The sequence below is a fragment of the Bacillus rossius genome, chromosome 17, assembly GCF_032445375.1.
Source record: "Bacillus rossius redtenbacheri isolate Brsri chromosome 17, Brsri_v3, whole genome shotgun sequence".
Classification (NCBI taxonomy): Eukaryota; Metazoa; Arthropoda; class Insecta; order Phasmatodea; family Bacillidae; genus Bacillus; species Bacillus rossius.
In genome coordinates, this window is record NC_086344.1 from 8,407,975 (window position 1) to 8,552,153 (window position 144,179).

The 144,179-nt window shown below is 38.0% G+C and overlaps 1 protein-coding gene across 1 annotated transcript; it reads left to right on the top strand.

Annotated features, from left to right (window-relative positions):
• The first annotated feature begins 14,799 nt into the window (after positions 1-14,799).
• On the top strand, positions 14,800-105,597 carry LOC134540929 (forkhead box protein F1-like). The gene is made up of 2 exons (XM_063384007.1): positions 14,800-16,093; positions 105,452-105,597. Exons 1-2 carry the CDS (start codon positions 15,004-15,006, stop codon positions 105,595-105,597), a joined length of 1,236 nt encoding a protein of 411 aa, XP_063240077.1. The 5' UTR covers positions 14,800-15,003.
• The last annotated feature ends 38,582 nt before the right edge of the window (positions 105,598-144,179 follow it).

Below are 144,179 nucleotides of genomic sequence, written 5' to 3' on the forward strand. Positions count from 1 at the left end.
TTCTTCTTTAAAAAGCCCGTCATTTTACTGTAATTTCTAACAGTTTAAAAGGGAGTTGCTATGTATTTCTGAACCAAACAGCATTGCCGTTTATCTTACGAACATACGATTCCGTGAAATTTCCCTTGTGTTCTAACTAACAGAGCGTCTAAAAAAAAAGTGGTTGTGTGACTTATGAAGCACTCTGTACCACCGGGTGGCGGGCAGCATCGGCTCGGCTACCCTACAGGGTCGCTTCCCTCCCCACGACACAGGAAGGGTCGTGCCGGGTGCTAATCGAAGACCCAGCGTCGACCGACCCGCCACTTTCGGAGTTCGTTGACCCGTTTCGAAGATTCTCACCGAGGAACAATGAATCCTTCCTCAGCCTGTATTCCTGTGCGACTTGTTTCGTGGGACTCACATTTAAATTTTATGGTTCTCAAAAGAAATATTCACAGGAATTTTAAGACGTGCAAACATCTCAGCTCTCGGTATACGGAGATTGGTAGGGGTGATCTCGTGAAGATGGGGCGGAAGTCGCGTGGGACGGAAATGTGTAACCACAGCACTGCCAACTGTGGCGGATGGCAAGAACCAAAGTTAATCGAGACAAAGGAATACTTGATAGTGTTAACAGTTTCGTGAATTTTAAAAAAAGATGGGCAGTTTTTTTATAGAATTTCATGTCGAAAATCAGGTCCTAAGCCGGAGTTTAGTATTTTTGAAACAGAACTATACGATAGTCGACGAAGCTGATCCGACAGTGAAGTAGCGGTGGGTGTAATTCGCGTCCAGAAATTTAGTTGGAAACACAATTCTTGGATATTTATCAACCTCGGCATTATTATACAGATTTCTTAGTTAAATTTCGTGACCAAGTTTCGTATTATAAGTGTATTTGCAACCTGAGAACTCATTAATTCTCTCATTACCGAGGTTAGATGTTACACATCATTGGCGAGTACTGAAAGACTCCTTAACTTTTCTTTTACTCTTACAAAATATTAATTTGAAATCAGTTGCCAGTTAAACGGTTATTATTCATGCACAAAATTAATTTTTTTTGGAATCACTGCTGAATATTTAGTCTCTCGCTTACGAAATTTGGTGCATAATTTAAAATTTTGATCCATGTTTTATACTAGCATAATTTTTTTTAAATCCATGGAAAAGATAGTCCAATATTGAACAATTATATTCTATGTTATGTTATTATGCTAATATAGTGCGATGTTAATACTGGAAAGCTATTCAAGGACGGTTTACAAATAACTTTAACAAATGTAGGAACTGAGACAGCAAAAAGGAAAAATGACAGGGAAAGAATCCGTACCTCAAATGTATTACTGCGAACATTTTTTTTTTGTAGCGATGCAGTCGCTTTCATGTAAATTAAAATATTATTTCAGTTCCGAAAAAAAATATTAGAGTTTACACTTATAATTCTGCTACTGTTGTTCCGTCTAAAGTCGTTCTTAAACAAGTGAATGTGGTTGACGGTGTTCGCAAATCAACGTCATTATTTCGTTTTCAAGTTACAAGTTGACGGATAAAACCGATGTTAATTTTAAGAAAAGTAATATTTGAAGCAAGAAGAGTTCGCGCCCTCTTACTTTAGACAATTTCCCTGAGTGTTTCTTTGATTCCCCTGTCCAACCAAATATTTGTTTTTCCCTTGTCGTATAAATTAAGATAAAATAACTATGTTAAAAACGTAAATATAATTAAAATTAAAAAATTAAAAGGCGCATTTTGGGACTGCTCTGTAGATTTTTCGTGAAAAATTCAGGATAGAATCAATAGTGTTTCGTATTAATGTTATGTAAAAAATAGCCAGTCATGGGGACTATCAACAGAAGTGAAAACTTAAAACTTTGTTTTTAAATTTGTAATATGACATCATTTCTGCGTCAAATGTACGTAAGAAAATGATTTTGGTACTATATCAGTACGATGTCAGCATGATATCATTTATCCTTAGATAATTTTTTAGTCGCAACAGATGTCAGTGGTATGTCAAAATTACGTAAAAATTCATTATCTAGCTATGACTTACCAGTGATGTCATACCTAGGTCACGTATTCACGTGGTCAAATAAACTTCACTTACTGCTACTACAGCAAGTAGGTGATGCAAACTCACAAGATTTTACCCATCCAAAAAAGAGTACAACACGCACATGATGCAGTCGAGTATATACAATGTATAAGTGTATATATGCGTATACATGTACACAGGCCCCTGCGATTCGCCAGTCTGGCGCAACACGTCACTAGCATGTCAGTGACGCGAACGCATAAGTTTAGCCCCTACCAAAAATCGCTCAACGTGGCTAAAGAAGTTTCCACTTCAATAATTATCAAACTGTTTTTGTGATGGTTACACACAGTAGTATAATGCTTATCGAATAGATGAATAAAACAGTTTATCGCTTGTAGCAAGGGACTGTGGTAGCTAAAGCATAGCGCCTCGCCTAAGCACAAGATGAACAAGACGGCAAGAAAGATGCCACTGGCAAAACAAATACTATGCGACAAACACGTATAGACATGATCTTTTTGTCGTGGGCACAATTTTTGTTGACACATTATTCGTCTCGTAGTTACTAGCGATTCAAATGTGACGGTATTCCGTCACACAAGTAAGTTCGACGGACTATCACCGCCACGAGCGAAAAGACGTTTTCACGTCCAAACTCATTTTAAACAAACATTATGACAAACTGATCATTTAATATTTTCCCGCTAAATACACAGTTTGCTCTGCTACTCCCATCAATATTATGAAAGCAATGTTGATAGCCTGTAATATAAGTAGAGATCGGAAAAATTCGCGGTTTCATTTCTCGATAGGCTAGAATCCAAATGTGTTTAACCTTTTGCTGCTTCAGTGATTGGACCACAGGTTGTCTGAAGGAATCAGAGCCAATGAATAATCCTCAACGAAAGAAGTATCGAATCAAAAGAATTCTAGTTAATAGTTGTCACGAGTCAGTAGCCAAAGAGAAGATTTAATTTGTCCGAGTGCATAGAGGATCTTGGAGTCTATCCTGTAGGTAATCGAATTGGTGAATTTTTCCGGTCCCTAAATATAAGCAAACTATATTTGATCAAATTCAGAAACGGCACATTATTGTCATCAGGTAAATTACTATCGACATTCGATTGTGCTTCAAATCATTCCTTCAATACAAAGTTTAGTAACAGTGGGTTTCTTTTGAATCTGATTTACTATGAATACAATTGGTATTTCAAATACAAATGAATTTGTGCTTTAAAAACAAAAGAACACACATTATTAAGAATTTAATCCTATTTAGTAACCAATGTTTTGTTCTTTTCCTTGTGTTTTAATGTTTTGAAATCAACCTTTCAATTCCCTGAATTTTCCCTGCTTTCCAGATTGCTCCTGGCTGCGGTAACCCTGGCTCAAGTTACACGACAATTAACTTACTTGCAGCTGGCTCGCGCTGAAACAATATTTAGGGAAGGCAATAGCATCGATGGATATCTCCTTAAGGTTATGGGGATTGTATGCCATTATTTTTGATATGAAAACATCTTAGCTCTCACTATACGGTATTTGGTATAACTAATTTTATGAAAATGGAACGTAAGTCTATGAAAGTTAATGTGACACAAAGATGGAAAGCCCTCTTGTAGCAACATAAACACTTACATAGTCACTTTCGTAGACTTTAGGGTACAAACGAAACGTATTAATGTGGCAAATGAAACTTTATGATAGTGAAACTACGGCGGAATACATCTGGTAAACTAAAAAAGTCATAGTAAAAGTTAACCTTGAGTTTTAAGATACTTAAGAAAACTGCCATTACGATCATTATAATACATATTCTCCTAACAAAAATTTTAAAATGCTCAGCAGTACAGCTGTAAAGCGCGCGCTTGTTTACTTCAAGGAGCGTGGTTCGAATATTGTCATTGGAATTTGTTTTGCATATTTAATAATATTATAATATGTATATTATTATATAATTATAATTTTGAATCGACTCAAGAATAAGCATTGTTAGAAGTAATTATTTCCAGACTTATTTCAGTCGTTTAAGGAAAACAAATATACAAATACACAAATATATACTTTTTAAAATATTTCAGGTTAATATTTTAGTAATTCCATAGACGTATAACTTCTAACGTGTGCGGAAAATTAATATTATTAAATGTTAAATAATTTTAACAATATGGACAGTATTTTAATAAAATTACATGTCGAAAATCAAGTTCAAAGCCGGGGTTTAAAACTTTTTAATTCTTTTCGCTTTTATCGAAACCGTTTGCTAATTGTTTAATATTTCCGCTTGTTTCATGCTGGCATCTGCGGTTGATGGTGGCAATCAACTTTTACGATTCAGGCAGCGAATTCTAGCGGCAGACGCAGAAATTAGGTGTGTTTTATTCGCGTCTATAAATTTTGGTATGTACTTGAAAGCGAATATTTTATTGATCAGTACATGTATCACGCTTGGAAATATTTCAAAAATATCTACTCTAAATTTTGTGTCCAAGTTTCGTATTCTTACGATTTATAATGTGGGGAGAACTGGGTTCGTAACAGATAGCCCAATTAGGTTTTCTCCCCCACAGTTTTATTCATTACTATTAATTACATTAATAATAAATCATTGTACTTAAAAATTTCCGATCACAAACCAGTAGCACTTAAAAAAGTTTATTTTTTGAAGTCACTCAATGTCTGTCAAGTTCCGCAGTTCGCACTCCTCACTGCAGCTAGGCTCAACAGTGGTTCGCCCCTTACCTCGCGCCTGACCACACACACAGTCTCGCGCCACTCAGTCGCCGCACTCTCGCGATCCAGTTGGAACTCCGCGTCGCGCCACTCTCACCCTTTTCGCCGATGTCGCACTTCCCTTCGCTCTCGGGACTCCGGAACTGTCACGGGACTCGTTCGGAACTCGCTGGGAACTGCCGCTCGGAACTTTCGCGGCACCCATCGAGGAACTCATCGCGGAATTCCTGTGGAGGTTGACTTCACTCCTCAAGTACCTGAGGGGCACCCTTCTCGAACCGACGAGAGCGACTGTGACGTGTCGCGTCATTCCGACCCGACCCGACGCCCAAACTGTCCAGAAGGGCGGCATCAATTCACGCTACTCCGAGCCGCGGCCCGCGGAATTCCCCAGGCCGCTCAGCGATGGATAACATCACCGATGCAGAACGATACGCGGGGAGTGGTTGGGGAGGGGGTAGCGATGACCCTTGTAATCCTGCCAGGCACGCGTGGCATGCCTTGCGTCAATGGAAAGCGCGTGACGTCAGTGGCCGTGTGGAGCCGCCAGCCAGCTACGAACCTGCGCGTGTCGCTGTCCTGTCTGCTTTCGTAACAGTATTAAAAGTTTATTTGCAACATGAACAAAATTCGACACATGAATTTGCTCGTTTACGCATCACTAGCGAGTACTGAAAGACTCGCTCACAATTTATTTTTTTATAAAAGGCAGGCAAATATTTATAACATGTAGTGTTGCCTGGCTAAAGGCGTCGTGGTTCATTCATCAGAAGTTCATTGTCTGGATGTCAAGTGCTGGCTGACAGCTGACAAAATATAAAATATCTTCTTCATAAAAATCTTCACACAGAACCATTTTATTTTCTATTTTTAAAAAGATTTCTTTAGAAACCTGTTGTAAGAAATGTTTGAAATGCTACAAGAAAAATGTTTATTTTCTCTACACATTGCTATGATTATTTTTGCATAGGTGTATGAAATACGTTTTTGGAAACAAAATTGTATAATTACTGTCACGCTTACAAAAATTGATGCATAAATTTTAATTTTGATTGATTTTTTATACAAGCAAATATTTTTAACCATGGAATAGACGAATATTCACCAATTTGACTATATTATTTTTATTGTGCTTATTAATGTTCTATACTGGACAGCTGTTCAGGGAACGGCCTACAAATAACTTTAATCAGGTATTGTAGGAGGTTAATATAGAAAATTCTTTGAAAATCCGCGAGACAAATAATGCTCTTTGATCCTGGTGGCCTAGCGTTGTGAACAATGTTGTTAGCAAGAGATTTTTGAGTTATTATTTAATTATTATTTAATACGTAAATGGGTTATAAACAAATGCATTAGAAATGCGTGCAATTTCGGCTACAATCATTTGCATTATTTAAGGCTTCTTCTACAAATTGTTGGTGAAATGTAGGTTTCCCGGAATCCAGCTGGCAATCCATACTGGTGGCAATGGGCAGAATCATACCACGAATTGGAGGTTTTCAAAAATACTGTTTAAGATTTACAAAAGAGCGCTTCCTGTAAGAAATTACTTACATATTAATTCTTTATATTATATTTCATTATAAAAACTTAGGGTGCCCATACACATCAGTTACATAGGTAGAAGATATAAAATTACTAAAATCAAGTCAATATTGTATACCAAGAATATTAAGTATTACTGAAAGGTTTGTAATGTGAATACAATTTTTTCCTAACTTTGGAGTAATATTAAAGATATATAAGAGCATTATTTTCAGTACAAGAACCTTTTTTTCAGAATTTCGAGAATAATTGTGCCTAAGTTACACATTAAAATGTACACAAATTTGAATTTCAGCACATGCTTGCAGCTCACACCGCTAGGATCGCTGTATTATTGTGTCTCGTGCCTTGCCCATGTTTAAGGGTCTGAGTTTCCTTTATTGTCTTTTACAATATTTGCTTTAACTAATAATATAGGTTTTGGGTCAACACAATGCATAAATACTCAGGCAAGAATCCAAACCCAGTATTACTGCAGACATTTTTGACGTGACGTCTAATAAATCGATGAACGCCGGTTTCACGCACGAAAAAGGATGACTCATTGTCCCGTTACGCTCATTGTTCCTTGCGCCACATCTATCTCTTCTACTCGATTGTAACAACCATCGATTTGACTTTTTCGAGGCACATCAAACTTGAAACACTCCCATTCGTTTCCTACTTTTCCTGTCATCGTCCTACCCTTAACAGAATAACACAGATTGGAAGAAGTTAAATAGTAAACATGTATAAAAGTTATATTTAAAATAATCTGTTCGTTAAAGTAATAAACATATTTGAATTAATAAGTGCAAATAAAAGTTAATTTATCAATTAAATAGTAGATTTAATTTCACTCCTTTGTATCCATACAAAATAGTGATAATTCAATAAAAATGATTCAATTTTATTCATAAAATTATGCAATCATTTCATCAATGTTTTGTTATGACGTATCACGTTAAACTATCGTCCTTAAACCGACTTTACAGACAACCAATTTTTTTTTGTAGCGATATAGTTGATTTCATTTAGGTTAAATGTACAACTTTACAAATATCTGCAATTACACCAGATTATTTCAGTTAAATTTATAAAAAAAAAGGATTACATCCTAATTAGCGCAAAACCATTAAAAAAAATTCAAGGTAACATGTAAAATCGACATTTAAGCAGTGTTTGTACCTATAAATTAGTTTTATTTTTATATTTTCAATGAGTATTTTGCTACTTGTAAACTTTTTTGAGATCCGTCTTTATTCACGAAATTTCTTTAAAGTTATTATTTTATTTAAAAATCTATTTGCATTATAAGTAGTCAAAAATGCGCAGTGTACTGTTTAACTTCCTACCATGAATGAAAAGAAATAAATGTATTACAGAATTAAACTTTCCAGTAAAACGGCAAGTATTTTAAAAAGTTTACAATTGACTAGTATCCAAAAAATTTCAAATAAATAATAAATAGTGTACTCCTGGGTTTTAAACGCCCTGGACGGTATGTGCATAAAATATTCTTGCATCCTTAATTTAGTATTTTATTCACGATTTAAATTAATTTCTAATATAATTACTTCGTATTGTTTAAAATATTTTTATCAAATTAATAAACATTTATTTAATAGTGGCATGTGTCGGACGCAGATGTCAGTTTACAACATCGCAACTGTTTGGTCACAGAAAGCCTACTGAGTTAATTTTGTGCTAAGTTATTTGTCTATATTAACTGAGCAGTAGCATCGCTGGGTTCGTCTGTTTGTCACAGTGTTGACCAAGGTTGTTGTTTTCTGTATATTCTCTCTTTAAATTATTCTGACTGTCAGGATACTGTGTTTTTCTTTATTGTGATTTAATTTTTATTTATTTTTGGTAAAACAAATTTTTCCATGGCTTGTTCCCCGATTGTTTATGTATTCATCTTTGCTGTCTATTCTTGATGTTTTGTATGACACCCAGAGGAAACCAGCAATGGTGTAGACTATTGCCGAGAACTAGTTTTAAATAAATTTTCATTCAGGGATTTGTTGAGTGTTAAATGCCAATTTATATTCAAACCTAGTAACATAAGAGAGCAGGAAATCACTTGGTTTACAGTTTTGATTTAACCATTTGTAAAATTCTTTACTTAAATAATAATTAATAACATTTGGGCTCTCAGATGTGATTTGGAATTTTAAAAAAATTAAAAACCTGTACTTTGATTATATATGATCTTATAGTATACATATAGCAGCAGTAAAAAAATAATGAACTTATTCATCTTGGAACAGATAAGTATAGTTAGTAGTTATCACTATATTCGTAATAATGAAATTCTAAAAAGTGTTTTCTTTGAATAACCATCTTTTTGATAATACAAATATTATTATTTCTGTGTTACACAAATATGATTGTTAATCTGTACAAATTATATTTTTGTTAAATCTTTTTCAAAATTCCACGTTTGGGATAGTCTACATTTAGAGGTTCTTTGAATAATTGTATGTTTTTGTGTATAGCCCATGGCCGGAAAAGACGTACCTATACTTATGTTTGAGTAAGATAGAGGAAAATAAAAATTTTAATCAACGTATGAATACCCTTTATTTTCATCCCATTTTATTCAGTGACTGTAATCGCGTTGGACTCGACGCGAAAAAAATTGTTTCCTAGCCAATCACACTCCACCATGCTGCGACATCGGTGCGACAAAATTCGCGGAATCGGGGCCCACCTTCTGAAATGCGTGTCAGAATATTGCTTTCGACTGGTGCAGCGATAATCTCAATATTCCAATTATAATTACCTGTAAAATCTGTGAAATGTGTTCAAGCACTGTGATTACTCCGAAGGAACATTAAATTTATATCACACGTATTTTTCTTATACATGTCGATAAATACCACTTACCATTTATAGCTGCCGTATGCGTGGTGCATACTTAGGGGCAAGCAAAAATTTTATAAATATTTTATATGTTAACATCTTAGCGCTCGTTAGGTATACGGTACTTGGTGGGAGTAATTTCGTGAATGGAACTAGAGACGCATGGATCGGAAATATGTAACCACGGTGGTGCCATATATGGCGTATGGCACGGTAGCTATTTCATAAATCCAAAGTTTTGTATTATTTTTTGTTTAATGGATTTTAACAAGATGGGCAGTATTTTAGTCAAATTCCTTGTCCAAAGCAGAGGTTCAGTATTTTTTTCAAGTATTTATTCGCTTTTGTCAGAAGCGTTTTATTATATAGTTAAAATATTGTTTTGTAAATCGAATGATTCGATAGTCGACGTAGCTTCTCCGGCAGCGCATTCTAGAGGCGGGTGTGGAAACTATGCGTGGTTAGCGTCCAGAAATGCAGTTGCATACAACAGTTCTGTGTATTTATCACACTCGGCTTAATTTTCAATAATTTAGGTTAGATTTCGTGTCCCGAGTTTCGTACAGGTTTTATACGTGTATTTTCAACATAAGAATAAATAAAATTAATACGATCCAAATATAATATTGCACACATACACCTTCTTTAATGCAGATAATGTTATAGAAGGGTTTTCCACATGAAAAAAAAAACTTACCTCTGTTTTCTGTTTTAAAACGTTTGTAGAAATTTTTTAAATTTATAACACCAACTCTGATTGGCTAGGCACTTTCTGAGGTGAAACTAGGTATCCAAGCGCAACTGTTTGAAGCGTCAATTGATGTTCAGCCACTACGAAGGCAAGTTGTTTTTGAGTATATAGTCCTTAATTTTGTCACATTTTAATGAACTACGTGTAATTTAAGCTAACATAAACTATTCTTAGAAGAATAAAGAGTCAAGTTGAGACTACTACATAGGTACCTAAATTCGATAAATGATTTCTAAATTAGAGAAGAAACGCCAATTATTCTACTTTAAATTAAAGGAATACATAGTATTCGATGATAAAATGTTTAATTCACCAACTACATTTATTTTTTAACTAGTTTCCTACTTTCGGAATGAATTGTGTTTCGTCTACCATATTTAATTTAGGCGAATAAATGACATAGACAGTAACCCGTCGTAGTGATTTCTATTCACTGTCCGAGAAGAAGATAATTCATTGAAGAAGATAAACTATCATCGTCCATTTCGACGCGGAATCTACATCTTCACTGCATTGGTAAAATGGATTCGTCGCAACCTCATAACAACGGCTACAGCATCGAGAATCAGTCAGCGTGATAGAAAGAAACCAAGGATTGGGTCATTTGTAAATTACTATTTCTGATATGTAGGGACCGAAAAAAATTGCGGTTTCATTTCACGATAGGCTAGAATCCAAATGTGCTTAACTTTTTGCTGCTTCAGTGATTGGACCACAGGCTGTCTGGAGGGATCAGAGCCAATGAATAATCCTCAACGAAAGAAATATCGAATCAAAAGTATTATAGTTAATAGTTGTCACGAGTCAGTGGCCAATGAGCATATGTAATTTGTAGAGACTCGTGAAATTCGCGGGTTTTATGACCTCCAGGATAGACTCCAATATCCTCTACACACTTGGGCAAATGACAACTGTTCATTGGCTGCTGACTTGTGAGTCGTCTCGACTGGGTGACCTGTGATTCGACACTTCTATGAGTGAGGGTCTCTAATTGGCCCTCAGTCCTCCAGATTAACAATGAACCAATGACAGAAGCAACACTAAGGTACCTATAATTATTTGAATTTTAGCATAACACGAAATGAACCCGCGAATTTCACGGGTCTCTAGTCATTTGTCGGAGTGCATAGAGGATATTGGAGTCTATCCTGTAGGTCATTGAATTTGCGAATTTTTCCTGTCCCTACTGATATGTAAACTACACAAGGGCTATGTAATATTTTCAGTGTAATAAATTGTGTGGATTGCAAATGGTTTAAGCTTATATATAATTTCTAAAGCAAGCCTTCATTGTTTCTGAATATATTTGATTTGGTGTACATTTTAGTATATCCAAAGGTATATCTGAAGAGTAGAGTGTATGTTTAAGGCTTACGCTGAATTAGTACAGGTTATTTTAAATAAGGTGTTTTAACTTTGAGCTGAATGCAACTTACAAAATTGATAGTTTTAACGTATTTTCCAATTGTTTCGAACATATAGTTCTGTGAGAACTCTTTTATAGTAATTCTAATATTCTTATTTAACATTGAATACTACTAGAGAAAAAGTTCAAACCAATTGTACATTACTTGTTCTATTTGATTTGTAAGATTGTTAATTTATTTCGTTTATTGCGAAAATTGCGTGCTAAGGTAGTTCAAGATTTAATAAAGTACTCACATGCAGTAAATTTTTCGATAGTAATTTTCATTCAAATATTGTGATATGGGTTTAGTCAAATCATTAGTTTAAATGTCTAAGTTTGCATACATTTTAAACTTAAAATATTTTTTTGCATTACTTACGCTGTAGGTATGAATATACAAGGTTTTGCTAGGCTCAGAGATTTAGTATATAAGTTCGTTTAGATTTGATGACACATATTTTATAAAATACTAATACAGAAAAATACATATAATTAAAAGGAAAACTATCCCACAATACGAAAGTAATAACGGGAATGCGAGGCTCAGAAGCGGTGCACTAGATGGTAGAGTCAGACAAACGTAAACATATTTGTAATTATTTTTTTTCGGTTGGCCTGTTTTTTACAGTAGGCCTATTGTGAACCTTCATAGTGAGTTTTTTAATACAGTGTGTAACATTAAATAAATGTCCCAGTTATAAATTTTAATAGTAGCAACTGTAAGCGTTGCAGAGTTTTGGGTCAGGTCAAAATTAAAGAGTAACTCAAAAAAGGTTTCAGATTACCACGTGCGTGAGTACTGCTGTTTTCAATTGCAGCGCCACCATCTCAAAATGGCGATTAGTAGAGGGTGAACGTGCAAACTTTATTTTGCACCAGGATGGAGCCCCTCCCCGTTGGAATCTCTTTGTACGAGAGTGGTTGAACGTTGAAGTCCCTGACCGTTGCGATTGGTCGTAATGGCCGAGTCGACATAACCAGGGGCGCAACAACAGGGGGGAGGCAAGGGTATTTTGCCCCCCCCCCTCCGAAACCTTGAAGTGGGGGCAAACAGGGGCAAAGAAAGTGCTGTGTAATCAATTTTTAGATAGTAAAACTGCTTAAATAGCTCCATTTTCCACCTTGAAATACAAATTTTCCCCGGGGGAGGACCCCCGGACCCCCCGCTTCAATAGGGGGATCGATGATTCTTTATAAAAAGGTATATTGCCCCCCCTTTGGAAATTTAGTTGTTGCGCCCCTGGACATAACTCTTTTTTCGCTGGCATCCACGTCCACCTGATATAACGCCATGTCATTTTTTTTTCTTTTGGGGGTTTATAAAAGATCTTTCCTACGTTTCGCTGATACCTAATGATTTGCCAGAGTTGAAACATATAATTGAAGTGGCTATTGCTTCCATTAATCCGGACTTTTTAACCAAAGTGTGGGAAGAATTGGACTTAAGGTTGGATGTGGGCCGTATAACTAAAGGTGCACATATTAAACATTCGTAAGAAAAAATAGGTTAGTTTGTCTTTAATTTATGTGTAACGGCGGGCACTCGGACAGGTCGTAAGATTGTTTTATATATTTCTGTGATTAGATGTGATAGCGATGATGTCGCTGTCCTGAAAGTACAGCGCGAATGTGTATCTATCACGAGTTCGCTCCAAAACCGCACTCTGGAAAGAAAATTTACAACACAGCTTCAGGTTTAATTGCAGGATAGAAAATTGTTTGTAAATTCTATCGCATAGTAACATTATCTCGCGTGATACAAGTGTGAGAATTTTTGCCGCGTCTACGGCAGGTTCCTGGTTGTAAGGCGTCGCTTAGAGCACAAAAGGGAATGCTCCTGCTATAAGTTGGAATTTGGGAGAACTATGTGTTGCAGGAAGTCTGTTGGGGCATGGTGACACATTGTGTTAGGAGCAAACGGACATAGTTATGGTCATTATTTACGAGACTGGGGGTTAATCCTATTTAAAATGAAGATACGTTTTAACCCACTAACCCTACGAAATCAAACAATAATAAATCCTAAATATTAAATTTTATCTGTTTCGGACAAGCCTTAAGTAAATAATATTTATTTTTACTTCTTAGTTAGCTCACACCAACCGTTTTCTTAACGTTTACATGCATGATTCTAAAAGTAGTGTGAATGAATTCAAGGCGTGTGGCATTTTCCCCCTTCAATCCCAACTGTCTGCCTGAACATGTATTCTCAACTGGAATGATCCATAGGCCTGACAACGACAACACACATATTTCGCGTACCAATGAAGTGTTAGTGGTAGTGCAGAGCTAGTTAGTGGTACGAAGAGCTTGTGTTACCGAACCAGCAATCAGCATCTGTTTCACCAGTGCCATCAACATCCAACACTAAATCAGCGCAAACCAACCGGAAAACAGTTTTGAGGAGCTGAGCCAAATACCTGCTAAATGACCCCAGAGAAAAAAGAGCAAGAAGACATAAATTTGGTCTGCCGAATACAGGAAGCTGAACAAGAAAGATGAATGTCAAACATGCAAAAATAAAATCACCAAAAGGATGAAAATTGTGTACAGTGCTTTATGTGTATGTTCGGGTTTCATGTCAAGTGTGTTCATAAAGGAAATTACCCATATTTTGAATGCCATGAGTGATTGTTAGAGTAACTTCATAAAATAAGCACAGTGTGTCAATATGCTTCACACCAGTTATCCTTCTGCCCGAATGCTGCAATGATGATGATTATTTATTTATTAGTCACATAAATATCAGTAAAAAGCATTTATTTGCAGACAATAATTCCAATAGATTTTTAAAGGAGACTATCCATTTTTATGCTAAGTTTTATTGTATCACGTGGGAAATGTTTGACATAATGTCCTTAGGGTGTCTTTTTAACCCACCTTTACCCTATGCTTTTTTTTAAATAGTCTAAATTAAACTGTTATAATATACAATATATTAACTGGGACATTATTTTTGTGAACACCGTATAAATTTTTTATCGTTCAAGTGGACTATTCAAGTCTGAATTTTCACTTCTAACGAGCGTATTCTCATTTGTCCGATAGTTAATTAATGGTTAATGTGAACCCGCCTGGCTGCAGCCTCGTGTCTCGTCGTCGGGAGAAGAGGTTGTAATGGTTGTGAAGGCTCTGCTGCAGGGGGGAGGGGGTTCTGTGGGCGGGGACACACTTCCTCCCGAGGCGGGGTCGGAGAAGGCCATAGGCTCCCGCCAGTGCTGACGTCACTCCCGGGAGGCTGCGACGAGGACTATCCGTCGTCGGCTGCTGGACCGCTTCCTCTCCCCACCTCCCTCCCCCGTCAGAGGAGCATTGGCCACGCCCACATCGTGCCCTTCCCCTTCCGCGGCTGGGATCACGTCCCACCCCCCACTCCTGCTTCTCCGGAGACTCTCTCCCGTCGTCGGGAGCAGCCCGAGACGAAACAGTTGCGACCTCTCGGGGCCCGTCTTCTCGCTCGGGCGCCTCGCCTCGCGCGCGACCAGCAGGCAAGGGTGCGCGGCGATCTACCAGCAGGATGCGGCGCGCGCGGGCATTGTCGACGTGAGCCGCCGCGCAGGGCTCTGTGCTCGTCGTGTAAATGTTTACCCGGGTCGCCGGCGAGGCTTGAGACCAGGGAGACGAGGGGAGGAGATAAACTCCGGTGTTGTTTACCCGCAAGAGGGGTGTGTGAGAGAGAGAGGGGGTGTAGCGATGATGATGATGAAGACGGAGGACCCGCTGGCCGACGCGGCCGTCCAGCTGGGGCAGATGACGACGACGACCCAGCACCACCACCACCACCCGTCCGTGGTGCAGCAGACCATCAACATACAGCAGCACCTGCACCACCTGCACCTGCACCAGCACCAGCACAGCGTGATCCTGAGCGCCGACCACGGCGGCGGCATCCTGGGGCTGGAGGCGGCGGCGCACCACAACGGCGGCGGCATCGTGTCGCAGCAGCAGCCGCCGGCGGAGCCGCTGCCGCAGCAGCAGCAGCAGCAGCCGCCCCCGGGCCAGGACCAGGACAAGCCCCCCGCCTCCGGAGACTCTAGTGCCGCCTCCAAGAAGGGCAACCCGGGCGCGCGCCGCCAGGAGAAGCCCCCCTACTCCTACATCGCCCTGATCGTGATGGCCATCCAGAGCTCGCCGGCCAAGCGGCTCACCCTCAGTGAGATATACGCCTTCCTGCAGCAGCGGTTCCCCTTCTTCCGCGGCTCCTACCAGGGCTGGAAGAACTCCGTGCGGCACAACCTCTCGCTCAACGAGTGCTTCATCAAGCTGCCCAAGGGGCTGGGGCGGCCCGGCAAGGGCCACTACTGGACCATCGACCCCGCCTCGGAGTTCATGTTCGAGGAGGGCTCGTTCCGGCGGCGGCCGCGCGGCTTCCGGCGCAAGTGCCAGGCGCTGAAGCCGTCCTACCACCCGGCGGCGGCGGGCTACTTCACGGGCGTGCCCCAGGCCGGCCACTACGAGCCCTTGCCGCCGCCCCCGCAGGAGTACCAGCAGCACCAGTCCGCCTGCTCGTACGGGGTGCCGCAGCAGCAGCAGCAGCAGCAGGCGCCGGCCGGCTCCGTGGGGCACCACTACATGGCGGCGGCGGGCTACGACTACGGCGTGTACCAGCAGCAGTGCGCAGAGCGCGACGCCTGGGCGGCGGCCTTCGGCGACGGCGCCGGCGGCTACATGAAGGCGCCGCCGCTCAGCCCGCAGCCCGAGCACCACCAGCAGATGACGCCGCCGCCGACGTCCGTGGCCGAGGCGTACGCCTACCAGTACGGCGTCCAGACGTCGGACCACGGTAACTTCGTCCCTCTGATGTGTAAACATCTCAGCTCTCGGAATACTGCACTTGGTAGGAGTAATTTCGGTTAACCAAAATGGCTGACCCCCGTGTAGCAACATTAACCAAGTCTAAAATTTTTTAAATAAACATCGCATTGCAATGCTTACTCTAAATATTGACCTTCTAAATTAACGAGAGGCCTATAGGCACAGCAGAAGAGCGCGAACTTGTTATCTTTAAGAGCCGTGGTTCAAATCTCGTCACTAGAAAACTTTTTTTATTAATAAAATATTAATATAATATTATTTTATAATGTTGCATCAGCTGAATGAGTTTGGTATGTAGTAAGTAAATATTTACAGTCTGATTTCAATCGTTTAAGCAAAAACCAATATACAAACATATGTTTAATGTTATAATATATGTTTTTAAATGATTCAGGGTAATATCTGAGTAATGCCATGGAAATTTAACTTTTAAAGTGTATTGAAACTTTACAGTATTATCTTTTTGGTGTATTTTAACAAGAGGGACAATATTTTAAATAAATTTATTTTTGAAAATGAGGTCTAAACACGGGGTTTTATTAGAGTCATTGCTAATAGTTTAAAATTTCAGTTTGTTTCGTGGTGCCATATGCGGGTGATTGTAGTAAGTAACGTTTACGATTCAGGCAGCGAATTCTAGCGGTAGATGCAGAAAGTACCTGTGTAATTCGCGTCCAGAAATTGTGTTATTAGTATATTCATGACACCCGGAATTATTTTGAAGGATTCTATGATAAATTTCGTGTCCGAGTTTCATTTTACAAAGTTTATTTGCCAAATTAACAGCATGAGAACACATGAATTTGCTCGTTAGCGAGGTTAATGTTTACACATGACTGGCGAGTAATGAAACACTGGCTCACATTTCTATTTCATTTTGACCACACACAGATAGATATATTGGTCCTTGGAAATAACACGTACACTGTAAAAATATTGTTTACCCTATATTTACGAAGATGACTTGTTGCAAATAGTTGTATCTCGGACCTGACCAGGCCATCTGACTCCGTGCCTCATGTGACGTCGCACCATGTTCCTGCGCATTACAAGTATTCGTTCAGCTAGATGTTGAACACTGCCAACTATCTTTTGTTCACAGCAAACTAATTTTGTTTCGTCCAGGGGAGGAGCCCTATTAGCGACGACAACATTTATGGTAGGTCAATAAACTCTTCTTTCTTTTCCTGTGTGAAGTTTCTTTTAGGCTTCTGTGTGAAAGAGAATCTACACTGAAGCACTTCGTTACACTCCAAATTTATTGAAAATGATTGTTAAGTCACTCAGTGGCGGATACAGGAATGTTTTTCGTTGAGTGGCAAATTATATATTTTTTTGTGAGAGAGGGCCTTTCAAAAATAAATAAATAAAAAAAATTGAACATGTTTATTAAAAATTATTACATTACTATTTGCACTAACCCACTTACATGTGATACTATAGAAGTAGCCTTAAGGCTATTTCATACTGCCTTCATTGATATTTTGCAATTTTTTGCCCAACTTTGCAAAAGGATATTTCGCATCTATCTCCCCCCCCCCCCCTTTTACAACGAAATGCATTTGCCGCTGAAAAAAAGGAAATAATGCCCAGTCACTTTAATAATCTGTGTCACTGCGCTGATTTTGATTCAACAGATTTGCAGTCTCGTTTGGCTAATTGGTCCGAACTGTTGCTCGGTGGTTAGAGCTTCTATCTGGTAGGGGAGACCGGGGATGGTTGTATCATTTCAACTTTGATGACAAATAACTTTAAAGTTTTTTGAGTTTTAGTCAAACAAGTCATGGAAATAGAAAGCCGGTAATTTTATTTACGATTGATAGCAGATAAAAAATACCTTAAGTGATACAACTTACAAAAATTTGTGAAAACTATGTGGAGGCAGAATGTTACAACCATCCCCACGGCGGGGTTGATTGTAACAGTACTTGAGGTTGGTTGTAACAGCACATTAAGACAATGAATTTTAATCAATAAAGGCTGTAGACTACATAAAAAGTAACATGGATAGTATCTAAACAAAAGGATAATGTTCAAAACATACATCAAGGAAATATTTGCTTAAAATACTTTTAAAAAATCCGTATTTAACAAAAACATTTCAAAATTTAGGCCTACCCTATAAAACAGAATTTTAATATTTACATAATTCGTCAGAAAAAAACTCTCTCTGTCTAATGCATATATTAATAATACACAAGGTATATTTCAATTGTAAACTCATGGGATTTCACTTTAAATAAATCAAAGAAAATACAAATATAGCTAAATAAAATATTACAATGAAAACAAAGAAAAAAATTAAATAATAATGCTTCTGCAAAAATTTTACTAGGCACTTCTTACTCGGATATTCCATCTGACATGCAGTTGAGACATATATACCGCTTGGACTTCGCACATTGAAAATGAGCCCATTGCTTGCAGTCCAAACATTGTACCCACTCCTCCCAAGGTTTGCTTTTTGAAAATGGTTCTATGCAGACTAAACCCAAACAAGCTTCGTCATAATCTTCCTCTTCAGATGAAGTTATTTGAATATACTTCGTTATTCTTTTTTTCAAGTGTGCTCTTGCAGTAACTTTCTTCTTCTTTCTTATGTGTTCGTTCTTAGAATTTTTTCTTTTCTTGTATTAATTTTCGACAGCTTGCTTCTCAGGAGTATCTGTTAACACAGCACTCTTACGCTCAATCCTCTTCCTTGTTGTTTTCCTTGTTCCCGATTTAGGAAATGGTAGCGTTATTTCAGGAGAAAATTTACGTTTTGATGTTATCACTTCAGAACCAGATGATGTAGACTGCTTTACTAGTGTTGACGGCAAAGAAGACACAATAACTGAAGTAGACCTAGGTGAAGTGGCCATTGGCCTAGAATACCCGTCAACTGAAGTGTCCATCTCTGGATTAGGCAACAAAGACACATTAGCTTGGGCAGCCTGTGTAAGTGTTTAAATCGTGGCCTTGCCGCGATCAGTTTTACTCTTGGGAATTCTCATCTACAAATACATAAAAAATCATTCAAACATTTTAAACATAGAATATAACTGATTTATTCCCACACATTTATTTCCAAAATGCTGTTTGAAAATAAACATTCACTAAAATGTATTAAAAATAACTTTAAACAACGAAAAAACAACATCATGTGTGTTGGATTGTTACACCAGAGGGGCCGGGGTAGGTTGTAACAAAGATAATTTATTGTTACAACCTGCCCCACACGACACCATTACCGAAAAAACCCTGTGTGAACAGAACTTTTCAAAACATTTGGAAGATAGAGCCAGGTATTTGTAAAGCACAATTACGTTATCCGACAACGTATTTTAAACATCATCATTGCTGCATTACACAAGAGATGGGAACGTAAGTTCGATGAAGGATGTAATTTACTTACCTTTAAAAAAATCAAATAATTTGATGTGGCGAACGTATTCTCCGGCGTAGGGCGTTGACAGTCTCGTATAAACTGACGCATGAACAGGCACGTCGCTTGATGTAGAGACACCTACCTCGTGTTACAACCATCCCCGGTCTCCCCTACCTGCTTCGCTTCCCAGCCACGGTAGGGAATTTTTCACTCACGGTTAAAATTTCCTTAACGCAGGTCCAAGACTGTCTACTATGTTGCCCTCTCACCTCTACGCCGCGAATAGGTAACTGCGAACCATTGCAGTATCATTTAGCATGTTACGTCGCATCCACATTATGGCCGTATTTTTACGCTGTTTTAAATTCACACACTGTTAAAAAATTTTACCTTAAATTTTTGAAGAATGCTGGTTAAAAACTTATCCAGGGATATTCGTAAATTTACGGCTATATTCTTTAACGTACTGACACTGAGATCACTTACTTTGAACATGAATCCAAAAGAATATTCTTAATATATTAATAAAACATTTTGAAATATTCCGTAGTCTACAACAAGAACACTCTTATTTTGTCCAATGGTGTGCTTACTTTCGTTTATAACGGAAACATACAACACTGAAGTCGACATTGTGGCGTAGCTTCTACGAAGACTCAGCGATTTGAATTAATAAGAACTCTTTGTTTATTTGAGTTAATTTCTTAGCTGAAAAAACCGTAAATATTCTGACATTTCTAGCAGTGTAGTGTTGGTGACTTCAAGGGTCTCATCCCCTCAGAAAGGCAAGTGATCTTTGAGGGGGTCTCCTAATCAGTACTGGCGAGGCGGGATGATAAGCGCGAAGCTCGCTGGTGCTTCTAGCGCGGTGTCTCCTCTGGACTGGCGCGCAGTCTTCTCGTCGTGTACAGGACAACTGTGAAATTTGAGCGATGACCGTAACGTTATATTGCCGAGAAATGAAGTTTAAGGTGTAATGCAAGTACCTTGAGTGTTTTCAAGAATCCGAACAGAATGATTCATGCCTAAAAATTATTCGAAAAAACACGCGTTTTAACCATTTCCACTCTCTTAAAAATATTCAAGAATCCGAACAGAATGATTCATGCCTAAAAATTATTCGAAAAAACACGCGTTTTAACCATTTCCACTCTCTTAAAAATACATTTTTTTTTTAAAAAAAGAAATACGGATACTGAACTGTTCGACTGCCCTCAGCTAATTTCTAAGTGCTTTTCTTGAACAGACCCTCCCGGATATCTTGAGCAGTTTTTTCGAATCGAGTGGTCTCTTTTTTGAAGCTTTGAACACCGCGTGTGGGTTATTTCATTTTATTGCCATTAAAATTATTTGTCGGATTCTTTTATTGGTTTATTCCAATACCTCCCTTGCACATGTTGTTCGATCGCAAATACTATCACCAAATATTTACTAAAAATTATTTCCGAGCTGTGTCCATGATACTGAATTTTTATTGCTATCATTTAACATTCAGAAAACATACGACAAAATTAGAGGAGAAAAAAACATTAACTGCAAGAGAGGTGTAAGAATAAATTTACACGAAAAGTCCTAAAATATTGGTAATCATAAGGAAATGAAATATCCAACTTGGGCCTAGGCCAGTGGTCGGTATACATTCGAGTGAGATGAGTTAAATATTAGCTAAACAGGTTCTCCGATTTTTTCATAGAGCCGCGACATTTATTTTCTCTGCATCTTCATGGAAATTTAAGACAATTAAAAAATTTCAAAAAAAAAAAAAAAAACAGAAAAAATCAAAATATTTTATTCTCAACAGTCATTATTCACAACATTCAAGCGTAGAGACTTAAAAATAAAGGCCACTTAGGTAAATAAACACGTAAATGTAAAAAAAATGGCAGTCATTAGTAGAGCTCTACTGATAAAACAAGAAAAACTTAATTATTTATTGAAATAAAAAAGGCAGCTGTGCGTGTGCGTGGAATGGAGGAGGAGGAGGAGGAAACATGGGAAGGGGGTGGGGGAAGCCGATGGTCAGTTGCGAGCCGCAGGTTGAGGACATGGTTGTGATTGTGCCGTTTGATTTCGTTCGGCTTTTGTTTTTGTACTTTGGCAACACAGTGAGCTGCATGGGAAGCCTTCATTTCACAGACGAGAGAGCCACACTCGAAGTTCCCCGAAGTTCATGCTCGCTTTTTTTTCCGTACCACAACAGGTGTATTTTTTTGAGGGGAAAAAATTTGCGGGCATTTATTCTCCAAATCTGCGGGTTTAACTTATAAGATGTCATTCTTAAAATTAGCAAGAAGTAATTTAAAGAATTATTCAGTAAATGAAGATAAAACGGTATCTGGTTCTTTTCAGTCAAAAGAAGCATATGATAGGTTAGCTACATTATAAATACTTTAAAACATTGTGGATGGTTGGTTATATTAGGTAAGTAGGTATAGCTACATTAAAAATACTGTAAAATCATTTTATGGTTGCTTAGCAAATAACTTTTTAATAGGTAGCTATCCAGCGCTTACAAATAAATACCGTTTCCTTGTTTATGGTCTTTCCTTTCATCAACACGACCATATTTATTTACAAAGAACAAAAAAAAACGAATATGCACGATCGAGCGATTGGCTCTCTCGCCTGTGAAAAAAAAAAGCTTTCTCAATGAGCTGCAGAGACGTGAAGTCCCATGAAAAGAGCCACATCACCGCGGTCTGCCGAACCCTGGCCTGGGCGACTGAGACCTAACCTAATGGTTTTTTTTTTTTATCCGAACGCTTCAATTTGGCACGGAAGATTAGTGACAAAAGAGGCGAGATGGGCAAGCGGCTGCAAAATGTAAGTGAGGTTGCCAACAGTGCTGCCCAGCTGTAAATGGTGATTTCCAGTAAATGTGAATTTTTTGACGTGACAACGTCTAATAAATCGATGAACGCCGGCTGCACGCACGGAAAAAAGGCCCGTTACGCACATTGTCCCGTTACTCTGTGTCCCGTTACGCTCATTGTACGCTTGCGCCGCATCTATCTCTCTTCCACTCGATTGGAACAACCATCGATTTGACTTTTTCGAGGCACATTAAACTTGAAACACTCCCATTCGTTTCCTACTTTTCCTATCATCGTCCTATCCTTAACAGAATAACACAGATTGGAAGAAGTTAAATAGCAAACATGTATAAAAGTTATAGTTAAAATAATCTCTTCGTTAAAGTAATAAACATATTTGAATTAATGAGTGGAAATGAAAGTAAATTTATCAATTGAATTGTAGATTTCATTTCACTCCTTCTATTTATCCATACAAAATAGTGATAATTCAATAAAAATGATTCAATTTTATTTATAAAAGTATGCAATCATTTCATCAATGTTTTGTTATGACGTCACGTTAAACTATGGTCCGTATTTACAGACAACCATTTTTTTTCCTTAAATCTTCTGATCTCATTCCCATTATGAATATAAAAAAATATATAATTCAGCCTTATACGTAGCCATCCTTATATTTTAAAAGATTTCAAAGAAATGCTACCTATTGAAGCCGTTACCATGGTGCGACTATCGGACACTTTTTGTACAGTTCATCGTTTCATGGTACAAAGCACCAAAACCATCGTTAACTCAAAAGTTTATATATATATATATAATCACAGTTTTGTGAACACGATTAAGAGTCGCAATTTTTTTTAAAAAATCACTTCCAAACTGATACATAAAATCTAGTAGTTCAAAATCTCGGTCGAATTCTTTAATGGGCAATATCCGACAAAAGGGTTAGAAATGGAGAACGTTTTTTTGTAAAAACAGAATAATCGCTGTAACTGCTATATGTAATATGTAAAATATCACATCCGTTTGAACGTATTATAGCTCTTGGGAGTAATACCAAAATAGTTAGTCTGAAAAAGGTTTTCTAGGGGATAAAAAAACAAGGATTGGAGGACAACAAATATATCATAACTTGCTTCGTAGGCACAAAATCGGATTCGTAAAAATTATGTATTAATCTTACAATTTTTATCCATAACTTTTGTCTGAAACTATTTTTGTTAGATTAACTTTTCTGCAAGGGTTTTAAAAAATATTGGGTAGAGTTAAACAAAACATAACTACCTTAATAAGTACACTATCAAATCCGCTTGGATTGTTTGTAAATATTATAATTTTTATTTAAAATTTTTGCCTGAAACCATATTTGACAAGAGAACCCATTGCTGCAAGGGGTTTAAAAAAAGGGGTGGATATTTCACAAATGCAATAAATCCGTACCTTTTACACTATTTTATCCATTACTTTTTATTGTAAAACCTAAAAATATTATCTACAACTTTCGTTGGAAATTATTCTTTATATTATCATCTATTACTGTACGGGGTGGAAAAAACAGGAGTTGAAAAAAAAATTAACTCCCTTAATATGCACACTATTAAAACCGTTTTATTTGTTTGAAAACCGTTTAAATATTATGTAAAACTTTCTTCTGAAATAATTTTTATACGAACAACCATAACAGTAAGGGGTGGAAAAACAAGAAAATTATAACTCCCTTAGTAAGGATACAAATCGAATCCGTTCAAATTGTTTGTAAATCTTTAAGTTTTTATTTAAAAGTTTTGATTATAAGCAGTTTTTGGAAATACGCCATTGCAGTTTTGCACTGTTTGTCATGGAAAAAATAAAAAATAAAAAATTAAAATATGAAGATAAAACAATACAGAAAACAAGACTGAATCAGCTGATGTCGGACAAATGGAACCAACGATCACACTATAAGTATTATAAACAACACAGCGATACAGCACGGACAAAGAGTGTTGAACATATAAATATCACACAGCACAAGAATTTCGTTGAAGGAACTGAGTCATGTAACAAATAATGCTCATAAACATAGACGAATACAGTGGGCTAAAAACGACGAGACAGATTAAATGAAGGAAGATAACAAACCCGTACAACGCAGCAAACATAAAACACAGTGATAAAGATGAACAATTAATAAGAACAACACAACGACGATAGCACTGACGAACACAGAAGATTTCCAATGAGAACAGTTGCGACTCTTCCTGTCATTAGGCACAAACAAACTGCAGTAAATGAAAATTTCCCATTGCATGAATCATTTAAAGATCGTATAAAACTTTTATATGAAATAATGTTTGATATAATGAGCCGTAGCTGCAAGGAGTTGAAAAATAACAAGGTTAGATTATTAAAAAATTCATAATTTCCGTATCACGTTAACTATAAAATTGGTTATAATTTATTGTAAAACCTTGAATTATTAACTACAAATTTTGTCTGAAATAATTTTTATACGAACTACAATGACTGCAAGGGGTGGAATAAACAGGGTTTGTACAACAAAAAGTTCGTAACTCCCTTAGTAGGCACACTATCAAATCCGTTCTAATTGTTTGTAAATATAATTTTTGTCTAAAACGTTTGTCTGAGAAAATTTTTTATAATACATACCATTATTATTTTATTGCAACCATTATCGATAAAACCTAGGGTTGGAATGAGAATATATATAAAATTTTCCTACCTGGCACACTATCGAATCCATTCTTATTTTTGTTTAACTGTCTAAATATTGACTAAAACTATTGTTAAATAAATTATTCTGTTACCCAAATATTACTGCAAGGGGTTGAAATAACAAGGTTTGAAAGAAAAAAAAATAATCAATACTTTTTTATAGATATACTATCATATACGTTATCATTTATTGTATGAATTTTCAACTTCAACTAAAACTTTGGCTGAAACAATTTTTGATGACATGTATTATTAGCGTAAAAGCATGGGTTGAAATTTTAAAAAAATTCGAGACTTTCTTACAATCAAATTTGTTTGAATTTATCCAAACGATTATAATATTATTTTAAACCTTAGTGCAAAACCAAATTTTATACGAAAACGTTATTAGTGCAAGGAATGAAAAATAGTATTTGAATGTAAAAAAAATCAAACAATTACCTTAGACGGCATATCATATGAAATTAGTTCTAAGCTATTCAATGCTGCGTTCTAAAACTATTCAACGCTGGATACACTGAGTTAAATATTTGTAGCATTTTCGCTCCATGGAAAATGAGCAAATATTTAATCGATTATTTTGTAGTATTGGAGAATATTTATATGTTTTGTACATAATTTTCTTAAAATGTTCCAGAAGTATATACAAGTTTCCAAAATACTTACAAATAAAAAGGTAACTTCGAAATATACCTACGCCTGTAGGCTATTCCAAAAGGGTTTATTTTTTCCTTCAAAACCGTAAAACATTTTTGGTTAAAAACCTTATATATTAACACCTAAATAACCGAAAGAGATATGTAAGCCATAATCCAAAAATTTCAGATTATGATCGGAGTACTCTTGCGTTCTTTGAATGATTCGTGCAATGGGGAACATTGATTAGATACAATTTTTGTGGACATACTTCATTGCAATTTCGCACTGTTTACCATGGAAAAAAACTTAAGATTGCAAAGTAAGAAATACTAACTAAAATATAAATCCACAGAGAACAATCATAAATCAGATGATGTCGAACAGATGGACCCCAACATTGAACCTATAAACAGGTATTATGGACAACACAACCAAAGTACCGACGAACAAAGTAGGTTTCCTATGATTAGAGACCAGAAAAATTCACGAATTCATTTCACGATAGGCTACAATACAAATAGCTATACCTCAGTGCTGCTCCTGCTATTAGCTCACAACTCACCTGGATGACACTGGGCCAATGAGAAACTTCCAACCAAAGCTTTATCGAATCACATGCTGCTACGTTGGGACGTCTCGCAAGACAGCAGCCAATGAGTGGGTGACATTTTTCCGAGTGTACGTAGAACTATGGAGTTCATCCTACAGGTCATTGAACACGCGAATTTTTCCGGTCAAAACCTATGATCAAACAGTAACTACTGTTCGTCTATGCTGTTTATTTTAATGACTAAATTCCTACCACATTTTTTTTTTTATGCTGTCTGATATTTAAGTTTGAATGTATTAGTGTGTACCGTCGTCGTCCATATTACCTTTTTAGGTTCAATGTTGTATCCATCTGTTCGACATGAGCTGATTTAGGCTTTTTCTCTATGGGTTTATGTTTTCATATTTATTTCTTATTTTGCATTATTGAGTTTGTTCCATGACAAACAGTGCGAAACTGCAATGGCATATGTCCAAAAAGATGTATTGAATTGAAGTAGGTACTTAACTTATACTCCACATTTTTTTTTAGTTGATACGTTAGAAATGGTAATGTTCTTCTAGTATACGTCGTGAACTCTAAAGTGTATACAACCTATCTTGGCTTTAGAAGTTCAGCAGCATTGAAGTGGTAGCGTTTCGTTCTACATTGTAGAACTAAATTGTAACCTTACTATTTTTTATCGTCGCTGTAGACAGAGACAACGAACATCAATTTAATCCGATTGCTCAGGTTATTTGTAATGGAGTGCATGTGTTCGTTACTGTCATGACGACATCCATGTTCCATGATCTCTGATCACCATACCTTGCTGACTGAGGTATCCATTGTGATTGTGAGCATATAGAACACAGAGAGTTAGTTTATTTTTAAAGTTCTTTTCACAAATGAATTCTGTGGAGAATAGTTACCAGAATATCTGACTTTAATTTTATTTATTTGTTTATTTAGGACTCACATCATTGCATAGGTCATATCAAATACCCAAAAAAAAAAACCTTAATACAATAAACCCATTTTATATTCAAAAACCAAAATAATACATGTACTTATTAATACGCTGACACTGTCCAGTTTTGACAATAGTACACAAACACATTAAATACAGTCAATACACATCAAATACAGTTTTAAGTCCAGTGCTACTTAACACTGTCAAGTTTCTAAGTTCATAAGAGAAAATAATTGGGCTAAGAGTTAATTTTGACGTGCTAACGTCTTATAAATCCATAAACGCTGGCTGCACGCACGAAAAATTGTCACGTTCCGCCTGAGCCGAACGTGCAATAACCGGCAACCACCGTGCGAGAAAATATTCTATAATATCAAACAGGTTAACGCGGGCTTTTTAACTAATTGTTCGTGATTCTATTTAAATAAATTATTATTTTAATTAAATTTCCAAAAACTGTAAATAATATTTGAAAGTTAAAAAAGGAAGACATTTTTCATCAATGTTTTTTATGACGTTATCACGTAAAATTATCGTTCGTAAACTGACTTTACAAACAACCACCTTTTTTTTAAGAATTTCTACAGTGAAAAACGGTGCATTATAAAATAAATCCAATTCACCGAGTTCATAATAGTTTTTAAGTAAAACAAAAGGCTAAAAGTCCTAACTGTAAAGAGAAAGTAACGGCGATTATTAGGGAGCAAGAGCCACCCACACTTTCGTCACTAGTCTATATTCTGTTAATTAAACATTTCGTTTATTTATTTTCCTCACCAGTGGTTGTGATGTGGTTCAATCAATTCACGCCCTTATTGAATGAACGCTTCTCTCTCTGTTTGTGTTTTTGAATGGGTTTTAAAATGGTATAAATGTAATGTAATAATTTTTTACCATTATTTATTTTCGAATAATGTAACGTTTTTACAAAGAGAAGGGGGGGGGGAGAACAACCTCACCTTGATTATAGAGTAGCCTAATTACCTATGACCCGAGACCTGCAAAATTCGCGGATTCTTTCGGTGATAGGCTAGAATTCAAACACATATACCTCTTAGATAATTTGATATTGGCTTACTTTTCGTCTGGACGAATCTCAACCAGTTATAAACCATCAATCAAAGAAGGATTGAATCACAGAAAAACCAGCTGAGACGACTTACAAGTCGGCAGCCAATGAACTTGCGTTATTTGCCCGAGTGTATGTGCAGTCTATCCTGAAGGCCATCGAAACCGCGAATTTTGCAGGTATCTACCTATGGCGTTAAGTGTGAGACTGGGCCTTTCACTAATAGCTTCGCCACCATGAAGATACAAAACTATACGGGTAGCAGCGGTGAAGCGGTAGGGGTACTTTTCCTGATAAGGCAAATTTATAGTTGAGTTGTTCCCACCTGGAATCAAAGTTTTCACAACCGCTATCTGTGAAATGGCTTGAAATGAACGGAAGGAAAAACTACGTTATTGAATCTTCCTGAATACGACCAAACCTTTTTGAAATTTCCACCCAAGTTATATTTTTAAGCAGCAAAGTACAACGACATGCTCTTTTTTTCTGTCTTCAAGAGCATAAATAAAGGCTTCACTAATTACCACGTTCGGAGACATTGACATCCGTAGGCTATAGATTTTCGCTGATTGCATTATTTATTAGCTTATAATCGAAGCAAATGATCTCAAATTTAAACACAATTATAATATAACTAAAAGGGAATAATCTAACGGTTATGTGACTATAAGGAATAATAAATAAGTCAATTACAATACTCAAACACAAAATAAACTACACAGTAGGTAAATAAACAGTTAACTGGGGATCAAGTGTGAAAACATTTATGCTTGAGATGAAACAACATTCAAAGCAATAATAAGAATAAATATTACAATATTTAAAAACATAGCTACTCCCAATCCATGATTTTGGTTTTAATCTACTCTAAAATGTGGAATATTAATTTCAGTTCAAAATAAAATAAAAAAATTGGGAGGGTGAGCTAATGACTTACGCTTTTATTCGCTCATAAATTAGAGTAAGTGCGATCTTAACAATTAACATAGTATCTGATACTTTAACCCCTAATTTATTTATTCATTCTTCTATCAAGTGCGACTTAGTCAATAAAAGTGATTATCAGTTCGTACAGCCACCACATCCCCACATTTCAGTTAATTTAGATAAAGCGTACCACACAACTCCAAATAAGACGACAATACTTCAGTATAATAAGATACGCTACTTAGTTTATGAAGTATACAAAAAAATCTACGCGTTTAGAGTTGTTTAAGTTTACATCTCAAGAAAATTAATTTGTCATCGATATAAAATGAAATGTTTGTTTGTACAATTTGTACGAGATATAAGTAGTAACTTCTATGAGAAATAATGGAATGTAATATAAATAATACCTTAAGGATTAAAAGAGCCTACACATAAAATCATAGGTCCTTAGGGGCAAATGTAAACGACTGTAGACTTCGTAGCAGCATTCATTATATTGATACGGTAAAGAATTAAAGTAAAATTTAAATTATATAATTAAATGTTATAACTTGCAGCGGAAAAATCTGAAGTAAAGAAAAGGTCTACTGTTCTTACTAAAACCATATTACGACAATAATACAACTATTTTATTTTGACGTGACGACGTTTAGTAAATTGATGAACGCCAGCTGCACGCACGAAAAAGTGTCCCGTAACGCACATTGTCCCGCTACGCTGTGTCCCGTAACGCACATTGTCCCGTTACGCTGTGTCCCGTTACGCTCATTGTACGCTTGCGCCGCATCTATCTCTCTTCCACTCGGTTGGAACAACCATCGATTTGACTTTTTCGAGGCACATTAAACTTGAAACACTCCCATTCGTTTCCTACTTTTCCTATCATCGTCCTATCCTTAACAGAATAACACAGATTGGAAGAAGTTAAATAGCAAACATGTATAAAAGTTATACCTAGTTAAAATAATATCTTTGTTAAAGTAATAAACATATTTGAATTAATGAGTGTAAATAAAAGTAAATTTATAAATTAAATTGTAGATTTCATTGGCTCCTTCTTTGTATCCATACAAAATAGTGATAATTCAATAAAAATGATTCAATTTTATTCATAGAAGTATGCAATCATTTCATCAATGTTTTGTTATGACGTTGTCACGTTAAACTATCGTACGTAAACCGACTTTACAGACAACCAATTTTTTTATTTTACAATACAACTTTTTTTTTTTTTTTTGTAAAATGGCTACAATGCTCGTAATGATATCAAAAACAACCAGTTAGAATGTTAATGTTTTTGGTGTCGACCTTTAAGACATCCTCACAGCTTGCCCTTAAGACAGTTAAGTGAAACATATGAGCACAAAAACTCAGCTATTAATAAAAATTAATTTGAGGGGTTTGGGCCACCATATAGCGCTAAATAAATTTTGAACGAAAATAGCACATTAACGAGGTCCCATCTACTGCGTTACACTTTTTTTTAATCTTTTTTCAAGTGCGGTACAATAAACGTCAGGGCAGAACACTTAAGTTGTATAGTGCCAAGAAACCGTAGGTATATATTGCGTAGGGTGTTATAACTTTGGATTTGATTTATAAATGGCGTATTAAAACTAAACCGTTTTATTCCTACAAATCATTTGAGGAAACTACCCACTCAAAGGGTGCAGTGAGTAATAAGATAATTCGCAATTAATTCGCGGATTTTGTTCGCTTCGGGTTAGACTCTACTGCTCTGCATCTACATGAGAGTGAGTCTGAATTCAACCGACAATCTTCGGCTGCAGGTTTATCACGACAAAATAAGTGGAAAACCTCTATACGATTTATGGACTAAATTAAGATTATTATATTTTTATTTATTTATCTCATTTTTTACACATTGATTACAATTCAGTTAATTAAACAGGAAAATGTAGCCTTCATAAAAGCAAGCTTGTGTGTTTGTGAATATAGCCACTTTAAACAATTAGCGGTATGTTTACTATTTTAAACATATTAAAAATCTTAACAATTGATAAATAAATAAAAATATCTTACGAAATTTGACATAAATATTTATAAAATTTAATTTTAAAAAGAGCAATAAAATAAAGTATAACATTGTTTCAAAATATTCTATAAATAAAATGCAAAAGAGGAAAGTAAAAGTAGGTATAAAAATTATATTCATTATATAAAACCTTACTTGAATATTACCGAAATCTCATCAGTTAAATTATTCAGCCAAAGATTGACGTATTTATTAATTTGAAAATAATTTTTTGTTTTAAATTAGTAGTATGTAAATGGGGCTACTGGATCAGGCTTCAGGCTGTGGTGGTGGTGTCGGTGTCCGCCATCTTGGATTTGTGACGTCACGACGGCAAAAATTCCTCAAAATTCCTCAAAATTGACTCAAAAAGACTCAAATTTTCCCGTTTTAAGAAAAAATTTCCCGTTTCCGAGGGAAAAATTCCCGTTTCGAGGGAAAATTTCGCGTTTTAATCCTTAAAAATCCCAGCGGCTGAAAATTCCTAAAACTGGCTTAAGCATCCTTAACTCAAGCCAACGTTAAGCCATTTATAGGATTATGACGTCACCGCTGCAGTTTCCGTTACGCCCGCCATCTTTAAAATTAGTATCCAATTTTAATGAAATAGAAAAATTTTTAAAATTTATAAAAAAATTCAATTAATAAAATTTTAATAAAAAATATTTAAAAAACATACGTTAACGACACGGAACTCGGAGTCCTCGGTTCGAACCCGGTGAGGGCGAAAAAAAAATAAAAATGACGACCGATCCTTCCACCACGGAAGTCACCTACAGACTAACCTACCACCACCAATAACAAGGTCAACTAGTATGATGTCATGTCCGCCATCTTGTCTTCGTCTGCTGGTAGCCATCATCATCTTGTTATCGTCGGCGAGAGTGCGCTGACGCCATGTTAGTTTAATTCTTATCCGCTAGAGTGCAGTAATCATTTATTATTGCTGTGTCACCCGCCATCTTGTCATTTGGCCGCCATCTTGGAATCGTGTAATTATTTAGCTAGAAATTCGGGAAAAATTCCAAAATTCATTAAATAAATCACTCATTAATTTACAGATTGATTCGATCAGTTCCAGTCCTTGGTTCGATACCCGATCGATGCAATAATGTTTAATTTGATGTAAAAAAATAATAATTTCATTATTCCATGTTCAACATTCTTAAAGAGACATTAAAACCTCTACTGTCATCATCATCCTATAAGCCATCAACACCAACATATTGGTAATTCATAATTTTAATGCTAGAGATTCGGGAAAAAGTTCAGAAATCATTAAATAAATTTCCAATCAATGTACTGATTAATTAGATCGACTTAGGTCCTTGGTACGATTCTGGACGATGAAAAAAAAATAACAATTTAACATAATAGTGACAGGATCGAGAAAAAAACAAAAACAACACAAGTTCTTTCACAAACATAATATTTATTACATAACATATATTCTACTACAGGATCACTTACGAAAGCCAGCAATCTTATAATCATTTAGTTCCGCAGCGGTGTGAAATGACTAATTCTTAGCTCCAATCGGTTTATACTAGACAGAGTCCAGCCAGAACCTTTACAGACATAGTCCACCTCTTCCTGGCAGAGTTTCTGGATACCGTATTTAACAGTTTGCTTCACATCGTTAGAACTGTAAATTACTGCAGCCGATGTCTTGAATGCACACTTCTTCACTTTGTCATCGAACGGATATGGCTTTCCATATATACAGTCCAACCACAAGTTATATTTCAAAGGTCCGTTTGTTGCTACATCATCAGTAAGCTGATTGATTATCTTCTGTCTGATATCATCAAGAAAATTACAAATGTCCTTTGACTCACCGAACGTATTTAGATAATAGTAGTCTTTCAACGTTCCACGAAATGCAGACTGCGCCAAGTAGAAGCCATTATCGTTCACTTGTAATGCTCCGAACACAGTCTTAGGTTTAGTTCCATGTTCAGACGTCATAACAATCGGTTGCTGGGCATCGGTTTTCTTGCTTGTACGCTTTCGTGTCTCCAATCTAAAGCGAGGAGTCGAAATGTCGGCAGGTAGTTCAGCAGTAGGAGCACAGACTCCACCTTTACATTTTTTCGCATGATGTCGCAAACTGTCAATTCGAGTAAACCATTTAAGGCACTCATCACATCGAAACTTCATGCGAGATGGATTCTTCGTGCATTTGCTCCGCTCATGTCTTCGTGCATCATGGGAAAATGCGAACGACGTATCACAGTAGCTGCAAGGATACCGTGGTGATGAAGACGATCCTTTCAGACCCGATCCAGATACAGGCGTTGCAACAGCAGTACCATCTCCAGGCATACTCTTATGCACATCGACGCATCGTTGTTGTGACGAAACCTTTACTTTCTGCCGCACAGCAGGACCTTTGCATGCCTTCATGTGCGTTTTCATATTATCTTTTCTGGCAAACTGCTTATGACATTTCTCACAAACAAACATTTTACGATATAGGTTCTTGGCACATTCTCTATTCTCATGTCGTCGAGCATTGCTGTTGTTTGAGAAAATCTTGTTGCAGTAACAGCACCGATGTTCGTTAGTTGTTGTCGATTCGGCATCCATTGAAGTCTCCATTGATGGCGAACCAGCGTTCGCCGAGTTTCGCTGCACATCCAGCTCAGTAGTCATTAAGCTATCTTCTGCTGGTGGTATCACATCTGTTGAAATCTCCTCCAATGTTGACGCCGTCGTTGCCAACGGGATCTGCACCTTCTCCATCGTAGCTGTCGTCAAGGTTCCCGTAGACGATGGTACAACCTCCGAGTTCGACGTTAAAGACGGTTAAGATGCCATCGAGGTCTCAAGAACAGCTAATTGACACGACTTATGCACCAGAAGAAACAAACTAGGTGATCCTTACACAGCGGACGTCAGTAACAAACTGAGCGTCCTGCTGTCTAGGACTCGCTTATATACATGCACCGTATGGAATAATACGCTAGTCAAATCAAGAACCATTTACAATAATACTAGAGTCAAATCTACAAATTAAAAAAGAGGATCATTTGATCAAAAAAAATATCGATCTCTCCAATATACGCCAGGTTCCAAGAGCTACAATTCACGTCATCAGATCCATCTACATTTTGCTCCTATGCTTCAATTGACCATTAGCTGCAAGTGCTCCAACAGCTCCATCAGCTTCAACACGTAATGTACGCAATGTACGCGCAATACATGCAATTTACACGCAATAAATGTAATGATTACACAGTACACACAGGAAACGGAACGTACACACAGTACACACAGGAAACGGAATGTACACACAGTACACACAGGAAACTAAACGGACACACAGTACACACAGGAAACGGATCGTACACACAGTACACACAGGAAACGGAATGTACACACAGTACACACAGGAAACTAAACGGACACACAGTACACACAGGAAACTAAACGGACACACAGTACACACAGGAAACTGAACGTACACACAGTACACACAGGAAACGGAACGTACACACAGGAAACGTAACGTACACACAGTACACATAGGAAACTGAACGTACACACAGGAAACGGAACGTACACACAGTACACACAGGAAACTAAACGTACACACAGTACACACAGGAAACGGAACGTACACACAGTACACACAGGAAACGGAACGTACACACAGTACACACAGGAAACTGAACGTACACACAGTACACACAGGAAACGGAACGTACACACAGTACACACAGGAAACTAAACGTACACACAGTACACACAGGAAACGGAACGTACACACAGTACACACAGGAAATGGAACGTACACACAGTACACACAGAAAACGGAACGTACACACAGTGCACACAGAAAACGGAACGTACACACAGTGCACACAGGAAACTGAACGTACACACAGTACACACAGGAAACGGAACGTACACACAGGAAACGGAACGTACACACAGGAAACGTAATGATCACACATACAGTAGCGGAAACACACACAGGCTTAGTTGGAAATCAGAATACAAGAAGTAAAAACATTAAATTTTTACTTTCAATATTTTATTACTTCTCAACATTACATAAATACAAGTAAAAGAAGCCATTATTGTATGTAGCCAGCTTTCCTCAGTTCTTTGAGTATGAAGGATATTTCTTTGATGCACGGATAGTTTCCTGCACAAAGCGAGCCATGTAGAAGTCTTAGCCGGTCAACCAATATGTTTGGATCTTTCCATGATGTGTAATCAATCTCTTCTACCACCATCTTACTTGCTTGTTTATTATAAATACTTTTAATATCACAATCATCCCAGTGATCATAATAAGCATTATCAGATTTATTATAGCACGACGTTTCCATCGTTTCGGTCTCAGGACATCGCCACATTCTTCGATCTTGTCAGCTCTAGGTGCTTCATCACAGTCTATGCCTTTGTCAACAGCCTCAGAGTCACTGTAACAATCACTGTAGAAGACATCCTCTTCACCCAGATTACCGTATTAATTCGCTATCGATGATGTCGAAGTGTCTTCATCGTCTTCATGCTTCCTTTTTAGGAGTCCATCATTTTTACAGAGAATGGAGGATCTACTAAATATAGGCTTGAATGTATTCTCACTTTTCACGGTGTTGATACTTCCATTAGTTTCAGTCTTCCCGAAGCCATTAGCATCCTTCAATATATGTTCTTCCTCATGATCGGGTGAGCTAATACCATCACGCTCAGGGCAAGGAAAATTATTGTCATAATGCAGATCACTCTTCTTTAGTCTAGTGGATCCATCGGTGTCCTCTATGCCGTAAGTAGTCTTGACTTTACATGTTCTACCATGTCTTTTTAAGCTGTCAATTCGTGTTAACAACCTGCTACAACGATTACAGCTTAACATGTTGCGTAGTGGGTTTCTAGCACAATCATTCTTCTCATGACGTCTAGCATTCCTTCTCATGACAAAATCCTTGCCACAGTATCTACAGCGGCTTCCTTCCGATTCAGCTATAGATAACAAACCACGATCCATGGTAGCTTCTGTGACTAATGTTAGATACAAACTGTCAGTTTTCTCCAATTGGAACCATTTCTTAAATAGAGTTTTTGAAATATTTCATCAGCGAGAGTTAAGTTATCTAATGCAAAGCAAATTGATGCAAGTAGTTCCGGCTGTCGTCATCAGATGGCGCCACGTGTTGCTTGCAGGTAAATAATATATATTTCATTAATGTGGGATGCGGAACGCTCACTATCGATCGCAAAGGGAGGTTGGCTTCGATAGTATCCAAGGAGAAAAAAGTTCGTCCTTCCTGCTAGTGCTTCTCAGATTTCTCACGGTCCACAATCTTGGATTACGACGTCACAGCAACCATATTGGATGGGTGTGACCTTGACCTTTGACCGAAACCGCAGGAATGATCGCAAGCACACGGATTAACCATCAAAATATAGATAAGAATAATCAGGAGCACACAGAGAAAACCATAATAATATTGGCAAGAATAATCAGGAGCACACGGAGAAAACCGCCACAAGTTTTCTTTGATATCATTAAAATACAAAAAAAAATTAATAAAAAATAAAAACGAAAAAAAATTCAAACATTCTGGCTTGTACTAGAACTCTATCTTTGCTCAACAATGAGAAGTTCACAAGCTAGCGCTCCTGGTAGCGAGTACTGAAAACAAGACGGCGGTTCTGTCCTGGGACTAGTGATGCTATTATTCCTTCAAATTAACAAAATAACAAGTCCGAATAGGCTATGTGTGTTACTATTTATATACCTAATTTAATTCTCAATCTGGTAAATGTCTCAATGGCCAATCTGTCAAAGACGTCTGTTTTCCAACCTAGAGGTCAGAGCTGCGATGGTTCGAATCACAGCGCTTCCAATGTATTTTGCATAAAAAATTAGATTTAATACGTCGTTAAGGAACACATCAGCTCTGATAGGTAATGGAACATCGACCTTATGTGATGAGACACAGCGATGCTGGCGCTCTCTAGGAAAAAGCAGAGTAGAATTCAATATGTTGACCGCAACGAAAATCGCAACGTTTATATAATCAAAGATGGCGAACGTAACGAAAATTGAAAATTGCAAAGATGACGTTACACAAATCAAAGATGGCGTGCGTAGCGAAAAGTGCAGCATAAGTGAGCGCTCGATTTAAAGATGGTGGCTCCAAGATGACGGATCCAAGAGGGTGGATCAAAAATGACCGCCGGGGTTAAGGTCAAGGTCAGAGGTCAAGATCAAGGACATCTAATATGGCCGCAGTGACATCACAATTCAAGATGGCAGACATCGGCTGCGGCTCGACAAGCCTGAAGCCTGGCACCGGAGCCTCTTTTCTACACTACTGGCCTAGTATTCACAACATTTTTGATACTTAAAAATGTAGGTTTTTATAATAAGTATCAAAAATTTAAAAAATTGTATTTTAAAATCTAAAAGTCGTATCGCAATGTTTTCAGGAAAGATAGATGTCTCATGATCTGCAATATTCACAAAATAATCATGAAATAACTAAAAAATATAAAACTAGAAGTAATTTATTTTAAATAAGCCGGTGATCTTAAACTTTTGTTAGACACTACTCTCGTAAAACATTTCCTATGGAAGCAGGACTCAACAAACATTTAATTTAGATGCAAAAAAATTCTTTAAGGACTACAGCCAAGATATTCTTGGTCTTCTGCTATCTTATAAGTAGAGACCGGAAACATTCGCGGGTTCAATGACCTCCAGGATATACTCCTAAATCCTTTGCACACTCGGGCAAATGCCACCTGTACATTGGCTGCTGACTTGTGAGTCGTCTCGACTGGGTGGCCAATGATTCGACACTTCTATGAGTGAGGGTGTCTAATTGGCCCTCATTCCTCTAGATTAAACAGTGAACCAATGGCAGAAGCAGCACTAAGGTATAATTATTTGAATTTTAGCATAACATGAAATGAATTCGCGAATTTTTCAGGTCTCTGCTTATAAGGCAAAAGAGCCCCAATATGGCTGCGGGCTCCGAACCACGTTAGTAAAAATAACCCTTGTGGCTAAAAAAATAAAAGTGAGCGAGTCTTTCAGTACCTACTCGCTAGAGATGTGCAAATTCATGTGCTCTCAAGTTACGAATTCATTTATATTAAGAAATTTCGGACACGTAAATTTAGATATAATTCTTAAAAATAATGCTGAGCATGATACATATACTAAAATAATGTTATCAACTATATTTATTTACGAGAATTACACAAACATTCCGTACTCGCCACTGCAATACGTCACCGGAGAAGCTACACCGAGTATTGAATCATTCAATTTGCAAAGGAAAGGTTAAACTATAATTAAACTTTTCCGATAAAAACGAAAAAAACTTGAAAAAATCTAAACCCTGTCTTTGGACCTGATTTTCGACATAGAATTTCATTAAAATTAATTTCCATCTTGTTAATACTATAACGTTTCCCTTTGTCTTTGCGAATTTTGGTTTTAGCAATCCGCCACAGATGGCAGCAGCATCACTTGATGTAAGTTTTTGGACATACGCCATTGCAATGGCGTACCTATGTCCAAAATCTTACATCAAGTCATGCACTCCCATTGCACAAATCTTTTAAAGATAACGCAGCAGCATCGTTACACATTTCCGTTCGCAGCTTCAGGAACTTACTTCTTCCAAATGTCATTCACAGAGAGCTAAGATGTTTACACATTAAAAAAAAAATGTCTTTTGGGTGGCTGATACGATAGAGACCGGAAAATTTAGTGGTTTCCGTCCAGAGTGGCTATGTATAATTTGTTCATTTGTTTGGAGTATTGTTATTGGCTGAGCAAATATTTCGAACTATACCTTATACCACTTTATTAGCCAAGTCATGTTCTTTTTAGAGTCAATTCTAAAAAAAAAGAGCGCGTGTAACTCAATACATGTGATACAAGTGAAACTTCTTTGGCATATGCATATGCATATGCCTCGTCTCGTAAGTATATTGTAAGGGGTAAAACGGCAGTGAAGAGAAAAAGAAAGAAGAAAATTATTCGAAATAAACATGAACTAACAAAACTATTACTCATTTCAAGATAACTGCTCAGGATTCCAATAATTATTGATCAATCAATAATGATTAATTAACATTAAACATTATTCACTGTTGAAATATTCACAAAATAAAATGTAATATTATGATTTTCAGGACCCTAACTATAGCACGAAAATAATTCTAACTACAATTTATAGGCATTTTTTAAAAAATTACTCAAATGAGATAAATTTAATTCTCAACCTCATTTATAATATTACTTAGTATTACTCAGAAAAACTATTTATACAATTTAATAAAAAAAACAACGCAGGAATATTGTTTTATTTTTTTTTTCAAGTATTTAAGATTCCTAACTTTTTGTAATTATTATCAATTTGTTTCAAAATAACAGGCCAGGATATCAATAATTATTGATTAATCAATATTGATTAACTAACGATAAATATTACTCACTGCTGAAATACTTAAACCATAAAGAACTTTTTTAGTAAATATCAAAGCTAAGAATTATCATAGCAAATTAGTTCTTAATTTTATTTTATATTATGTATCGATTATTTGTGATCGAGCATTTTTATAGCTGATTTTGTTATTCTACAAATATCACCTTGTCATTGAGTTATAGTGCAAAAGATTTTGCCAAGAAGCTACTACATAGACATACCGAAATGTCTTCATAGACTTTGATAATGTTCTGGCGTTGAATGAATGAACAATGAGTTACACATCCGCCGCTCCGCGACGCGAAAACTAAACGGCACGGACCTTCCTCACTGTAATGCTTTACAATATAAACATATTGCCACAAAGTGAAAATAAAACAATTAATATTTTACACACGGGATTTGTTTAAACTTTTTAACTAGCTTATACTTAGATGGACTCAACATAAATACACGCTTGTGGGCTCATAATTATAAATACGGTGTGTGATTTAGTTAATCAAATAATAATTCGTGACAAATAATTACCCTGTCAAACTGAAGCATGAAAATCATTATACAAGCAAAAAATATTTAGTTACACAGCTAAAACAATACTCATGTAACACTGTTTAACAATACACAACAATTACACAAGTAATTAAAATAATACGTAGTTAAAAGAACACCATTCTTGCAAATATGCCCCGTGGTGCGGTGCACTACAATAAGCTCAAACCCTATTGTATGTAAAAGGGGTTCCGGGGACAGGCTTCAGGCTGTGGTGTGTGGCGGTTTATGCTGCCTTGGAATCTGCATCTCCCATGACGTCACGGCGGCCATCTTGGATGACCTTGACCTTTAACCTTGACATTGACCCCGGCGGCCATTTTGGATCCGCCATCTTGGATCCGCCATCTTTAAATCGAGCACCCCACTCATTAATGATGAAATTTTCGTCACGGCCGCCATATTGATTTTTTTTAATTTTCCGCTGGAGGCCGCCATCTTGGATACCGTCAACTTTGTTTCTGCTGTTTGTTCCTAGAGAGCACCAGCGTCACTCTGTCTCATCACATAAGGTCGATGTTCCATTACCTAGAAGAGCAATTATGGTCCTTATCGACATAATAAATTTAATTTTTTATGCAAAATACTTTGGAAGCGCTGTGATTCGAACCATCACAGCTCTGACCTCTTGGTTGGAAAACATACGCCTTTAACCGCACTGCCATATTTTTTTTTTTGTTTATTGAAGACTAGTACATGCTTATTACAGTACACAACAGAGTAATTTTACACACACGGAATAGTTACATAGTCCCACCCCATCATGCACACCAACAAAACAACACGAGCCCTTACATATTTTCAAAATACAAAAAGGTAATGCCCATATGTCCTTCTAAGTGTTTTGTTTTTGACCATGGCCCATCTGTCATTTCGTAACTGGGAAATGAAGTCCCGCGGGAAGTACGGCTCCGGAGTTGTAAACACGAAAGCGATCAGATACGACATCAGCCATACGGCAGCTCTCCTCTTCACGGACGGGAACGCTGTAAAGTCAAGGTAGCACATTCTGTCCGCACATACATCTCTCGGTGATACGCCCAGGAGTCTTGCCAGTGTTCTTTGACACCACACCCACAGTCGGCCCGAGCAGGAGCAGACATACAATCTACGAAGAGCCGTGTCACAGTAGCCACAGATCTCACACAGGTCGTCCCAGGATAGTGCGATTCGTTTCCTGCGGTATTTCGTAGGGATCAAATCATTCACGAAAGCATAATCGGCAGCCCGGAGATGCGTGGGTAGTTCAGAATCGGAGATGTTTTTCCACACGTGAGCCCAATGCAATGAGAGTACTTTGGTCTGTACGTGGGGTGTCGTGTTTATTGCTCTGCGATGAAAATCGTAGAGTTGACGAGTGGACACAGTCGTACCGTCGGGAGGTTCGTAAATGGTAGTCCTTAATGTCTGGGCGGCTATCCTGTACTGCCGGGGGAGGTTCCCCACCACTTTCCATGCTTCACTGTACAATGCAGCTGTACTGCTACCCATCAAGACCCGCTGTATGGAGGTCTTCTGGAATAAGGCGCTGGCCTTTGTCTCATGCTCTATGAGCCCTACACCTCCTTTCTGGACAGGCAATGTCAATTGGTCTCTACTGACCCTGAAGAGGAAACCCTGTCATACAAACCACCCCACATATTTCCTGACACGGGCAGCAGTTGCAGCTGTCATCGGGAACACCTGTGCCATATACCACAACTGAGACAGAGAGTATGTGTTGACAACATATACTCGTTGCAGGAGATCTAAATGTCTCAGGCGTGCTTCTAGCAGGCTGCCACGTACCTTTTGCACCACCTTGTTCCAGTTCTCTTGAAGTATTCGCTCGATGTTGTTTGTGAAAATAATTCCCAGCGTGCGCATCGTCTCTGTGGGGTTAAAAGGGTGCGGTGGAGAGATAACAGCGGGTGCAGCTTTCAAGTTCAAAAAGTGCGTTTTATCGAAGTTGCATTTAGCCAGTGTCGCTAGGTGATACGCCGATAGAATGTCGTGGGCGACCGCAAACTTCCTTTGACTGCACAAGATGACCATGATGTCGTCGGCATATCCAACACACGTCAAGCGATTCCGATTAACACTTAATCCTGAGAGCATGGTATTGAACCTCCTAAAAATGGGCTAAATGTATATCACAAAAAGCGCCATGGAGAGTGGGCACCCTTGTCGAACCGATGATAGGATCGAGATGGCATCACCAAAACTTCCATTGATGGATAACTTCGATGATAAGTCGCCACGGAAAACACATAATGTTGTCCTAAACGTGTGCGGGAAATTCAGGTGCTCAAGCACCCTGTCCAGGAACGCCCAATTCACCCTATCGAAGGCTTTTTCGAGGTCTATGTTCAGAAGGGTGACAGCACCATGCGAGTTCTGTGTCATTATCTGTACATCCCGAAGGGCAGTGGTGGCATACGTAATGGACGTACCTGGCACAGCACAGTGTTGATCCGGACCAATGACTTGTGAGAGCACGTCCTTAAATCGATGAGCATATACCCGCGTAATGAGTTTGTAGTCCGCGCATAGAAGGGTGACTGGCCTGTAGTGAGATATCTCTCGTGGGCGTGTTCTCTTGGGAAGAAGAACAATAATGCCTTCCACTTGTGCATCCAAGGCGTCCCCATTGTAGAACAGTTCAAACCATTTCACAGAATTCTCCTCTGATTGTCGTGCAAAAATGTTGGTAAAATTCGTATGGAATGCCATCTATGCCAGGAGACTTTGCTTTTGGAGCCCATCGAATTATTTGCGTGATTTCGTCCTCCATTATTTCTGCCCCCAGTGCATCTTGTGCTTCGTCTCCAAGGGTGCTGTCATATGAGTCCAGAAACACTGTCCCTGAATCATAGTCGATGGCATGTTCCACATATAGCTCCTTGTATTTACTGGTAAACGCCTTCAGTATTTCATCGGATCCATTAGTTCCATTCCACCTTCCTTCGTTATCGAGCTCTTCAATCGCATCTTCCTCTCTCGCATGAAGGAATGTATGCTAAGCCGTTCGTGTTGGAGCGCACTCTGGGTGTTACTGAATACGAGTCTGCTTTCCATGTTAGTTCGGTGAATAGCCATTATTTTCCCCTTCAGTTGGCGACATCTCTCTCACATTCGTGTCCAAAACTGATTGGGCACTCAATTCACGCAGCTCAAGTAGAGAATTGAGTCCTGTTCCCTACGGCATCTTGCGCTATGATGTTTATAAAGTCTGGTAATACCGGGCTTAACACAGCCTTCCCACCATTCTACCATGTCCGGGTAGCGCTGCTTGCGTCGTAACCACTGTGTCCAATGCTGTCGGAAATCCTCATCCACTTCCGGTTGCCCCAACAAACGTGTCTGAAATCTCCAATAATTCCTTCCCGGGGTTGATGAGACTTCCGGGGCCGCCACTGTGCAAACCACCATGTCATGATTAGTAACCGTCACCGGTACTACATCATTGGTCCTAGCATGTCACCGCAGTGATCTTAACAGATAAATCCTGTCCAGACGTGAACTCGAATTATGTGAATGAAGCGTGTAGTGCGGTGTTGGTATGTTGAGGACATCCACCAGATCTTCTACCTCTATTGCAGTAACGAGCTCTTGAAGTGCTGTTTTGGTTGGGTAATGGCCGCCGATATGATCAATTAGTTTAACTACACAGTTAAAATCTCCGCCCAGTATAATACTTGTACCATCATTCCTAATAAAGGGAAGAATTTTCGTTCGAAAAAATTCTTGCCGCTCCGATCTGTGTTGCGTACCTGACGGAGCATAGACATTAATGCATTGTCCAAGAACGCTCCGTCCAGAAGCACTGGAAGAGTTCAGCGCAACAAGGGTGCCCGAGAGTATTCTGCACACACTCTTTTAGGAATAGTACATCTATGGCTTGGGCGCGTACAATGCTAAAAAGTACATGATATTTGAACGACGCTTCAATGGCACAGATGTTTATTGTCGCAATCGTCAGGACCCTTGGTCATGTACGCAGCTACTGTCCACCAATTCACCGCCCCCACCTATGCCCCTCGCACTGTTATTGTCATCTTTGCATTGTGCTATCGCTAGTTGCGCGACGCGAAGTCTAGCAGGTAATATATGTTAACTATCGTTCCTGGTAGCGAGTACTAAACACAAAATGGCGAATCTAAGATGTATGTAAAGGTCACGGTCAAATTTAAGGTCAAGGACAAAGTTCAAGGTCAAGGTCAAAGTTCAATGCCAACAGTCGAGGTCAAAGGTATGGTGAACAAAAAATTATACTAACATGGCATCAGCGCACTCTAGCAGACGAAGACAATATGGCGGACATGACGTCATACTAGCTGACTATATATGCCTTGGTATTGGTGGTGGGAGGTCAGTCTGTAGGTGGCTTCCGTGGAGCAAGGATCATTTGTTTTTTAGTATTGCTCTTACCGTTTTAGAACCAAGGAAAGAATCGATCTAATCAATCAGTATATTAATAAGTCTTTTTTAAAATGAATTTTGAACTTTTTTAAATATAATCGGATAATAAATAAAGATTTTCAAGATGGCACCCGTAACGATAATTGCAACAGTTATGTCTTTATAGAATATGGTGGTTCTGTCTCGAATAGGTGATGCTATTAACATTAAAATTAAAAAAAATAATAATAATTCCAAGAATGAATGTTATTTTTATATACAGTACACCTACCTTATTCAATTCTCAGTCTGGTAAATGACTCGATGGCCGTGCGGTTAAAAGCGTATGTTTTCCAACCTAGAGGTCAGAGCTGCGAAGGTTCGAATCACAGCGCTTCGAATTTATTATGCATAAAAAATTAAATTTTATATGTCGATAAGGACCATAAAAGCTCTTCTAGGTAATGGAACATCGACCTTATGAGATGAGACAGAGCGATGCTGGTGCTCTCTAGGAACAAACAGCAGAAACAAAGTTGACGGTATCCAAATGGCGGCCTCCAGCGGAACAGAAAAAAAAATTAATATGGCGGCCGTGTAGAAAATTTCATCATTAGTGAGTGGGGCGCTCGATTTAAAGATGGCGGATCCAAAATGGCGGATCCAAAATGGCCTCCGGGGTCAATGTCAAGGTTAAAGGTCAAGGTCATCCAAGATGGCCGCCGTGACATCATGGGAGAGGCAGATTCCAAGGCAGCATAAACCGCCACACACCACAGCCTGAAGCCTGTCCCCGGAGCCCATTTTACATACTACTCCCGTTGTGTTGCCCTCCGCTCAAATACTCCCACTATATAACAGCAAGTCTGGTACAGGCGGGTCCCTACCGCCGCGACCCGCCTATACCTGCGGCATGGCGGGGTTCAACCTGAGCCGCACGCCGCCACGTGGAGCCCGCGGCCCGCCCAGTTCTCTGCACCGTCCGAAACCTACAAGCGTCAGAACTCGTTTGACAACAACTTGGATAAGAAACTGATTTGGCGCCACCACATAGACACCAGGCGAACGCTTAGGCTATAATGAGCTCCTTACACCCAGTTATGAGAAGGCGATGTGGCAGCAGGTTTAAAACCTACTTACTGCTCTACAATGCCTTCATACGCCAAATCATTACATATGCAGCCCCCGTCTGGGCCACTGCAGCCAATACACACTTAATGAAGCTGCAGCAAATCTCGAATAAATGCATTCGAATCGCTACAGACGCCCCAGTATAATGCCCAACATGAGTATTGCATCGGGAAACTTATTCGAAAACTTTCCAAGACTTCTACGTCAGGATTAAACAATTTTTCGATAGTAAATGAGTAGTATACGAATGTATGTTCTGGAACATGGCTTCTGGCTGTGGTGCTGTGTGTCCTTTCCGCCATCTTGGATTTTGACGTCACGGCGGCCATCTTGGATGACCTTGACCTTGACCTTTGACCTTGACCTTTAATTTGATCCTCAAAAATCGCCAAAATCCGCCAAAATTGGGCAAAATTTGCCCAAAATTCCTCAAAATTCGCCAAAATTTCCATTTCTGTGGAAAAAAATTCCGCCAAAAAATCTCAAAAAATTCCACAAATTAAAAATTTCTCTTTTCGAGGGAAAAATTTCCCGTTTCGAGGGAAAAATTCCCGTTTTTAGTCCTTAAAAATCCCAGCGGCTGAAAATTCCTAAAACTGGCTTAAGCATCCTTAACTCAAACCTCAGTTAAGCCATTTATAGGATTATGACGTCACCGTTGCATTTTCCGTTACGCCCGCCATCTTTAACTTTTTTATTTATTATTCGATTTTAATAAAAATTTTTTAAAAATTATAAAAAAATTAAATTAATAAAATTTTAATATATTTTTTTTAAAAATTGTACTTTTTAGACACGGAGTTCGGAGTCCTCGGTTCGAACCCGACGAGGGCAAAAAAAAATTAAAAATGGCGACCGATCCTTCCTCACAGTGGCTGCAGGCAGACTGACTCCCAACACTTTTTTTTTTCAAAGCATATATATAACGTCACCTAGTATGACGTCATGTCCGCCATCTTGTGTTCATTGCTGGAGACCACCATCTTGTTTTCATCGGCGAGAGTGCGCTGATGCCATGTTAGTTTAGTTCTTATCCGCCAGAGTGCAGTAATCATTTATTATTGCTGTGACACCCGCCATCTTGTCATTTGGCCGCCATCTTGTAAATCCGTAATTATTTAGCTATAAATTTGGGAAAAATTCCAAACTTCATTAAATAAATCACTCATCATTTTACAGATTGATTCGTTCAGTTTCAGTCCTTGGTTCGATACCCGATCGATACAATAATGTTTAATTTTATGTAAAAAAAAAAATAATTTCAATAAACCATGTTCATCATTCTTAAAGAGACTTTAAAACCTCTACTACCATCATCCTATAAGCCATCAACACCACCATCTTGGAAAATTCGTAATTATATTGCTAGAGATTCGGTAAAACGTTCAGAAATCATTAAATAAATTTCCAATCAATGTACCGATTAATTAGATCGACTTAGGTCCTTGGTACGATTCTGAACGATGAAAAAAATATTAAATATAATAGTGGCAGGTCCGAGAAATAAAGCAACACAAGTTCTTTTACAAACATAATATTTATTACATAATTTCTATTCTACTACAGGATCACTTACGAAAGCCAGCAACTTTATAATCAATCATTTAGTTCCGCATCGGTGTGAAATGACTAATTCTTAGCTCCAATCGGTTTATACTAGACAGAGTCCAACCAGAACCTTTACTGACATAGTTCTCCTCTTCTTGACAGAGTTTCTGGATACCGTTTTTAACAGTTTGATTCACATCGTTAGAACTGTAAATTACTGCAGCCGATGTCTTGAATGCACACTTCTTCACTTTGTCATCTAACGGATATGGCTTTCCATATAAACAGTCCAACCACAAGTTATATTTTAATGGTCCGTTTGTTGCTACGTCATCAGTAAGCTGATTGATTATGTCCTGTCTGATATCATCAAGAAAATTACAAATGTCCTTCGGCTCACCGAACGTATTTAGATAATAATAGTCTTTCAACGTTCCACGAAATGCAGACTGCGCCAAGTAGAACCCATTATCGTTTACTTGTAATGCACCGAACACAGTCTTAGGTTTATTTTCATGTTCAGACGTCATAGCAATCGGTTTCTGCACATCTGTTGTTTTGGTTGTACGCTTTCGTGTCTCCAATCTAAAGCGAGGAGTCGAAATGTCGGCAGGTAGTTCAGCAGTAGGAGCACAGACTCCACCTTTACATTTCTTCGCATGATGTCGCAAACTGTCAATCCGTGTAAACCATTTAAGGCACTCATCACAGCGAAACTTCATGCGAGAAGGATTCTTCATGCATTTGCTCCGCTCATGTCTTCGTGCGCCATGGGAAAATGCGAACGACGTATCACAGTAGCTGCAAGGATACCGTGGAGATATAGACGAGCCTTTCAGACCTAATCCAGATACAGGCGTTGCAACAGTAGTACCATTTCCAGGCATACTCTTATGCACATCGATGCATCGTTGTTGCGCCGAAACCTTTACTTTCTGCCGCACGGCAGGACCTTTGCATGCCTTCATGTGCGTTTTCATATTATCTTTTCTAGCAAACTGCTTATGACATTTCTCACAAACAAACATTTTGCGATATAGGTTCTTGGCACATTCGCTCCTCTCGTGGCGTCGAGCATTGCTGTTGTTTGAGAAAATCTTGTCGCAGTAACAACACCGATGTTCGTTAGTTGTCAAATCAGCATCCATTGAAGTCTCCATCGAGTTCGAATCGTTGTTCGTCGTGGTTTCCTGCACAGCCAGCTCTGTAGTCATTAAGCTCTCTTCTGCTGGTGGTACCACGACTGATGAAGTCTCCTCCAATGTTGTCGTCCTCGTTGCCAACGGGATCTGCACCTTCTTAGTCGTCGCTGACGTCAAGGTTCCCGTAGACGATGGTACAACGTCCATCATATTCGTCGTTAAAGTCGGTAAAGATGCCATCGAGTTCGCAAGATCAAGTAATTACGCGACTTATGCACCAGATGAATCAAATTAGGTGATCCTTACAACGTCGTCAGTAACAAACTGAGCGACCCGATGTCTAGGACTCGCTTATATACATGCACCGGATGGAATAATACGCTAGTCAAATCAAGAACAATTTACTATAATACTAGAGTCAAATCAACATTAAAAATAGAAGCACCATCAAAAAGGCAGCACATTTTGGACGCGCCGTCAATAAAAAGGAAGCACATTCTACAAAACGAAAGCTCATGTAACGAAAAGGAGGTACATTCACACTTACATTAAACTCGATAGGATGCGATCGTCAGTGTTAAGCTAGGATATAATGTCTACATAAGTCTATGAATCCACCAGTTAGTAGTTCCATAAGTAATTGACTTCAACAGTCTTTTGGCTCTAATAATCGTTGGCTACAATTTTCGTAGGCTCCAATATTCGTTGACTACAATATTCGTTGGCTACAATTTTCGTAGGCTCCAATATTCGTTGGCTCCAATAATCATTGGCTCCAATATTCATTGGCTCCAATATTCATGGGTTCCATTATCAATTGGCTCCAATTGCTCCAAATACTCCAACAGGCTCCAAAAGGCTCCATCTGTCTTTTGGCTCCAACAGTCTTTTGGCTCCAATATTCGTTGGCACCAATATTCATTGGCTCCAATATTAATTGGCTCCAATATTCATTGGCTCCAATTTTCATTGGCTCCAATTTTCATTGGCTCCAATATTCATTGGCTTCAATATTTATTGGCTCCAATTTTCATTGGCTCCAATATTCATTGTCTCCAATATTCTTTGACTCCAATAGACATTGGCTCCAATAGTCATTGGCTCCAATAGTCATTGACTCCAATAGTCATTGGCTCCAACAGTCTTTTGGCTCCAAAAGTCTTTTGGCTCCAATATTCGTTGTCACCAATATTCATTGGCTCCAATATTCATCGGCTCCAATAGACATTGTCTCCAATAGACATTGACGCGAATAGTCATTGGCTCCAATATTCATTGTCTCCAACAGTCTTTTGGCTCCAAAAGTCATTGACTCCAACAGTATTTTGGCTCCAAAAGTCATTAGCTTCTAAAGTCATAGGATCCAACTGCTTTTTGTCTCGTCAGCGTCAAATATATTTGGCTAGAATGCTACGAGTCTAAGAGACTATGAGCCGCAAGACTACAAGTCTAAAAGGATCTAGCTGGTTAGGAGTTATTCATGCCTGCGAGGCTACAGAGCTACGAAGCTTCTAGAACTCAAGTTTAAGTGACTGCGAGGATACAGGACTACAAGTCTGCATGAGTACTTGACTACGAAGCTTCTCATCTACAAGGCTCCAATTGACGCATCTGTCTTTGTCGGAATTTTCTCTTTTGATCCATCTGCTCCAACAGCATTATGTTATAAGAATTACAAGGCTACTTGATTACGTAGCATCAAGTCTACGAGGCTCCATTGCATCATTACTACGAGAATACAAGTCATGAGGTTCCGAGACTATGCGATTGCAAGTCTTAAAGGTTACGTGATCGCGAGGCTATAGGACTACGAAGCTTCCAGAACGCATGGTCACGCGACTGCATGACTAATTGGCCGCGTGGCTACGAAACGTCATGTCTCTAACTGACTACAATAGCAATATTCAGTGGTGAGAGTTAATTTATCTCATGCAAAGGTACTTGGTGCAAGTAGTTCCGCTTTTCAACATCAGATGACGTCACGTGTTGCTTGCAGGTAAATAATATTTCCTTTATGCGGAATGCGGGATGCTCACTATCGATCGCATAAGAAGGATGGCTTCAAGGAAAAGGAAGTTCATCCTTCCTGCTAGTGCTTCTCAGATTTCTCACGGTCCGCCATCTTGGAATGCAACGTCACGGCGGACATCTTGGATAGGTGTGACCTTGACCTTTGACCGAAACCGCAGGATTGATCGCAAGCACACGGAGAAAACCACCAATATATTGACAAGAATAATCATAAGCACACGGAGAAAAACGACACTCGTTTTCTTTGAAATCATAAAATTACAGGGAAAAAAATTTATTAAATAACAAATAAATTAATAAAAAATTTAAAATGGCAAAAAAATACAAAAAAAATACATAAAATTCTGGCTTGTACTAGAACTATATCTTTGCTGAACAATGAGAAGTTCACAAGCTAGCAGAATCTGTTTATGTATTTTTTTTTGTATTTTTTTGCCATTTTAAATTTTTTATTAATTTATTTGTTATTTAATAAATTTTTTTCCCTGTAATTTTATGATTTCAAAGAAAACGAGTGTCGTTTTTCTCCGTGTGCTTATGATTATTCTTGTCAATATATTGGTGGTTTTCTCCGTGTGCTTGCGATCAATCCTGCGGTTTCGGTCAAAGGTCAAGGTCACACCTATCCAAGATGTCCGCCGTGACGTTGCATTCCAAGATGGCGGACCGTGAGAAATCTGAGAAGCACTAGCAGGAAGGATGAACTTCCTTTTCCTTGAAGCCATCCTTCTTATGCGATCGATAGTGAGCATCCCGCATTCCGCATAAAGGAAATATTATTTACCTGCAAGCAACACGTGACGTCATCTGATGTTGAAAAGCGGAACTACTTGCACCAAGTACCTTTGCATGAGATAAATTAACTCTCACCACTGAATATTGCTATTGTAGTCAGTTAGAGACATGACGTTTCGTAGCCACGCGGCCAATTAGTCATGCAGTCGCGTGACCATGCGTTCTGGAAGCTTCGTAGTCCTATAGCCTCGCGATCACGTAACCTTTAAGACTTGCAATCGCATAGTCTCGGAACCTCATGACTTGTATTCTCGTAGTAATGATGCAATGGAGCCTCGTAGACTTGATGCTACGTAATCAAGTAGCCTTGTAATTCTTATAACATAATGCTGTTGGAGCAGATGGATCAAAAGAGAAAATTCCGACAAAGACAGATGCGTCAATTGGAGCCTTGTAGATGAGAAGCTTCGTAGTCAAGTACTCATGCAGACTTGTAGTCCTGTATCCTCGCAGTCACTTAAACTTGAGTTCTAGAAGCTTCGTAGCTCTGTAGCCTCGCAGGCATGAATAACTCCTAACCAGCTAGATCCTTTTAGACTTGTAGTCTTGCGGCTCATAGTCTCTTAGACTCGTAGCATTCTAGCCAAATATATTTGACGCTGACGAGACAAAAAGCAGTTGGATCCTATGACTTTAGAAGCTAATGACTTTTGGAGCCAAAATACTGTTGGAGTCAATGACTTTTGGAGCCAAAAGACTGTTGGAGACAATGAATATTGGAGCCAATGACTATTCGCGTCAATGTCTATTGGAGACAATGTCTATTGGAGCCGATGAATATTGGAGCCAATGAATATTGGTGACAACGAATATTGGAGCCAAAAGACTTTTGGAGCCAAAAGACTGTTGGAGCCAATGACTATTGGAGTCAATGACTATTGGAGCCAATGACTATTGGAGCCAATGTCTATTGGAGTCAATGAATATTGGAGACAATGAATATTGGAGCCAATGAAAATTGGAGCCAATAAATATTGAAGCCAATGAATATTGGAGCCAATGAAAATTGGAGCCAATGAAAATTGGAGCCAATGAAAATTGGAGCCAATGAATATTGGAGCCAATTAATATTGTAGCCAATGAATATTGGTGCCAACGAATATTGGAGCCAAAAGACTGTTGGAGCCAAAAGACAGATGGAGCCTTTTGGAGCCTGTTGGAGTATTTGGAGCAATTGGAGCCAATTGATAATGGAACCCATGAATATTGGAGCCAATGAATATTGGAGCCAATGATTATTGGAGCCAACGAATATTGGAGCCTACGAAAATTGTAGCCAACGAATATTGTAGTCAACGAATATTGGAGCCTACGAAAATTGTAGCCAACGATTATTAGAGCCAAAAGACTGTTGAAGTCAATTACTTATGGAACTACTAACTGGTGGATTCATAGACTTATGTAGACATTATATCCTAGCTTAACACTGACGATCGCATCCTATCGAGTTTAATGTAAGTGTGAATGTACCTCCTTTTCGTTACATGAGCTTTCGTTTTGTAGAATGTGCTTCCTTTTTATTGACGGCGCGTCCAAAATGTGCTGCCTTTTTGATGGTGCTTCTATTTTTAATGTTGATTTGACTCTAGTATTATAGTAAATTGTTCTTGATTTGACTAGCGTATTATTCCATCCGGTGCATGTATATAAGCGAGTCCTAGACATCGGGTCGCTCAGTTTGTTACTGACGACGTTGTAAGGATCACCTAATTTGATTCATCTGGTGCATAAGTCGCGTAATTACTTGATCTTGCGAACTCGATGGCATCTTTACCGACTTTAACGACGAATATGATGGACGTTGTACCATCGTCTACGGGAACCTTGACGTCAGCGACGACTAAGAAGGTGCAGATCCCGTTGGCAACGAGGACGACAACATTGGAGGAGACTTCATCAGTCGTGGTACCACCAGCAGAAGAGAGCTTAATGACTACAGAGCTGGCTGTGCAGGAAACCACGACGAACAACGATTCGAACTCGATGGAGACTTCAATGGATGCTGATTTGACAACTAACGAACATCGGTGTTGTTACTGCGACAAGATTTTCTCAAACAACAGCAATGCTCGACGCCACGAGAGGAGCGAATGTGCCAAGAACCTATATCGCAAAATGTTTGTTTGTGAGAAATGTCATAAGCAGTTTGCTAGAAAAGATAATATGAAAACGCACATGAAGGCATGCAAAGGTCCTGCCGTGCGGCAGAAAGTAAAGGTTTCGGCGCAACAACGATGCATCGATGTGCATAAGAGTATGCCTGGAAATGGTACTACTGTTGCAACGCCTGTATCTGGATTAGGTCTGAAAGGCTCGTCTATATCTCCACGGTATCCTTGCAGCTACTGTGATACGTCGTTCGCATTTTCCCATGGCGCACGAAGACATGAGCGGAGCAAATGCATGAAGAATCCTTCTCGCATGAAGTTTCGCTGTGATGAGTGCCTTAAATGGTTTACACGGATTGACAGTTTGCGACATCATGCGAAGAAATGTAAAGGTGGAGTCTGTGCTCCTACTGCTGAACTACCTGCCGACATTTCGACTCCTCGCTTTAGATTGGAGACACGAAAGCGTACAACCAAAACAACAGATGTGCAGAAACCGATTGCTATGACGTCTGAACATGAAAATAAACCTAAGACTGTGTTCTGTGCATTACAAGTAAACGATAATGGGTTCTACTTGGCGCAGTCTGCATTTCGTGGAACGTTGAAAGACTATTATTATCTAAATACGTTCGGTGAGCCGAAGGACATTTGTAATTTTCTTGATGAAATCAGACAGGACATAATCAATCAGCTTACTGATGACGTAGCAACAAACGGACCATTAAAATATAACTTGTGGTTGGACTGTTTATATGGAAAGCCATATCCGTTAGATGACAAAGTGAAGAAGTGTGCATTCAAGACATCGGCTGCAGTAATTTACAGTTCTAACGATGTGAATCAAACTGTTAAAAACGGTATCCAGAAACTCTGTCAAGAAGAGGAGAACTATGTCAGTAAAGGTTCTGGTTGGACTCTGTCTAGTATAAACCGATTGGAGCTAAGAATTAGTCATTTCACACCGATGCGGAACTAAATGATTGATTATAAAGTTGCTGGCTTTCGTAAGTGATCCTGTAGTAGAATAGAAATTATGTAATAAATATTATGTTTGTAAAAGAACTTGTGTTGCTTTATTTCTCGGACCTGCCACTATTATATTTAATATTTTTTTCATCGTTCAGAATCGTACCAAGGACCTAAGTCGATCTAATTAATCGGTACATTGATTGGAAATTTATTTAATGATTTCTGAACGTTTTACCGAATCTCTAGCAATATAATTACGAATTTTCCAAGATGGTGGTGTTGATGGCTTATAGGATGATGGTAGTAGAGGTTTTAAAGTCTCTTTAAGAATGATGAACATGGTTTATTGAAATTATTATTTTTTTACATAAAATTAAACATTATTGTATCGATCGGGTATCGAACCAAGGACTGAAACTGAACGAATCAATCTGTAAAATGATGAGTGATTTATTTAATGAATTTTGGAATTTTTCCCAAATTTATAGCTAAATAATTACGGATTTACAAGATGGCGGCCAAATGACAAGATGGCGGGTGTCACAGCAATAATAAATGATTACTGCACTCTGGCGGATAAGAACTAAACTAACATGGCATCAGCGCACTCTCGCCGATGAAAACAAGATGGTGGTCTCCAGCAATGAACACAAGATGGCGGACATGACGTCATACTAGGTGACGTTATATATATGCTTTGAAAAAAAAAAGTGTTGGGAGTCAGTCTGCCTGCAGCCACTGTGAGGAAGGATCGGTCGCCATTTTTAATTTTTTTTTGCCCTCGTCGGGTTCGAACCGAGGACTCCGAACTCCGTGTCTAAAAAGTACAATTTTTAAAAAAAATATATTAAAATTTTATTAATTTAATTTTTTTATAATTTTTAAAAATTTTTTATTAAAATCGAATAATAAATAAAAAAGTTAAAGATGGCGGGCGTAACGGAAAATGCAACGGTGACGTCATAATCCTATAAATGGCTTAACTGAGGTTTGAGTTAAGGATGCTTAAGCCAGTTTTAGGAATTTTCAGCCGCTGGGATTTTTAAGGACTAAAAACGGGAATTTTTCCCTCGAAACGGGAAATTTTTCCCTCGAAAAGAGAAATTTTTAATTTGTGGAATTTTTTGAGATTTTTTGGCGGAATTTTTTTCCACAGAAATGGAAATTTTGGCGAATTTTGAGGAATTTTGGGCAAATTTTGCCCAATTTTGGCGGATTTTGGCGATTTTTGAGGATAAAATTAAAGGTCAAGGTCAAAGGTCAAGGTCAAGGTCATCCAAGATGGCCGCCGTGACGTCAAAATCCAAGATGGCGGAAAGGACACACAGCACCACAGCCAGAAGCCATGTTCCAGAACATACATTCGTATACTACTTAAATGCGCAAATAGTTTAAACCCACGTGTTTCCTCTCTCGGGAATCACGACCCGGACGTGGAAGAGAGGTACAAACGACCGAAATCCCTCCTGGCTCACCGCCCACTGTAGTGCAGCGTGATTGGCTGAGCAGTCTGCTGGCCAATCAGTGGCCGGGGTTTTCCCGGTGTCTATGCAGGTTTTCCCTGGGTCCAAATTAACTAGTAGTTTAGCCTAGATATATGAGTGAGGGGAGTTAGTCATGGCATCAATCGCTGCCATGGCCGGCCACTTCCCTTCTAGCACATGATGCATGCGACCCTCTCCCTGCATGGTTAATACCCAGCATGAATAGGCGCATAGGCTTCTGCCTGAGACGCACCTAAGTCCCTCCTTAAACCGGACCCTCCTAAATACTTTTATTTAGTTAGGTTAGGAAAAGAAATGTTTCACAAAAAGGTTGTATTAAAATTCGACCTTGAGATTTTACTCCCATCGCGCCCAAAGAAGTTTCACTTAAAAGATCACTGCTTCTGATAATCCATCTTTAAAAGCATACATCCGGCACGAGTATTTGTAATGAATAGGGACTGGGAACATTCGCGGGTTCAATGACCTCCAAGATACATTCCACGATTCTCTACATGCTTGGGGAAAAGTCGCCTATTTATTGGCTGTTGAATTGTGAGGTGTGTCCACTGGGTGACATGTAATTCGATACTTCTTTGATCGAGGGTCTCTTATTGGCTTGCAGTCCTCCAGATTAACAGTGAACCAATGGCAGAAGTATCACAAATGTATAACTATTTGAGTTTGAGTGTAACATGAAGTGAAGACGCAAATTTTTACGGTCTCTGGCGATGACACATCGATGGCTCGGGGCATTGCCTGGTTGAGGAGGATGGGAGAGAGAGATAAAGAGAGAGCGACAGAGATAACGAGAAAGAGAGGGAGCGAGAGAGAGAGAAAAAGAGAAATAGAGTAATTAAGGGCTACTTCTTTGCATTTGACGGAGTGTACTTTACGTGGAGTCGCCGTCGAGAGAAACTAAGGGGCGAGGGTGAAATAATTTTCTCGCGCCACCCCCCCCCCCCCCCTCCTACCCATCGCGACTATATTAATTCCAGTTTAAAAAATCCAAAGACAGTGTTGACGTGGACATTAATGCACACGTTGTCTGGAAAAGTTTTGTAACTTGTAAGGTTACAAATGCATTTTATTAGCAATAGAACGTGATAATTATTTGTCCTATCAGGATTTAAAAAAATCATGAAAATAATTTCGGAACTCAACCGGGGATTTTGCTTCTCCCCTCTCCCTTACCAACACCCATCGCCACTTCCATCAACATGATGACCCTGAGCCCCGGAGAAGGTGCCGAAGCATTTCAAAAGCCGAGTGACAGTACTTTACAGTGCTTCACACCAAGGAGAAGGAAGTTCGTCTTGCATGATAGTGATTTTTTTTTGTTTGAATTCCAACTGATAAAATATTTGTAAGTGCTAATTTAGTAACAGAAATCCACTAATCAATTGTCACGCTGAATAAAATTGCATGTCTCGTTTAGTAAAAAAATTTTCATGCAGAAAATGATATTTCAGAAAAAAACCACAAGCACTCGGAGAACATTAGCAGAACTCTTGCCAAGAATATCCAGGAGCACACTGAGAAATCCAAAAGAAGCATTGCCATGAATTACCATAAGAACTTGGGGAAACCAACAAAATATTGGAAAAATAATCAGGAGCACACAGAAATAACAAACGCACGTTTTCTTAAATCATGATTAGTGAATTAAGATAAAAAATCACATACAAAAAGAAATTATATGATAAAAAATAAGCACTATTACAATTTATTTTTTGACTTGTGGTAGAACTCTATCCTTGCTGAATAAAGGAGAAGTTCACAAGCTGCCAGAAGCTTTTTTGTTGTAATTTTTTATTTTTTGTAATTTTATATTTCTTTAGATTTTTTTTTTTCTGATTCACTGATCTTGATTTAGGAAAAAGTGCGTTAGTTTTCTCCGTATGCTCCTGATTTATCATTCCTGCTTATATTTTGATAGTTTTCTCCGTGTGCTCATAATTAATCTTGCCAATATTTTGTTGGCTTCTCCAAGTACTTCTGGTCATTGATGGTGACCCTTCTATTGGTTTTCCCAGTGTGCTCCTGGTTATTCCTGGCGAGATTTATGCTGATGTTCTCCGAGTGCTTCTGGTTACTTCTGAGATATATTTCTGCAAGAATATTTTTTTTACTTAGATAGATATGCAATTTTATTCAGAGTTACATTTAATTAGTTAATTTCTGATAATAAATCAGCACTTATTAATATTTAATCAGGTGAAATTAAAGACAAAAATCATTACTGAGTCCAATAATATTCCTTAAGATGGCTGGTAATCAATTTTTTGCAAGACGAACTTCCTTATCATTGGTGTCAAGCGAAGCCCTCCTTCCCTTACGATCGTGAATGAACATCCCGCATCCCACATGAAAGAGCGAGTGTCTGTACAACATGTCAAACGAAGAGAGTCATTACTTAGACGATTATTATGACTTGAGACAGCTGAGAAACATTCACATGCGAGACGAATTTCATTCTCCTTGATGTCTAGCGAAGCTCTCTCAGGCGATCGTGAGTGAGCATCCCACCTCCCACATGGAATAGCGACTGCCTGTACAACACAGCATGTGGCGTCAACTGTTGCAAGAATCGGGACTACTTGCAACAAGTTATTTGAATGGGATAAATTAACTCGCGCTGCTGAATGAAGCTTTAAGAGCCAGTTGCATTCTTGTAGACTCGTATCATCGTAGCCTCGTAGTCTTGTAGTCTGGTATTCCTGTAGCCTCGTTGACCCGTAGACTTTGTTTCCATATTGGCTCATAGCCTAGCAGCCTTGCAGTCTTGTACTTATAGCTTCGCAGCCAAATCGCCTTGTAGCCGAATGTTCTTGAAGCAGTTAGACCTAAGACAGCTGGAGCAGATGACTTTTTGAGCAAATGAATTTTGTATCTAAAGATTGTTGGAGCGAATGACTTTAGGTGCAAAGCCTGCTAGAATCAATGACTGTTCGAGCCAATGCATTCTGGAGACAAAAACTGTTGAGCCAAAATCTATTGGAGTCATGATTGATGGAACAATGACTGTTGGAGCCAAAGATTGTTGCAGCCAATGACTGTTGGAGCCACAGACTTTTGGAAACATGACTCTTGAAGCCAATGACTGTTGGAGCCTAAGACTGTTGGAGCCGATGACAGTTGGAGCAATTAATTTTGGAGACAAAGACATTTGGGTCAAATTATTTTGGACCCTATGACTTTTGGAACAATGACTTTTGGAGCCAATAATTTTTGGAGCCAATAAGTTTTGGATCCAAAGACTGCGGGATCCAAAGACTTTTGGAGCCGATGACTTTTGTAGCCAAATACTGTTGAAGTAAAAGTCAGTTAGAGTCATTGTAGCCTACTGAAAATTGATGATCGAATCCTACTGAGTTGAATGTTCGTTAAAATGTAAATCCTTTTCGTTAAATGTACATAGTCAAGCCTATATTATCGTATCATACTGATGAAATCCTATCCCTGTGTTCAGATTGTATCCCTGTGGCGAGATCAAGTCCGTGGGATGAGATAGTATCCCTTAAATGGGATCGTTTCCTACGAAGTTGATACAAAGTTGAATTTTTTTTACAAATGTGTGTCCTTTTCGTTAAATGTGCTTTCTTTTTGTCAAAAGCATTTCCAGTGTGTGTAGTGTGTGTTCATTGCGTGTACTGTGTGACTTTTTTCTTTTGTCGATTGTGCTTTCATTTGTACTTCCTTTTCGTTGGTTGTGCCTTCGATTGTTTTTCCTTGACGTTGATTATGATTCCAATTTAAATTTTCTTCCTTTTTTTTAATGTGCATCGATAATTCTGTTGTCGGACCATGATTGACCACGTGGTTAGAAGATACCTAAGACTAAAGGCCTGACATTGAAATTGACCTGTTTAAAATGTTGTCGAGTAACGATAAAAATTTTCTCTTGGCTACTTACTGTATGTGTTTGACCACCTACTGGAAGTGCCTTGACACCTACTTGACTTGCGTTTCTGGCCACCGAATAGACGTATCAGACAACCATCTGGATGTGACCGGTCACCGGTATCTACCTTGCCTACCTGGTAGACGTGTCTATACTTGCACATACATTTATGATGTGCCTGGTTAATCCACTTGCATGTTGAACTGCCCTGAAAACACATTTCAAGGTATGTACAGGACTCGCTTCGCCTTCTAAGAAGACTGTAGACATCGAGAAACGCTTGAAATTTGCTTAATTTTATGGAATTTCTGTAAAAAAAATTATGTAATTTTTTGTATCCTCTAACCTGATATTTGGTTATTTTAATTTAATTATATTTTATTGCATCAAGCTAGGATATAACCAAGGATGTATATGGATAGAATTTATAATTATTTTAACACGTGATTTTTTTTAATGATGTTGTGAATTATTCCCGAATATATAGCTTAAAAATAACAGAATTTCAAGATAGCTGACTAGATGGCGGACGCCACGGTAATAAATACTACTTCATACATGGGTAAAAATTAAACTTATATGGCAACAGCACCCTCTAGCAGAAAAAAATGAGATGGCGATCTCCATCAGACATGAACAAGATGTCGTACCCAATAGGGTTGCCGTAACGTCATACTAGCAGTCGGATCCGTCGCTATTGTTATTCGAATGACCTCGTCGAATTCAAACCGAGGACTCCATTGCGCAAAAACTCCATGACGCAAAAACTTTTTTATTAAAATTTAATCAAATGTTTTTTTTATTTTTAATTTTTTTAACTTTCCTTTTAAGGTCGAAAGATATTTACTGATTTTCAGTATGGTAGCCAATTTTCTAAATGGTGAAATTAATTTGAATTAAAATTTTATTATTAAAATTTTTTTAAATTTTCCCATTTTTCAAGCATAAAAATTACTGATTTTCAATATGGCAGTTTGTAACGAAAATTGCAACATTCCAGAATCCTGTATGGCGACCGTAACGAAAATTGCAACGATGACCTAATGCACTTACAAGATGGCGTCCGTAACAAGTAGATAATTCTAGAATCCAAGATGTCGGGCATAACGATAAGTGTAACGTTCTTTAATCCATAAATTTGGGGGGCGGAGGGATGGCGTGGAAAATTGAAAAGTGCAACTCTTGAAGTAAACAATATTTTTTTTTGGTCTAAAATTAAAGAATTGCAATTTTACGTTCAAAGGTCTTATGATAAATATTGCCCTTCTCTGAAGAATTTTGGCCTCTCCAGATTTTTTTTTGTAATAAACGGAAAGTATTCCTTCGAACTAGAGAAATTTTTAGGAATTTTTAGGAATTTTGAGTTCAAGATGGCCGCCGCGACGTCAGAATTCTGTCGGTCATGACTCCATTCTAATCATCTAACCAGTACAAGCGCCGGAAAATACTACTATATACTATTTATGAGTTATGATCAAAAACCTATTTGATGAATAATTTTATTACGATATTACGAACTAAGTAATAATTTTACATCAAATTTGAACTAATCTTTTTTCCAAATAATCTCTTTGACTAGCGATGGGCACCTATCCCAATTTTGATTCCTTTATTGGAAGCATTTCTGAAAGATGTTTCAGAAGGTCCTTCATCTGCTCTGATAAGCTCATGATGTTGTTTTACTTTTAGCACGAGCAAATTTTTCGGATCTCCGTTTCACAAAAAAAAAAATTATTTTAAAAACTTTTTCGAAATAAAATAATTAAATATACGAAAATTTTGCGCAATCATATAGTCTCAAGTTAGAATGCAAATCTTTACACTTTCGCACCGTGTTCATGATTTTACACGCCCCTCAGGCCAGCGGACGATGCTCAGCTAGAAGAGAAGCAAGCGAATCAGGTAGTACCAATCAAAAATGACCAAAATGTTTTCGTTAAGAAATAAATAGGGGCATGCATATTTCGCGAAAAGATTCCGAGACTAGATGGAAGTTAAAACACTGTAGCATTGTCTCGTGATTGGGTGAGTTTCTTTCAGGTCAATATCGATTGTTAAAACACCAATCACAATGAGTCAGTGCGGAAGCAATGCACGTCCTGAGAGGCTCGGTCAAATAAGGCAACGACTTTTCTCGCAGACGTCCGCCAATCACAAGGAAGAAACCGCTGGGGTGAGTATAACTGGTTGCAGTCTATTAGGCGTTCAGATTTATTCGCGGAAAATGCCTGCCCCCAGAAATAAACCAATTGGAAAGCAAACATAGGCTGGACACGCCTGTGACATGACATTGAACTCCTCCCTGAGGCCAGACGAAACCGCGAAATGTCCGAGTCTCTAGTCATTATGCGCGACACACACGGTAAACACGACCTCACTCTTCCGGCTCTGGAAGCCGACTGACAAGTCACAACCTGTTAATACTAGACACTGACTATCTCAACGGATCAGGCTATAGGGCTCATTACTAGAGACCCGAAAAATTCGCGAGTTCAGTGACCTGTAGGATATACTACATGATCCTCTATGCACGCGGGAAAATTACACCAGCTCATTGGCTACTGACTCGTGACACCTGTTAACTGGGACGCTAGTGATTCCGTGATTCGATACTTCTTTTGTTTAAGGTTCTTAATTGGCCAAGTGTCATTCAGATAAACTGTGGCCCAATCACTGATGCAGTAAAAAGGCAAACGTTTTTGAATTCTAGTATATCACAAAATGAATCCGCGAATTTTTCCGGTCTCTACTTATTAGTTCAAATAGATGCAGCGTCGGCAGTTGATGCTATAATTATTCATTGACAGTATTTTTTAATCACACCTCATATTTCACTCGGGCTTGAACGTCTTACTGACGGCGAGGGCATTAGAGGCAGTTAACTTTCAATGATACCATTTAGTAATACTGGGTGGTGAAGGGGGAAATATTTGGCCTATGGAATACAGCAAGAATCCACCATAACATTCGACTGGAGTGATCTCCAGATGTATGTGTGTAAGTGTGTTCGAAAGGGTGGTGAGAGGGGGTTGGGAGTGGGAGGGAAATTATAGTAGACATTTGGGACTCAGCCGCAAGGTTTTAACGTGAATACGTTTAAAAATAGTTAATTCAAATAATGTAGTGACAATCAATTATTTATATAATGGCTTATCACTTGATCTACTATCACTGTCAGTAATAGATTGATGATGTAATTTTAGAGATACGCCATTGCTGATTACACTATTTGTCATAGGAAACCTCAACAACAGACAAGAAATGTAAATATGCAAACACAAAAAAAAATCAGAAATCAGGCGATGTCAACAAATTTAAAACATAGATTACCACAGAATGTTTTGAGGAAAGAATTCAAGAGCCAACAACGAGACAGTAGCAACAATAACAGTAAATAAAAACAAACAAAACGACCTTGGACAATATAGTCTGTTTGTGCCTAAAGACGAGAACAGATCTCAGTTCCCTAAAAGTCGCAACTGTTGTCTTAGGAATCCTACTGTGTTTCTCTGTGCTGTCGTCGTTTTGGTGCCCAGAATATCTGTTTTGTCACATCACTAGGTTCAACTGTGCGTCTCTGTGTTGTCGTTGTGTGTTTTTTTTATCTGTATAGTATTAGCGTTGGGTTATTCTGTGCTGTCATTGTGAGATTTAAGGTGGTTTTTTGTCTTTATTTACTTTTCTCCTTATATACTTTTACTAATTCTTTCCACAGAATTTTATGTGCTGTTTATATTTTAAAAAAATGTTATCGTCTGAATTTGTTTTTTTTTTTCTGTGTGTTTGCAGATTTGTCTTTCTTGTCTGTAATTGAGGTTTCTTACGACATACAGTGTAATCGGTTATGGTATGGCGCGTGTCCAAAATATCATCTTGAAACAATCTTCCCCGTTGCAAGAAATATTGAAGGGATGCACTGTCAGCAATGCTTGCACTTGCACTAGGCCGTAAGGCGTCCGCCATCTTAACGTTCTCCCTCTACCGGCAGGGTCTGGTCCGTTCGGCACCGGTGAGTGGCGCCTTTTGGGAATCCTCATCAGCTGTTCTTTCTTATTATGGGCGTTTCTTGCAATTCCGAACGTGTGAATTCGCCAAACGCCTCGACATTTCAACATTGTTATTATTATTTTTTTTTGCAATACCTATTCTTTGTATTTTCACCTCGCAGCTGTTACATCGTAAACATTAAAAAAAAAGTCAAAATAAGTTTTAAAAGTCCACTATTTTATGCACAAGATGGATTTTTTTTTAATTAAAAAAGTTAACGCGTGTCGTCCAATATCTGCTTTCAAAGTAGACGAGTCACCCGAAATCCAAAGTTGAGAAACGTACCTATTAATTGAAGTGACCTGTAAATACCTATACAAATAATGTTTATAATGGCGCATGCGTAAACCCTTACTGAACTGTACTATGCCCGATGTAAATTTTATAACGTTTAAAACTCAGTTCTTTTTTCGGCACGCTCCACCCGATTTAGGAGAAGTATTCACGTCAAAACACGGAGACCAGAAGTAACGACGCAAAAATCCGACTGCTCCGTAATGCGAGTGCAGTGAAATACACCTGCGTCACCTCGTCTGATTTTTTTTAGAAAAAGAGGGAAAATATTCCACTAGCAGTACATGGTTGATTGTTTTTAAATTTTTGCTGAACCTATGTAAAAAAATCGCATTTCGAGGGAATTTTTGGCCAGAAAGATGGTGGTTTTTTACAAAGTCAAGTCATGAGCCATTCAACGGATTGAAGCAAAACTTGTTCGAAGGAAATGCCAATAGACTATGATCAGTGGCGAACGCAAGAGGGTGAATTTACGAAAAAAAAAAAAAAAAAAAAAAAAAAAAAAGTATGTAACATCTCGTTGAAGACAGTTTGGTTATTGCGAGAGGAGCCTTTACAAAACTATGTACATTTTACTTGTATTTAGGTTTTCTTCAAGTCTTTTTCGCTTTTATCGGAGCCGTTTCTTATAGTTTCAAATATCCGTTTGTTTCGTGCTGCCATCTGCGAGTGATGGTGGCAAGCAACGTTAACGATTTTGCAGCGAATTCTAGACGCGGGAGCAGAAAGTATGTGATTCACGTGTAGAAATTTGGGTATGTAGGCTACTTAAAAAGCTAATATTTAATTTATCACTACATTTATCAAGCTCGGAACTAATTTCAAGAACTCTTATTTTAAATTTCGTCTCCTAGCTTCGCATTAAAAGTTTATTTGCAACGTGAAAAACAAGAGCGCACAACAATATGCTCATTACCGAGGTAAGATGTTAACACGTTACCGGCGAGCACTGGGAGACTCGCTCGCGTTTTTGACGCGACAACGGCTAATAAATCAATGAACGCCGGCTGCACGCACGAAAAAGTGTCCCGTTACCCACATTGTTCCGTTACGCTATGTCCCGTTACGCTCATTGTACGCTTGCGCCACATCTATCTCTCTTCCACTCGACTGTTTATAAAGTGAAGTGAAATGTTAATGTGGTTTTCATTGCTTATTACAACAACAATTTCGGCAATAAAGGTTAATTATTCTTGCATTTTAAAAATCTGATTACTAGTATAATTTCAAGTATTTATTCTTTTGTTACTAAAATAAAAATGATTCAATTTTATTCGTAAAATATGCAATCATTTCATCAATGTTTTGTTATGACGTTGTCACGTTAAACTATCGTCCGTAAACCGACTTTACAGACAACCAATTTTTTTTTTCAAGACGGTGATCAACTGTATGGAAAAAGGGGGGAGGGGGATATTTGGGTGAGACTGATGACTCTTGGAACATAGGAACACTCCCTCTACCTTATCCTCACTGAATATGGGTTCACAATTAAAAAGCATAAGCGAGTGCATAGCAGCCAAGCACACGACTCTGCAAACTACCTGTGCGTATAACGGTTCACAGTTGAAATCTTACTGTTAATTTCAGCGAATGAATTTTCGAGATGTATCCGACATCTGTCGGTGGTGTTATTAAACAACTCAAATACCAAACGGTTATCCCGTGACATCTCACCAGCAGTTTGTGAACACAGTTTTAAGCTAAGTAATGTAAAATTTTTAGTTAACCATTCTAACACCGTAACATATTTTTTTTTTTTACTAGCTGTACCGGCCACGCGTTTTTGTAGCTGTCTGGTTGGAGGGAAAAAAAGGAAAGAGAAAGCACAAGTTTATAATATGTTTAATTTCACAATTTTTGAAGTGAAACTTTTTTTTTTTTTTGGGCGCGATGAGAGTGTATTTCAATAACAATTTCAAGGCCGAATTGTAATGCAGCGATTACGTAAAATATTGCTTTGAAACGTTTCTGACGCCTAAAATATATTAAGAGAGGACTTACGAATCGAGGATTGAATTGCCTAAGAAATTATGACTTCTATTACGAGTACTGAGTTACATGCGATCTTTATTTATTTATTATATAAAAACACGCGGTTATAAGAATGCAACTTTGTGCCAAAATAAAAAAAAAATAAAAAATCGGCGATGAACTTTCGAAGATTTAAGATTTTGTACAAACGCGTATTTTTATTTTTATTTACACAGAGTAACATTAATTGATATTTTTTTTTTAATTAATATAAATAATTATTATTTTTTAAACTGAGATTACACCTCAGCATTTTAATATCTCGACAATTTATTGCAAAATATGATTGATGAATAAAAAGGATTCTCAAGTCCCGCCAAAATGGCATCCTACTCTTCTCTCTCATTGGTGGTGTCATGAGTACGTAACATAAATAAATAAATTTATTTCCCTCGTTTGAGCAGGAACGGCACAGGACTGCGCTGGGCCTGGGTTTTGGGGGTTTGGGGGTTTGGGGGCTTGTGGCCTGGGGGCATGGGGGCATGGGGGCATGGGGGCATGGGGGCATGGGGGCATGGAGCATGGGTGTAGCTCCCGGGGGGGCCCGCTTGTGCTTGCAAAAGCGTGACTGTGAAACGGGTTTTATGTCAATATTATTTTTTCATGGAAAACTTCCTGTATATTTTTAATTGTTCTGCTTATTGCACGCACGTAGGACAAAATATGAACAGTGCACAACATAAGAGCACCGCATCCAGAGATGACGTGCGTCGGTTAACCCCGCGTGCAAAACACTCCCCCCCCCCCCTCAACCTATATTTCCGTGGGCCAACCTCGCTAATCCTACAGAACTGCACCACAGCTGGTAAGTATAGAATTAAACTCTCGAAACAATTCTTTAAATCCAACTTGTAACTTAAAATTCCATATATTTTTTTTATAATTCCTCTAAAAAAACATTTATACTCTTTCTAGAAAAATTATACCACCCAAGTTAATTTTTACTTATGCTCAATATGAAATATTCCTGTGAAATCGCGTCATTATATGTGGCATCAAATTTTTGAAGGTTTTTTAAGGTATAAAATCATGAAACTAAATTAAAAATTAAATATTTTGGTCAACACATTAATTTTTATGCTGATAAAATTTAAATTTGTTTCGTATTCCTATTAGTGTCATTATTCACAGAAAAAAACTCGACAAATAAGGTTCATAAAAACAAATAGGTACGTGTACTTATGTACGCGCGTGAGTAGTTTTACTTCTTTGGCATCATTAAAAAATAGTTTTTAATTGCATGCAAATAATTAATTACAATAAAATAATAAAAGGTCTGGAAAATGATAGTTAACACAGTCAATAAAGTTCAGTTTAAATTTGAAAAATTAAATTAAAAATTTAGAGAATAATAAATATATTTGACACGATTTGTACTAAATATTATAAGATTCTTAATTTTAAATATTTATTATTTATTATTTAATATTTTAAAAGAAAATTAATAAATTTAATAATAAATTCAAAAATTTAATTTAAGTTTATTCATTTTTTAAATATTTATTATTTTCTTAATTTAATATTCACTTTTCATTTTTATCAAAAAGTTTTCATTAAATTTGTTTATTTATTTTTATAAATATTTATTATTTAATCAATTTAATAATAAGAACATTAAAAATTAATATTTTAATTTGATGTTCGATTTTAATTTTCATCGCAAATTTTTTATTAAATGTTTTATTAAAATTGTCTCTTTATTTAGTAAATATTCAATAACAAATAATAAATATTTAACATTAATAATTTAATAATATTTAGTATTAATTATATTAAATATTAATATTTTAATTTATTACAATAAATAATACATACGGATAGTTAATCTCAATTATATTGCAGCAATTTAAAAAGTATATAAGCACAATTTTTTTACTAATATTTACGAATAGTAAATAATATTAATCAAAATATTAGATTTAAATCACTACTGAATATAATTTATTAGCACATATATAATTCGCACTTGTATGAAACTAAAACACGTGTTGTGAATGTAGAAACTAGAAACATGTGGATAAATATTATAAATATGAAAACAGTGATTAGAGGCGACGAGCGTGCCAACATGCGCGACTAATAGAGGTTCTATTTCTATTTTGTTGGTAGCTTTTTTTCGAGACTTAATGATTGGTTTAGCGGGAAGCTTCAACCTGTTAATTTTGTGTTACAGTGATGCGCGCGCATCTTAAAATTTCACTCTCATCATTTTTTTCATATCGCGCCTAAAGTAGTATAACTTCAAAAAAAGTTTAAAAAGAACCTACCGCCGAGTTTCGAACCACGGCCCTTCAGCATATTGACCGCGCAGTATAACCACGGCTCTAAGCCTGATAGAAGGTTACGAGGAAAATGAGTATTATATTTGATGTAATACCAAAATAATGTGTTTTTTTTTCTAAACCTTAGAATTTACTCTTTATTATGACTATTTTAGTTTACCTATTTTGCAAAATAAATTCCATGGTAATTTCACTATCATAAAGTTTCATTTGGCACCACTCTCATATTTTTTTCATAACGCGCCTAAAGAAGTATAACTTCAAAAAGAAAATGAGTTATGAGCCTATGAGAACGACCTTCCTGTGCGCTTTTGTCAGGGACTGGGAAAATACGCGGGTTCAGTGAACTTCAGGGCAGACTACACAGTCCTCTGTACTCTCGGGCAATTAACGCCAGTTCGTTTGGTTTCGGGATCATGTGAGCAGTCTCAACCGCGTTTCCCTTGTGATTGGATAATTCTTTTGGTCGAGGGTTTCCTCATTGGCCCAGAGCCCTGCCCTGCAGGTAAACAAGTTAGCCAACAGCAAAAGGTAAGTATGTGTACTCGGATTTCAGCTAATCGCGAAATGAATCCGCATTTTTTTTTTTCCCCGGTATCTAGCTAATTGTGAGTCAGCATGTTCTAAAACCTGGTGGTCAAAACTTTTGGGCACGACCTACTACTGTTATTGATGTTTTTTTTTTCAACTGTGTTCCCAACTTATGGCGCCACCACTCCATGTTTTAGCCGCCCCCTCCCCACACTTCTGACTGCCCGGGTGAGTTGTGACTCGGACACAGGCATGAGAGAGTGCAGATCACGTTACCCTCGATTTCCCCCCTCCCCCTTTCTCCTGGAAATACATAAGGTTCTTTTCCTGCTGGCTTGGCGGCGGGCGTCAGGCGAAGGAAGAGCAAAAAAAAAAAGAAGGGGAGGGGGGTTGCTTGGCGCTGGCGTGTGGGTCCAGGGGTGTTAATAGCCGACGGGTCCTGGGTCAGACCACTCTAGGGGTGGCCAGATGGGGTGTGTCCCATAACCGCCAGAGCACGCACACGAATTATTAAATTATTTAAATACCCTCATCGCCGACTAACTGACTGAACCAAACTGACTGACTGCGTAACACTGTAATGAATTCTGTTTTCAAGCGATTACAGCTGAACAGTTTCATTGCTCTTTGCTGACCGGTTCTTCCTAGCATTGCTTCCGAGTCCGTGGCGCAAAGATATGCGTGTCCGATAGTTTCAGCATTTTTCAGTCATGAAATAACGAGCCGTGGCTAAGTTTGCCTCGTTTTGGTCACTGACGAGTCTCAGTGTTAATGTAGTATATTCTTGCATCAAAATACGTATAAAAAGGCTAATAGACAAGTCTAACTTCAATGATTACATCTTTCTTGATGTTGGGTAAACCATTTTCCTGCACATCATCGGTGAGTTAGGAAGGCCTATCTTAAATATAATTTTTTTTAATGTTATTTAATGTATACTTTCATCATTTCATATATACCATAAATAATTTTAATTTTTAGTAACAATTTCGTGTATATTAAATTGAAGTGTTTGTTATATTCATGATTTTTAGGCGCCTTTCAACTAACTAGTTGAACTATAGTTAGCGCCACTGTTTTTCCTGCACATTCAATTATTATTATAAAGTTAGTATACATAACTTATAAACACACAACTTAGAAGTACACAATATAGACATTGTATGTTACGCTTGTTCTAAGTTGCGTATTTCTGAGCTATGATGATTCTGTGTTAGGTTGTTGTGTGTTTCTAAGTAATTACAGTCCTCAGTTTTGATTTTCGAAGTTGGGTGTTTTGGCGTTATGTGTTTCTAAGTTACGTGTTTCTAAGTTATGATCGTTCACTTATTACAGTTCTAATTTATGTGGATTTTTTTTCGAGAGTTACAAGAGTTACGACTGCAGCGTGGTAGTATGTTATGACGATTCTAAGTTATTTAGGTTGGGAATGTGTGTTTCTTAGTTATGACAGTTCTAAGTTATGATTTTATAAGTAGTGTGTTTTGGCGTTGTGTGTTTATAAGCTACATATTTCTGATTTATGATCGTTCTAATTAATGACATTTCTAAGTTTTGCGGAATTTGTTCGAGAATTCTAAGTTACTACCGTTCTAAGTTGTGTGTGTCTAAGTTATGTGTGGATCCCGGGAGCTTAGACCTGGCGGTCCTTATTGGTGTGGCACGTGTGGTTTGGCCGGCGTGGTAGCGTCGCAACTGCATAGCGACGCCTAATATGTGGAAACACGCTTAGAGCTCCGTCTAAAAGAGATTAAAATAAAAACAACGTAGCAGAGCCAAGCGCTCCCCCCTCCCCCCCCCCCTCACAAAAACCACGACGAAGACGTTAAGAGACGCGCGCGTCAGATGCCAAGTGAAGAGTAAAGAGCTGGGAGCTTCCTCTTTTCGTTGGGACCACCCACGAATATCACAGTCGCTAGACTACAAGAGTCGAAGGAAAAAATATATATCAGCCGGAGTCTGGTGCATTCCATATAATACGAACAATATTTCGAATACTTGCTACAATCCATTCGGGCTTAACTCAACCCTTAGGTAATCAAAATTCAAACAAAAAATTTAAAAGGCGCAGTTGGGTTGAAGCCGTAGATTTTTCGTGAGATCGTCGGGATTTCAATTCCTTTTCGACGCAACCGTAACTCTCGCATTTGCTCTGCACTTTTTAGGCTTTTTTTTATTTTTTTTTATTATTTATTTCTTTCGATGCAAGCTTTCCTCCGACTCGCGTATTCTGGAATTCCGAGCATGTTTACAAGTAAGTCATGTAAGGTGACATCTTTAATTATTTTGTAATTTTAATTTTAATACCGATTTTCACTTGCATTTTGATGCGAATATTTTTACTGTTTCACTTTGGTTCCTAGCAGTGATACGCAAGGTATTCACAATGACACCCGGATTAATGTCCTAGCTAACGCGTTTTCACGCTACAGATATTTATAACTTTACACAAAGCTAATTCATGACAGGCTTGTGCATGCGCCTACACCGGTACGATGACGTCACAGGCAATGATCTATCCACTGAGTGGCTGAACCCTTGTTTACGCATTATTAGTCTCGTAGTTTTTAGCGATTCAAATTTTATCGGTATTTTTTCAACACAAGAAATTTCAACCGACTATCACTGTAACGAGCGAATAGATGTTTTCACGCCAAAGAAAAACAAAATCACTGCGAAACAAGAGCGTTTATCGCTCGAAACGGAAAAGACAAGGAGAAAATAGTTTCGTAAACCAAAATCTTTCATGGGTGAGGAGGGTCAATTGCAACTTAAAATAATAAAAAGTAACAAATTAAAGAATATTATTTTTAAAAAACAAAATTCAAACAGTTTGTAAGAATTATTATTACTAATTTTTCTAACTTCATCTCCTTTCGTTTCTTTCAAATGCTGAAATACCAACAACCAAACTGTGAATAAATTATTCAGAAATTTATTGTTCATACAATTTAAATTTTTTATTTCGAAAAATGGAGGATTGTGGGGGGGGGGGGGGGTACTACAATTCTTAACCACCCCCCCCCCCCAACTCTCCCACCTTTCCGTCATGGATTCATCATTTCTGCCAAACACAGTTAAGCTTAAGGGGTTTTGTCCCTTTCCAATTAATTATTTTGTACTCACGTTTTACACCTTTCAACTTGTAGACTATTTGAACGTTTTAAGGGTCCCGCCTTGTCAGGGGTCGTATCTGTGTTAGTGGGCCAGGATTATAAGTGCAACGTCTGCTGGTGCTTCTAGAGTGGAATAGACTCTAAGCGCAAGACCGTGGATTGACGCGCAGTCTTCTTGTCGTGCAAAGGGGAATTAAATGCGAATGAAATATGAGCGGTACCATAACATTAGATATATGTAACTAGCAGAACCCGGCAGATGTTGTACTGCCATGGTTTATCTATTTATTATATATACCTTAAATGGATGGTTTTTATGTAATCTATAATGCGTTTTAAATGGTATTGCATTCAAAACTCACTCACCAAATACCACAGTCACGATCACTATTCGTTGTTATTGAGGATTAAGGACAGTAAAAATCACAATATACCAATTTTTATGGCGATCGGTTGAACAGAATGGTTGATGCGCTGCAGCGGTACCTGGTGGCGAGTTATAGCAAAATGGATATCGCGGAAATATTATCCGTGTTCAAATGTGGTTATAGTTGCAGTACCCGGCGTTGACCATATATATATATATATATTTATTTATTTATTTATTTATAAAGGTGTAATGGAAGACCTTTGGGTGGTTTCAAGAATCTTTACCGGGCATTCCATGTCTAAATTAATTATTCTGAAAACACTCGTTTCAGCCATTTTCACTTTCCTAAAAATAAAGTTTTAGAACGAAAAAACCGTATGCCATCAGCGTATTCTTGAATGTGTTTCGTAAATAGACACCACAATACTGCACTCTTAACGAGTAAGCAATAAACCAATATGGTAATAGCTCACACAAGCAGACGAAAACAAGATGGTGGATCCATGATGACTGCCATTACGTCATATTATCTGACGTATATATTCTTTGGTAGTAGTGGTGGGGTCAGTCGTTTGTTAAATAGTGTGGAGAAAATATAACTTTTTTAATTGACCTCACAGTGAACCAAGCTGAGGACTCGATGGTACACGTCCTTTTTTAGTTTAGTACTAGCTGCCCGGCATCCGTTTCAATGCCTCGATCTTTTTTTTTTTTAATTTGTTTGAATAAGGTACACATATTCAAAGCATCATTCTATATCTCTCTAATTCTATATCTCTATGTATCTCGCTATGTGTATATATATATATATATATATATATATATATATATAGACCTACCTCTCTAACTTAACTCTCCTATATATAAATACATCTATACATCTATATATCATTATATTGCAATGAAAATATTAAAAATTTATGTTTTTACTTATCTATATTTGTATCGATCTTTTTACCTATCACAGATGTGATATACGTAGGCTGTATAAAAAAACACTCGCGTATTTGAATGCAACGTTGCGTCATAATTTAAAACGAACGAACATTTACATTATTACTTATATAGATATTATACTAGATATTTTAAATTTTTTATGAAATTTTTGGGATGATTTTAGGTATTAAAAAAAATAATCGTTGTGTCGAATACCACTCAATGTATCATATATCAACGGGAGTCAAGTCCCAATCACAGTGGCTTGATTGACTGATTTTGGAGTTCGCTAAGTCACTTTGGGGACATGTCAAGCCACCGACATTATTGGGGACTATAAATGGGTTATTTGCCTTTAAAAAACAGGATAATTATTCCTTGAAACAGAGTCACTTTTAGTCATTGTGATGATCTTCTTTGAGTCGACTTTGGGGAATTTTCACTAAAAATCAAATATTGCGGTTGGTTAATTTCACTTGCACCACAGCACCACAATACTAGTACCCTGCACCAGACTTCTCCATTCACTACAAATAAAGTAACTTAAAAAAAACCGTCAAAATTAAACGTTGATATTGAAAATCCACATTGAGGTTAACGTAAATAAAAATTATATGGTTATATTAATCTGGCCACCCCCTCCTTTTTTTAAACTCTAACTCAAAAGTGACCTTGTTCTAATCACAGCGGTTTACGCCAGGATTGTTTGGCAAGTGGGTTTGGATTTTTTTTCTAGTGTTCGGGATTTACCCCAGCCATGCATTCCGTCAACTCTCCAGGCTCATTTTATTATTTCGTCGTCCCTCGCTGTATCTATAACCACCGATATGTCGGCAAAATTGTGTGAGTTTCCTGTACACATTTGCAGGGCCACAACTAGAATCTCTGGCACCCGGGGCATGAATGGATTCATGCGCTCCCCCCCCCCCCCTCTTTTTTTGCGGTGGTCCGGGGGCCCTCCCACGGAAAAATGGTGCTATTTAAGAATTTTCCATACCTACATGTAACAGTTTCTGTGCTACTGTACCTTCCATGCATGAACCCACTATGTCCATAAAGTAGGCCGTATAATCACTAGACTTGTTCATTAAATATGTTGAGACGTTATATTGTAAATCAGATTAGACATTCCTGGCATGCAAGTTAAAAAACCTTTTACCGGTTACCAGTTGTAGTAGGAATTACAATGCAAGCGATTTCAGCGCCCCCACAGCTTTGCGCCCGGGGCGTATGCCCCGCTTGCCCCCCCCCCCCCCCCCAAGTTACGGCCCTGCACATTTGGATACCAGTTTCCAATGAATAGTTTGCAATACTACAAGTAAGTGTATACAACACATGAATAAGGTTATTTTCGCATTTATGGAATAGGTTTTTTTTTTTTAGATAATACAGAGTATTTCTTACGAAAATTAACGCATAATTTTATATTTTAATAGAGTTGAATCAAGCATAACGTATTCTAAACCACAGAAAATATAATCGAGTATTTTAACCATTTGACCATTTGACGTCCGCAGTTAGTACTGGAAAGCTATTCAGGGAATGGTTTAACTATTGTAGGTACTGGGACAACACAATGCATAAATGTCCGGTTAAGAATCTGAACCCAGGAATACTGCGAACATTATTTTGTAGTGTTAGGTACAGTTGTTTCATGTTAATGTACAAATTTACAAATATCTGTACGCTTACTTGAATATTACTGTTCCATTAAAAAAAATGACATTGTAGCTTATTTGTTTGTAGGAATTAAACTACAAAACAATACCTTCCTTGATTTCAAAAAGCTCTCATTGTTCCATGTGGACATAGACATTTATGTTTCCTTAAGATATAATAGCAATATTTCTACCAAAAACCGGTGAACAACGACCAATTTGACTGCTTTCTTGGGTTACTCTGATTAAACTGTTATATTTATAATAAAATAACCTTTCGGATGAACATATTTTTTTTGAATATTAGACCAGTCTTCCTATCATTATTTTTGCAATCATACCGACACAGATATTGATATAAACATTCGGTTTTCAATGCTATATAAAAAAAATCCTTTTAGCAACTAGAAATTGAATAAGATATATATGTTTTAATGGTGTTCCTTGAAGGAAAGCTTGCTCAGTTAAAAAACTTTTATCTACCCTTGCGAAGTTGAAGAGTAAAGCCAATTAATTATAAAAGCGCAGCGAGAGAAGAGCGACACTGACTCGCCTTTTACATGGCATTTCGCCTCTAAGCGCAAGGTGCTGACTAGTTCAGCAGTGGTCGAGTGTAGTCACCCGTAAAATTTAAATAAAGGAAATAGTTTTTAAATTCATCATCACTGATAGATTGTCAGAAGTCTCTTGTAATTAATTCATGACTAACATGTTCCTGTGTTTTACATGAACACTATTGGTTTAACTAACACAATAACTTTATGTTGGCTGGTGACACTCATAACTCTGTAAATACTAGGCGGGAAATTAAACTCAGTAATTCACACATGAAGGCTAACTGAAGGCTAGATTAGCATTATTTTTCTTGTAATAAATTAATGACTGATAATTTTTTTTGTGTTTAAGGTATCAGCAGTGGTGTTTTGCAACCAACCAAATAATTTTAAATTACCTAGTGGCTTTCATAAACCTGTGAATACTAAGAGGTGAATGAATATCAGTAATTCACCTATGAAAGCTAGGATAGCAGAGGTATTGGCCAGGAGCTCTGGTGCGGCCCTTACGAGCAGCCTAGCTTTAGAAGTGTTCCGTTCGGCCCAGCTGTAGTGCATAATTTGAATTACAGAATATTTAACATTAAATTTTTAATTAAAATTGTTCATGAATTCACTGATACCTTAGATACCTACATTTATAATAGCAAATAAAATTAATGAATTGGGCCTATTACAAATTATTAGGTTCGCAGTGTTATCTTGTAATACACCCATAAGGACAAATAAGCAGTGACACATTGTAATGTGTCTCTGACTGCAAGGGTATTGGGTGATGCTGTGCAATAAACCAAGACTGTTAGGTCAGCAGTAATTCTCTGATATTCAACAGTGATAAAACGGCAGCAACAAAACACATATACCGGTAATCACCTGTTACCGTACCGTTATTCATTCATTCTTTTACTTTTACTTCGAGGTAAAACTTCTTAAAACCTTAGGATATATTCTGCTTAATTGTCTTGTATGCATGAAAATTTTACCTGACAATGTCTACCTTTGGTTTTTCACAGAAAAATTTCTTATGTATTTTCTCAAGATAGGCTTATTTAATTAATGTGTTGGATTTTTGAAGAATGATTTTGGAGAAATGCCTGATTATTGAGTTATGTCAATAGCAACATCAAATATTTATAATTCTATTTTTTCCTAACTATCACACTATCTTCAGCCTCTTCATATAGCCGTGCAATGAAAAACCGATCAAGTTTAATTTTTATGGTTAAACGTGTCACCAAAATGCTTTTACGTTCGTACGTAGCCTTAATATTCTTCTATTAATTTGTGATATTGCTCATGATAAAATAAAATCATATTATAAGTATGGACGGTTGTTTCAGAAAGGTTTTATTAATCAAATTACAATTTTATCTAATGGGATTGAGGAACTTGAAAGCAATATTTATATTTCAATCTTAGCACGTAGTTAATTGTGTGGTACCTATATAATTTTGAATGTACACCACATTTGTTAATTCGTTTTTTTGTTAAACATATTTATTTGTAAGATATCATTGGTAAATCAATAAAAATGTGTTTGGTTTATTATAAATATATGAACAGGAGATTTTCAGGGTTTTGGAATAATATAATTTTATTTATACATAAATATGATAAAAATAAAGAAATTTATTTGAAAAAATACATACGAACAGTTATTTAAAATTGTGTAACACAGCATTTCATGCGTATTACTCATGCTGGGATTGAAATATAAATTGACTTTTAATGTTTCCAAAACCATTTACTAAATTCTTATTGAAGTCATGTAACAATTTTTTAGCTATAAATATAGTTATAGTAATTGATTCATCTTATATCATCGGCAAAATACAAAATATAGGTATAAGCGAAATAATTGTTTTGTTTTTTTCTTGCACATAATACAACCATTTAAATAATGTATCACCATTTCATAATCATACGCCACAAAATAAATAAAAATTACGGTAGAAAATTGAACATGAAGATTAGTATTACATACTCGTCTGTAATGCCTTTTAACCGCCGTTAATATTAGATACGAGGAATTTTATTCACAGAACATTAAAATAGTTTCATGACTAGATAACATAATTTTCTGTATTTTAATTGTTTAAAAGAAAGTACTAAAGATTGAGCATTTGTCTGAACACATCAAGCGATTGCTGTGCTGAGAGTCACTACGTAAGAACAATAAATTATCTTGATATTTACAGCAAATAGCTTGGAACAATAATAATTTGCTACTAGAATTTTAAGAAAATTGTGTGAAATGAAATGCCTCACCAATATTTTTAATACATCGATGTTCAGTATTTTAACTACGTTTTAGCTACTCGAAAAATTAAATGCTTGAGAAAATGTCATCAGACACAGATATCATCAATCATTAGCTTCCATTATGGTTTCCGCTGAGGTGAAATCTGATTGGCCGATAAGCTAAAATATATTTACGGAGGCTCCGTCTCACACGCCATTTTGATTGATTGTTTTTTCGTCATTACTTCTATTTAAGGGTTATTTCTAAATTTTAAACTCGATATATATTGAACACATTTGTGACAGAACAACAAATGCACGGAAAGTATCGAGTTAAAAGTTCATAATAGCCCTTAAAAACGTAATGACGAAAAAACGAAAACAAAAAAAACTTGGCGTGCGACTGAGTTTAAGATGACATTACAATGAGTACAACCGGGATTTTTATTTTTTATTATTTTAGCACAGCTTTTAATTTTACTTCGTAAAATAAGAGTTATATTAATTACTCCGCCTACGTCAAAAGTTTGTCACATCACATTTATACAGGGATAACCACATAAATACACGAAAAATAATTTTTGCTAAAGTAGACGCTTACCTTTCTGCGACGCGAGATATTTTCCCGTCAATTGAAGAAATCCCGAAAGTTCAACAGAGTGGTTCCTCGCACTTCGCGGTCACACGCAATACTCAGCACAGTCTGGTGTTACAGACATACTCCCGCACACGTCACTCTAGCTCTAGCCACTGATTCCCACGCCAACCGTGGGAAAGCTTCGCAAGAAACAAACAAAACCTGAGCTGTGGAATCGGTGCTGCCAACCGCGTAGTTAAAAATCGTCCGGAGATGACGTACCGTGACGTATTTGAGGAACCCTTTTTTTCTTTAATCTTACCGCCGCGTCGTCATATTGCAACGCCCAAAACATTTCGGAAATGTTGCTTGGTCACACCTGATGGTTAGTGAGTATGAAATACAGTCGTTCAAAGGGCCCGCCTGATCAGGGGTGTTTATATGATACGAGCGAAGCTCGCCGGTACTTCTAGCGCGGTGTCGCCTCCAAGCGTAAGAATATGGACTGGCTTGCAGTCTTCTCATCGTGCATAGGGAAACTATGAGGTATGAGTAGAGACCGGAAAAATTCGCGGTTTCATTTCGCGATATGCTAGAATCCAAATGTCTTTAACTTTTTGCTGCTTCAGTGATTGGACAACTGGTTGTCTGAAGGAATCAGAGCCAATGAATAATCCTCAACGAAAGAAGTATCGAATCAAAAGCATTCTAGTTAATAGTTGTCACGAGTCAGTAGCCAACGAGCAGATGCAATTTGTCCGAGTGCATAGAGGATCTTGGAGTCTAACCTGTAGGTCACTGAATTCGCAAATTATTCCGGTCCCTAGGTATGAGCGGTAACCATAACATTATATGGCGATTAACTAAGATAAAAGCATAAAACAAGTCACTTAATTGCTATCAATAATCTATACTGGATTTTTCATGCCTAAAAATTTCTCTGAAGACAAGCGTTTTAGCTATATTCACTCCCCTAGAAATACAGTTAAAAAATTGAAATACGAAAACAGAACGCCCTTAGCGTATTCTAGAATGTTTTTTTCGTAAACAGACGCCAGTCGGATATCTCGAGAAGCTTTCGAATCGCATGGTTTATTCGGATGCTCTGTGCACCATATGTGTGCCCGGTTAGTCGGAGCTGACGGTGCAGACGCGGGTATGGTTCGCGTGACCTGTGACCTCAGGTGCTGGCGAGGCAGTCGCGCGGAGCGGATCTGTCAGACTGGAGCCGGAGAACTCCCGAGGTCAGACTGCACCATCAGCATTTGACGTCATGAACAATATTCGCCGATGATAAGCATGATGGGTGCGAACATATCACGTGGAAATGTTTATTTGTCGCAGAAAGATTTAATGTTAGGTTAAAATAATTTTGTATTGGACACCCCGCTGTTTTAATTGATTCCCGTTAAAAAATAAAAGGAAATACCCCAGAATGTAAATAAAAATTATAAAACTATGTAGGCATGCAAATATTAGGTTGGGAACAAATGTAACTGTTAATGTTTTAAGACGTGTTGAAATTCCACGAATACACATTCCCATATTTTCTATTTTGTATAAAGCTTTCGAGTAATAAAGCCAAGAATAATATCTACAATAATCTACCGTGATGCCCTCAGAACTAGGGTTACCAGACACTGATAACAAAAAAGGAGGACATTCACCTCGAAAAAGGAGGACATTTCACTAAAATGAGGACAATATATTTTTTCTAAAAAGCCATGAATTAATTACAATGGAGTACGCTATTTTACAATGTTTTGGCATTTAATACAGTTTCAGTATAAAGAATCAAACAAACTACGCATATACAGCATATTAAAAACACGTGCTTCTGCATGTGCTGCTACCTGTCAAGCTGTCATAGAACTACTTACTAGTGGGGTGACTCTGCGGACAGCGCATTAGCGCGCACCGCGCGCTTTACTCAGATTGTAACTGCAGGAATTATCTCACTTTATAAAAAAAGCCGGACATTTTGGAGCATTAAGGAAAATCCGGCCGGACGCAAAAAAATACATAAAAAGGAGGACATGTCCTCCTTTTGCCGGACGTCTGGTAACCCTACTCAGAACATTACAATTTGAATCAAATGGAGCGGATAAATTAATGTGACACACTGTTACAGGACAAAGCGCAGCGCTAGACGATATTATTTTTTTTTGGGGGGGGGGGGGGAGGGGGGGGCACTAGTCACTCTGAAACCCGAATTATATTATTTATTTAGATTTTGTGGGGCAGGAGCTTATGCAGAATTTAATTTGGGGGTTGGAGGGATAGAAATATTTGCCTGCTTTATGATCTTAGATATTTTTTTTGTGTTGGTGGGAATTTTTTTTTTTTGTGTGTGTTAGGATTTCCAATGGGGATTGTATCCCCCTATCTCAACCCCTCGCCTTCCCCCAAGCACACACCCCTTTTCAGGATATATTGTTTCTATAAGTAATTAAATACTTTTGTTTTACATTTCTTCAATCAAAAGTTTCATGAAACTATTAAAGTTCAGTAATTGAGACCATACATTTGTAAATGTTCCAAGGCCAATCTTTGACGTTCATAATTTCTTTATGCGATAGCCCCTCTCAAAATGTTTTTTTTTTTTAAGCCTTCCCTGCTACAGGAAAAATAACAGGCAGCATGGTGGGATAACACTGTCAGGCAGATCAGACAGACGCGACTGCGCGAATGTGGAAGGGCTTCAATAAATAAAATAGTGTGTCATGACGGATGAAGCTGTGTGTTGTCGATGTTCTAACGCATTGCAGTACTTTACATATCGGTGTTTCAATGCAATTTAGTTTTTTATGTGTAAACAACTTAGCTCTCGGTTTACGCAATTGGTATGATTAATTTCGTGAATGAAACGGAAGTCGATTGAAAACTAAATGTTTAAAGACTGTGCTGCCACCTGTGGAAGACTCAGAAATCAATAAAACATGGCGGACCAGCGTGATTCATCCGTATATAGTGCCTTCGTGAACATCACAAAATTTACTCCTCGCATAGGTATTAAAATTTAAAACTATATGATAGTAAAACTATCCTTTAATACTTTATGATATAATTTACAATCATAAAAAGAAATAATGACAACTTGTAAAATACTTTGGAATCCTGTCAATAAAATTCTTAGTTAACATTAAAATGTAGAGGTAGCGCAGCTTTTGTCATACTGTAGAGGCACAAAAAATGGTTAACCTACATATATTCGACGCTAAAAAAAATAAAAGAATTTGGTGATTAAAAGTTTAATGTTAAATCTTAAATTTTGTATCAGCTCCATAAGGTTGAGGTTTGTTTGTAGAAGGTAAACGTATACAGACTGATTACGGTCGTTCAAGCAAATGTTATATTATGTGTTTGAAAATGTTTAAAGATAATTTTGTTTAATTTTATCTATTGGACTGTTACTTTTAGTTTGAAAAATACTTAAAAGATAGCCCCGCGTTCGTAGTGTAATAGAGAACCAACAAAATGTTATATATCTTTGACGTAATGATTGCTCCAACACAATTTTCGGTCTAATAAATTCTGGGTATTATAAGAGTTGCGATTGTATCTTGTTATGATGATTCAAGTTTATAAAATGTATTCCAGATAGATTCACCTCCTTAAGGTTTCCTTTGATACTCCAATACTCATAGTGCGTCCCCCCATGTTCGCGAAAGGTAATATATCCGGGTGCATTTTACCACACTTTGTTACGCCATCATGACGACTGAATGTATGTGCACTGGACTTTCAACCTGTTATATTTCCGTTGTGTGATGCGCGCTTATTTCATTGTTTTCTGGTGAATACGAACATTTTTCGGATATTTATAACGCTCGGCATTATTTCAGCAATTCAACGTTAAATTTCGTGTCCGAGTATCGTAGTATGAGTTTATTTGCAACGTAAGTACACATGTATTAATTCGTTACCAAGGTTAGATGTTTATACATCTCTGGCAAGTACTGAAAAACTCGCTCACGTTATTTATTTATTGTTCCTTACTCTAGGGATTATGATTATTCGCTTGGAAATTTTACTTTATATTACTGTAATTTCATCTTTTATGTTTCTAAATTATGTTTTACCATGTTTTGTGTTTCCACGTTGTAACAGCAACCCTGCGAGGTACACCTTTGTTCTGTTGACATTGTTTGTGATCGACTTTAATGGATTGTGAGTGTTCGTAAACTGACATCACACGATGCTTGAACGTTACACTTGAAAAAATGGCGCAGTTCGAAAGCTGATATTTGTTCACTTGCGGCATTGCTAGTTACACTGTATGTCATAGATAAACATGAATAACTAACAAAATATTATGAATTTGCAAACACACAGAAAAAAGCCAAAATTAGCCTATGTAAAAAATTTATATGATTATGTTGCAAAAAGAATTACATGGAAGGAAATAGTCTAGAAAAAAAATTGGTTGTCTGTAAAGTTGGTCTACGGACGATAGTTTAACGTGACAACGTCATAACAAAACATTGATGAACTTATTGCATACTTTTATGAATAAAATTGAATAATTTTATTGAATTATCATTATTTTGTATGGATACAAAGAAGGAGTGAAATGAAATCTACAATTTAATTTATTTTATTTACATTTATTTTTTGCACTCATTAATTCAAATATGTTTATTACTTTAACGAAGAGATTATTTTAACTATAACTTTTATACATATTGCTATTTAACTACTTCTTCTAATCTGTGTTATTCTGTTAAAGATAGGACGATGATAGGAAAAGTAGGAAACGAATGGGAGTGTTTCAAGGATGATGTGAAGGAAAATGGCTTACCCAAAACCCAAATGCAGTCAAAAATAATATATTTGCGTCACGGACTCTGCAGCAATGCTAGGAGGAACGGGTTAGCAAAGAGCAATGTAAATGTTACATTGAAATGCATGAAAACAGAATTACGCCACGGTCTCGGTCGCAATGCTAGGAGGTTCAGGTTAGCAAAGAGCAATATAAAAAGAGCGTAACGGGACACAGCGAAACGGTACAATGTGCGTAACGGGACACTTTTTCGTGCGTGCAGCCGGCGTTCATAGATTTATTTGACGTTGTCACGTCAAAAAGTGTCACAGCACAGACGAACAAGAGACTTGAGTTGAACATTTAATAGAAAATAAAGACATAAATCTACCTTAGACAACACAAAGATAAATAGATGAACACAGTAGGCGTCCTAAAGGGTCAGTTACGACATTTCTAGAACTGAGATCTTCATGCACAAACACAGAAACAAACATCGGCTAATACTGACTTGTCTTCTGCGTGTTTAAATATTCATATGTTTAGTTCGTTATTGAGGTTTATATATGGCATACAGTGTAATTAGCAATGACGTATGTAAAAAAAAAAATTTTTAAATAAATCTACTCGATTGCAAGAAACATTCAAAGAACTTTTATGACAGACCATAGCAGTGAGTGGTATAGCTATAGCGCGTCTCATTCTTAGATGGCAGTGTAAATATACCTAACTAGGCATTTACTCTCTCTCTCTCTCTCTCTTTCTCTCTCTTTCTCTCTCTCTCTCTCTTTCTTTCTCTCTCTTTCTCTTTCTCTCTCTCTCTCTCTCTCCAGTGTACCATTTCGACCATTAGTGCTGGCATTGTTTAGGTGTGTTCTGTTGTCTGATCTACAGGGCATGTGTCGTTTTGCCTAAAGGCGTTTTGCCTAATTTTAGGCAAAACGCCGTTTAGGAAAAACGCCGTTAGGCCAAACGCAGTTAGGTAAATCGCCATTAGGCAAAACGCCGTTAGGCAAAACGCCGTTGGCCAAATAGGAGTTAGGCAAAACGCCGTTAGGCAAATCGCCATTAGGCAAACCGCTGATAGGCAAAACGCCGTAAGGTTAGGTAAGGTTAGGTTAGCTTAGGTTAGCTTAGGTTAGCTTAGGTTAGGTTAGCTTAGGTTAGGTTAGCTTAGGTTAGGTTAGGTTAGGCAAACGCTGTTAGGCAAATCGCCATTATCAAAATGGCGTTAGGCAATTCGCCGTTAGGCAAAACGAGGTTTTGTCATCATAGTAACATTTTAGGCAAAATGCTGTTAGGCAAATCGCCGTTAGGCAAAACGCCGTTAGGCAAATTGCCGTTAGGCAAAACGCCGTTAGGCAAATCGGAGTTAGGCCAAACGCCGTTAGGCAAATCGTCGTCAGGCAGAACTCCGTTAGGGAAAACGCCGTTAGGCAAATCGCCGTTAAGCAAAACGCCGTTAGGCAAAACGCCTTTAGGCGAAATGACTTTATGCAAATCGCCGTAAGGAATTCATGTTTAGGCACACCGCCGCGCCGTTAGGCAAATCGCCTGTTACTCGATCGACAACATTGAACAAAACATTTTCCTACACAACTTTTTAATCTAATGAAATCAAATGTAATATGCATCTGAAACATTTGTGAATTGAGATTTTGTATTGAGAAATTTGGAAATACTTTTTTCTGTTTTATTTCAAGAGCATCGTCTAATAATGTTCATTACTTATTTCTAAAGAGTTTTAATTTAAAAAAGCCATCTTGTTTTCAAATGACATTTCCAAACATTTTTATATAATTTAAAATCAAAGTTTTTGCTGTTTTGAACATGGTGCATAATTATTTGGAATGCATGGTTATTAATTATGACGAACTGCAAAAAAAAAAGATTCTAATTTAAAATTAAAATTTGTTTATGATTGAATTTTTTTTCATAATGACTGCAATTGTGCTAAATTAAACAAACAAAAATCCCTTACGGCACAGACATAGGTAGGTTTCGAAGTATTTATTTATTCAGGAACTATTTTGGAAACTCCTGGAACATTTTAAGAACTTATATAATCTATACTTATACTTACTAATATTATAAAGCTGAAGAGTTTGTTTGTTTGTTTGTTTGTTTGAACGCGCTAATCTCCGGAACCACTGGTCCAATTTGAAAAATTCTTTCAGTGTTGGATAGTACATTTATCGAGGAAGGCTATAGGCTATATTATATTATCAATAACATTAGGGATCCTTACTAAAAGTCCAATTTAGAATCAAATGCGTTGGAGAGGGTTAGATACAACATGCAGTACACGTACGAAGTGTGTGTTGACAATGCCGCAGGCGCTAGAAGTTTATTTCCTATTGCCTATTAACATTGTTGCCACGCACTAGATGCCTTATCATTCTTAATTTTCCCATACAAGTAAAAAACACCCGTGTGATATTAACAACGAAGCAATCAGTACCCTCATAAGAGTTCAATTAGTATTTAAATACTTTTTATCACTTTAAATCGCCAACCTAAACTATTGTTTTTTTTTCCTCTCCCTGTGTTTAATTTGTTTTTTTTCTTTTACTAGAATTATTTTTATTATTTTTAATTAATTTTCATTTTTCGTAGCATCAATAATTTTCCTCTCCCGTAAAAATTCTGACAAGGACATGTGTGTATATATATATACATATATACCTACATATATATATATATATAAGCGAAATACCACTCACTGACTCACTCATCACGAGATCTCTAAAACTATACACCCGATTGACTTGAAATTTAGCATAGTTACTCATTTTGTGATGTAGACGCTCACTAAGGACGGATTCTGCGGAAATCCGATCCCAAGGGGAGTTTCGGGGGCGTAATATATCAAAATTTACAGTTTTTGGTAGGAAATCACCATGGCAACGGCTGTTGCTTTGTTGATGCTTCATTCGTCTCTATGGCAACTACTATTTCATTGTTAGTGCAGTCCTCATCACCGTTGAAATTTTGCGGGTACTTTAAATATCAAAAATTGCCCTTTTTTTCAAGTATATATATTTTTTTACAGACTTGAAACTTCACAGTAATGTTCCTTATATTACGCAGGATGACATTTTCCGAATATTAGATCCCATGGGTGGTTAAAACCAGGCAACAGTGGGTACTTTGTCTGCATGAGAACTGGATTTTGCATTGTTCATGCCTTCTGCGTCTCCATGGCAACGGGCATCGCGCGGCAGTGGCGTACCCACAAGGAGGGGCATGTATAATGAGCGGCGCAAGAGTGATCTGCCTGTAGACTGCCGTAGCGAAGTACTGGTACATCAGTTGTACGTTGCGTGCACGAGTCGGGAAACCATCGGTGCTATTCATTTTCTCTCTGGTACATTATACAGCATTGTAATAAATTTTCACTGATTTTTTTATTTATTTACCATTACTGTAAATGGGAGATGTGGCTTAATTTTTTTCCTTTAGTATAGCCGTGCGAAGCCGGCTCGGGCAGCTAGTATCCTATATGTTCGCTAATATTAAAAACAATCGATTTAACATTATCTCATATTCCATGCGGGCAAAAATTTTTGAATGTTTATTACTCAATATATCCACATTGAATGTCTAAATGAATTTCAGATTATGACTTTAATTTTTCATCCTTGCACTAATACATGGTCATATAAAAAAAATTGGTGAAAGTTTTGAGATACCTAATATTAAAGACGGATATTAATAAATTCCTACAAATTCAATACCAAGGAAATTTTAATTTTTAAAATTTAAACCACTGTGTTTATGGTAATAGTTCGTTTCATCAAAAATTGTTTCAGCCAAAGGTTTCAGGTAAATTTTAGGAGTTTTACAATAAATTATAACGTATTTGATAGTTTAGCTTTTAAAAAATGAATGACAGTTTGCCTTTCAACCCTTGTTATTTCCACCTTTTGCAGTGATGTTTTATTAAATAAAATTAACTTTATACAAAAGTTTTCAAAAATATTTAAAGAGCTAAACAAAAATAAACTCTTATTTTGTTGAGTAAATGATAGGGATTTTTAATTTATTTTCTTATTTCCACCCTAGGTTTTTCAACGCTGCAGTAATGTTAAGTATTATCAATAATTGTTTCAGAAAACTTTCTAGATAAATATTATACAATTTACTAACAGTGGATACGGATTTGATGGAATACCTACTAAGATAATAAGACATTAATTTCTTTTTTGTATATTAACCATTCCTTGCGGCAATAGTTGGTTGAATCAAAAATTACTTTGCACAAATTTTTGATAATATTTATAAGGTTTACAAACAATTGAACGGATTTGATAATATACCTACTAAGGGAGATATGAATTTTTTTGTCATTCAACTCCTGTTTACTCCACCCCTTACAGTAATGGTTGGTCGTATAAAGATTATTTCATACGAATGTTGTAGATAAAAATTTAAGGACTTACAATTAAGGAGACCGGATTTAATAGTGTGCATGGAACGAAAATTATGTTTTATTTTAATTTTACTCCTTAATTTGTTAACCCCTTGCAACAATGGTTCATCTTATCAAAAATTGTTCCAGACAAAAGTTTTAGGTAATAATTATAAGATAAACAATTCAAACGGATTTTATGGTGTTCTTACAAAGGGAAGTTTGAATATTTTAAAAATTTTACCACTAATGTTTTTAACTACACGCAGCAATGGTTCTTTAATCAAAAATTGTTTCAGACCAAAGTTTTACTTGAAAATTATAAGATTTACAAGTAACCTGAACAATTTTGATATTTTGCTTATGAAGGTAATTTTGATTTTTTTTTTGTCCTCAGCCCTTGTTTATTTCAGTCCTTGCAGCAATGGTTGGTCGTATAAAAAATATTTCAGACGAAAGTTGTAGATAATAATTTAAGGTTTTACAATAAAACAGAATGGATTTAATAGCTACATGGTACAAAAGACATAATTTTTTAAAAAAATTGTAGTACTCAATTTTTTAACCACTTGCAGCAATGGTTTGTTCAATCAAAATTTGGTTCAGACAAAATATTCAGATAAAAATTATAAGTTTTACGAATAATTTGTACTAATTAGATGTGCCTACGAAGGTAGTTAAAAATTGTTGGTCCTCCAACCCTTATTTTTTCAACCACTTGCAGTTGTAGTTGGTCGTATCAAAAACTTTTCTAAACAAAATATTTTAGTATTACTCTTAAGAGTTATAAGACGTTAAAACGGGTGTGAATTTTTCCGTATTATATATCAGAAACGTTTTAGGTTTAATTGTAACGCCACTGGCTACTTCGTGATATGGTTTGCATTTCTATCACAAAAACACATTTCATTTTTTTTGGCTGTCAAAATCGTAACAAATTTGAGAATTTTGAAATGCCAGGTAAAATTAATTAATATTTTCTGAAAGAAATTCAAACCATTTCTTGAAGTAGCCAGTGGCATTGCAGTTAAACGTAAAAAAAAGTTCCAGTTCTGCAATAAATTAAATTCTCCTTATTTGTGCAAACCAAAAACGTTAAAAATTTAAATTTTGCACATAATTATGCAAAAAGTATGCGCTGTATATATATATATATATATATATATATATATATTCATTTCGTGAAAGTTAAACAATTGGAAAAAAGTCTACAAGTTTATCTTTAATTACTGTAAATATAAAATCTTGACCTGAAATGGGAGGCACCTCCTTAAGATGTAAACTGTGGGGACGCACCACAACGCCGAAATACCACAACGCCGAAATGCCAAATTGACCACAACGCCGACAGCTAGAAAACTGCTGTGTACCACAACGCCGAATTACCACAACGCCGAAATACACTAACGCCGAAAAATGTCATTGCAGGACTGCCACAAAGGTTAGGTTAGGTTAGACTAGGTTAGGTCAGACTAAGTTAGGTTAGTCTAGGTTAGGTTAGACAAGGTTAGGTTAGGCTAGGTTAGGTTAAGCTAGGTTAGGTTAGGCTAGGCTAGGATAGGCTAGGTTAAGTTAGGTTAGGTTATATTACGCTAGGTTAGGTTAGTTTAGGTAAGGTTAGGTTTGATTGTGGTATTTCGGCGTTAAGGTACATTTAAGAAACACACATAAATTCATTCAGTTGTTATTTCGGCGTTGCGGTACACAGCAGTTTTCTATCTGTCGGCGTTGTGGTCAATTTTGACATTCGGCGTTGTGGTAACGACTCGTAATCTGTAATGTCAAACAAGCCGAGAGGTATGAATGCTGCAGTCTAGGCGTGAGACGAACAATAGAGCGAGCTCGCAGTGTGTGTGTCTGTGGGGGAAGGGAGGGACGGGGGTAGGAAAGCGGCGCCAGGCAGCGAGGGACCCTCCACAGCCACTCGGGGCAGCGGCGGGATGATTTACAACCGCTCGCGACTGCAGCGTCGCGTGACGTCACTCCCGCTTTAACTCGGTCACCGCAGGCGCGTGGGAACGTGTGGCGTGCCTTAGAGCAAGGCATGGCCCCCACATACATTTGGACCCTGGACCCAGGATTGGTGACAACCTACCCCCCCCCCCCAATAAAAACATTACAGTCACTTACTACATTATAATTGTACGTTTATTATTAACATATACTCCTTTTTAGAATGTTATTTGATATGAAAATACAGGGTATAATTATGGTTATTTTTTTATAATTCCAAACAAATTTTTTTATAAAATTATTTTACCTTAAAATAACCACAGCGAGTACGTATATTTACTTCACGCACTGAGATAAATATGAAAATAGTTACAGAAAAATAAAATTAGGCTGGGCCTGGGCCCCCGTCCAGAGAGCGAAAGAGAGAGAGATTGTTCACAGTTATTCTTCGTTCTTTCGCCGGAAACATCTGCCGAACCGATCCAACGACACGATGATGTAGTTATTTGGAGGTGTTTTAACGCCACGTGGTTTTCGCCCAAAGTCTTTAAAGGGAACCGCCTACCCGGGCAGATCTTCAGAGAAAAGACGACGCGATTCGATAACTGCTCAAGACATCAAAGTTCAGAGGGCTAAAACGCGTATTTTCAGAATAATCTGTAGGCATGAAACATTTTGTACTCAAGATTCTTGCATCACACCTTTAATCTTCGGTTCACCGCCATTTAAACATATGGTAACTAGTCATATCTCATATATACCCTATATACCCTTCTATTGAGATCACGAGTAAGCATCCCGCACGCACATAAAACAGTGATTGCCTGTACAACACAGCATGTGGCGAAATCTTTTGTTTAAAAGCAGAACTACTTAAAACTATTTCTTTAGCATGAGATAAATTAAATGGCTTCTTCCACACGGGAGACTTGTCTGCCGGCGACTTGTCGCCCGACGACTGTAGTCACTGGAGACTATGGAAAACTAGTGGCAGACAAGTCGCCAGATAGCCTATATCACAGGCGAATTTAGTATAATGTTAGAGGCAGGATACAGCTTAAAGGAGTGTGTGTTTTTATTGCTAATTAGTCAATCAAAATATAATACTATATCAATAAATACGTCAAAATTGTTAATGCATAACGCAATAAGTAAAACTACTTATCTGGACTCTTATCTATTCTTTGGTATCTAGGTCGAATAGATAGGCTAATATTGTTGTTTTTATGTTAAATTACAACAAGCTTTCATGTGTTTCATGTGTGTCATACTATTTCATATAGGTCCCAATCTCCGACTAATTTCAGTAGTACTATACTCTATTCAGCTGAAATACCATGCATGTAATACACGCAAATATTATGTACATCCTGTTAATAAACAGCATTTGAACATAAATATTTCATTTTTTCTGTTGTTTTCTAAGGAATCAAAACCTTGATGAAACTCACGGCACACTTCCCCCCACGTTTCCTGTTTCTTGGTTTTATTTGAATAATCTGCTGACGAAATGTCCCATAATGTGGGTCGCTGCTGAATTTCTTGAATAAACTTCTCAGTATCAAAAAAACACCTGACCGGACGCCATCGCAGACAAGTCTACCGTGTGACGGCAACAATGCTACTGAATGCCCCTGCAGTCGCTCGCTAGGGTTCAGTCTCTCGGCGACAGCAGGTACCCGGCGACTGATATCCTGTCTCCCGGCGACACGGTGGCGACAGACTACCTTGTGAACACTACCAATGCTGCCTATGTAACTGCTGTCGCCGGCAGACAAGTCTCCCGTGTGGAAGGAGCCTTAGTGTCGTCGCTTCGTAGCCTCGTAGTCTCGTAGCAAGTTAAAATAGAACCTCATAGTATCATAGTAGTTATCTAGCCTCTTATTCTCGTAGCCTCGAATTCTTGTAGAATTCTAGCTTCGTAGCCAAGTTGCCTTGTAGCAAAATGCTGCTGGAGCAGTTATGCCGAAGATAGCTCGAGACAGTTTATTTTGGAGCCAATGTCTTTTGGAGCCAATGACTTTAGAAGCCAATGGCTCTTGGAGCCAAAGACTGTTGGAGGCAAGTAGTATATAAAAGGGACTCCAGACACAGGGGGCAGGGTTTGATGTCGGTGATGGCGGCTTCTGCCTTGGAACATACATCTGAATTCACGGCAGCTATAATGGATGACATGGACCTTCAAAATTAGCCAAAATTTGCTCAAAAAATCAAAATTTGAACAAAATTTGCCAAAAATTAGACAAAATAAGCCTAATGTTCCAATTTCCAGGGAAAAAAACACACCAATATCCAAAAACCTTACAAATATATTCCTATTTCAGGGGTGGGAAATCCCGTTTTAAAGGAATATTTCCATTTCAGTAGGAAATTTACATATGATACATAAATTCACTATTTACAAGCCTCCGGTGGGGAGCTTTCACTTTGACCTTTACCCCAACCATCACTGTTACACTTTTCGTTTTGGCCACCATTTTAAAAATCCCTATTTTTCATCCAACATTAATGGGACCATTATAAAAAATTATAAAAAATAAATAAATAAATAAATAAAATTGTACTAAAAATTATTTCGCAGTTTTGAAATCTGTCCTCGATCTTAAAATATATATTTTTAATGTTAGAAATTAGGAAAAAAAATTTAATAAAACTAACTTAATAATATAATATTAATAAATAATTTATAAAAAGGTCCTGTTATAAAACCCAGCGATGGATTTATTAAATATGACGACAGATCCTTCCTCCACAAAAGCCACCGACTGACTCATCTCCCACCATTAATTCAGGAGAAAGAAATTACGTCAGACAGTATGACGTCATGGTGGCCATATTTTTTTCTTTGGCTGGAACCATCTTGGATCCAATATATTTTTCGTCTGTTAGAGGGTGCTGAAACCATTTTAGTTTAATTTTTACCCGCAAGAGTGCAGTATTGATTTATTACCAGGGCGGCTGACATATTGACATTTCGCAGCTATCTTGAAATTCTGTAATTATTTAACAAGGACATATGAACAATATTCAAAAAATTATCATATAAGTATCAAAGATTAAAATAAAGATTTATTCAATCGGCCCCTGAACTTGGTTTGATCCTTGATCAATATAATAATGTTTATTCTAGGTAAAAACCACTTAGCTATTTAATAAATAATAATGCGCTTCTTTTTTTATCGTGCTCCTTTTTTTATGGTTCTTTTCACTAGCAATTAATGAAACTCGATAGTGTTTTGACTAGCATATTATTCGAGCGGTCACGGGTATATATGTGAGTCCCAGACAACAGGACTTTCAATTTCTTACTGGTTACGACGGTGTAAGAATCACCTAGTTCAACAAGTCTGATACATAAGTACGGTATCTGGCTAATCTTCAGAACTCGATGGCGGCATCTTTACCATCTTTAACGACGGCCTCGATGGAAGTTGTACTATCCACGGAGACCTCTGTGGTAACTACGTCGACGACATCAGGGATCCCGGTGGCAGTAACGCCGCTGGCGATGCAGAACTCGGAGAATTATGTATCATCACCACCGAACACATAAGTGGAGACCAACTGGTTTGGTTCCTACAGAAAAAGAGACTCTCAATCCTGCAGTGCCTGCTGCAGAGGCAACATCGATGAATGACGTTTCACCAGCGAAGGAGAATCCAAAGGTTGGTGATTCGCCAACAACTAACGAGCATTGATTCCGTTACTGCGACAAGATATTCTCGAACCACAGTAATGTTCGTCGTCACGAGAAGAGAGAATGTGCTAAGTATTCTCCTAGAAAAATGATTGCCCTTGAGAAATGCCATAAGCAGTTTGCCAGCAAAGATAAAATGAAAACGCACTTGTATAAATGCAGAGGTCGTGCTGCACGGCAGGAATTACAGGTTTCGCTGCATCAACGATGCATCGATGTGCATGAAAGAACACCGGGTATTGGTACCACATCAGCAGTACCATCAGCATCTGGCTCGATTCGGGAAGGTTCGTCTTCGTCGACTAGACATCCTTGCGGCTACTGCGATTTGTTGTTCGAATTTTCCCATGATTCACTAATACGCGAGAGAAGTAAATGTACAAAGAATACATATCGTATGAAGTTTCGCTGTGATAAGTTTGGTTTACACGTATTGACAGTTTGAGACGACATTAACAAAAACTGTAAAGGCGAAGTTCATGAGCCTACCGCGAAACTACCTGCAGACATTTCCACTCCTCGGTTTCGGTTGGAGACTCGTATGCGTACAAGCACACAAGCAGATGGGCAGCAACCGAATGCGGTGACGCCTGGACATGAAATTAAACACAAGACTGTACTCGGTTCCTTACAGGTCAATGATAATGGATTACTCTTGGCGAAATCTGAGATTTGCGGAATTTTTCATGACTACAATTATTTAAATACACTTCGTGTGTCGAAAGACACTTGTACTTTTTTTGAAGATATCAAGCAGAAAATTATAAATTAGCTTACTGTTGAAGTAGCAACATACGGATCTTTATAATGTAACTTTTGTCTGGATTGTATATGCGGTAAACCGTGTCCGTTCGATGACTAAGAAAATAATTGCGCTTTCAAGACTATGACTGCTCCTCTTTACCTATCACACGATGAGGAAGAATCTGTTAATAAACTGTTAAACACAGTATCGAGAAACTCTGTCGAGAAGAGGAAAACTATGTCAGTAAAGTATCTCTACCTTCAGTAAACTGATTGGAGCTGAGAATTAGTCTGTTCATGCCAATGCAAAACCAATTATTTATTAGACGGCTAACTTTCGTAATTGTTCCTGTAGTAGAGAAGAAATTATGTAACAAATTTTTTATTTGTAAATTTGTTGTTTCATTTATCGAACCTTATATGTTTTGGTAATGTTACGAACGTGAGTAAGGCCTCGTCACGCGCAGGTGCACGCCGTAACATGAGATGTGCCGTGCGCACCTGGGTCGCCACTTTATCTCCCTCCAGCCCTCCGCTCCCCCCACGCGGCACTGTTAGTGACATCCGAAACCTGCCAGCTGTGGAGTTACGTGAGCCACCGACACGTGTTTTCGAGAGATTTCTGCCGATGGGACGGCTCGGAATAACGCGACTGGCCACGGCCGCTCTCGTGAGTTCTGGAATTGCGTCGGGGCCTATATAGGTATATGCCCGAGGACGTTAGGGCAGGGAGTCAGTGGAGTTCAGAGAGAGAGAGAGAGAGAGAGAGTTCAGGCGGGAGCTTTCCCGCGGCGGAGCTTCCGGGGCGATAGTGTCGCGGGTGCGGCAGAGTGGCGAAGTCCTTGGACGAAGGTTCCAGGGCAGGGAGTCAGTGGAGTTCAGAGTGAAGTCGGGAGCTTTCCCGCGGCGGAGTTTCCGGGCGATAGAGTGGCGAAGTCCCTGGACGAAGGTTCCAGGGCGAAGAGTTCAGTTCCGGGCGATAGTGTCGCGGGCGCGGCGGAGTCCCGAGCGAAGTTCCGAGCGAGGCGTCGAGTGGGATCTCGGCGAAGGGGAAGTATGGTGGCGGCGGCGGAGTGGGGCGACGGAGTCCCGCGGCGGAGGACCACGAGGGGTGCTGTGGCGAGAGTTGCGCTGGAAGTGCGACCCAGTGAGGTGTGCGGTGTGTGAAAACGAGTGACTGGGGAAGCAACAATTTTAAGTGCAATTGATTATTTGGCAATTTTATAAGATTATCTGTAAGTGACATAAGAAGTGGCAATAAATAAAACAGTTAAGTGATAAAAATCTATTAATTGGGCTATCCTTTACGAACCCGCGGTGAATCGCAACAGTAATTTTAATTAAATTATTTTTTTTGCATTAATAAAGAATCAAACTAAGTCTACCGAACAAACCAGTGAATAAATTGTAGAATTTTTTTGATGAATTTAATTTCTCCTAATGTCTAGCATAAAAATTACATATTTCCAAGATGGCGGACCAATTTCAAGATGGCGGGCCCCTGGCAATAAATGAATACTGAATTTCAGCGGTTTAAATATAAACTAATATGGCGATAGCGCACTTTAGCAGACAAAAACATTATATCGGCAGCGAGCTCCAGCAGACGAAAACATGATGGCTGCCATGAGGTTATACTGGCTGACCTTATATCTGCCTTGGCATCAGTATTTGGTCAGTCTGATGGTGGTTTCTGTGAAGGAAGGATCCGTCAGCATTTATAATTGATTGTCCTCGTCGGGTTTGAACCCTGTAAATTTTTATATAATTTATATCTAAATTTAATTAAGTAAATTGTTTTTATGAATTTTAAATATTTCCCATTAAAATCAAATAATTATTACGGATTTTCAAGATAACGAATGAATTAAAAAATTCCGTAGGTTTTTTAAATTAAAATTTTATTAATATATGATTTATCAATTTAAAAAAATGTTATCATTTAACTTGATTATTATTTACGGTATTTTAAGATGGCACCCGTTACGAAAAGTGCAACTATGTTTGTCAAGGTGAAGGTCAATGGTGCCCGCTAGAGGCCTATTGGAGGCTTGTCCATGAGGAATTAAATACTAAATTGCGTCATTTCAAGCCTTTGGAATTTTTCGGGATTAAAATGTGATTTTTTACTCTCATATCGGGAATTTTTCCCCCGAAATAGGTTAATTTCTAAGAATTTTGAAGAAGAAAAAATTATACCAAAAATTTAGAATTCAAGATGGCGGACATCTGCTCCAGCTTCACACCCAGAACCCTGTGCCAGCTTCGCCATTCCTATACTTCTGTTTCCGTGTGTATATTTGATCTGCATTATATGTTATTACCTATTTTATTATTAAATTCGAATAAATATCCAGTTTATTTATTGATTTTAATTATATATTATAATTTATGTACTTTATTTTACAATTTTAGTAATTAATAAAATAAACTCTGTTATGATTATATTAAATACTGAGTATTTAAATAAATATTTTTTATTTGATTGTAATTATTTTTACTAACCGTAATTATATTATCATTCCAGTCCATTTATTATTTTATTTATATTAATTATTTGCATGAAAAATAATTGTCTACTTTTTTGTTTTAAGTTTTTTTTCACTCTTTCGCAGGCCCCCTAGACCCATGGGCCCCGTTGCCATAGCAACGGTAGCACCGGCCATGTAGGGGCCCTGGAAGCAGCAAAAGGTTAAACACATTTTAATTCTAGCATAACGCAAAATGAAACCGCGAATTTTTCCGGTCTCTATTAATAACGCGTTTCAGCCATTTTCACTCTTCTAAAAATACTGTTTAAAAACGAAATACGGAAACAGAACCATCTATCCGCCCTCAGTGCATTATTAGAAGCTTTTCGTAAACAGACGTCACTCAGATATCTTGAGCAGTTTTAGAATTGCTTGGATTCTTCTGAAGCTTTGCATACCGTATGCATGCGTGGCTGGGTAGGCGGTCGCTAGATAAGTCGTGATCCAACAAGGGTTCATCCTAAGGGTGCAAACATTTGCATTCCAAGACTCTCGTCAAATAAAAACGCGTAGTTGTTCAGACCAATCTTTAATTCATTTATAATCTGTGCTGGAGGTTGTCAAAACAATTGTGGTCCAATTGAACACATTGCAATAATAATAATAATAATAATAAACAGGCGCGTGTTTGGGAAGTTGTGCCCGTAGCTACTTGGGCCATTAAAGTGATATTGGGTTTGGGGGGGGGGGGGGATGGGTAATTACTGGAGTCTGGTTGAGTTTGGAGAATTTTGTTTTTTTATTCTTTTAGGTTATTTTTGACAATAAGACGAGAATTACAAATGTATTGCCAATAAACTTCACTAGAGACCTGACCTGCAAAATTCGCGGATTCATTTCGTGATATGCTACAGTTAAAATAATTATACCTTATCGCTGCTTCTACCACTGGTTAACTGTTAATCTGGAGGACTGAGGGCCAATTAGAGACCCTCGCTCAAAGAAGTGTCGAATCACAGGCCACCCAGTCGAGACGACTCACAAGTCAGCAGCCAATGAACAGGTGGCATTTGCCCGAGTGTATAGAGTGTAGTAGAGTCTATCCTGGAGGTCACAGAATCCGCGAATTTTGCAGGTCTCTACTTATAACATAAGTGATGCGATTAGTGAATATCGCGTTTACTGTTTTCGCATTATTATAAATTACAGTAATGTTACAGAAATTTCAACGAAGAATTCACCTGATACTAACGAAGAGTTCATCGTTATTTCAGATTACCGCATTTTCGTTTCAACTACGCCGTATTTAAACTTTTAAGCCCGATTTTTCCTCGTAAACAAGGTAAACACACATGTGGAAGAAACCATATTGTTCTTGCAAGTAGTCTTTAGACGTTTTTGTAGTTTGCCTCGTATACCAAAATATTTTTTTTTTTTTAGATTCATGCTCAAAGTAAGTGAACTTAGCACCTGCAAATTTACGAAGATAGCGGTAAACATATGAGGACCCCTGCATAATTTGTAGAGACCCGGAAATTTCGCGGATTCTTCTGGCCTCAGGATAGAATTCAAAGTTATAGGTGTGCTCGACCCATTTTACTTTCCCATTGGTTGATTTCTTAGCGAGAACATTTCCATCCTTGTTATTTGGCACTACCTGATTCGCTTACTTCTCTCCTAGCTGGGCATCATTGGCTCACGGTCGTAGACGGGCGTTTCCAAACAACTGCGTGCCAATCATGAACACAGTGCGAGAGTGTGAAGGTTTGCATTCTAGCTTGCGACTAAATGAATCCGCGAATTTTCCGGGTCTCTAATAATTTGTAACCAGTGTTCGTCGTAAATGGTGAAAATATTTTTGCAGTTTGTTCACGATAAGATTGCAGTTTTAGATTTCTTCTTCTTTTAATTGTAGGATTTGAAATGATGTACATTATACGGTGTTCATAAAAGAATGTCCCAGTTTCAATGGTATTTATAACAGTTTAATTTAGACTATTTACAACCAATTATACATCAAATTGAAGGGAAAATAACAATGTTTTTTGGGTTTTTTACAATGTTCAATATGTGCACCTTAAGTAATACGGCACACATCCAACCAAAAGTCAAATTCTTCCCACACTTTGGTTAATACATCCGGAGTAGAGTCATGAAAAATTCGCGGGTTCATTTCGTGTTATGCTAAAATTCAAATAATTATACATACCTCAGTGCTGCTTCTGTCATTGGTTCACTGTTAATCTAGAGGACTGAGGGCCAATTAGAGACCATCACTCATAGAAGTTTTGTATCACATGCCACCCAGTCGAGACGACTCACAAGTCAGCAAGCAGCCAATGAACAGTTGGCATTTGCCCGAGTGTGTAGAGGATATTGGAGTCTATCCTGGAGGTCATTGAACCCGCGAATTTTTCCGGTCTCTAATCCGGAGCAATGGAAGCAATATCCTCTTCAAGTCTGTGTCTCCACTCTGACCAATCACCGTGCAGGGCGCCGCCGCCGCGACCCCACGTGATTCGCCGGAGACAGTGACTGCGACTCCAGGGATTAGGCCCACCTATAATTCGCTTTGTGGGAAGTCAGTGCAAGATTGTGACTGTCTGAATCATTGGAAACGATGGCGGGGCGCGAAGTGTGTGATTTGAAGATTAAAAGTGACTCACGGTCCAAAAAGAAAATTAAAACGAAGCTGGCACACGTTGCTTGGCTCTATTTTTTTAGTGTAGATGTCGGACCGGCATTGGAGGGGGGGGGGGGGGAGGGGCTAGAGTTCACCCTCTCCCCTCAGTTAGTTGGCTAACTCATGCATGCGGTTGACGCGAGGTCTGTATTTAGAGGCTGGTAGGGTACTCTATGTCAAGGTGTCCGAGTTAAACTCGTTGTGAGTGAAGTGTAGAGCTCAAAGGCCGCTCGCGACAGCTAGGATGAAAACAGGATATGTCATCCCTCTGACATATCAAGCCTAGACACGGACAGTCACACTCGGAGGTGGTTGAATGCAGACACTATCTTCTACAAAGCCCCAAAGAAAAAAAAAATTAATGGCGTTATGTCAGGTGAAAGTGGAGGCTACCGAAAAAGAGCTCTGTCGTCTCGACCATTACGACCAATCCAACGTTCAAGGACTTCAACGTTCAACCACTCTCGGGCAAAGAGATTCCAATGGGAAGGTGGCTCCAACCTGTTGCCAAATAAAGTTCACAGTTTCGCCCATTATTTCACGCTGCATGCGAGAAAAAAACAAAAACACTACTCGCGCATGCGCCTATATAAAACGGCTTAGAGTTTACTCTTTAATTTTGACCATGAACCAACAGTTTACAACGCTTACAGTTAAAACTTAGGGACCGGAAAAATTCGCGAATTCAATGACCTACAGAATGGACTCTAAGATCCTCAATGCACTCGGACAAATTACATCTGCTCATTGGCTACTGACTCGTGGCAACTATTAACTAAAATGCTTTTGATCCGATACTTCTTTCGTCCTTCAGACAACCTGTGGTCCAATAGTAGTGTGTAATAGCATGTCCGGCGCCAAGCGTCAGGCGGTGGAGCCGGAAGCCGAGCCACATCTCTGATTCTGATGTCACGGCGGCCATCTTGGATAGGTGTGACCTTGACCTTTGACCGTGACCTTGACCTTTGACTTTGACCTTGACCTCAGCGGCCATATTGTATCCGCCATATTGGATCTGCCATATTGTACCGCCATCTTTAAATCGAACGCCCCACTCATTATGATGAAATTTTCATCTCTCTCGCCATATTGATTTTTTCTGTTCCGCTGGAGGCTGCCATCTTGGATACCACCAACTTTGTTTCTATTGTTTGTTCCTAGATAGCACCAGCGTCGCTCTTGATTTTTTCTGTTCTGCTGGAGGCCGCCATCTTGGATACCATCGACTTTGTTTCTGATTTTTGCTCCTAGATAGCACCAGCGTCGCTTTTGATTTTTTTTTCTGTTCTGCTGGAGGCCGCCATCTTCGATACCGTCGACTTTGTTTCTGTTGTTTGTTCCTAGAGAGCGCCAGCGTCGCTCTGTCACATCACATAAGGTCGATGTTCCATTACATACCATAGCTATTATGGTCCTTATCAACATATTAATTTTTTTTAATTCAAAATACATTGGAAGCGCTGTGATTCGAACCATCGCAGCTCTGATCTCTAGGTTGGAAAACATACGCCTTTAACCTCACGGCCATCAAAACATTTACCAGACTGAGAATTAAATAAGGTAAGTACTATATATAAAAATAACATGCATATTCGGACTTGTAAATCTTTTTAATTTTAAGTAATAATAGCACTACCTGTTCGAGACAGAACCACCATCATGTATTAAGACGTAACTGTTGCAATTATCGTTACGGTCGCCATCTTGTAAATCCGTAATTTTTATGTTAGAAAATCGGGAAAAATTTTCAAAATCATTGAAAAATTTAATCAATCGAATTAAATAACAAAAATCTTTAAAAACCCCGTTGCACTTTTCACATATTGAAAATCTGTAATTTAAATGCTAGAAATTCGGAAAAAAATTCGTAAATTCATCAAAAAATTAACTTATTAGAATTCTGATTGATTAGATCGATTTACATCCTTGGTTCAAAATCACTAAGAGCAAAAAAAAACAGATCCTTCCTTCACAGAAGCCACTTACAGACTGACCTACCATCACCAATACAAAGGTATATATCGTCAGCTGGTATGATGTCATGTCCGCCATCTTGTCTTCATCCGCTTTTTTGCTCTTAGTGATTTTGAACCAAGGATGTAAATCGATCTAATCAATCAGAATTCTAATAAGTAAATTTTTTGATGAATTTACGAATTTTTTTCCGAATTTCTAGCATTTAAATTACAGATTTTCAAGATGTGAAAAGTGCAACGGGGTTTTTAAAGATTTTTGTTATTTAATTCGATTGATTAAATTTTTCAATGATTTTGAAAATTTTTCCCGATTTTCTAACATAAAAATTACGGATTTACAAGATGGCGACCGTAACGATAATTGCAACAGTTACGTCTTAATACATGATGGTGGTTCTGTCTCGAACAGGTAGTGCTATTATTACTTAAAATTAAAAAGATTTACAAGTCCGAATATGCATGTTATTTTTATATATATAGTACTTACCTTATTTAATTCTCAGTCTGGTAAATGTTTTGATGGCCGTGCGGTTAAAGGCGTATGTTTTCCAACCTAGAGATCAGAGCTGCGATGGTTCGAATCACAGCGCTTCCAATGTATTTTGAATTTAAAAAAAAATTAATATGTTGATAAGGACCATAATAGCTATGGTATGTAATGGAACATCGACCTTATGTGATGTGACAGAGCGACGCTGGCGCTCTCTAGGAACAAACAACAGAAACAAAGTCGACGGTATCGAAGATGGCGGCCTCCAGCAGAACAGAAAAAAAAATCAAAAGCGACGCTGGTGCTATCTAGGAGCAAAAATCAGAAACAAAGTCGATGGTATCCAAGATGGCGGCCTCCAGCAGAACAGAAAAAATCAAGAGCGACGCTGGTGCTATCTAGGAACAAACAATAGAAACAAAGTTGATGGTATCCAAGATGGCAGCCTCCAGCGGAACAGAAAAAATCAATATGGCGAGAGAGATGAAAATTTCATCATAATGAGTGGGGCGTTCGATTTAAAGATGGCGGTACAATATGGCGGATCCAATATGGCGGATACAATATAGCCGCTGAGGTCAAGGTCAAAGTCAAAGGTCAAGGTCACGTTCAAAGGTCAAGGTCACACCCATCCAAGATGGCCGCTGTGACGTCAGAATAAGAGATGTGGCTCGGCTCCCGGCTCCACCGCCTGACGCCTGGCGCCGGACATGCTATTACACACTACTTCCAATCACTGAAGCAGCATAAGGTTAAACACATTTTAATTCTGGCATAACGCGAAATGAAACCGCGAATTTTTCTAGTCTCTAGCCCCGGGCCTTTAGTTTAATCTCGGCGGCCCTGGTTGCTTGAACGAGTTTTCAGGACTGCGTGATTACAGTTGGAAAAGGAAAGGAGGTTCCATTACCCACGTGTACGTCAGCGCCGGGAGACCGGCCCCCATTGTGCCGACGGTTTACCGAGCGGACAACGATCCCAACAATGTTCACAGCGAAGTGAAGTGCCGTGAAAACCAACACAGTCCAACCATAGTCCGAAAATAAGGAGGATGAATTACCCGACTGTTTTTTTTTTTTTTTTTTTTTAAATGTCAATATTTGTTAATCTGTACAGTTACATGAGAACACCAGTATCATTAAAAAAAATTGAGTTCGCAGTAATACCCGGGTATGTATGCTTTGTGTTGTCCCAGTACCTCCAATAGTTCAAGTTATTTGCTGACCGTTCCCTGAATAACTTTCAAGTATTAACTGCGCACGTTAATACGCATGATAGAACCAATAAAATTTAATGTTTGATTATCTTACTATATGTTTTATGAAAAATGTTTCAATGAAACATCAGTTAAAATATTAAATTATACACATATTTTCGTTATAATTACTCAGTATCAACTCGGAAAAAAATATATTTTATACATGCAAAAATAACCATGTTTTTTAAAAATTTACAATATTGTTTTTTTGTGGAATTGCAAACTATTTCTTGGCAACTGGTTTATAAAGGAATCTTTTGAAAATGTATAGAAAAACATTGTTGTGCATCTTGCGCTTTTGTCCCCGGTATTAGATCGCGCACGTCCGATGGAAATTGTAAAGGCGAAATTTTCCTAACCTAAAATTTTTCCAAAGGTATTATTGGGCTGGGTAGGATCTGGGCTAGAGAAGCCTATGAGCTATGAGTTGTCCAGATTATTTGTTTTGTATCATTGTTGGGTTTATCTGTTTCTCACTGTGTTGTCCAAGACTGTTCTTGTCTGTATGCTTGGTTCTTGTCACAACCACCTCATTGTTGTTAGCCACTGTTTCTAAGCGATGTGATTATTTCTTCCAAATTATTCTGTACACGAAATTTTCTCTGTGCCATAATTTTGTGTACTTATACAAGTAAATCCCTTGGAAACTCTGTTGCCAACGATACCATTTGTAATTTTACAAAGCTCTGCCTTGCTTTTTTACAAGTGATATCGTAGGCAACTAAAATTCCAATTTCTTTTTTTTTGCGACAGCACAAAAATGTTTACAGTGTACGTCTTTAATATTTAACAGCGGCTGATTACCCCTGGTTGTCTGTGGTACTTTTATTCTTTCTTGTGGTTTCTCTGTGACAAACAGTTAAAACTGGCAATGGCGCATGTTCATGAAAATCTTTTAAATAAACACTCTTAAATACGTCTCAGGACGAGACCTATCCGCCTTAACACGCAGGGTTTCAACCACGCAGAAAGGGTGACACGCATTAGTGTGATTGGCCAGCCATGGTGGTGATCGATGGCATAACTATCTCCTTTATCTGTGAGTGAGGTGGAATTATAAGTGCGACGCTCGCTGGTGTTTCCAGCGCGGTGTCGCCTCTATGCGCAAGGCGCTGAATTGGCTCACGGTCTTCTCGTTGTGCACAGGGCAACTTTGAGATTCTAACGGAAACCTTTACCATTGCATAACACGAGATGCGAAGATTAAGGTGTAAATGCAATTGCAAGGCCCTTGGGTGCTTTAAAGAATCTTTACCGAGCGATTCATGTCCCGAAATTATTCAGGAAACAATTGTTTTAGTCATTTCCGCTCTTGTAGAAATACATTTCCCAAACGAAACACTAGAACAGAACTACTCACCCGCTCTCAGCTTATTCTTAAATGTTTTTTTGTAAACAGACGCAACTCGTATATCTTGAGCAGTTTTAAAATCGCCTGGTTTCTTCTGAAGGTCTGCACACCGTGTGTGTGTGTGTGTGTGTGTGTGTGTGTGTGTGTGTGTGTGTTCCCGGGTATACGGGGACATTATTAATTGAGGGACAAAAGACTCTGATCTAAGAGCAGTGTTCAGCTGGGCAGGTAAGTTTCGAGGCTGTTCCCAGAGCCATCGTAATGAAAATGGGTAGGGGGGTGATCTTTTGGTGACATCACCAAAGTTTCCGGAGAGGGGTAGAGAGCCGGTCGAGTTTCCAGAATTTTTTGAAAGTGAAAAACGTCTTTGCTGAAGGGGTTATAATTTTCGAGCGTTAGCAAAAATTCCGTTCGCGTGAGCGGGAATATTTATGTGCGTGGTGGAGAAACCGGGAGAGCAGGAAAGTATGTCAGCGGCTACGCCACTCCAATCCTTGCGAATGTGAAGACGGCAAAAGGAGGGGGATAGATACGTATACGTAGTGGAGCATACCCAGGGCCGCAACTAGAGTCTCTGGCACCCGGGGCATGAATGGATTAATTCGCCCCCCCCCCTCTTTTTTTGCACATACCACACCAATAAAGCGGGGGATCCGGGGGCCCTCCCACCGAAAAATGGTGCTATTTAAGCATTTTCCATACCTACATGTAACAGTTTCTGTGCTACTATACCTTCCATGCATGAACCCACTATGTCCATAAAGTAGTCCGTATAATCACTATACTTGTTCATTAAATATGTTGAGAAGTTATATTGTAAATCAGATTAGACATTCCTGGCATGCAAGTTAAAAAACCTTTTACCAGTTACCAGTTGTAGTAGGAATACAATGCAAGCGATTTCGGTGCCCCCACAGCTTTGCGCCCGGGGCGTATGCCCCGCTTGCCCCCCTCCCCCCCCCCCCTAGATGCGGACCTGAGCATACCATACGCTAGTTGTAAGAGAGCAGAGAAGAGGGGAGAAGTCAGTGGAGAGGTAGAAATAGCGCAGCAGTGTTGCTACGGAATTCTATAAACGCCGCTTGTGTTTGTCTACCACTCAGTTTTCGTGAGAGCTGACGATTGACACTTTTATTTTATTTAAAGAATCTAAAATTTATTTGTTCGTTTGGAATAGAGTTAAGAATTTGTGCAATTGAGTTTATAATTATCATTCATGATTTAATCTAAAATGAAAATATTGTTTCCTCCATGTATACCTAAAAAGCAAGAAGATTCACAATTGTTTGTTTGTGTGTGTGCGCGCAGGCGCGCGGGGGTCGTCGCAGCCCCTGCAGTGCGACCGGAAGCCTTACATGACCCCGCCGCCGCCGTCCATCCCCACCAGCCTGCCGTCCCCGCCCGCCGCCAACACGGCGCACGCCTTCTACGAGAACATCAAGTACACCATCTGAGCAGCGCGCTCCCTTCACGGGACTCCGGGGCTCCGGGGCTTCGAGACTCCGGGACTCCGGGGATTCCGGAGACTCCGGGAATCCAGTACTCGGGGACTCCGGCGACGCCCGCACGCACGGCCCGCCCTCCCGAGCCTGGACTCGTTCGAATTTTTGGAGTGTTTATTAACGGACACTAAAAAAAATGGAAATTTCGTGGCATCTTGCCGCCACCAGGCAGACTGCAAACAACTATACTTTAGCTTGAATTAAATATTGGATCACAATCATTACACCAATCTCCTCTTCAACTGTGCTAGCAGTAGAGAGAGAGAGAGAGAGAGAGGGAGATAGAGAGAGAGAGAGAGAGAGAGAAAGGAGAGTCTACACTGTTAGAAATTGCAGCAAATTTACGGATTTTTTAATGGATGGATTTTACTGGAATAAACTTAGAGTAGTTCGTTTATTTCAGACAGCTGCATCTTTGTAAAAACCACGATGTGTTCCAACTTCCTAGCTCCGTGTCCCGTTGCAAACAAGGGAAACAGGCAATGTGATTTAACAAGTTTCTGAATGTTTTTTTGTGGATTCATGCGTTGATGTATGTGAAATCATTACCCGTTAATCTACGTGGATATCCGTACATTAACGAAGGTCCCTCGGTAATTGGTAACCAGCGTTCTTCTTATACTTAACGTTAATAATTTTAACAGTGTACATAAGAAACACGATCCCATATGAAAGCAGGTGAGGGTACGTATGCATAGTACCTGTGAGTTTTAGCCTGACACCAGGTGAAACCACGAAATTTCCCGGCCTCTGATGATCACTTAAATACTTGATTGAAATCACGTGTAAGACTTTTATTCCAACAAAATATTTATGGAAGTACTTACTTATTTTTGTAAATATTCCCTGGCGTGATAAAATGGGCATGTTTTGACATTTCATACTTCTTTGTCAGATGGCTGCTGCTGAAAAAGGTTCTTCTGGATCCATGTTGTACTTATTCATTAGCGGACAAGAACCCCATAACATACTGTAAGATCTTAAAATCACCACTTTCATGACCATGTTAGTGATTTTACCCTATTATCGTTCGGAAATATGTTTCGAAAAGGAACACCAATTAAAAAAAAAATATTGTGATAAGCTGCTCTATAGAAAAAATGGATTATTGTTTTAAAAAAATAAGTCTTGGAAATCACTTAGTGTCACTGATTCATATCTCCTCTTCAAAAAATTATCTTAACGGAATTTCCACCCCGTTAGAAAACAGGAGACGTTGTACTGAGCAGCGCAGTCAATGCGATCTAAGCTAGCGGTCTAGGGTAAACAGTAGGAATCCACCTGAAAGAAAAAAATTTGAACATGTTTAGTTTCGGATTACAGAATGTGCGGAACCTTGTAACATCGGATTTAAAACTTTTCAAGGTAACTATTTTCAGCAATTTATCTATGAAAATTCAAGCATTTATAAAACCAAAAAAATATTTGTAATTTAAAAGCTAACACATTGTCCTGATTCGAAATGTGGTTTCATAGTTAGTTCGCCAAACCTTCAGATATGCTGTGCATATTGTACACGTTTGTTGCATTTCATTCGACTTAAAATTTATATATTCCTGTGTTGTACACCCAGAAAAATGGCAGCAGATTAGAATAGTAGTGTTTTTGGGTTGTTGGGGTCATAAATTATGACAAGCACACAACTGCTATTTTTGAAACATTATCTCGATACCTCCCTTGCATTTGTTTTTCTGCTACAAATAGTTTCAACATATATCCGCTTAGTGTAATATCATATATGTAAAAAGGCACGCAATTCTTTGTAATTATCATCACACGCGACATTTCATACGAATAATGTGACACAAAGCGAGTATCTGTTGAAAATATCAAAGCAGAATAAAACAAATGCAAGGGAGGTATGAGTTAGTATTTCCAAAAATAGCACTCACGTCAAAGTACTGAAGGGAAAAACAAATAACACGGCGTGTGAGGCCAAGGCTTAAGTATGCCGTCTGTCGTGGTCACTAAGGGCGACATTGACTGGCTCATCACGCGTCTCTTCGCCTCTACGCGCCAGGCACCGCAAAGGCGTGCAGTCTTCTCGTCGGTAACGCGTGTCTATGGGACTCTGAAGGATGGCCCTACAATGCTGTAGTGGAATATTAAATATAATATTTAATACTACTTCTTGGACCTACGACATTGCAGTTTTGCACTGTCATAGAAGAAATTTATAAATACCTTATTTAGGGGCAGGCATTTTTCGCGAATAAATCTGTATGCCTATTAGACTGCAACAAGGTATACGCGCACCAGCGGCTTCTTCCTTGTGATTGGCAGCCGTCTGCGAGAGAAGTCGTTGCCTTATTTCACCGAGCCACTCAGGACGCGTTTGCTTCCGCAATGAATTACTGTGATTGGAGTTGTAACAATCGTCATGTACCTGAAAGTAACTCACCCAGTCACGAAACACTGACGATGTTACAGGGTTTTAACTTTTAGTTAATCGAGTAATCTAATCGCGAAATATGCATGCCCCTAAAAATAAGAAATAAAAAAAAATTAAAACATAAACCCACAGAAAATAAGACTTAATCAACTGATGACAAAAAGATAAACACAAGAAGGAACCTAAACAGGTATTATATACAACACAACAATGACAGGACAAAAACATTCAAATTTAAATACAACACAGTACAAGAATTTCGTGGGAGGAATTTAGTCGTGAAAAAAAAATTCTTACAGCACAGACGAACACAGTGTGCTAACAACGACGAGACAGTTTCAACAACCGTAAATGCAGACAGATAACGAAACCAGGTCAACGCATCAAAAGTAAGAACACAGAGATGAATATATCAGATATTATGTACAACACTACGACAACAGCGGCGGTCACGGTAGGTTTCCTATGACAAAACAGTGTTGCGACATTATTTTTCCCATGACAAACAGTGCAACACTGCAATGGCATAGGGCCTATGTCCAGGAAATTGTATTAAATAAAAATTCCCATATGCATAACATCTGTGAATATATACGTTTAAGCTTTTTTTTTACATGTTTAAAACGAAATTTTTTTAGACAAATAACCTGAAAATTTCTCTTTAATATTTTAATACAGGTGTGTCATCGCATTAATTCTTCTGGTTACAGTTCAGTGAAGCTGAATCACAGATGTGTTAAACATTCGTGAGTTGGTCTCAGAGTGTATGAGATTGCGTGTAGCCAACTTGAGTAACGTTAACGTAAAATGTAACAATTTACAAGACGTGGAGCCAGGAAACATCAATATATTTAATCTGCTGCCACGCTGGAAAATGAATTTGATTTGTTTAAGTTAAACGACCCGTAATTTTCACTTGGGAAATTTTCGATTCAAACGCTCTATCATAATGAACATATTTTAGAATCAAATCAAACAATGAAGTTACAGTACTCTTAAGAGTGTATGTTCCGTTCCAAAACATTATTTTATATTTACGATCCACGTGGTTAAATTTGCCGACTTGAGTGACTAAACGTTTTCGTAGAGTGTGGATAAGGAGAATGAAACGGAATTTAAAACTGGAACTTTTTAGGTTTTAAACCTTTTTTACTGGCTGTATGTGATATGGTTTATTTTCTTTTAGAAAAAATTATTTAATTTTATCGAAATTATAAAATCATAAAATTTTAATGATTTTAAAAGATTAAAAATAAAATAAAGCTTTTGATGATTTTTACACCATACCACGCATTAGGGGACATTTGTTCCTTTGTACACACAATTTTTCAATTATTTAACCATTTGGTTCCCCTTATCCATACTGCACAAAAATGTTAAAAATGCAACTTTGCCAGATAATTATACAAAAGGTTCGCACTATATGTATATATGCCCGATTTGCTTAAGTTAGGCCACTCAAAATGTCTACAAGTATGACAATGTTAAAAGTAAAAATAAAGTAATGACGTAAAGTAGATCGGGACATACATCCTTATGGGGCCCGCCTCGTCAGAGGTACATGTGTGTCAGCGAGGCGGGATTATAAGCGCGACGTTCGCTGCTGCTTCTAGCGCGGTGTCTCCTCTGGACTGGCGCGCAGTCTTCTCGTCGTCACAGGACAACTGTGAAATTTGAGCGATGACTGGAATATTATATGGCCGAAAAATGAAGATAAAAGGTGTAATGCTTTCAAGAATCTGTACTGGTTGTTTTACGCCTAAAAATGACTCTGAAAACATGCGTTTTAGCCATTTTAACACTTCTGAAAATAAAGTTTAAAAACTTAATCCGAAATCAAAAGTATTTTTTGGCCCTCAGCGAACTCTTAAATACTTTTGGTAAGCAGATCCCACTCGGATATCTTGAATAGTTTTAAAATCGTGTGGTTTTTTTCCTGAAACGCTGCATACCGTATGTGGGCCCGAGTAGGTGGAGCCCTAAATATTAACCACTGAATTTAATCAGTGAATTGATATTGCCTGAAAATCGTGATACCCATTTGTTGATAACTGTCAAATCGGTGGATTTCACTATGAATAAATTTTTAAAGAGTGAAACGCGCAGGAATACTGCGTGAAAACTATTTTTAAACCAGTGAACTGTAGTCACTGGAAACAAACTAATTCGAGTGTGAGGTTTTGAAAAGTACACAGTTAAATTCCCCTAATTTGAAACCATATTCAAATATTTTCAATTTAGACTGTATCTCTCAAAAATAGTTTGATTATTAAGTATTCAAACTGTTTACAAGCGACATTGATATCATTGTTTAATGTTTTTCAAGAGCCTAAGTAGGCCTAAAGCCTTCACAGTTTGTGTAAAGAGATACCTGCTAGCTGAAAATGGACCTAGTATCCATGTCTGTAAATTGGTTTAGGTTTGTAATTTACCTGCAAAGGAACTATTTATTTCTGAACTTTTTTTAATTATTTTGAAAAAAAAAATGAAATGGACTTTAAACATGCGAAAAAATCAGCAATATTGTTCTATAAGGCGAAAGTGATTGTGCCATGTGTTTGCCGTGTAAATAAGTTATTAAAATAATGATAGCGTAGGAAGATAATGAGCAGATATGGACGTTACGATGTGAACGAGCTTGTTATTTATTCTAACGTGACGTCTATGGTGTTGAGTTACCACGCAATTTGCCTTAGATTAGTTTTTGATCAGCCAGGAGAAGAAGCTTAATCATTATTGGCTCCAGATGCTTTGACGCTCCTGTTAGAGTTTTAAATGTAAATATTTGTCTCATGTAGAGGTATGATGTGTGAGAAATAAACCTACTAAGTAAAACAACACCTTCTGCTCAGTTTTTATTTGAATGTGTTCCTTATGTAAAAAAGTGTATGTGTTAATATAATTTATGTTGTTAAAGGAAATAGATGTACAGAGATCTGCAACATCTGCAACTAAATTTAGAGGGACACCGTTTTAGGGAGTGAATAGTAGATAACTACAATACACACTCTATAGACACTCCTTCAGACTATACACTATATTATATTGTTACGAGTATAATGTGGGGTAACTACTGGGTTCGTAAGGTATAACCTAATTAAGTTTTATTACAGTTTTATTAATTACCAATGTTTACATTACTCATAAATAATTGTACTCAAAAACCTCTGATCACCAATCACTTGCACTTAAAAATGTTTATCCTCAAGTCACTCAATGTCTATCAAGTTCCACAGTTCGTACTCCTCACTGGAGCTGGGCTCGACAGTGGCTCGTCCCTTACCCCGCGCCTGTCCTCACACAGTCTCACTCGTTGAACTCTCCGACCTCTCGGAACTCCCGTGGAGGCCGGCGTCGTCGCTTATATACCCGTGGCGTCCTTCTTGAAGGAACGAGAGAATCTGTGACATGTCGCGTCATCCCGGGCTGATTCGATGCCCGAAACACACAGAACGACGATGCTTATTCAGCCACTCCTTGCTGTGGCCTCTGTAAGCCCGGAATTCCCAGGCCGCTAAGGGTGAAAACAACAGTAATATAGGAATGTATTTTCTAGCCCAGGCTTCAGGTTGAGGATCCGAAAAACCGACCGTAATTTTGGATTATGACGTCACAGCGGCCATCTTGGATAACATTGACCTTGACCTTTAATATTGATCTTGACCCTGGCGGCCATCTTGGATCCGCCATCTTGGATCCGAAATTTTGGATCCACTTTTTGGTTTTCTAGAGCTACCGCCATTTTGAATTCCACCATTTCCAATTCCGCCATTTTGTTTTCTAGAAATTTCCGTCATTTTGAATTATGTCATAACTGTTAACATCGCCATCTTGAAAATAGGTAATTTTTTACGCTAGAAAACCGGGAAAAACTTTAAGATTCATAAAAATTTGTTAAAATTTAAATAACAATTATTTAAAAAAACACCATTGCATATTTCGTAACGGTCGTCATATAGGATTATAGAAATGTCACATGTTCCGTTATTCCCGCTATCTTTGATGTGTACGACATCATCACTGCTAATTAAGTTGCGATCACGATTTTAAATTATGACATAAATGCTGTCTTTATAGCCACCAAATTGAAAATATGTACATATTAATTATACAAAAAATCGCACAAATTTTAAAATTCATAAAAAAAGTAATTAGTTAAATTTTAATAGAAGGTTATTTAAAAAAAAATCACTTACGTCATGGAGTCATCGATCGCATCGAGAGCAAAAATAAAAATGGCGATAGGTCCTTCCCCCATGGCGGCTGCAGGCAGACTGACCACTACCACTGATACCATTACATACATGAACTACCCCCTCCCCCTCCTACATCACCCATCCAACCACACCTTTTCATCCTTTTCCATAAATGTTTGTCTTGGAATTTTCCCCCCTCCACCGCTTACCTACAGCCCTACAAATTATGTTTTCCTTCGAATTATCACCCTCCACCTCCTACCCCCTTCCCATGCATTAACAATTATTTTTTTTCTCGCAATAAACCCCACCATTTATTCTCTAAGAAATCATCACCCTTCCCCTTCCCCTATCCATTCCGATATTCCCACCCAATTTTCTGGATTATGACATCACAGTCACCGTCGTGTTTTCATATTATGGATGCCGCCATCTTGGATTACATCACAACCACAATATTGTTTTAATCTGCTGGAGTCCGCCATCTTGGATGATTTCGCAGCCATCATTTTTTTTTAGTCTGCTGGATACTTCCATCTTGGATGACATAATGTAAGCTTTTTTTTTGTTCTGCTGGAGGCCTCGATCTTGGATACCTCCATCTTTGGTTGTTCTTAGAGTGCGCCAGCATCGATGTGTCTCATACACATAGGGTCCATCTTCCAATAACTTCCAATGTTGTTACGGTCCATATCGACATATTAAATAATTATTTTTACAAAATACATTGTAAAAATTGTGATTCAAACCATAATAGCTGGAGCTTGGAAAACGAACCTCTTTATCTGCACGGTCATCGATACATTTTTCATATAATATGTATAAAATATGATACACATATTCACACAGGTGAATTTTTTTTTTAATTTGTATGAATAATATCATTACCTGTTCGAGACCGAACCGTCATGTTTTATTTTTCAATGTTTTCTACTAGGAGTGCTAGTGTTATGTAGTAGACACCTCTACTAGAGGGCACTGCCACCATGTTGTTTTAATTTTAACCCACTATAGTTCATTAGTATTTATGGATAGGGCGTCCACCATCTTGATATTTGTCTGCCTTATTTAAATTGTCTAATTTTTAAGATAGAAATTCGGAAAAAAAATCCAAAATTCATCAAAATAATTACTTGATAATTTACATTCGCGGGTTCAATAACCTCCATGCTCTGCACACTCAGGTAAACGTCGCTTGTTCATTGGCTGCTGACTTGTCAGGCGTATGAACAGGGTGACTTGGGATTTCTATACTTCTCTTATTGAGGGTCTCTTATTGGCCCACAGTACTCCAGATTAACAAAGAACCAATGGCAGAGTCAGCACATAATATATACCAAATTATTTGAATTTAAGCATAAGTTATCACAAATGAAACCACTAATTTTTCTGGTCTTTGTCAATGCCGTGTCAATTTTATGTCGAAGATTACTACAGAACGATCCACAAATGAATAAATTATTAGGATTGTATTAGCCGTATTGCTGGAGACTATCGTGAAGATATGGTCAAAAAAATTGGTTGTCTGTAAAGTCGGTTAACGGACGATAGTTTAACGTGACAACGTCATAACAAAACATTGATGAAATGATTGCATACTTTTATGAATAAAATTGAATCTTTTTATTGAATTATCACTATTTTGTATGGACACAAAGGAGTGAAATCAAATCGACAATTTAATTGATAAATTTACTTTTATTTGCACTTATTAATTCAAATATGTTTATTACTTTAACGAAGAGATTATTTTAACTAACTATAATTTTATACATGTTTGCTATTTAACTTCTTCCAATCTGTGTTATTCTGTTAAGGTAGGACGATGATAGGAAAAGTAGGAAACGAATGGGAGTGTTTCAAGGATGATGTGAAGGAAAATGGCTTACCCAAAACCAAGATGCAGTCAAAAATAATATATTTGCGCCACGGACTCTGCAGCAATGCTAGGAGGAACGGGTTAGCAAAGAGCAATGAAAATGTTACATTGAACTGCATGAAAACAGAATTACGCCACGGACTCGGTCGCAATGCTAGGAGGTTCATGTTAGTAAAGAGCAATATAAAATGAGTGTAACGGGACTCAGCGAAACGGGAAAATGTGTGTAACGGGACACTTTTTAGTGCGTGCAGCCGGCGTTCATCGATTTATTAGACGTTGTCACGTCAAAAATCTCCAGTTAAAAAAAGAATGAGTGTAACTGATTACACGTGATAGAAATGAAACTTCTTTGGCAATTAAAACCTAGAATCGTTAGTGCTCTCTTAATATATCTTTGGCGTTCGAAACGTTTCAGAACAACGTTTCACGAAAACGTTGCATTGAAATTCGGCCTTAAAATTGTAAATGAAATTTTCCTCTCATCTCGCCCAAACTATTTTTCACTTCAACAATACGAACTTGAATTAACGTCATTTTCTTGCGGATATGGCCAGTGGCGTGGTGCACAAGAGTAATTTCAACCCCCCGTTGTGTTGCCCTCTGCCCGAAGACTCCCTTACTAGATGCCAGCGAGTCGGGTGACGGCAGGCGCAGGCGGGTCCCTACCGCCGCGACCCGCCTATCCCTGCAGCATGGCGGGGTTCAACCAGAGCCGAGGTTTTTTTCCTAACCTAACTAAAACTTGGGTGATAAAATTTGGGTGATTTCATAATTAGGGGAGGGACCTCGGTGCGTCTCAGACCTAAGCCTATATGCCTAGCCATGCTGATATTAGCCATGCAGGGAGAGGGTCACATGCATCAAGTGCTAGGAGGGGGATTGGCCAGCAATGGCAGCTATTGGTGCCATGAAGAAATCACTTCACTCTTAATTCTAGACTATAACTACTAGGAAAGTTGGGCCCAGGTAAAACCTGCATAGACGCAGGGAAAATCCTGAGTACAGTCATGCGGGGAGCAAGTTTGCTTGCATTAAAGCATGTCACCACGTTCTCTGCACTGTCCGCAAACTATTCTCCGTTCTTTTCGTGGAAGAAAAGTCAAAATCAAAGAAATTTCACTTTATAATTTAAATAAAAAAACTGAAAATAATTTTAAAGACATTTATTTCGAAATGCAATGAAATCCCACGGAGAATCTTCGTGCAAAATTTCACTGCTTTTTGTCTTTGAGATTGGCCAACTAAAGACAGACACACACTCTCTCTCTCTTATAAATATAAATAAATTATTCCCGAAACATTGAGGCTTTCTTTTGATTATAAAAATTAACTGACGAAAGAGGCGAAATTTGCACGCCAGAGGATACGGGGCTCACTAATTTTTGGTTTTTCATGGATTTACCTAAATTTATCCAGTAAAATTCTTGGATGAACCCTCGCTGTGGTTCGTGACAGAAAGCAGCGGCTGTGTGCTTGGAAAGTACCGATCCAGGCAATTGCCTGGAGTGATTTCGAGTAACCATTGAAACAAACCTAAAATTTGTTCTAAAAAATGTTGTTGTTAGATACCTACACAAAAAAAAAAACAATTCTTTACTTTTACAGAAGATTCCCATGGAAACCGGTTGCCAAAAATAATTTTGTAATACTACAAGAATAAAATTTTGCAAATTAGTACAACGCATACCTATGGTTATTTTTTTTTTCAAATATAAAGTACATTTTTCGAGATGATAATAATAAGCATTCTTAAAATGGGCGCATAATTTTATTTTTTAATTGATGTTTCATTATAGCAATGTTTTTAAAACCATGGAACAGATAATAGCATTTTTAACAATTTGACTTGATTTTGTTTTGTCGTGCTTATTAATATGGGCAGTTAATACTGGAAAGCTATGCAGGGAATGGATTACAAATAACTTTAACTATTGCAGGAATTGAGACAACACAAAGCATAGGCCTAAATGCCCGGGTAATAATCTTAATAATCTTAATAACCTAGTATTACTGTGAACACTATATTTTGTAGTGATACAGCTGTTTTCAAGTAAATGTACAAATTTACAAATATCTGTAATTTTTTTGTCACCCCTGCATCACCCCGTTCCATAACTCAGAACGTCAAAACGTATAACTGTCACAAGATAGAGACACACTACCTAGAAAATGCTATCTTGTGTTTATAAATTATTGTGTTTCTAAGAGGTGTATTTAAAAATTATGGTTTTCTACCTGGCATATTTATAAATTACGTGTTTCTAAATAGTGTGTCTCTAAATAATAATGTATTTATAATTGACGTTTTTTCTAAATTGTATGTTTCTAACTGGCATGTGTTTATAAGTGATGTATTTCCAAAATAAGTGTTTCTAAGTGGCGCGTTTCCCAAATACGCGTTTATAAGTGGCGTGTTTCTTAATTATTGTGTTTTTAAATGGTGTATTTCTAATTATGTATTTAAGTGGCGTTTTTCTAAACTACACCTTAAAGTGGCGTATTTATAAATTATGTGATTCTAAGTGACATGGTTCTAAACTACATGTTTCTAAGTGACGTGTTTCTAAATTATTTGTTTACAATTTTTGTGTTTTTAAACTACATATTTCTAAGTGGTTTGGTTCTAAATTATGTGTTTTTAAGTTAGTCAGCGTCCAGCCGCTTGCTGAAACGTCGCCGTCAATGCAGCCAATCTACGAAAAAAATCTTTCTAAAAATAGGCGATTTTTTTTTCTTTCCCGCTCGCCTGCTAGCTAACAGCCTCTTGGCCAAGAATATAAGTAGCAAGGATTCGATATTGGGGTCAGAGTTCGCAAGCAGGCCACGCAGTAACAACTCAATGTTAAACGGCTTAACGTAGAACTGCCCGAAAAATTATTTTGCTTATAATATTTCGTGTTTTTGCTCATGATTTAAAATATATTTATAATATAACCAGAGTTAATTGTTTGTGGCAGGTTCTTTTTCAACTTAAAAAGTCCTTTTTTAAAATTAATTTTTTCAGGCAAATTTTTATATAAGTCAAAGCAGATACTGTAAATATTAAATAATGTGCTGTACTATTTTGGTTTAACAGTTCGTATGTAGTAAAATTCTTTATTTCTAGTACATCATTCAAAATCATTTAACATTACGTTTCCCAAAAAAAACTGAACAACTTGACTTTCTGAAGTTTTAGGAAAACATAATCGATATTGATCGAATGAATTCTATATTAAAATAAATAGTAGAATAAATTGAGAAACACGTAAGAATTGTAATTGAAAGTTGAAAATCCTTTTTATTTGACTTTCGATCTTAATTCATTACGATTATAATTCAAAGCTATATTTTTTATATACAGAATCTTTCAACGTACTGAATTTAAACAGCAAGAATAACGTACCACAGGATCAAGCCATCAAGATAATGCTATCAGAATACTTCGACGTACTGAATTAAAACAGCAAGCATCATATATGTACCTACCACAGGATCAAGCCAGCAGGTACATGCCATCAGGATTAATACTTCATGATCCAGGGATAAACTGCAATATATAAAAAGGAATAATTAACTTGCGTTTAATTCTCCATAGTTGGCTGCAGTTGTGCGAAATAAACAAAGGGATACATGATCGCGGGTAAACAATGAATGGCGGCGACGGTGTGACGTTTTATAATGTAAGCTTTTAAATGTTATTTTTCACGAACTATTAGAAATTAAGACGTGTGTAATGTGTGATAAAAATGTTTTCCGATATTTTTCTTTCCGTTATAAAAAGCAGCGATGTCCGATAATTACCTGAATTTTAAAGAAGCCGCCAAAATTTTGAAATGAATTAGTAGGTCTGTTTTTGAACCATTATTATTATTATTATTATTGTCCACAGAATAAACGAAGACATAGTTGCACAGCTTCCCGGACAGGTCAAAATCTATTCTAATAATGACTCGATGAAAGACAAATTTGAAGGAGCACCCGAATTAACATCATAATTCCTTTACACTTTCAACATTTCAGACTTGCCACCACACGAATTGAAATTTAAAAAATGAATTAATAATGCTGTTGCATGATTTGGATGGATCAAAAGGTTTAGGTAACAGTGTAAGACTCATTGTAACAAGACTGTGTAATATTATAAAGGCAAAAGTCGTTATTGATGAAAAATCCTGCAAAGAATTACATATACCTAAAATCACTCTTGATTCATCAAAAGGTCAAATGGGATGTACCATGCAGCGACACCAATTTCCAGTAAGCTCTGCATTTGCCACGACAGTACACAAATCTCAAGGTCAAACTTTTAAATTTGTCGGAGTAGACTTAAGTTCATCATTTTTTTATTGCTTTGCATGTTGTATGTGACATTTTCCCGAGTAAAGTAACTAATGTACATAAAAATTACTCATACCAAGTGAAAATCCTCGACATATCCGCAACATAACATGGAAGGAAATAAAAGGTAGGTTCAAAAAGTTATAATTTGTGATAACTGTGAAGTGAAAAAAAATAAAACCCATAATTTAGCTAATTATTTAAAATAAAAAGTCGAACTCTGAGCATAGGTGATTTTTATTTAACCGACTGCAGTAATTATGTAGATATAAATTAAGTATAGTGTAATATTATAAAGGCAAAAGTCGTTATTGATGAAAAATCCTGCAAAGAATTACATATACCTAGAATCACTCTTGATTCATCAAAAGGTCAAATGGGATGTACCATGCAGCGACACCAATTTCCAGTAAGCTCTGCATTTGCCACGACAGTACACAAATCTCAAGGTCAAACTTTTAAATTTGTCGGAGTAGACTTAAGTTCATCATTTTTTTATTGCTTTGCATGTTATATGTGACATTTTCCCGAGTAAAGCAACTAATGTACATAAAAATTACTCATACCAAGTGAAAATCCTCGACATATCCGCAACATAACATGTAAAAAAATAAAAGGTAGGTTCAAAAAGTTATAATTTGTGATAACTGTGAAGTGAAAAAAAATAAAACCCATAATATAGCTAATTATTTAAAATAAAAAGTCGAACTCTGAGCATAGGTGATTATTATTTAACCGACTGCAGTAATTATGTAGATATAAATTAAGTATAGTGAGGATTGCAAAATATTCATATATAACATATATTATCTATATATGTAATTGATATAATATTATATCCAGTGATTAGAATAGGCAGAGTTATAGGTAAACTCTACTAGGTTAACTGAAACTATTCCGATCACTGCATAAAACATTAAACTTTAAATTTCTCGTATAAATAAATACCTATATAAGTTATATTGTTTTATAAATACAAAAATTTTACATCTCTCGTATCTCGGAAACGGCTCTAACGATTAAAATGAAAATTAATATTTAGTTAACTTTTTTCTTTTCACGTTTATCTACATTAATAGGTGTCTTCCCCGAAAAATAAACACGATTTTACAACAACAAAAAAAGACGCCAAGCGAAGTTTGGTCACCCAGGTACTAAACCATAGCTAAATATGCTTATATATGAAACCTTTTAAATTATATGCAAAAATACAAAATAATAAAAGTAAAATAAATCAGGTCTAGGTTAAACCTGCATTTACACATCTTCAAACGCACCCCCCTTCAACAAAGTACACTAAGTCTTAGTTGGTTTGAAAAAAAAATTCGTAAGACATTATCTTCTTACTTTGTCTCAATAAATTTGACGATGCCCAGAAGTGGTACCAGTGGTATATATTCGCAACCATCACTTGCAAAATCAAAACACTGTCGACAGAGCCGAAAAAAAAAAAACCTCCCCATGAGAGAGTCTTTCAGTATTTGCCAGAAATGTGTAACATCTAACCTCGGTAAAGAGCAAATTCATGTGTTCTTATGTTGCATATACTCTTATACGAATCTCGGGCACAAAGTTTTACGCATTGTTACACATTCTCCTATACACTGGTGTAACGTAAATGTCTGCTTGGGAAAACTTTGGGATACTGGTAGATCTTTTAGTTTCAAATACATAAATAACAAATGCAATTTCGTCTATATCTGTGCAACTATTTATTTTACTTTTACAGTTACCGCAAACTGAGCTAACAAAACATTATAACAATAAACATGATAAAGAAGTTAGTTACTTGACATACATAATTTGACTAATGAATTATTCGTTAGTCATGACTTTGGTGGCTAATACACAAATTGTTTTAATATTGGTTCGTAGGGTCGACCCTTTGTAAAAATATTACGAGATGACTTCACCATAGTTAACAATAAGAATAAACAATTAAAAATAAGGATAAACAATCCCAGGAATATAATGATTGGCACGTCGTGTTCTATAATTATCGCATTTTGGCACGTTGGAGGTCTAACGGAGAATTTGTAAATATGTTGTTTGGAACTAGGTGGCCGAAGATGAAGTTACGCGCTGTAGTTGGACTACCAGTGCGCCATAGCTGTCCTAGGTCCGAGGTCGGGAAAAAAGCATGCGGTCGCCATGCTTGCTCCGGCTCTAGAACCCTGTCTGTGAACAAGCCAAATCCGACATGATTAGACCTTGTTCACAGACAGTCATTAAATGGACAAAAATGGCCAAAAAAAAAACGGCGATGCTCGGGGAAGAGAAAGGTTTTCGAAAATCATTAAAACAGAGTGTAGCTCGTAGCACTCAGTATGTGTGCCCGCCGGGAGGTGAGCGAAGACCGTCCCGAACAAGCGCGGTTGATGCGGACGCACTCATCATTGATAGAAACTAGAATTGAGGCAAAATATGACTTTTTATATATGGAACACAGACCGACTAATAAAGGTCTAAAAAAACTTCGGGAAAACATCCCTTTACGAGACGACTACATTCTCGTATGACGGCAGCAGTGAAGTCTTGCTGTGGGCTGGCCGAAGATGCGAAGTGGTCAGGCTGATAGCGCGGCGCGAAGTCTCAGCGTGGCGGGAGCGACTCTTATTAAAACAGACGCTTGCTTTGGCTTCCGGACCGAAAGGTTCCAAAGATTTCCGAGTGGGTGGCAATGAAACACCTGCCTCGATATCTCGACGCTGGTGTTAGTGGCCGATCGCAGCGCGACTCATTGAAGTGGTCGAACCAAGAAGGAATCGACTAGTGCATCTCTCGCTCGAGGCTCATTCGAAATCATGGGGCTTATGGAGGAGACTTGTGCAGTGCTCTGGTGGCTTGCTTGCTCTGCTTGTGGCGTGAGTCGCCAGGGGGCAGGCGTTTAGCGGGTGTTCAAACACCCAGGGGAAATAACTCACATATCCGCCACTAGAGGGCAGAGGCGGTACATTCGAGCACTAGTGTCGAGACCTTGAGACAGGCCGCCCCTGGCTGGGGTTAGTGGTCTGGTCAGTGCTCTGGGCAGTGTTCCCTGGCAAGGCTGACGAGGGGGGGGGGGGGGGAGTGGAAATGTGCGAGGGCAGTGGGAAACTTAGCTCTACAGAGCCCGAAGACGTACCGGGACGTTGGGTAAAATGGCTCGTGATCATGTCAGAAATTGCTCGCGTAAGGCTGGCTCTTAGAACCGAGTTGCTCTGATAGCTTGGAGGGCATAGCAGTTTTTGTCACGGCTACGGGAAGAATTAGAGGCGACGGGCGTGCATCAAAGCGGGGATAAGACGAGCCCACATGCTGGCTCTTAAGGACTAGGCAAAAATCATATCTGGCACTGGGAATGGATTGGGAAGACAAACCGGACAAAGATTAAGTGGGAGTGTGTGCAGAGAGCGGAAAAAGTTGAAGTTTTAGTTATAAAATTACTGGTAAAATTATGGTTCAAAATTCGAATTTGAAATTGTGCCAAAAAATGGTAATTGGCGGCACAGTAAAATTCTTTAGAATAATGCCAAGCGTGATAAATATTCGCAACTGTGTTTTCAACTACGTTTCTGGACGCGAATAACAAGCAGTTCTCGTTACCACCGCTAGAATTCGCTGCCGGAGTAGCTACTAAGATTATCGAATCATTCGATTGGCAGAGCGAATTCATAAAATTATAATGTAACGGTTCAGATAACCCGGTAAAATATTTGAAAAAAATTCTAAACTCCGGCTTGGACTTGATTTTCGACAAGGTATTTTATTAAAATACTGCCCATCTTGTAAAATTCCTGTGAACCATTTCCACTACGCCGTGGTCGTTACACGATTCAGTTCCTCGACTTCCGTGGCATTCTCGAAACTGCTCCCTGCAAAGGCCCGTATACCGAGAGCTGAGATAACTTCGGAACGAGGGACCAGTCACGTGACGCAAGACTGTGGGCACCGACAGACGTAACCCCGTGAGTAATGGGGCCGGGGAACAGGATGCCGACGGGGCTGATAAAGAAGCGCGTCCCCTCTTCCAGGCCGTGTGACGCTGGCCGCGCCTGTCCAAACAGGATCTCGGCCGTGCGTGTGACGCGCCGCGGTCGCCGAGACATGCTTGCGGTCTGGCGCGAGGCAGGAAGCAAGTGGACTGCGAGGTACGTGCTGACGAGTGTCGTTACGGCCTGGGAAAACTTTTGGAAAACAGTTTGCCAAGAAACAGTTTCAAACAACCACAAGAAAGATATTGTAACTTAGCTACGGTTTATTTTCGCATCCATGAATTAATTATTTATAGATACGGACAGGAAAAATTCGCGGGTTCAATGACCTCTAGGATGAACTTTATAGTTCTACGTACACTCGGTCAAATGTCACCCTCTCATTGGCTGCTGTCTCGTGAAGGTGTCCCAATGTAGCGGCCTGTGATTCGATACAGCTTCGGTTGAGTGTTTCTCATTGGCCCAGAGTCATCCAGGTGAGTTTTGAGCCAATAACAGAGGCAGCACTGAGGTATAACTATATGAATTTTAAGCTGTCGTGAAATGACTCCGCGAATTTTTCCGGTCTCTATTTATAATAGATAATACTAAGTAGGGGAACAGGGGCAGGTGTCAACAGCTCATTTTTCTCGGCGCGTATCAGGACAAGTGGCGGCACACTGCGGTGAAATAATATACTAGCAGAGCGCATCAGTTGGCTGGAATCAGTTGAAGGCGTTGTAAGTTGTTCAAGTGCTCCGAAGTAGATTTTACTATTTTACTAACGAAACTTCTTTTCAAACTTCTAGGTAACCTCATAGCGTAATGTGCAATTAGGTATGATTTTAATAGTATGTAAGATAGTAACAATACTGAATAAAAATTATAACATTATAAGTAAATGTTGCATAAGTGCTGCGGTAATTAATTGTACACTGCATTAAATGATTTTTCACGGTATTAGATAATTTTGTGTGATTCATTACGTCTTGTATAACAGAATAAATATAATTAACTTTTAATTCTTCTTTACAAAAAGGCTACATTTTGATTTTAAACTATGTTTTAATAATAGCTACATAAAACATATATTTGCCCAGAAATTTTAGTTCTACACTTCAATAAGTGCGTAATATTGATAGTTATCTTTTTTTGTATCTGCGAATAGTATTTGCCTATCTGCAGGCTTATGTTGCAGCATTATTAATATTTCTATATCCATTTTAAAATTAATCTCTTTCAATTGAAGTAGCTTTCTGGTTCTTGGCCATATTCAATGATAACTTGTCTTTATTTGTTATAGTGCGACAAGAAACAAAAGAATCTTCTCGCGCATTTAAATTGATGGCTGCGCAGGTTCTTTTACTAGTTGTCGCATTATAGTAATCCTCTTAAGTAAAGGTAGCTGAAAGAATCCATGATTTTTCTTGCCTTAACAAGGTCAAAATATGGTAGTGAAGGAAAGTCAGTCGTTCAGACCAGCAAACTGTGTTTTTTTACCTATTCATATATTTTTATTTTTCAGGAAAAAATGAGGAATTACAAACTAAAACCAACAGAGGAAGTACACTACCGGATATCATGGAGAGAGCTAAAACGTGTCTTAGAAAATCAAGGTTCGAGTGATTTCTCCATCAGAAAAATTTCCAAGGAATATAACATTCATTATTCAACATTTTCACGTTTCATAAAAAGAAAACACAAAACTCTTGATGATGAAAAAGACAACACACATCTTTGTTGTGTTTACAGTAAGCCATCCCAACTGTTCAGTGATAGCCAATAAAATTGTTTGAAAGAGTACATTAGAAAATGCAGTGACATCATATTTGGATTGACCCCTAAGGAAGTGAGACAACTTCCGTACCTTTGTGCTAAAAAATATGGACTAAAAATGCCCCCCTCTTGGGCAGAAAAATAACAGCAGGTGTGGACTGGTTCTGAGGATTTTTGAAAAGACATTCAGAGCTATCAATAAGACAACCAGAAGCAACTAGCTTAGCGAGGGTGACAAGTTTCAACAAGTTCAAAATAAATGAATTTTACAAGAAACTCTTCTCTGATGTGTACTCACGTCACCTATCAGGACTACTTCCTTCAAAAATATGGAACTTTGATGAAACTGGAGTAACTATTGTGCTAAAACCAAATAAAATTTTCGCAGGAAAAGGAGTCAAACAAGTGGGAACGGTCACATCAGCAGAACGTGGTGAACTCGTAACTGTCGCTGCTGCGGTGAGTGCACAGGGAACCTTTATTCCTCCAATGATTATCTTCCCAAGAAATAAATTCAAAGACCACTTCATACGAGATGGACCAGCTGGTTGCATTGGTGCTGCTACAGGATCTGGATGGATGACAGAGGAATGTTTTGTGCAATTTATGGAACATTCCATTGCCTACACAAAACCTAACAAAGACGATCCACTTCTGTGGTTACTAGACAACCATTCCTCTCACCTTAGTGTTACAGTTTTGGATTTGTGTAGACAATGGTGTAGTACTGTTGTCATTTCCACCACATTGTTTACATCGGCTACAGCCACTTGACATTAGTGTTTACGGACCATTCAAGAAACTCTGTAGCAGGGGAGTCGATTCCTGGTTAAAAACAAATACAGGAAAAACTCTTACTATCTACGACTTGCCAAGTATAATTAAAGACGCATTTATGACTTCATCCACACCTTGTAATATTACATTAGGAATTTCAGCTGCAGGCATTTTCCCACTGAACATTGATAAGTTTCAAGACAGTGATTTTGCAGCTTCTTTTGTAACAGATCCTACTATGCTCAAGGAAGGCCAACAAAATAATGTAAGTCAAATAATGTAAGTGAATGAAGTGTTTTTGGGCAGTGATCACCATCTAGGAATTGTTCCTGGGACCAGTGGTGTCCAAATATCAGAAACTGGTGATATGACGGAAACATTTTCTCCTCAATCTGTTCGCCCGTATCCTAAAGGAAGGCCACGGCAAGAATTCAGTCAAAATAGAAAAAAAGGGAAATCTCCAATTCTCACAGATACACCTAAGAAAACATAGCTGGAAATGGAAAAAGCCGCAAGAGAGAGCAATAAGAAAAACAAACAAAAACGTTAAACCTGCACATCAAAAGCAGTCCGACGAATATATAAGAAGAAAACAGGAATCAAAAGGAAACTTTAATTCAGTGATGATTCTTCTGAGAATGAAGAAAACACTCCTGTCTAAAGTGTGGGGAAATATATAAGAATGAAGAAGAATGGGTACAATGTTTAAAGTGCAAAATGTGGTCAATTGGTCCTGTGCTGAAAACAATCCTTTTTATGTGTGTATTGACTGTACAGATAATGACACAGATGATTTAGTATCTGTAAATTCCGAATAAGATAATGTTTTATAGTGCCTCCTCCATTGTTACAATATGTCCCACGTGCGGGGCAAAATGCAACATGTGTATGTGTTTTTTAAAATAATTATGTCAATAATGAATATTTATTTGCATACATAATTTTTTATTTTGTGTTGTAGGTAAAATATCATAGTAAATAAAGGCTGTTAGAATTATATAATCATATTCATAAAACTAATCTAGAAAAAAAATATAACGTAAGTTTGCGTATAATTTTATATTTGTATTTTAAACTCAATATGTTTAAACCAAATGAAAATAATAATAGAATATTCAACCATTTGAATTTATTTTGTTGTGCGCAGATAATACTGGAATGTTATTTCAGGGAACGGTTTGGCAAATAACTTTAACTATTGGAGGTACTGGGACAAAGCATAAACGCCTGGGTAATAATCTGAACCCAGTATTACTGCGAACTGTATCTTGTAGTGATGCAATTGTTTTCATGTAAAAACAGAACTACAGTTAAGAATGGACTCCGCCAAGGGCGTCAACCTGTAGGATCAGCGGAGGGCAGGTGTGGGATCGGCGGGCAAGGCAACACATGGCGTGCAGCGCTCCTGGTGTTAAACCCACTACTTGGAAATCATTCGAGATTTATTGATATTGTGTGATTATGAACAAAACTGTAGAGCCAATACTTTTGCCTATTCCAAGAGCGGACCCGACGGGGGAGGGGGATAAGGTGCAATAGCCAATCCTGAAGTGAAACCTTTATTTCTGAAGGAGGGGGGTACAAATTCCGATCGCATGAGGGGAATAGTTAAGTACGTGGTGGAGGAACCGGTAGAGGAGACGGCATGGAAGAGGTAGAAATGATGCAGCATACTTGCACACATGCATGCTAACACACTTGCATACTTGGATTTTTGCACACTCGCATACTTGCATATTTACACACATTGTATAATACACACTTACACTCTAGCATAATTCATAATCTACATACCTACATACATGCATTATTCATAACCTGAATAATTACATACCTGAACACTTGCATCTTTGCATACTTGCACAGTTGCACACATGTATTCTTGCATACTTACACACTTGCGTACTGGCACAATTACATACTTGCACATCTGCACACTTGCAGACTTGCAGATTTGCATAATACACACTTGCATACTTGCACACTAAAACACTTGCACACTCGCATACTTTATAACACTAAAACACTTGCACACTCGCATACTTGCACACATGATTGTATACTTGCACACTTGCATACCTACATACATACTTACTACTTGAAAACTTACACACTTACATACGTGCACACTGAAACACTTGCACACTCGCATACTTTAACACTAAAACACTTGCACACTCGCATACTTGCACACATGCTTGTATACTTGCACACTTGCAAACCTACAAACATACTTACCACTTGAACACTTACATACTTGCATACTTGCGCAAAAACATATTTTAGCGTTCGCATACTTGAATATATATTTATTTTTTTAATTGCGTCCTCAGCTAACCTATACCTAATAATTAGAGACCTGCAAAATTCGCGAATTCATTGGGTGATAGGCTAGAATTCAAACACATATACTTCTTAGATAATTTTGATATTGACTTACTGTTCATCTGGATGAATCTCAACCAGTTATAAACCCTCAACCAAAGAAGGATCGAATCAAAGACAAACCAGCTGAGACGACTTACAAGTTGGCAGCCAATGAGCTTGCATTATTTGCCCGAGTGTACAGGGCTATGTGCAGTCTAACCTGAAAGCCATCCAAACCGCGAATTTTGCAGGTCTCTACTAATAATATAAAAAGCAAGAAGTTTTACTTCTATCGCGTGTGGACTCCACGAACACATTTTTTTTTTGCAGTACAACCATCATCGTAAAGAAGAAGTATAATCGTGGCGCTTCCAATAACACCATGACGTGTTGCTGAATAAAATAATGCGAATTTCGCTGGATCCTAGTCGAGAGAAATTCGCACGAGGTCTTATAACCGACGGTGTTACTCACCCAGTCAATAGTTGTTTTTTTTTATGTCTCTTTGTACCTCATTTATCCTTTGGAAAACTCTTTTAAGGTTGAACAGGGCCCAAGAAGCTGTGCTTTATTTCGAGATCGAACGGGAAAAAAATTACGGCGCCTCTGCGCCTCCCCGGAGAACACGTCCCAGGGAGGAAGAGAAAGAAGGTAGGGCGAGAGTTTGGAAAGGGGGGGGGGGAGAGAGGAGGATGACAGAGGAAGGGAGAGGCGGTAGACAATGGCCAACCTGCGCCCATACGTCTGACAGCTTCCGGGGTTCGTTAAATCACTGGCTAATAATGTGCGAGCTCACCCCCTCCCCCCCTCACAAAAAACCTCGACGGGAGCGCAAAAGGGGCGCAGACGCAACTCGGACGCAGTGTCTGCAAGGGAGTTGCGCAGCTTTTGAAATAATTCCACGGACACACGTAAAAAAACCGGACATTTCGTGGATTCGTCTGGCTTCAGGATATAAATCAAAGTCACAGGTGTGCTCAACCGATGTAGCTTTTCTCATTGGTAGGGACAGGAAAAATTCGCGAATTCAATGACCTACAGGGTGGACTCCAAGATCCTCTATGCACTCGGACATATTACATCTGCTCATTGGCTACTGACTCATGACAACTATTAACTAGAATTCTTTTGATTCATTACTTCTTTCGTTGAGGATTCTTCATTGGTTCTGATTCCTTCAGACAACCTGCGGTCCAATCACTGAAGCAGCAAAAAGTTAAATGCATTTGGATTCTAGCATATCGCGAAATTAATACGCGAATTTTTCCGGTCTCTACCAATCACACACTTACCTGCACACATATTCAGAAAACCATAGGTCACAGATACACAAACAGTAATTATGTGTCATTTCTTAATGTCCACCACACTGGACATAACGATATCCATTTTGCTGTAACTCGCGGACAATATATCACCCGGTGTTCAGCCCGGGCAAAGCCGGGTACTGCAGCTAGTTCTATATAAAAATAAAAATAAATACATTAAAAATCCTTGAGGCTATGGCAATGGCCTTACAAGTGCGTACTTATGATTTTTATTTATTCATTCATTTATTAAATATCTGTGTTAGTGGCGATGATCAGACTAAATTAATTTTATTACACTTAACAATGTTTTTGTATTCACTTCCACGTCAGCAGCTGTGAAAAATAAATATTTTACATTACAACGACAAAGATTAAAATGATGATGTTGGTGATTATGAGGATGAGTCGTTTATCACTGGCTTTCTTGATCACGGTGTTAGCCATTACTAGAGAACCGGAAAAATCGCGGGTTCAATGACTTCCAGGATAGACTCCAATATCCTCTACACACTCGGGCAAATGCCAACTGTTCATTGGCTGCTGACTTGTGAGTCGTCTCGACTGGGTGGCCTATGATTCGACACTTCTATGAGTGAGGGTCTCTAATTGGCCCTCAGTCCTCCAGATTAACAGTGAACCAATGACAGTAGCAGCACTAAGGTATAATTATTTGAATTTTATCATAACACGAAATGAACCCGCGAATTTTTCGGGTGTCTAGCCATTACGTCTGTATGCTAGCCAAGGCAGGATAGTTCCGCGATGGTTTTACATAGCCTTATGCCCGATGAAAGTGGGAGGGACATCACAAACACACAGACCTAACCTGAGGGAAAAAAAGTTTGTTTAATCCCCTCCCCAGCTGAGGGCCAAACCCGGTCCCTCGGCCCACCGGCCAAACACGCTAGCCACTGAATCAAGTGGGTGGACTGAGACGACGATATGAAGGGACCAGAAAAATTCGCGAATTCAATGACCTACAGGATAGACTCTAATATCCTCTATGCACTCGGACAAATTACATCTGTTCATTGGCTACTGTCTCGTGACAACTATTAACTAGAATGCTTTTGATTCCATACTTCTTTCGTTGAGGATTATTAATTGGCTCTGATTCCTTAGTCAACCTGTGGTCCAATCACTGAAGCAGCAAAAGATTAAACACATTTGGATTCTAGCATTTCGCGAAATGAAACAGCGAATTTTTTCGATCTCTAACGATAAGGTAGGTAATATTCTGGGGAATAAACTTAAGCACTTGTTAAATGTTCAAAAGTAACTGTTGAACATTACAGAATGGAACAAAAAAATAGCCAGTCATGGGGACTGTCAACAGAAGTGAAAACATAAAACTTTGTTTTTAAATGTGTAATATGTAGAGACCGGAAAAATTCGCGATTTCATTTTACGGTAGCCTAGAATCCAAATTTTTTAACTTTTTGCTGCTTCAGTGATTGGACCACAGGTTGTCTGAAGGACTCTAAGCCAATTAATAACTCTCAACGAAAGAAGTACCGAATCAAAAGTATTCTAGTTAATAGTTGTCACGAGTCAGTAGCCACTGAGCAGATGTAATTTGTCCGAGTGCATAGAGAATCTTGGAGTCTGTCCTGTAGGTCATTGAATCCGAATTTTTCCGGTCCCTAGTAATATGACATCATTTTTACGTCAAATGTACGTAAGAAAATAATTGTGGTACCTATTATATCAGTACGATGTCAGCATGATATCATTTATCCTTACATCATTTTTAGGCACAACAGATGTCAGTGGTATGTAAATATTCATTACCTAGCTATGCCTTACCAGTGATGTCAAACCTTGGTCATGTATTCACGTGGTCAAATTAACTTCACTTACTGCTACTACAGCATGTTTGTGATACGAACTCACAAGATTTTACCCATCCAAAAAAGAGTCCAACACGCACATTATACAGTCGAGTATATACAATATATTAGTGTATATATGCGTATACATGTACACAGGCCGCTGCGATTCGCCAGTCTGGCGCAACACGTCACTAGTTATGTCGGTGACGCGAACCAATAAGTTTTGCGCCTACCAAAAATCGCTCAACGAGGCTAAAGAAGTTTTCACTTCAAATACTAAAGTGCATATTACTCTTAATTACTATAGTAATAGACCTACAGCAATCAATTAAGGGCATAACATCACACGTTGCCAAACTAAGTTAGTTCTGCTTCGGCAATTGGTTCACCGTTAATCTGGAGGAATCTGGGCCAATTGATGACCTTGAAACATAGAAGGAACGAATCACGTGTCAGCCAGTACAGACGCCTCACAAAGTCAGCAGCCAATGAACAGGTGAAGTTTGCCCGAGTATACAAATGATCGTCGTGGAGTCTATTTGGAAGATCACTGAACCCGCGAATTTTTCCAGTCCTTACCAATCACTAGAGACCGGAAAAATTCGCGCTTTCGATGACCTCTAGGATAGACTCCAAAATCCCCTACACACTCAGGCAAATGCCACCTGCTCATTGGCTATTGACTCGTGACACCTGTCAACTGAGACGCTTGCGATTCGATACTTTTTTGGTTGAAGGTTTTTCATTGGCTCAAAGTCCTTCACATAAACTGTGAGTCAATCACAGAAGCAATATAAAGGTACAGTTGTTTGGATTCTAGCACATCGTGAAATTAATACGCGAATTTTTCCGGTCTCTACCAATCACACACTTACCTGCACACATATTCATGCAGTACTTAAGTCGCTAAGTGATCACGCTAAATAGATATTCTGTTCCGAAGATGCTTCTTCCGAGTGTGTTTTCTATTATCTTGCAGGTACGTCGAAAGAGTTGCACGGTTTTGGGAAAACTGTCGGCGAATTATTCCAGTTGCTTGGACCGAACCAATGATTGCGGTTTTCTGTGTCACTGAAAAAGCTTGTTTTGACAGGAAAAAAAAGCATTCGCCACGTAAAATATTTTTTACAAACAATAAAAATAATTAGAAGTGTGTTGAGAAATATCCTGACTTTACTTTCGAGCATGTTGAGACTTGGCTATCTAACGGTGTAAAAAACTTTGGCAACGTTTCTTAACTTTTAATAAAAATTATTAATAGAGCCATTATTATTTCAAAGATTCCTTGAGTACAAAAGTAGTCTTCGAAACATATGCATCTGCATCGCGCTGATGATTAGTAGAGACCGGAAAAATTTGCGGGTTCATTTCGTGATAGGATAGAATCCAAACTCGTTCATATTCATGCTGCTTCTGTGATCGGACCACAGTTTACTTGAAGAACCCTGAGCCAGTGAAAAACCCTCAACGAAAGCAGTATCGAATAAAAAGCATTTTAGTTAATAGTTGTCACGAGTCAGTAGCCAATGAGCAGATGTAATTTGTCCGAGTTCATAGGGGATCTTGGAGTCTAACCTGTAGGTCATTGAAATTGCAAATTTTTTCGGTCCCTACCTATTGGTTCTCTGTTTGTGTAGAGTAATCAGTTCCAAATAGTAGAGCCAGATAGGATATTCAGGGGCGTAGCCAGGGGGGGTGGGTGGGTTTAGGGGTTCAACCCCCCCCCCCTTTAGCACCAAATCTTTAATTAATTTCTTATTCATCACTCAAACAAATTTAATATTAAAATTAATAAAAATTTTAGCATTACAATGTTTTAATTTAAGAACAGAAAACTGCTAAAATAGCACTATTTTACACCTTAAAATCGAAATTTTCCCGGGGGAGAACCCCCGGATCCCCCTCTTTAATACGGAGGAGCCATGCTTTTTAACACCCCTCATACACAAATCCTGGCTACGCCACTGAGGATATTTCGCGAAATGATTTTGAAACTAGCTGTGTGTTAGAACTCAACTGGGTTACGTCGAGGTTATCTCAGACGCTTTTATACTGTCCACGCACGAACCACGGCAAAGATCTTCAAAAGAAAGCGCGTTCTGAATGGTCCAGCCAAATTAGGCATTGATTTTTCTTGCACACGATCGCAAATAATAAAACAGAACCTGATGACGCAAACATATATTGAAATCTAGTAAACAAACCGATTTTTCTTTGCGTAAAATCACTGTCTCTACCAATTAGAGACCCTCAATCAAAGAAGTGTGAAATCAAGAATTGTCCAGTACAGACGAAGCACAAGTCTGCAGCCAATGAACCGGTGACTTTTTCCCGAGAACGCAGAGGATCATGGAGTCTATCCTGGAGGTCAATGAACCCGCGAATTTTTTCAGTCCCTAGTGATGATTTGAATACAGTGTTCTTGATACGCCATGTTGAGTCTAGCCTGGAATGAAATGAATCTGTGAAATAATCGTGGCTCTACTTATAGAGTGTATGTAATATACACTGTAAGAAAATTCTGACTTTTTATAAGGATAATCCTTGGTAACCCAATTGCCATCGATATCACTTGTAAAATTTCAAGTCAGATATTTGTAAAGTTTTTCAAGTGATGTCATTGGAAACTGGGTTTCCAAGGATTTTTCTTGTAAAAAGTACCAAAATAATTTACATTGTATTCAGTATTCACAATACGGGTATGGTACAATTCACTATCTATGCATTGTCTTTTCATAAGAAAATGCATGTGACGTATAAGGACTTCATGGGAAATACAGTTACATACTTTTGAGGTAGGTGGGATGTAAAAACATAATAAATGAAACCCTATAAGTAGGGATACCCGTATTTCGCGATTTCATTTCATGTCAAGGTATTTCACAAAACACTGTAGCTTTTTCTAAGAGTCATGGCAAATTGTGAGGCTGCAGCAGTACGGTGACCACATTCTCATTGGCCCGTCAAGAGTGGGACGACACCTCTCACCGACCTCGGCCAATAACCACAGGGGAAAAGTTACAGTATTTTGTGAAATACTTTGACACGAAATGTATTCGCGAAATACAGGTGTCCCTACCTATAAGTTGATGAATTTCAGAGTACGTTTGAAAACTGCGGCGGACTCAGAGTGAATAATGGAGGTGAAAATTCCACCCCCTACCCGTATGTTATAAAAAAATTTCAAACTATCAGTGAAGACAGTACATTACTAGAGACTGGAGAAATTCTCTCATTCAGGGACCTCCAGGATAGACTCGACGATCCTCTGCACACTCGGGCCAACGTCACTGTTCATTGGCTGCTGACTTGTGAGGTGTCTCAACTGGGTGACTCGTGATTCGATACTTCTCTGATTAGGGCATGGGGAGGGGGGCAGGATGCGCCCCTCCCCCCCCTGGATTTAAGAAGCGACTCAATGAGGGGCCCCACTTGCGCTTGCAAAAGCGTGATTGTAAAACGGCGTTAGTAAACATAACGTCAAAACTATATTTTATGGAAAATATCATGTATACTTTAAAGTTTTCAGCTTATTGCATGCATATAAGTAGAGTCCGGAAAAATTCGCGGTTTCATTTCGCGATAGGCTAGAATCCAAATGTGTTAAACCTTTTGCTGCTTCAGTTATTGGACCACAGGTTGGCTGAAGGAATCAGAGCCAATGAATAATCCTGAACAAAAGAAGTATCGAATCAAAAGCATTCCAGTTTATAGTTGTCACGAGTCAGTGGCCAATGAGCAGATGCAATTTGTCCGAAAGCATAGAGGATCTTGTAGTCTATCCTGTAGGTCATTGAATTTGCGAATATTTCCGGTCCCTACGTATAGGTAAGGCCATGTATATTTCGCTAAAAGATTCCGAGACTAGCTGAAAGTTAAAACACTGTAGCATCGTCTGTGTTTCGTGATTGGGTGAGTTTCTTTCAGGTACATGACGAATGTTAAAACACCAATCAAAGTAAGTCATTGAGAAACCAAATGCGTCCTGAGTGGCTCAGCCAAATAAGACAACGACTTATCTCGCAGACGGCCGCCAATCACAAGGAAGAAACCGCTGATGAGCATATACCTTGTTGCAGTCTAATAGGCGTTCCTATTTATTTGCGAAAAAAATGCCTGCCCCTACATATAGGCCAAAACATCGGCAGTAGACATCATAGAATCTCCGCATCCAGAGAAGACTTGTGTCTGTTGAAACCCACGAGCGAAACTCTCGGGCTTTGCTGGTTCCCCTTTTATAATACTACAGGTTTGCGCCTCTAGTTGGTCCACATTCCTCCGTATTAACATTTACACCAATATCATAAGTAAGGATCGGAAAAATTCGCGGCTTTATTTCGCGATAGGCTAGAATCCAAATGTGCTTAACTTTTTGCTGCTTCAGTGATTGGACCACAGGTTGTCTGAAGAAATCAGAGCCAATGAATAATTCTCAACGAAAGAAGTATCGAATAAAAAGTATTCTAGTTAATAGTTGTCACGAGTCAGTAGCCAATGAGCAGATGTAATTTTTCCGAGAGCATAGAGGATCTTGGAGTCTATCCTGTAGGTCATTGAATTCGCGAATTTTTCCGGTCCGTACATACCTATCACAAAATAAATCCGCTAATTTTTCCTGTCTCTATACATTACTAGAGACCGGAAAATTTCGCGGATTCTTTCGGCGATAGGCTAGTAGTAAAATACATATACCTTTTAGATGATTTTGCCATTGGCTTACTGTTCATATGTACGAATCTCAACCAATTATAAACGCTCAAGCAAAGAAGGATCGAATCACAGACAAACCAGCTGAGACGACTCACAAGTCAGCAGCCAATGAACTGGCGTTATTTGTCAAGTGTACAGGGGAATGTGCAGTCTATCCTGAACAGGGGCGCAACAACTAAATTTCCAAAGGGGGGGCAATATAGGTTTTTATAAAGAATCATCGATCCCCCTATTGAAGCGGGGGGTCCGGGGGTCTTCCCCCGGGAAAATTTGTATTTCAAGGTGGAAAATGGTGCTATTTTAGCAGTTTTATTATCTAAAAATTGATTACACAGCACTTACTTTGCTCCCGTTTGCCCCCACTTCAAGGTTTCAGAGGGGGGGCAAATACCCTTGCCCCCCCCCCCCCCGCTGTTGCGCCCCTGATCCAGAAGGCTATTGAAACCGCGAATTTTTCCGGTCCCTATATATTACTATTGACACTAGCGCACTGAAAGGTTGTTAGTGTAAATTCCAATGTAAGTTTTTTTTTAATACACGTATTTAAATTTTAAATAATAATAATTATAAAATAATAATATATAATATAATAATTAATAATTATAATAATGAATTTTATTTTATTTTTCAAAATTCCATCCTTTGCCCCCCCCCCCCTTCCTAAAAAAATATCCTGCATCGCCACTGTTTGCGAGAGTTTTTTTTTACAGAGTAGATCCCCGACGCTACTTGCAGAGTGTCCGTTCTTTCTCGCGTAGAAAATACGCCGCCCGCGGGCGAAGCCTCTGCCACTGATCTCATCGCCTCGCCAGCACGACGTAGGATCTATTTTTTATCTATTCCTCCGCTGCGCCATCTTGCCCCAACTCGTGCACAAGGAAGGGGAGGAGGATGGGACGACCGCTGAGTCACGGAACCACGCCATGTGACGTCGGAGAAGGGATCGCCCTGTTTTGTTTGTTTCCTCCCCTTTATTCTTCCTACTTTCCGACGATCGCCAGAATCCCCCAGACGCGCTTGCGGCCTGTGTGAGGTGTGATACCAAAATATACTTGCGAATAATTATATTACGAACAAAGTAATGAGTAGGGCCAGGCATTTTTCGCGAAATAATCTGAACACCTATTAGTCTGCAACAAAGCATACCCGCAAAAGCGGTTTCTACCTTATTGGCGGCCGTCTGCGAGAGAAGTCGTTGCCTTATTTGACCGAGCCACTCAGGGCCCGTTTGCTTCCGTACTGTATTACTGTGGTTGCTGTTGTAACACTCGACACATACCTTAAAGAAACTCACCCAATCACGAAATACAGTCGATGCCACAGAGTTTTGACTTTCATCTAGTCTCGGAATCTTTTCGCGAAATATGCATGCCCCTAGTCATGAGCTTACATCAAATTTGAACTAATATTCTTCAAAATACTCTCATTGGATAGCGCTGCGCACCTATCCCAGTGTCGACTCCGCAACTGGAAGTATTTCTGGAAGAACCTTCATCTGCTCCGTCATGGCCCTCTATGGTGACAAAAAAGTTTCCTTTCAGCACGACCTATTTTTCTGCTCTCCGCTTTATAATAAAAAAAAATTCAAAGCAGTCATGAGGACTGCCGACACAAGTGAAAACTTAAAACTATAAACAAACAGTTGTTATTTTTGGATATCCAAATTAATTGTTTGTTTTTAAATTAAAACTTGTAAATCAAAGTAACTACTAGTAATATTATTAATAGAATTAAGAAAATACAAATATAATTTGAAATAAGAAATACTAACTTTGTATAATATAATTTTGTAACATAAGAAAATATTTTTTGATAAAAATCAGAGACTTTTTCGAAATTTTTACGAAAACATATTATCACACAACAATATTGTTTTATCACGTTAGTAAAATAACTCCTAAATTACTATAAAATACGCATTGCATAGTAATTGTAGGTTAAAAAAAATATTTATGTTCTTAATTTTTAGGTTACATTGCTACATAGACTCCGTTTTCTTCGTTATTCAAACTAAATATCTATATGAGAATATTTATATATTTTATACTCACTTTTTACTGCACAGTAATAGTATACTTAAGATTTAAAATAAAAATTGAATTAAAACACAATTTGAACACTAATAGAAACAGATATACCTAGTGGTATCGTTAACACGTCACCTGATCATGTCATTGACGACTTACATGAATTTACTCCCTATACAAACTTTCCCATAGAAGTTTTCATTTCAAAAACTTAATATAAACGCGTCGTTCAAAATCCATGATTATTCAAACGGAAATTCCGCCCCTCTACAACTGTGAGCCAACGATGCCCAGTTAGGAGAGAAGCAAGGGAATCAGGAAATATTAATTAACAAGGATAAAAATGTTCTCACTAAGAAATCAACAAACAATGGGATTGCAAAAATGGGTTGAGCCCACCTACGACTTTGAAATCTACCCAAAACACGGTCTCACTCTTCCGGCTCTGGAAGCCGACTGACAAGTCACAACCTGTTCAAACTTGACACTGACTATCTCAACGAATTAGGCTATCGGGATTATTACTTCAAAAAGATGTAGCGTCAGCAGTTGCAGCTATAAAAATGCATTCACACCTCGTACATTTAATGCCGGTTTGCACACGTGTTACAATGTCTTTAATATAAACTTGACATGTGTGTTTCATGTTTTAATAACATTTATATATATTTATTTATGAATTGTTTTAAAAAATCATTCAACAATTTACTTTAAAGAAATAATTCAAAACATTTAAATGAAAATCAAGATATAAATTATTTCTCAAGCGAAATAATTACTCAAATAATTTTATTTTCAAATTAAATTATAATGAAATCTTACTCAAAATAAAATGTTATAATGGTTCTAATGGAACTCTTCCGTCACAAACTTCTGGCTAGTGATTTGGAGTCGTGTTATGCTAAATTTCAAATACTTTTACCTTAGTACTGCTTCTGTAATTAGTTCACTGTTAATGTGATGGACTGAGGGCCAATTAGAGACCCTCACTCATAGAAGTGTCGAATCACAGGCCACCCAGTCGAGATGACTCACAATTCTGCAGCTAATGAACAGTTGTCATTTGCCCGAGTGTGTAGAGTATATTGGAGTCTATCCTGGAGTTTATTGAACCCGCGAATTTTTCCGGTCTCTAATGATTACAAATTACTAGAGCGTCTTTATTTCTCTCCAACCTAGAAACAACTTACCTGTATTCAAACAAGCTTTTTTTGAAGTTATCATTGGTCGATAACAAGGTAACTTCTTGTGGCGAGTTTAACGTGATTGGGTAGCCACTTCATTTCCTTGTTTACGATTGGCCCAGGGTCGTCAAAGGGCGTGTCAAGAGAACTATAATACAAAAATCAATTTGAAGAAAATGTGTATGTGCTTTAAGTATATATTCTGTCTTCACTTGGGTCTGCCAAATATTCGAGGCACTGCGAAATTATTAGGAACCCGGAATATTTCGCGGATTAATTTGGTAACATGCTAAAATTCTCAGTCCTATGTATGATATGTCCACAACTGCTTTTCTGCTTGCTGATTTCTTACTGCGAAGCCCTCCTTCTTTTAATGTGTTAACTTTATTCGAGCCTTCTACTGATAGCTGGGAGATTACTGGCCCAAGTCGTAGAGGGAATTATCGAAACAGTTGTAGTTAAATCCCCAAAGCAACGGAAATGTATGTATAGTTGCAGTCTACTTTGGGATAAAAATAATCCGGGAACATTTCCGTATCTCTACTGGGCAATGTATCGCAAAATATGTGTTGATTAAAGATAGCTTGCAAACTCACTTTAATGTATGCTTGCCCTTTATGATCGGAAGAAACAATTTTGTTCGTGACGCAATTATGTTAGGGCAAATCACAAGTTTGCTTTGTTACAGAATGTTTCTTCATTGTTTGAGTTAGATGCTGCAAGAGTTTATTTTAGCTGATCCAAGAAAATAAGTACGTATGCAGGGTCATGTAATTTTCTACGAAATATTTTTTTCGAGACAAGCTGTGCGTTAAAACACTGTAGCATTGCCTGTGTTTCATGATTGGTTGAGTTTCTCCCAGGTGCGTGTCCGCCGCCGACACACGAATCAAAGCCGTGCAGTGAGAAAGAACCACGTCATGACTGGCCCGGACAAATAGGGCAATGACTTCCCTTGCAGTCGGCCGCCAATCACAAGGGAAGATTCGCTAGCGTGGGAACACCTTACTTGAAGTTTAATGAGCGATCAGGTTTATTAAAAAAAATTCACGTCCTTTCCAATATAAAAAAAAATCAATGTTACGAATACGGTCGAAGTGTTTCGAAGCCTATTAGTAGAGACCCGGAAAATTCGCGGGTTCAATGACCTCCAGGATAGACTCCAATATCCTCTACACACTCGGGCAAATGCCAACTGTTCATTGGCTGCTGACTTGCGAGTCGTCTACACTGGGTGGCCTGTGATTCGACACTTCTATGAGTGAGGGTCTCTAATTGGCCCTCAGTCCTCCAGATTAACAGTGAACCAATGACAGAAGCAGCACTAAGGTATAATTATTTGAATTTTAAAATAACACGAAATGAATCTGCGAATTTTTGAGGTCTCTACCTATTAGACAGTAAAGTTTTACCACTGTATACCCCCATCTCTGTAGGTACATACCTATTTTATCGACTTAACGGCACGTTAATATCTTAAAACAATAACAAATCCACCCTATGCTGGAAAAGTTTTAAAATTTGTATAGCGACTTCAACTAAAAACAAAATCCCATAAATCTACGTTAGCTTTGACTGTCCACTTCTATCTAGTGAGTTATTTTATTTTCTCTGACAGGAAGGAAGTAGCCAGTTTGTGGTGGGTGACTCGCTGCGGTTAGCTGTGTACGCTTCCAGCCGTAAAGAAGCGGCCGTAAAAGATTGCGAATTAATAGGGACTGGAAACATTCGAGGTTTCAGATACCTCTAGGATAGACTTTACGATCCTTCTGCTCGGAAAACTTACACCTGCCCATTGGCTACTCACTCGTGAGACCTGCTAACTGGGAGGCTTATTATTAGATACTTATTTTGGTGAGGCTTTTTCATTAGCTCAGAGTCCTTAGAGTAAACTTTTGTCCAATGACAGAAGCACCATCAAGGTGAATTAGTTTGGATTATATACCATTGCGAAGTTAATCTGCAAACTTTTCCGATCCCTAAGGATTCATTTCGCCACCGGCTAGAATTTAAATAATAATTAATTTGCTGTTCTTCCGGTATTGGTAGAGCCGGAAAAAAATATCTGATTTATTTCGTGGTATGCTAAAATCCAAATAATCATACTTTTGCGTTTCTTCTGTCATTAGATCATGGTTAATATGTAGGACTATGGGCCAAGAAGAGACCGCAATCAAATAAGTATCGCATCACAAGATACCCAATAGACACGCCTCACAAGTCATCAGCCAATGAACAGGTGAAGTTTGGCCAGCTATACAGAGGATTGTGGAGTCTATCCTGTAGTTCTTAAAACAGACGAATTATTCCATTCTCTATATATTGTTTTACAGTCTCTCGGTATGTCTTGGAGTTAATTTTGAAACCCTTTACCAAATAAGTTAAAAATCGTAGGCTACACTGTAACAAAATCTTTGTACTTTTACTAATACAGCCCTTGGAAACTCAGTTGTCAATTATATCACTTGTAAAATTTGAAGGCAGAGATTTGTACCATTTACAATTTTACAAAACTCTATCTTGCAGTTTTACAAGTTGTATAGTTTGCCACTGAGATTCCAAGGATTTTTTATGTAAAAACGACCGAAAAAAATTGAATGTGTAATTGGGGTCTTTTGTAAGGGAAGTTCTATGTCTAGAGACCGGAGAAATTCGCGGATTCATATCGCGATAGGATAGAATCCAAACTCTTTCACATTGATGCTGCTTCTGTGATTGTAACAGAGTTTACTTGAAGAACTCTGTCCCAATGTAAAACCCTCCACAAAATAAGTATCTTCTCGCAAGCCTCACAGTTGGCGTGTCTCACGAGTGAATAGCCAATGAGCAGGTGTAATTTTCCGGGGTACATATAGGATCATGTAGTCTAACCTATACGTAATTGAATCCGCGAAATTTGCTAGTCTCTACCTATGCCTTATTTCGCCAAGGCCATTCAATAAGTGTTTGCTTCTGCACAGAAAGGCTATGATTCGTGTGCCGACAGAAACTCAAACAAAAAATTTAGTGGTACAGTGTTTAAACACACAGGAAGTGTCGAAATATTTTAGCGGAAAATATTTGCCCCTTCATATACGTCATACAAATGATTAACACTTCGCTTCCTAGTTTCTTGCTTAGCTATAACGCTAATTTCACCATTACCTGTTTAGTAGTTGTTTTGATTGGACCGCCGAAGAGAATATTAAAAAAAAACATTCTAATTAGAAAATTTTATAAAGTACAATTGTATAATTTTAACCAACGAAGTGATGCGTGAACCAATGAACAAAAAAATGTGCCAAATGTGACACATCTTTCAATAGACTATGGTAGACAAAAACACAAAGTACTTGACGAACGATAAAACCTATACCACCTGGAAAATAATACTATAGTGAAATAAACACACGACAGGTTGTTTTGGAAATCATTTGGTTCGCATACTAATATATGTATAATATGTATAGATAGTCACGAAGTTTCCATCGTAAAAAAATTATGATTTTCTGTTATTTAAATTTATTCAATAATAGTTTTTTATAAATTTACTTTGAAATTTTTTTTTCCTTAACATCAAACCTAGTATAAAATCACACCCATGTTTATATATAAATAAGTATGTAGAAGTCACTAATACAACAGATTTATTTATATTTAAAGTGCTAGGTATGAATTTCAAGATTATTAGCAACTTGTATTATACCTCATAAACAGGGATTGTAAAGATTTGCGGGTTCAATTACTTCTAGGATAGACTCCACGATCATATACGGGTACTCGGTAAAATTACGCCTCCTTATTGACTACTCACTCGTGAGGACTGCTAACTGGAGGCTTGGTGATTCAATACTTATTTTGTTGGTGAGTTTTCATTGGCTCAGAGTCATTCAAGTAAACTGTGGTCCAATTACAGCATGAAGGTGAAAGAGTTTGAATTATATCCAATGGCGAAATGAATTCGCAAATTTTTCAGCTACCTATAAAGACATAATTCCATGGATTCATCGGGTAGCAAAGCAAACTTAAAGCACATATACAACTGTCTCACGGTAATGATTCGACTACAGTCCTCTTGATAACCCTAAGCCAGTTATAAACAAGGATAATTATTATTTACACAATAATGAGTAAACCGTCAAAGAATGTAATGTTTTTATCCTACAAAAACATTCTAAAAATACTATATTACAAACAGGCACGTTGGTTCTACCCTAAAGATTAGAGACAGGAAAAATTCACGGGTTGATATCGTGATGTACTAAAATTAAAATAATTATATCCTTGTGCTGCTTTTGCTATCGACTGACTGTTTATCGGAAGGACTGTAAACCTCAATTGAGGAAGTACCAAATCACCAGTTACGCAGCTGAGACGCCTCACGAGTCAGCATCCAATGGATAGAGACCGGAAAATTACACGGTTTAATCTCGCCATATGCTAGATTCCAAATGTGTTTAACCTTTTGCTGCTTCAGTTATTGTACCACAGGTTGTCTGAAGGACTCTGTACCAATGAATAATCCACAACGAAAGAAGTATAGAATCAAAAGCATTCTAGTTAATAGTTGTCACGAGTCAGTAGCCAATGAGCAGATGTTTTTTCCATGTGTGCAGAGGATCGCGGAGATCATTGAACCCTGTGAATTTTTTTTCCAATCCCCCTAACAAAAAATTAGAGACCGGAATTATTCGCGCGTTCAGTGACCTCCAGGATAGACTCCAATAACCTCTACACTCTCGGGCAAATGCCAACTGTTCATTTGCTGCTGACTTGTGAGTCGTCTCGACAGGGTGGCCTGTGATTCATCACTTCTACGAGTGAGGGTCTCTAATTGGCCCTCAGTCCTCCAGATTAACAGTGAACCAATGACAGAAGCAGCACTAAGGTATAATAATTTGAATTTTAACATAACACGAAATGAACCCGCGAATTTTTCAGGTCTGTACCAAAAAGAAATGGATCCGTGTAGTCACCGTGGCTGAATAGTTACTGCGCAGCTTCCGAGAGCGCCGTCTAACCGAAAGTTCGCAGCCTGAGTCGTGGAGGCTCGCGATTTCCCAACAGGAGAGGAAGGAGGAAACACTCGAGAACCAACCGTCCGAAGCTTCTAAAATAAGTCGGAGAAGGAGGGGGGCCTCGGGGGGCTATCTTATCTGACACGTCCACCTCCCCCATCCCCGAAACGTCCCTCTTTCCCCTGCCCATCAACAGCCTCTCATGAGCCAGCCTCCTCCATCAACTATACCACTGAACCACGAGACGTGCTGAAAGCGGTCATCTGGACGGCTTGAGCTTCGGTCAGCACGCCACAGCCGACACCTCAGAGGAAACACACTTTCCCCTTTCACACCAACACCTACTTGTATTCTGCACCGGAAAAATATAATTTTGATTTGAAAAACTATTTTGGACGTACACCTTTGCTGGTTTTACTATGTACTTCATAGATAGGAACAGGAAAAATTCGCGAATTCAGTGACCTACAGGATGGACTCCAAGATCCTCTATGCACTCGGTCATATTACATCTGCTCATTGGATACTGACTCGTGACAACTATTAACTAGAATGCTTTGGATTCGATAATTCTTTCGTTGATGATTATTCATTGGTACAGAGTCCTTCAGACAACCTGTGGTCCAATCACTGAAGCAGCAAAAAGTTAAACAAATTAGGATTCTAGGCTATCGTGAAATGAAATCGCGAATTTTTCCGGTCTCTAGTCATAGATAACAAATGGGGTGAAAAAATTCGCGGTTTCAATCACCCCTAGGATAGACTCCACAATCCTATATGTACCCTGAAAAATTACACCTGCACATTGGCT

What these genes read in the sequence shown, in the direction of transcription:
- LOC134540929 (XM_063384007.1), top strand. Translation starts at nt 15,004, where the DNA reads ATGATGATGATGAAGACGGAGGACCCGCTGGCCGACGCGGCCGTCCAG. An exon ending in CGTCCAGACGTCGGACCACG is followed by an intron (nt 16,094 to 105,451) that starts GTAACTTCGTCC and finishes GTGTGCGCGCAG; the next exon opens with GCGCGCGGGGGTCGTCGCAG.